Source organism: Argiope bruennichi, chromosome X2, assembly GCF_947563725.1.
Source record: "Argiope bruennichi chromosome X2, qqArgBrue1.1, whole genome shotgun sequence".
NCBI classification, from domain to species: Eukaryota; Metazoa; Arthropoda; class Arachnida; order Araneae; family Araneidae; genus Argiope; species Argiope bruennichi.
Genome location: NC_079163.1, coordinates 32,369,366 through 32,481,672, shown reverse-complemented (window position 1 = coordinate 32,481,672; position 112,307 = coordinate 32,369,366). Strand labels below are relative to the sequence as shown.

Genomic DNA, 112,307 nt, shown 5'->3' with positions numbered 1-112,307 from the left:
CAAAAATTGTTTGGCATTACGAGTAAGATTCGATTATGAATTATGTTTCCTCGTTAAACAAGATTACTGTATTTCCAAAAACTTCTTGTGAACATTTGAAACGATTCTTAGAAAATATGAAATTATTGTGATTATTATTTCTATTGCCCATTCTTAATTTAGAGATGGATTTATTGTAATCCACAAAGGTTTTTGAAACCTAATGTCTGCCCAGTGACGTAACTGTAAGGTGAAGAATGCACAATAGTCCATGCTCTAACATTTCCGGAGAGCACTATATTGTCTTTTAGCCGTTATGTCTACTTAAATCATATTCAAATTCAGTATAATTAATTTCAATTTGACTTTATTAATTTCAATTTTGTCCTCTATGAAGTATAATTATTATATTTATTGTAAAGAAGCTAGCCCGAGAGCCGTATTATTAAATAGTCTAAGTAAGAAGGAAGCTGCCTAGGAACCGCGTTGGTTTGAGGCCATCGAGATTCTCCGGTAATTTTAGGGTAATATGACTTTGCGTTTTTATTTTATTCACAGCTTTCATGTATCGAATATATGACCAATAGTGATTTAGAAATTTACCAAGTTGTCTTAAGAGTAAGACCAATCGCCAAATGTTGATAATTTTGACAAAGACGAATTTGTTGAAGTAAACCCTCTGACAAACGTTGAAATGAGGTAAGCGCTTGATATTTTGAAACTCAGCTTGCAGCACCGTTGAAGAAAATTTTAAAAACAATAGTGTGAACAGTACGTAATATATTACAATATAAAATGCAGTAAATTGTAAAGAAATAATTATCATCAGTTAATGAATTTTCTCGCTGTTATTTTGAAAAAAAAAATTATAGATAATCTTGAGGCAAATGTTTTTTCTACTTGATATAATAAAAATATATTTTTATTTTATCCTTTTCAATTATCATTATAGATTAATGCTATCAAAATGTTTAGTCTGGAAGTTATGATATAGGCAATAGATGCCAATTAATTTCAATATAAGAATACTACCTCCTCTTGTTCTTGATTTCATCTGACTGATTAGTTAGACATATCAGGAATCAATTATGTATATATATTTTCTTTATAATTTCGAAAGTTTTATTTAAAATTACAATAATGACAGTTCCAATTGTTTTGGATGAGTTTTAGGCCAATCAGTCAATGTTCAAAACCTTATTACAGTTTTTCAAAGTAAATAGCCTGCAAAATTTTGAACCAGAAGAACCCATTTTTCTTCATAATTAAACAATAATTCATGAGGTAAAAATATATTTTTAGAAATAAGAGAGTTTAACGCAAAAGTATAACTTGTAATAATGTAAACAATGTATTTATTAAAATTTATTTTGTGAAAGGAAAAAAAAAAAAAAACAGTTCAAAAATTGATTGACTGATGGACGGCGCTTCATTAGATGCTAAGAAACGATTGCTTTAAAATATATATTAATTTTAGGTTGCTGATTAAAAGACGTGACATGGCACCGCATATTATGCTAGTACTAAAAAAATGCTGGAAGCACGCAGTTTCTATAATTTTGCGTCTGAGTAAGTAGTTATGACTTTTGTGAATCTTTTTCACGATAGCGGTGACTGTGCGGCAATTGCATTGAAGAAATTTCGGTCATTAAAGGATTAAAGAGGCGGCTCTGTTCTGATGACTTCATTCGGTCTGTAAAAGATTATTGAAGAATTCGAAGAGACATCATTTAATATGAAATGTGGCAGAGAGAGGAAAAGAATTTCTTCGACATCAAAGGAGGATGTGGTTACAGCATTGCAAGAAGCGTCTAAACAGAGTTGTGGGAACGTCCAATGCATGGTGAATTTCCCGAACTTTAGATATGTTTATCAACACGGTTCGTAAAATTTCAGAAAATCTGCAATGCTATTTATTCAAAAGTACTCATGCTCAGGAATTGTTTCCTGTTGGTCTGTCGAAACGAGAAGTCCGAATTACAAAAATAATTGCTACAGCTGTGTAAATTGCCATTAGCTGTAGAAATGTACCATACCCCAGGAAACCATGCGATAAATCCATCTCGCATGAATTTTCATCACGTGCGAGGCAGGGACAAAGAACTTCTGGAGAATCTGACACCAAATATATTGCCCCATTCAATTTTTCAGGAAATGGAAGCAGTCTTTAGTATTGACGGCTACAGATTATTTCAAAAAGGTTGGCCGTTTTTGTGTCATAGATCATACATAAGGGTTTTGGTTGGCAGTGGAACTTCATTTAGTTGCGTTCTAGTCAAACTTTAGCATGGGCAGCAAATTCTAATCCACTGTTAATAGTATTCGGATATGTACGTTCGGTGTAGTATACCTTAATATTGATATAGGCTTGCCACGCGCTTCAGATTTACTATTGCTAATGCGTCGCAGTGGAATTTCTGAGTAAGTACGAATTAATTCTGGACTTTTGAAGGAAAAGGTTTAATGATAGATTAACATCACTTCAAACTGGGGGTGCTTCTTTCCAAGGCAGAAATATTTTTCACCTATTCTTTGAAATCTCTTTGCGGCTTCCTGAGTTATTTGATAAAAATTTATCACTTGTCTTTGTTCAAAAGTATTTTTATGATTACGTTGAGACTTTTGGATAGCCAGTCTGTAACTAAAGAAACTTGAAGCACTAAAAAGGAAATTTGGTAATTTTCATAAGGCACGAATTATTGCTCCATTAAAAAGCCAGTGTAGCAGTCCAAAAATTTTGTGCCTAACAAGGCTTGAACGTCTTGGATATGTAGAAACTTTCGTTGCTTGAATGCGGTTACTGAGCCCGTCCGATACCCGGCATTTACGACTTTACACATTTCTTGCATGGTAAAACTACCTTTCCTGAAATAGATTGTATGCTATTTCAGATTGTTTAGGCACATAGTGGAGTTACGTGCGAATTGAGGAATTTTAATAGTTTTTATTAATGAAAATTAGTTTTAATAAGGCTCATATATTATTGTCACATAGTATTCAGAAATCAATAAAAAAAGAAACAAAGAATAAGTCAACATAAAAATTACTATTTAATAAATATTTAAATGATGTTCAAATATGTTTGATAATAATACTTTTATTCAAAATGAAGCTCAAAGCAGCTTTATTAATGAGTTTCATTTTAACATACCCTCATTTTAATTTTGAAATTGAATTGAATGAATGAATTAAATTTTGATTTGAAGTTTTGAAAATGTATTAGATTTTACATCTTTCAAAAAATCTTAAGCAATTCAATTTTTGTGATCGCATATTTTTGAGGAATATATAAGTATCATGAACTGCATAAGTAATTATGCAAGGTAGCAATTTTTCCAAATAATAAAATTGCAATGCAGTACCAGTTATCTCAACCAAATAAACTGATATAAACTTTATTTGTGTGCTCCACCCCTCCTTATATATGTTTGTTTTATAGGCACTTTTTGGATTATTCTAATAAATCATTCCTTTTTTTAATTGGAAATTCAGACACATATATTATCTAGAATTAACTGTATATGAGATTTGATGAAAATAAAAATATAATCGAGGAGTTGCTAGTATCATCTATGACAAATAAATCATGGATATATAAAAAAATATTTCATCAGATAGAAAGTATAAATATCAGTTTATATTCTATGCAATATATTTAATCTGTAACATATAAATATTTTCTTTCATTCTATATCGAATCTATAAAAAGGAAATAAATAATACGTTTGCTTTAGAAATTTACTCAATTTTTTTCCTCCTCTAAATGTATCCATAAACAATGTGAATCTTAATAAAATCTCAGTACATACTATTTTGTAAGAAATGGTATATCCTTATAAATTAAAAATTGCAGAAAATTATCCATCAGGCAGTTAGTGTTGTTGATGAAATTCAATCTTTGTGCAAATAGCTCAGCTGCGAGAGGACTGAACCAAAGATCAAAATGACTCAAATTAGAATTTATAAATGCACAGGCACTCAGAGGCTATTGGTGTGATGGCACAATCACACGAATATTTCAACTATTTTGAATTCCTTCAGATAGAACATGAGTCCTGACATGCAGAGTGTTCTTAGTTTTGATTTTAAAGACTTTTTTTTATATTATTGTACAAAAACTTCCCAAAATTTCAAGGAAGCATTCCATTATTTTGACTTCGAATGAATGAAATGTGCTACAAAATATCTATTCAGAATTTATAAATTTTAGATAGCAGGAACTTGCACATGTGCAAAACTTGCTGAGACCTAATACAGTTTGCTTTTAGACATATGTATATACCATTAAATATTAAACGAAGTCCTGTTTTCAAATTAGAAGTTATATCTGCGCAGATGCTTGAAGGTTGTTGGCGTGGTGGTGTGTCCGCATACGAGCCACACCTATATTGCATGCCTTCAGATCGAATCTGAATCTTGACATTTTTCTTTTTTTGATTTTAGAGGTTCCTTTTATATTGTTGTATAAATAATTGCAAAGAAACATTCTATTATTTTCACTTCAAATAACTGAAATGTACTACAAAATATCTAAATAACATTTATAATTTTAGATGTCAGAATTTCGCACATGCGCAAAACTTGTGTAAAACCCAATACATTGTGCATTTAGAACAGATATACAATCAAATAATAAACTAAGTCCTGTTTTCAAAATAGAATAAAAAAGTTCTGTCCAGAAGCTATATCTGGACAGGCGCTTAAAGAAAGTGGAGAGTGGTAGTATGACAGCGGGTGTGTTACACATATATTGCAGACTTTCAGTTTGAATCTGAATCTAGGAATCCAGATATTTTTTTCCCATCTTTTAATTTTATAGACTTTTTATATTATTGTACATACAGTTCCCATATTTTAAACGAAACTTTCCATTTTTTTTCTCTTCAAATAACTGAAATGTATTACAAAATATCTGTACAAAATTTATAATTTATTAATTTCAGAATCTGACACATGTGCAAAACTTGCTTCTATCTATACCGTGCTTTTAGAGTATATATACCAGCAAATATTAAACGAAGTTCTGCTCTCAAATTAGAAATGCTTTCTGCTCAGGCGATCAAAGGTTGGTGGTGTGATGGTATAACCGTACGAGTGTTTCACCTATTTTGCATGGCTTCAGATCAAATATAAATCCTGGCATCCAGATATTTCTTTTATTGATTTAAGAGATTTTTCTAACATTATTTTACAAATGATTCTCAATACTTCAATGAAATAATCCATTATCTTCACTTCAAATAACTAAATTGTATTTCAGATAGCAATACAATATAATTTTCAGATATCAGAATCTGACACATGCTCAACACTTACTTCTATCTAATACATTGTGCCTTTAGAGCAGATTCAGAACAGCTTAACAGAACCATCAAATAATAAACGAAGTGCTTTTCTCAATTTAGAAGTTATATTTTTTGTACATGCACTCAAAGATTATGTGGTATATGATGGCACAGGCTTTTCATAAGTCTTGAAAATATTCAGCTCGAATCTGAATCCGGGCTTTCAAGTCTTTATAAATTTTTTCTTATTTTAGAGATTTTTTGCATTATTTTACATACATTCCAATATTTTCAACAAAAAATTCAATCATTTTCACTTCAAATAATTGAAATGTATTATAAAATATCTGTACACAAATTCTAATTTTTAGATGCCAGAATCTTGCACATGCTAAAAATTTGTTTATATCTAATACAATGTATTTTTAGAATATATATACCATCAAATATTAAACAAAGTCCCGTTCTCAAATTAGAAGTTATATCTGCCCAGGATATCAAGAAAAGTGGTGCCGTGGTATAATCGCACGGGCATTTTAAGCATATTTAAGGCTTTTCAGATCGAATCAGAATTCCGGCATCTGGATTTTGTTTTTAGAGACTTTTTTATGTTATTGAGCATACAATTCCCGTAATTTCAAAATATTCCATTATTTTTACATTATATGAATGAAAGCACTAAAAATATCTATACAATGTTTATAATTTTTAGATATCAGAATTTGGCAAATGAGCAAACTTGCTTCTATCCAATACAATTTGCATGAAATAACATGAAATATTAAGTGGTCTTCGTAATAGAAGCTATATTTGAAAAAACATTGAAAGAATGTGTGGCGTGGTGGTATGATGGCACTCGTATTTCACCCATTTTTCAGGATTGCAGATTGTGTCAGAATGCCGGCATCGGGATTTTTATTTATTTTTTATTTTTTTATTTAAGCTATTTTTTATATTAGTGCACATAAAATTCAAATAATTTCATCAAAACTTTTCATTACTTTAGCTTCAAACAACTGAAACATGGTACAAAATATTAATTCAAAATTTATAATTTTTAAATTTATAGGGTATGTATAATTTTGAATGTATATGCATAAAATACAAAATTAAATTTAAAATTAAAAGCTTGATCCGGGTTTCAAATCAACGACGGTGATCATACATGTCTTTCCTGCTGCTCCGACCACTATACTGACATAAAAACACTTCTAAGGTGTATCGAAATGCGCCTATTCTCATATCATTACAACTCGAACAATAAACCATAGTTTGAATAAAGGCGCAATGTAATGCCAAAAATTACGCCAAAATGTAAGCCAAAAATTAAGAGTGTTTTGGAATGCCATATCCCAAAGATTCATTACGAAAGAAAGGTTACTACCCAAAATTCTGATTTTAAGCATAAAAATATTCAAAAAATTTTACAGAACGTCAAATGTTATGATTAAATTTTTGAATATAAATTTTTTAAAAAAAAGAGCATCCTAAATACGATGCAGACCTTCAGCTGTCAACGCTCCGGTGCTCTGCCCACAATACTAATATACAAACAGTTCAAGTGCATATCTAAATGTATCTTGATATCATTACACTTCGAACTGTAAACCGAATCTTGAAAAATGGCCCAATGTAATCCAACAGCAAGAACAAAGAAACTATTTAAATACGATATGCCAACGATTCATTTCCACAGGAAACTTAATATTAAAAATTCTCATTCGAAGAGAAATATTTAAAAATTTTTTACAGAACTTCAGAATTTTCGATTAATATTTTTCATATAAATATATATGTTAAACTAATAAATTAAAAATTCAAACCGCGTCGTCGGTTTCAAACAGATGGATTTCAATGCAAGTACACTTTCCAGTGCTCGAATACCTATACTAACATTCCCACTGTTAAAAGACACATTTGAATGCACCTATCTTCATATAATTACAATTCAAAATGTAAATCGAATTTTGAATAAAGGCTCAATGTAATCCAATGGCTGGTGTAAAAAATCTATTTATGGAAGATTCATTCCCAAATGGAGCCGAATATCGAAAATTCTCATTGGAAGAAGAAAAATGTTGAAACAGATTTCTATTTTCAATCGCCGACTGTCAACGCATGTTTACTTCTCCGCATTCTACAATTACACTGATATTCACACAGTTTGACGTTATAGCTAAATGCACCTATCATTAGTCAGTACAGTTCAAAATGGAAACCGAATCTTGAATAAAGGCTGAATATAATCCAACTTCAAGTTAAAAGAGTCTATTTATATATTATATCCCTACTATTCATTTCCCAAATGGAGCTTAATATCAAAACTTCTCATTCAAAGAAGAAAAATCTCGAAAACATTTCTACAGAACGTCAGAAATTTTCATTAAAATATTTTATACAAATGCATCAGGTAAAAAAATAAGGTGAAAATTAAATATCTAGTGTCAATTTGGAATCGGAAAACCCTCAGAGCAGGCGGTTCTGATGATCCTCTAACCACTATACGGACACCCAAGAAAAAAAACAGCATATTAAAATGTACCTATTCTCATGTAAATTACCATTCAAACTGTAAACCGAACCTTGAAATAAGGCGCAATGTAATTCAAAGATAAGAGTAAAGAGTTTATTTAAATATGATGTTCCAGCGATTCATTTCAAAAGGAAGTTTAATATCAAAAATTGTCATTCGAAGAAGAAGAAAAATTATTTTTCTTTATTTTTCTATATGTATAATATGGTCACCTATATTAAACTACAGAACAAGATTAAACTGAACGCAAACCTTTCTCTCTCTGACATGCGGGAAAAATCGTGACAATTCTGCATTTCTGAAGCTAATCACCTATTTTTATTTATATTTAAGTAGCTAAAATTGAAGATAAAATGTATTAAGATTCTGTTGAATAACTCCGTAGGAATATAACTGCGCAGCAAAATATAGATTTTGAGTATCCTTATATTAACTACGAAATCGAAGAATAGCAGTAAGAAAAAATATATATTGTTGCACTTTACTGTACATTGAAAAAAAAATTTCTTTGTCCTATAAGGAAATATTTTTATGAAAGCAGTCACCAATTTAGTTAGGTAATTTCTATAGTCCGGATTTAATGGCTGTTGAAATTTATTTAGCTTGTTTTTGATCGCTTATTCAAAAATGTATTTTTTAACTTTAAATTCGATAGGCAAGTATCCCTTACTATTATTTTAAAAACTTATACAATTCCGTTAATTGTGCAAGCATCTCTCTTTTCGGTGCATTTCAACTGCAAAGGGAACCTTAACTTGAAGAATAGAAATTCAACTAATACAAAAACTTTCTTAAAGAACGGAAAATACAATGGTTCAGCATTTTTCATGTGCATTCATATTCTTATGTAATATTAATTAATTTTATTAACATTAATTCTTATCTTATACACCTTATTCTAATATATTTTAATACATAATTCTTATACATCCAATAATTTATTACCTTAAGGATTAACATGATTAAAAATTGGCCCATATTAGTACAAAACTTTTTTCTAGGCGCTTTGCACAGCATATTGTAAACATAAATCTACACATTATGGAAAAATAAGCCATTTCTTTATAATTTCATCATGGAATCAAGGAAAAAAATGCCAACATGATTTGATGATCGTTGATGATGCAACGATTTGTGTTTCTTATCAACAATTAAATATATTGTCGTAAAATACTTTTAAAATATTTTTTAGTAATAAATTAAGAATAAGAAAAAGTGTTCGAAAAAATATATTATTAAAAAGATAATTTTTTGAATTTAAAGATGGTGTAAAACCTTTTTTTTTTTGTTGTTGTTGTTGTTGCTATATTCTCGAAAATTACCAAGTAAAACGCCAAAATTTCACCTAACTTTTAATTAATTAAAATGAAAATTTTAAAATCTCTCGGAAGTGCACATTCCCACCCTCCAAATTATATATGTACCAAGTCTGGTAGTTCTATGTTAAACGGTCTGGTCTGTAGAGTGCCAACACAAACATAAACACTCTCACATTTTTTTACTTTATTATTAGTAGAGATAGATATTGTTATGGATTTCACCGAGTTCGTCTGTGGTTGGTGCATGGTGTGAAATCATGCACCAACTGCTGATTGTTTTCCACAATCAGCAGGCCTCAGTAGAAAACAACAACGACGTTTATTAAACATAAAGACACAGACGACAACTATATACAGCCCAGACGTACACACAGGAAGCACGCTACAGCAAACAGTAGCCCACAAGTAGTAATCGACCACAGCGCACAAAGCGGCCAGACAGAATCCAGCAGGAGAAGAGATCCTCGGAGCTTCGCTCTACGGTCTCTCCAAACGGCTGAACTTCTCCACTGTCTCCTCGCTTTAACTGTGTCCAACTGCCGACTCACTACCACACGACTGGCTACTCCACACACGATGCTGCTTCCACAATAGACAACAGGACTTGGCACACAGCCCAATTCAGCAATAGCTTGTGATCCACACAACGCTGGCATCCGAGGTTGCGTCGCTATCCTCTCGAAGACTCGGTACTTGTCTACGATTCCGATATGATTCCCTGCAGCTTGAGACTGCCAGCCTTTTATAGCTCCCAGCAGGCGGGCCAAGAATCTTTTAGGCCAATCAGGCGTATCTCGGTTCCTAATGGACGAATCGTTAAAATGCTCGAAGTTTCTAGCATTATCTATTTTGTCGCCAAATGGTCGCCAAGTTTGTTCCAAGCTCTGGGATCACTGGCTCGGCTCCCGAGTAGCATCCAATACAGATGACTGTAAATCAGTCTTTCCGGTAATAGAACTAACCGTGTTGGGAAGCAGCATTGCAGGTTTGTCACAATATAAAAAAAATCAGCGAGAGCTCTTTCCCCAAAATTCAGATATATTTTTTTAACTTTTGCATTTTTATTCAAAATTTTAATCGAAATTTCTAGTTCTGTGTAATCATTTTTTTAAATATTTTTTTCTTCTTCAAATCAGAAATTTTGATGTTATGCTTTCTTTGAGAATGATTCTTCGGTATACCTTTTATATTTTGACTCGTTGCTCTTGCCAAAGGCTTACATTTCGCCTTTATTCGACCTTCGGTTTATATTTCGAATTGTAATATTAGTAACGATATTCAATAGACATACTTTTTGTCTTTTATCAATGGAGCATAAGGAATAAAGTAAAAAAAGTCGAAATTAACAGCTCAACGACTATGGTCAACGAATGTCATTCTCGTTGCTCTGACTACTATAGGGGCATTTCTAAATCTTTACGTCAAACTAAACCTACCTAATGTAATATCGTCACAATTCGAATTGTAAACCGAAGCTTGAATAAAAAGAAATTTTGATATGTGACAAGAATAACGAGTCGAAACGTAAATGATACTAATAATGACAATATAATAGATGTATTTAGTTTTCATTGAAGCGCTGTAAATATTTGTGTAGTGGTCAGAGAAAAGCGCATGAGGCTTGCATTGACGATTGAAACCCGCATGAAACTATTAATATTTTTTTTTTAACTTGCTTTAATTTTAACGATATTTTACTATGATAATAACAAAACCGCAAAATCAAACACGAAATATTTATTTTTCAACTTACTTTCATCATTATCTTTTTAAACTCTCGAATGACAAACAAAGAGCTATTGTTAGCCATAAATTTTTTTAAAACTTTTTCAAAAATAGTAAAACATATCTACAATTATAATATTTGGGAGTCACATTTAAATTAATTATTAGTATTTTATGCCGTTACATATAAAACAGAATCCTTCATCTTTGATCTTCGACAATGGATGAATACCCCAAGTTTATGTATCTGATGAAAAAATGTAAAATGTTTGAACTCCAGGATTAGCTGAATGTAATCTTTTGTTGGAAATTAAAAGATAAACCTTACCATACTCTTCCAGAAAAGAAAACCAGATCGGCAAAGCGAATCCCCCCCCCCCGTCTTATGTGCAATAGAAAATAAATGACTGTCATTAGCACAGCACTGAGGCGGGCGCTATAATCAAGTCCTAACGACACCATCAGACACGGTACAATCCCTCCAGTATAAATATGTTCCGGAATAGGATTGCCAACGAGTCGATCTCTTTATTTACTCACTAGGTAAGCAAGAACAAGCTACCATCTAGAAAACTTTTTATCCCCATATTTGGGGTGCCTCTGATATGTCAGGGTATGTATGGGTGACAGATATGAAATTTAAATGCACATATCTCGCATTAAGTAAATGTCCAATAATAAAAAGGAATTCATATATAAAAGTGTTGTGATAACTGAATATTGATAACACTGCTGTTATTACTATCGAAAAGTAAAAGATTAAATGGTATCTTCAATCAAACATTTATAATTAATCCTATCTAATCTTAGGTTATCTAAATTTATATCTAATTTATCTGGTTAATCTAATCCCTCCGGCGACTAGGTGATCCGCCAGGAATATTAGTTATATTTCATTTCAGATAAACCGTTTCTAATACATGATTATTATTCCGTCAAATTATCTGACATTAAAGTCATGTTATTTCAATTGTCTTACATATGTTCTCTTCATGATATATCTGAATCTTTTTAATGGAAAGCAGTCCCATGTTATTTCAGTGCTATTAAAAACAAATTTTGGTTTCATCTATCTTTTACATTTCATGATATTGTAATTTTTTTTTTATTTGTCTTATAAACTACTAAGATATTAAACAGAATCCTTCTACTTTAGCTTACAAAAACGGAAAAAAAATCGGTGATTAAGTATTTGATGAAAATTTGAAAGCAGTTTGAATTTCAGGAAAAAGTGTAATCCACTGTTGGATATCAAGAAAAAAATTATTTTTAAAACAGTGTTAAAATCAATTATTAAACTGCGCAATTCGCATAATTATTAAATTGGTGCCATTAACAAGATAAATTTTCAAACGATGTCAAATTTATTTTTGTGTAATAATACATTTAAAGTTGTCATGGAAAAACTATAAAATTTTGCTTAATTTTTAATTAAATAAAATTTCAAAATAATTTTCTAAGTACACATTCCCATCCTTCAAGGTAGCTGTGCCAAATTTAATAGCTGTTGGTCAAACTGTCAAACATAAAGACCGCCAATATACACAGAGCACACGCACGCACGCACACATAAGCGAGCGCACGCACATTCTTACACACATTTATTCTTATTATTAGTATAGATATATCTCTATTTCTACTAATAATAAAGGGGAATGTATGTGTGTGCGTGTGTTTTACTTGTCTCACGATAGGACATGTTGTTACACAACATGGGATAATCCGTTACACACAATATGTTAGTAATAAAAACAAATATAATATTTTCATTCGTTTATTATCTGCTATTTTTATGGAACAGTAGCGTCTAAAATTTTATCTATGATGCCATTTATATCATAATTTGTTCTGATGAAAGATCATTATTATTAATTAATATTAAAATTGCTTCTTATTATGATCAAGAAAAACTTTCTTTTGTCATAAAGAGTACTCCTGTTTTTGCATCATTGTCCCGCGTATCTTTTGCAACATTTTACCCATCAAGAAAACATACTGGACGATGGCGAGAAATCTTTATCACCAAAAATGTCCTAGTTAAATTATCAGATTTTAGATATATAAGAAACCTGTCAAAGTCTTTTATTGTATTATAGAATTTTGTAGGATTTCACTATAGCAGAAACGCCCTATGTTGTCTTAATCTTTTTAGGATTTTTCTCTACCCATGAATGAAAGAGCAGTAGTGGATTTTTGAAAAGCCCACCCACAAACTTATCTGATCATTGCAAATCATCTGAATATTGGAGTGAGATAAATAAAAGAATTCAAATAGCATTTTCCGACGAATTTCTATGTTGATTTGTTGAGTTGATCCTGATACCTGTCCAGATTTATTGAGATACTCCTCTGTTTGTTGACTCTGATATACTTTACAAAATGTCTCGAGAAGCTTTAAAAAACCTGCCCTTACATCTACACAAATGTATTCGCTAAACATGTATTTCTTCCAGAGGTATTTAACAGGAAATAATGTTTTGACTTTTCCTTAGAAGAAAAAAGAAAAGATGAACTGAAATGCTATTAGTCGTAATTGCATGAATCATTCATAATAAAGCATTTTCCTTTGTTTATGTTACCACTCTATCCTGTGTGTCACCTTTCTTTCTTGACTTATGAGCATTTGTCAACTCTCAATAAATATATTGATACTGGAAATTGAATTTAACAAATATTGAACTATTATGTGTTTCTTAAAGTTCGTAGTTCTTAGGCTAGCCGCCAGTAGAGTATGTATGAAAACAGTTCCTTGTCTATTGGAAAAGCTAGCATTCAGTTATTTTACACACATTCTGTCTTCATTACTGGGATTACTATTTGATATTTTTATTGCGTAGTGATTTGCCAAAGTTTATACTACCTTAGTACAAAAACCATAGTATATTACTGAACTCTGTTTATTTACTAATGAAACTAAATTTTTTGTTCATCTCTGAAAACGCATGAAAATTTTTTATAGGCAACGTTAGGTACAGTTTATTTGAAATAGAAACGCTTCGTTACATTAATGTAATTTATATGCAGCATTTCCAAGAAATATCTTTAAAAATAATAAAATTTACCATTAGTGTTTATTTATTTAATTAATTAAATTTAATTATCTTTAAAATAGTTGAATTATATAAAATATTGATTAGAATTAATACTTACCATTATTAGCAGTTTTCATTTTATTGCAGAATTTCTAGAGTGTCAGGAAATTAATTTCACATTAACGTACTACCTGTCGCATGAACAATCAGTTATCATTATCATCAAGACTTTTATGCGATCGGTTTTCTTTTATAGTTTTTCATACTATCTTTAAAAAGAAAACGCATATTCAAGAATACAAATGTTTACTTTTCTTTCACATGTATCTTTAAAGTTTCCGAAGAAAATAAAAAACACCGTGCTTTCTTATATAGGGCATCGCTTTAGTATAAGACACTAGACTGTGCTGAAGTCGAGCCATGTAACTTTAATTTGCCTGTCTGATTGCTTCTGGTGTTGTCTGGTTCATAGGGCTTCTGTTAGATAAGCAATTTCTATATGTTCGAGCACCCTCACTTTTTTATTTTCAAGGTAAACTATTTTTTGTTTTTATTTTAATTAATATAATATTAATTTCTTTCTTTATTTTTCGTGAAAATAGATGATCTTTCCTCAAAATTTTCAATCATTATTTTGAAATTATTTATAAAATACCTAAATTGTTTAGAATATAAGGATCTTTGCAACCGAACACACGCACAAACTTAGTCACATTAAATTGACACAGCGCATATACAAGGTTCCGTTTTAGTGTAAGATATATATGTAAGCCAAAACATGTAAATTAATATAGCAAGTATTGTTATGACTTAATAGTATTTCCGGCAGTCAAGCAGTTTCCACAAGTGCAAGTACTCCTTCCACGTTTCAATATTTTAAAAATTTCATTTATTTTTAATGCATATATAAATATCATTTTTTCTGTTTTCTTTTTCCTATAATATAAATGAAAGCTTTTAGAGATTTTAAAAAATATTGAAAGTTTTTACGAAATTCCTAAATTCTTAAAAATACAAAAGTATATACACGATCGAGCTCGTTCGGTCTTACTCATTTTTAGTGGTATTGAATTGTCATAGTACTTTTATTCAGTGCTCTGTTTCATCATACAATACACTTTGAAGTCGAGACATGTTAAGTCTTTAGTGATGTTAGCATTTAGTTTTGTCTGATTTATAGTGTTTTTAGTAGCCAAGCAGTTTCTAGTAATTTGAGTCTCGCTTATGCATTTCAATATAAATTAATGTTCATTTTTACTTAATAATATATATTAATATCATTTTTAGTCTTATTTTTCTTAAGACATATAAGAAATTTCTTTGTGATTTCGAATTTTTTTTTCTTTTTTTTTTGAATTTCCTAATGAAATGCCAAAATTCTTAAAAATTCAAAGTTATACAACTTATTCATGCACGTACATTTTCAGACATTTAATAACATTGTACTTTTATAAGGTATTCCTTCTTATAATACGATATAAAATAAAGTCGTGGCAGATATACATTATAATACATATTTATTTTATAATAGATTATTCATCAATTTTTCAAATATTATACGATAGACACTGTTACACACACAAACACACATATATATGTAATTTTTTAATCAGAAGGCAGGTTCGACGATAGAGAAGAGACTTTGCATTTTTAAATTCGCTTTAATCCATCCCGGGGAAGCATAACTTATTTACAAGAGGAGACGCGGACAAGGCACGTCCGCCACAGTGGGCGACAAAAGCAGAAGTGGGGAAGAGAGATTTCTGACAAGTGTCGATTCTGATAAGAATTCCCACGTCTCGACCTTGACAAGGGAAACAGAGGGATCCTTTAAAAGAATCTGCGATTTTTTATCCCTTCACTCGGCATGTGGGAACCGCTGACGTAATTATTTTTACAAAGCTTCGGTTGAATTAATTAGAAAGAAAAAGTAGAATGGGATTAGGAAATGAGAGAATATTTTAGAATGACTTTGACATGGGCTGATTTAGGCTTATAAAACTTTTGGAAACGTAAATAAATTTAAGATTCATGTATTTGAAAAAAAAAACACTTGCGAATTAATGTAACAAACACAAGATTCAAAATACTCTTATGATAAAATATTTGAGAAATAATAATATAAAAAATATTTGGTAATTGAAAGAAAAAAATTGTATTTTGAAACAAGTATTTTGACGCAGTGATAATACAGGGTTGCTTAATGTCTGCCAGAGGTGTAACAAATTCATATGAGGCATTTACTACATTATTCTAATTATCATGTGTCATTAATTATTAAGTATATAAGAATCTTGGCATGTTACTTTTTTTCATTCACAAGATCTAAAAGCAATCTGACACAATAAATACCAGAGTATTGTTTCATTACAATCAGAGGTGTAACAAATTCTCCTCTGTAGTATTAACTAATTTTCTCTGAAATAATGTGTCATGACTTTTAATTATTTATTTTTTCTTTCATTTAAAGATAATTTAAATTTCTTTGGGGAAATCATCTTCCTTGATTTTAATAGCATGTACATAAATTTCAAATTCAACAAATTATAATATTATGAATAAATTTTAAATAATAGATATGAAAAAAATTTTAAAAAAATCATAATATTTTAAATAATAGTACGAAAATATCATTTGCAATTATACTGTAATTAGAAAATTCAATTTAAAATAAAATCAAAAGTACAGAATATAAATCTTGACTTTCATCCATTGAGCCAGGAAACACTAATCACATTTTAAGAAATAACAAAAGGAAATTTTGAGCACTGGACTGACACTGTAGACTACTGGAGAATAAACGGAAGTTGATCTGTATATTTTGTTGATAATGTAAAACACAAGTGATATTTTGAGAAACTGGATGAATCATGACACAAGTTGGAACTTCTTGAAGATATAAGGAGCACGCACATGAGGAACTGGAGCACAAACAAAAGCGTATTGAGCCGCAGAGCCGGAGTGTCGGATGAGATCATAGGTGGCGAAAGGTGGCGAAGGAACCTCGTCACAGAAACAGCATAGCCGTGGCATAAACTTTCTTGATGCTTATATTTATATGTTCTTGCCTATATGCTTCTCTATTAAAATCTATTTTAGCTAGATAAATGCTCCGTTGCTCTACTTCGTTCTAGGGATAGATATTAAATAACTTGATCAATCTCAAGTTATTTTAAATCTATACCTAGATGAATGCTCCTTTTTGGCTCTATAGTTCTTTTGAATCTCATCTGGTATTACGTATTACTCAAATGGTTTGGTTTGGTTTGAGGTTTTATGGCACAAGAACCAATATGAAGGTTATACTGCCCCAAACAAGTTTATTTCTAATTTAAAGTTTAAAAAAAAAACAGTTTCTATAAAAGTGATATAAAAAACATTGGTAAAACAATGATCAATTACAAAAAGTCAAAACGAAGCCATAATGGTAAGTTCAAATTAAAAAATAAAAACCTATAGATTTTAAAAAGACATAAACTTTCTCATGTGGATCTCTACCAAACAACAAGGGAAAAGTCATTGTTGTTGTTTTGAAGTAAAATAAGCTTTGAGCATTAAAATAAGGACATTCAACAAGGATATGATAAACTGTTATTCCGCAGTCACAATGTGGGCATGTTGGCAATTGATCATTTAATAACAGATGTCTATGTGTGAATCTAGTGTGACCGATTCTCAGACGAGTTAAAACTGTGTCATGTTTTCGATAATTCAAAGAAGGCCAATTTTCTATGATAGGCTTGCAAGTATGAAGTTTGTTTAGAGTTTCCGAATCCCACTGAGTTTGCCAATTTTTGTAAAGACAGAGTTTTGCCTGTTTCTTCAAATCGCATGCAGATATGAGTGTTTCTAAAAAACGAGTATCGGATTTGGCACTCTTATCAGCCTGCTCATTCCCACACATTCCCACATGGGATGGTATCCAACAGAATAAGACTGTAAAGTGTGGTGAATAGCATATAAGATAGTTAACAACTCTACTACTCCAGCGATCGTTTTGGTAAAATGGTTTAGTTCCTGGACTGCTAACCACAAGGTCCCAGGTTCTATCCTAGCATATCCCATACAGCTTCATTGGTGACCTAGGACAATGAACCTTCATACAGCTGTTGTGGCGCCATCTACCCGCAACCAAAGTCGTCAGACTCACTTGACGCAGCAAAAACCAAAGTCGTCAGACTCACTTGACGCATCAGCACCCACTAACGCTCGCCATAACGCTTGGCGCTAATCAACTGGGTAGGCCCATTAAAACAACAGTACTAATAACTATATATCACCACTCAGCAGACATATCGTTCGTCTCACCTTCGACTCACTGGAGGGAGAGTACTGTGGTGAATAGCATATAAGCCAGTTAACAACTCTTCTACCCGAACGATCGTTTTGGTAAAATGGTTTAGTTACTGGACTGCTAACCACAAGGTCCCAGGTTCTATCCTAGCATATTCCAACTCGCTTCATAAAGCCACGAGAGATAATCTTATAAAATAGGTCAAAAATCTTTAAAATATTTGGATGAGATTTATCTGGAAAAACCACAGCAAATGAGGCATGGGTAAATGTCTTAGATCCTTAAGTGTAAACTGGAATGAAAGAGACCTGTGTTCGAGGAATAATTTTTGATAAACAATATCTGCTGTGTCAGATTTGTTGAAGTTTTCAAAAGGATGAAGAAAATAAAAGGCACGGATTCTCCATGGGAGGATACTGTTAAATGGATGTGGGGATAATTCTAGATGGTTCATATTGAGTTCTGATAAAATAGTGCCCATCCTGGGTAAAAATATATGTTCAAAGTTCTTTCTAGCTTCTTGCAAACGAAGGAGAAAAGGTCGAAGTTTAAAATCGTAATATGGGTAGCAATGATGAGACAGAATTCTAAAATAATAATGTAAAGAAAGCATTTGTCTTCTAAGGTGTAAATCTGGTTCATAACACTCAACATATAAACTTTTAAGAGGTGCAGAAAGCTCCAAAATATTCTAAGAGCTGCATGGTGAACAGGGTCAATTTGCTTCAGTATGCTTTTCCTAGCTGAGCCATAGATTGCGCACCCATAATCTATTTTCGAAAGGATTGTAGCTCTATCTACTCAAATGAGGAGGACAATGCCCAATCCATTTTCATCTTTCCACCAAAATTGTGTGTCTCATTGGCCAGAGACCTTTTTGATTCTCAGGATTAACGTACCAATTGCCATCATCTAGGATAAGCAGAAAGGTCGAGTTTCTAACCCATGGCCTTGCATTTAAAAAGCCGGAAACTATGCCATATGATCATCGGCTTACCCCCATCATGCCTTAGATATTTCCTTTGATCACAATGTTCTCTAATTTTGATAGAGGAAAATAAGAGAAATATAAAAATACTTATTTAAGTAAAAGATATATTTGATATTTGGATAAAAATATAAATAAAATACTTCAAATAACATAAATAGAATACTGAATATGAAAATTTCTGAAACTATTAAACATTATTTTTATTTTTCAAATAGCTCTTAACAAATTAGATGTTCTTAGCTAAGCTGCAGATCATTTTAATTTTTCTAAATTTTTTCCATCATATCCGAAACAGTCTGCTTTGTGTGCGTTGCGATTATTTACAAGAACTCCTAATTATTATCAACTTTTTCTAAACTAAAGACGCTCCAATTAGTAAAGGATATCTTAACAGAGTTGTTGGACTTTTTGTGCCTTATAGAGACGCTTTCCTTATGGCATCAGGGAATGGACCTTTTACTTGCACTAGTTTAAAACTTTTATTATTATTATTTTTTAAATATTTTCGGAAAGATTTTTTTTTTCCTTTATGAACAAATCTTCCCTCGTGGTAAAAAAATAAATCGCTTTAATTTTTTTTTCAAAGCAAAATTAAAAATTATGCTTAAATTAATTTAATTTTGATACTGTGGTAAATTAATTTACTTTTATAAGATTTTCATTAAATCAGCAGAACAATCTAAATTAGATTTCGTTGCCATATTTGAATTCATAATATACTGACATATCCGATGGCTTAAGTAGAGACGTATAGAGTAAAAAAACTAATTATTTTAATTTCAGTGGAACATTATATGCTAATTCGTGCACTGTGAGTAATTAAAGCAAGGTATCACTAAAATTTGTACAGTTTTAATTCGAAAACTCTAGTGCGACAGAATCCCACATACTTTCACTTACGCTGATTTCATTCATTCCAAACTTGTACTATCAAAAATAAAAATCCAATTGATCTGCAAATTCAATCTTCCAAATCATTTCTGTTTATATTGAACTTTTCCAATAGTTGTCAAGAATGTTTTGAATACCTTAATTTTTCCATGACGATCAATGGCCTTGAGATGCTTGAGGCCAAAAATGTCGTTTTCCACCCTTTTTGAAATAAGTCATGTAATTAATTTCAGCTTTACATAAGACTATTACTAATCGATTTTTTTCTTATAACAATATCTATATAAAATATGCAATTCCTATTTAATTTGAAATTTCATTCATTTCTTCAATAATCCTTATTTTATAATAATAATAATAATAATTTTATGGTCTTTGATAATAAAAATTTTCTTTATTTAGATATTTATAATATGGTACTTTTCATAGTTTTGTAATTTTTTTAAAGCTTCTTTTCGACTGTAAAATATTTTTAAAATTTCATTTGTTTGTTTTGAAGTGGCTACATGGTTACTGATAGTTCTGTTATCGTTTGACAAATATGTTGTTAATTCGGGGATTGAACTTTCTTTCATCCCTGTAAATGAAATTCTTTTATGTTATAGTATAGAATGCCCCTAACTGATATAAGAAATATGGGTATAGAATGTACATTTTGTGTTCGCTTATGTAAATGGTTTCCTGTAGCCTTTATCACAAATATAGTTGGATGGTCCTATTATGCATATGTAGTTCAATTATGTCTCTGTAAGTAATCGTTTCATTTTGTGTTAAAATTTATAATTTTGAACGTAACAGTGTGACGTGAAAATTCGCGTTTATTAATCGTGCTGTTATTTTTTGATGTATTTCTATTTAAGAAGTTGATATTATTAATTTTGCGCAGTATGCACGCATTATAAAAGTTTAACAATTCATTGAAAAAATTAACACTGTCTGCCCCCATCTTCTGCTTTACGTTGAAATTTTTAAATCGTAAGTTACAAATTATTAATTAGATTTCCTTGGTATGTATTCAGTAGTTAAAGATATGAAGTAAAATAGTTTTGATTTAGTATTTTGTCAATTTCTAATCCTGTCCTTATTATTTTCACCTTCTTTTCTTAACATGCTTATTTAATCAGCGTTCATCTAAGTTGCAATATCGATTTCTTCAACTTTTAAGAAAAATTTCCTATTTTCGTAACTGGATACTGTTACTATATACTGTTTTGATCTGTTCATTAACATTCTTCTGTATATTGACATTAAATTTGCATATCTCAGATTCTCAAGATCTTTTCCTGTGATATTTATGATGTTTGCAATTCCATATCTTCATCAAAATTGTTGCATTATCACAGTCATTTCTTATAAAGTGTTGTTGTGTGATTACTTACATTTATTCAGAAGCATGAACTGAGAGAAAAAAAAAGTCACTTTAAATGATCTAGCTCAGATTGCACAATATTAAGTTTTAGAGTCATTATATATAAGATTAATTGCATGTAATTCAATTCTCAGTTTTGAATTATCAATATCCTTTTAGGGGCATGTTATGAGTTTAACAATTGTGAGAAAAAAGGAATTTGATTATAATTTTAGAAAATAATTTATATATAAATATTTACAGAAGTGAAAATGTATGAACTGCCTAGAGAATTCATAAATGAGATAACTAACTCACTAGTATTTAATCTTATGCTATTGGATAGTAATGAAGTATGATCTAACTAATTGCTTAAACATGCTTTTTAAAGGTAATCATGTGTGACTAATCACTTCAACTGATAAAGGATTAGTTAGGATATTGAGAAAATAGAGTGATTTTTAAAAATAAATTGTAGTAATAGCATCAGAAAGTTAAATCATAATTTTAAATGTTTCACTGATTATTTATGATACAGAATCTAGTTTAAAAAGATGATCTTCTCTTTTACTGAGTCATGTTTCACAATTTGATGAATCGTCTAACTTTCAATCTAAAAAAGTGAACATTCTTTGCTCAATATCATAAGCACACCACTCATTGGTGAAAATAAACATTAGAAGCAATAATAAAAATTTTCAGAAATAAGGAAAGATTTTATCTGTATATTATACATAACAGTTGTTCTCCCAGTATATACATATTTTTAATGTTATAGAATTTAACATGTAATGATTTAAAAGTGTTTTCTATTCCAATTCTTATCTTTTATTTCAAACCTATACTACAATTATTATGCATAATTTTATGTTCAGATTCTGAAATTCTTATCTTGATTCTTATATATATATGAATAAAGCTAAATTAAAATGTGTTCATATTATATTTTATATGTAAGTATAACTAATGCTGTTAGAGAAAAAATTTTCATACAATAATGGTAAAAGTAATATTATGCTGAATGTATAGAATATGCACCTGTTAATGCTTAATTTATTGCAAATATTTCAGTAAATTTCTTTTTAATTTTATTGAAAGTATGAAGATCAGAATATTATGAAATATAGAATTAAATTTTTTAAAAGAAAAAATATCAAAAAAATATGCAAAAGGATTTTAAAAAAATTGTCTATATACTTATTAAGATTTTTAAACCATATTAAGATAAAAAAAAATGTTAAACAAATTATTAAGAATATTTCCATCTAGTATTAAAAATATGAATTTAATTTCAACATAAAATTTGCTTTTAATATACTAGACTATCAATTATTGAACATTTCAAGAAACATGAAAAATATTTTATTACAGGCATTTAATAAATTTATTCTTACTTAAAATGACCTTTATGTTTTATTTGCTTCTATATTATTGTCAGTAAAAATATAATTGATGCTATATAAAAGTAATTTGTTATTTTTTGTTCGTTTGATTTTCAAATTTATGCAAAATTATTTAATTTTTTGATAACTGAAACTCTTTTTTTTTTTCTTTTTTCTGATCTAATCTGATTTTGAAAGAAACCTGCTTTTCATTTCAGAATGATGCCTAACTCAGTTTTGTAAAATCTCAGGCTCTCATTGCATCAATTATTCATAAGCCTAGTGTTGTGGCTTAAATTAGTGTTTTAGTGTCTTCAAATTTTAATTGATGATTGAGTTATTGTCTTTAAACTGTGGTCAGTCATCATATGCAACAATGCACTATCTTAATGAATTTCAAAAGTTAAAGCATTTTAAAATACCAAAAGGTCACAAATAATTTTAATTTGCATATGCAACAATACATTATCTTAATGGATTTAAAATGTTAAAATATTCTAGAATACTAAAAAGTGCGAATAATTTTAATTTGCACATGCAACATCTTAATGGATTTCAAATGTAAAAAGATTCTAGAATACTAAAAAAGTAGAAATAATTTTAATTTGTGACTTTTTTGGTATTCTAGAATGTTATAACATGTGAAATCCAATAAGATAATGCATTGTTGCATGTGATGATTGATAGGTATCACCCCCATTATCTCACCACAGTTTTCAAAATAGCATTTGTGTAGTTTCAAAATGGGACACTAATGTAACTTAGATACATGAACACCATTGAACTACAAAGGGCTTGAAATAGCCACAAATAACTTTTAATTTAAATATTTTATATGAAAAATCTTCTGTATTATTCTTCCTTGAATATTAAATTGTTGTGTGAAAGCAGCTGATTTGACCATAAATTATTACTTTATGACCATATATAAAGCATTAACACATTTTCATTTTCAATTATGTTTTTAAAGAAATTAAGAATGAAATGTATTCTTGGAACTATTTTTTTTTTCACTAAAAAATGCAAAAGGTTTCTAAGCGAAATGGAAATAAAATTTTAGATATTTTAAAAGCACTTCTACTATTATTCATGCCTGTCATCAGAAAAGTTGTAGAATAATATTTCTGATGTTTAATTATTTGAAACTAAAAATGGGTGGGTTGAGGTGATTTATTCACATCTACTCTCTAGTTTTTAAAAATCTTTCTTTAAGGCAAGAGAATGCATAAATAATTTATTGATAATTTGCAGAAGAGATTGAAAGTATTAGGCTATATTCAAAGCAAATAACTGTAATAATTTCAGACTTAAAAATGATGACTGGATGTTTTATGATTGTCAGATTTTTCCGAGTGTCAGAAGCATAAAAAATGTTGGTCAGTATGATGTAAAATTCTGTGTACATGATTATTTTGATTTCTCATTGGTAATCAATGGTTAATCATCAATAATTCATGGATATATGCTTTTGATTTTCTAGAAATTCTTGCAATAGAAATCTTCAAACCTTGCCTCTTTTATCCAATTGCATTTTTTTTCCCATCATGGCTAGCATTTACTTCTGCTTTCTGCTAAATTGAATATTATTTATTATGATAATATTTGAAGTTTCTGGATTCTCATATGTAAGGAAAATGTCAGAATTTCCATTAAAGTATTAGGTATTTCTGAACATTCACTTTTTTTACAGTGAATACATCTGACAGTCTGTTTTGCTTTAGCAGTCTTCTGTTTTTTTTGTTTTCTTTCTCTCTCTCCTTTTCTTTTAGTAGATAAATTTATTTTGATTTATTAAGCAGGATTCACTCGATCTCTTTTGTATTTTTTATATATTTCTTGATTATAAAAATGTTTTTAAAGCATATTTTTATTATTATTTAACTGAAAAAATGCTCATAGTAAGTAAAAAAAAAAAAAAAAAAAAAAAAAAAACATTTCTTATGCAGTCAGAAACATGATATAAAAAGTAGCATTAGATAATTTCTAATTACCAATCTTTGAAAAATAATGTTGAATGTTTTTTTTTTGTGAATCTATATAAATGATAATATATATGTATATTTATTTCTTTTACAGTTGCAGTTGAAAGTGTAGTTGAAAAAGGTCAGTTTTTTTTTGGTCATTTATGCAATTATTTTGTTAAAATAAGCAATTTCTAATAAATATAGATATATTCTAAAAACAAATTCTAAATTTAGTCTATGAACTAGAAAACAAAATGTTATATTTGAATATGTTAATGTTAAAATACTACTGTCTTCCATCAGATTTAGGTTGTATTCTCTTGTTTTTACTCTTTTGATTCTGTTGAGACATATGCTCCGGGAAAATACTAGTGCAGCTGAAATAAAATGCCTCTTAATTTGTCTTATCCCAAACCATTTCCTTAATATTTTGTAATTCGATTCAATTTTGATACATTAAAATATATATGTTTTATAAAGAATATTATAGGGCAAGCATGTCAAGTTAAGAAATATATTGGGGACACATCTATTTTTCCATGTTTCTAATTTAGAGCATTAAAATTTATTTACTAAAAATTAGTGTAAAAAAAATCATAAGAGAATAATTCTGCATTATTATTTATTTTTTCCATTTGCAGTCATAAATGATTTACTATTTAATAAAAATGATTGGTTGAATTCTAATTTTGTGTACATACGAGTTTGTCGCCGAATGGTAATCCAAAAAAAGCAAGCAGAATAATTTTTCTAGTAACCCTAAAACTGATTTGTTTATAATTTCTTTCCCCCGTTGAATTCACTGTACATCTACTACAGCAATTTTTAAGAAATGAAAATTAAAAATAATCGTCAAATAAACATACATTAAAGAATTTAATTAAATTACGTTTTATAATTGAAAATATTACTACTAATAAAAATTCATTGTTATTTTTAAAATGAACTATGAAGAGCTAATATTTATCCTTTTTTAAATCTTATCGAATTATTTTATTCTAATTATAAAGTCGTCTGTTTACGAATTTTGTCAGAACAGAAAATTAACTAAAAATATCTGCTCAAGCTTTTCAAATCGTTTGTTTTTATTCAGACTTTTTCATTTTAATATTATCTTACCATTCTAATGGAATTCTTAGCAATTTTGTGTTTTTTTCGTGGATTTCCCGAGATTATTCGATAAGTCTGTGAATGTTCAATAATCCGATGTCTGATAACTGGAATAATCTGAAATATTATGATCACAAATATTATGAGGGATATTGTATTAGTGAATTCGATGTCTACTTTACGAAATACATATGGCGCCGACAGAACAATGTTTGCGTCACTGAAAAGTTCTGTTTTTTATTTAAATCGATCTGTGCACAAATAAAGAAGTAATTGAACCGAGTAAGTGTATTTATTCCTTCAAATTTCTTCTTAAGAAAAGCATTAGTCTCTAGTAGTGAAACTGTTAGGAACGGATGCTTTCATTTTTCCTTGTGCTGTTATTGTTATTCCCAGAATCCTTAAGTATAATGAGCTAGCAAAGCTACTAGGTTCTCTGCTCGTACTGCTAGCAAAGCCTTCGGATGTTGTTTTTTTTTCAAAGGTAAAAAATTATGCCAGGTGTTTTCTTCAGATGCTGAAGGCATCATGCGTTCGAATTTTTTCTACAGAACGGTGCAGCTGGTTCGCAAAAGTTCGTTATTTCAGAATCAAAAGAAATTCACAAATTTTGAGCCATAAAGGTTCAAACAGAGGCGTTCTTAAACAAAACAATCGCAATCAATAAATTAATAATTTTAATAAAAATGGTGGGTAACTGTAACTGTTTCATAGTATTGTTTATATGATCAGTCATCTTAATTGGCGCCTTACTACGGTTGACATCCTTGGCGAAATAAGGGGTATATTAAATTAGGATTTTACCTAATGATTTTGCTACAACAAATGTGGCTGTAAATCATGTTTTACAACGTACTAACTAAAACTGGGACATTGTCCCAAGGTCCTAAGTTTAGGAAGCCCCTCCATAAGGTGAAAAAAATTATCAATTTTTTAATGTGTAATTTAAAAAAAAGAAATAGAAAATTTAACTTTATTGACAATATTATATTTTCACTTTTTGAGCCAAGAAATTATTTTGTTTCAAATAATTTCTAATTAAATAAAAATTTGTGCCTACCAATGCATTTATGACAGTCGTATTTTGTCAATCCTGCTACCACTATAGAAGCCAACTTAAAATAAAATGTGTTTTGGTGTAACTGGGGGGTTAACAGAAACTATACCAGGAAAAGATGGTACTTTTTTAAAAGTAGGTAGAATTCTGCAGTTGGTTTTCTAGATGAATATAAAAGTGAAAAGTCAAAGGCCATAAATTGAATTTGTTCTGCTTTTAATTATATAATGCTAAGTTTTAAGATTTCTAAACATAGTTTTAAAATCTTTTCAATTTGAATCTGTAGGTTTATCATCAGCATTTGGATTATTAGAGAATGCTTTGCTTAAAATTACCGAAATTCTCTTCACATTTTGGTATCTAGTGTTTATGACTGCAGAAATCTTTGGACCTTGAGGAATAAGAGTTAGGAAATGAAAAGAGATTTTGGTGAATTATGAACAGATGAGCAATTAAAAGATCCAAAACATTATTTTAGGGTAGTTGTGTAGATTCCCAATGATAAGTATTTTATGTACTGAACTTCAGTTTCATTTCTAAGGTATGATGAATGTTCTTGATACTTAGCAAGTAATTTATCCCTAATTTTAAATGAAAGGAAGTAAAAAAGAAATCCATGACCCAATCTATTGATTTAATGTGGAAGTTCCAGAGAATGCTTCATTTATATTTCCATCCTAGTTATCATTGATAACTCTTCTTTTTGGTGCAGCTATTTTATACCTTGTATTTAAGTGCAGCAATTTCTGACATTGCATGCATGTTTTTTTTAATTTTATTTATTTATTTTTTGTCTGTCTACAAAATCTTTTTTGTTTATTATTCATAATTGTAGCAATTTTGAAAATTTATTGATAAATCAGTCAAATAAGAGAAATAAAGCAACTTTGATTATGATGCTATTTAAGATTAATTACTGATTGTTAAAATAATCATAAATTAGTGGACATTGATTCTTATAAAATTAGATGCATGAAAGAGAGACAGAAATTGATTATAAAAAAATATTTCTAAAATTCATCATTTTCATGGCTGATAGCATTCTGTCAAGCCATTTAGCATTTTATATCCTTATCTATTGCCATAAATAAGCACCATAGACATAACTTGCAAGTTTCATCAATTATCTTGTCCTAAGGCGTTCCCAGAGTCAGTATACCTTTCAGTGGAGTATGTTTTCATGAGAACAAGGAGAGTCACTTTCTGATAAAAACTTTTTGAAGCTCGAAGGGATGAAAAGTGGCAAGCTGATATTCTGGTTTAGGCATCCATAACAGTACTCCACCAACAATGAGTCATTCAACTTGTAAAAAAAAGCCTGATGTTCCCCCCCCCCTCCCCATTTTAATTGGGATATACACAGTTTTGTTATTTATTCTGATGGTGTTTAGCATTACATTAAAAAAAAATCACCATTAACAGTTTTGTGGTGGTTTTAATAATGCTGTAGTATGCATTCTTTTTGTTAATGCAATCAATTCCTCCTTTGGTCATATTCTAAAATTATTTAATTTTTTTTCTTTACTAGTATCAATTGTTATTATCACTAATATTAGTTTACATGATTTCAGGCATATTACTCACATCTAGGAAAAAAATTACACTCCCAACTCAAATGAATTTAATAATAAATGACTATAACAGTATACAATAAATAAAGGAAATAAAGATAGAGGGGGAAAAATTATAACATTGGTGCAGAACTTTTATTTTTAGGTACTTGAAATTAGCTATTGATAGTGAAAGTTAATTTTATCTCCACTTCTTTTGAAATCTATAAAGATAGCTAAAACGGCTTAAATTAATCAGCCATTGGTTTTGAGTTAAAATATGCGCAAGAAATCTGATGGATTGCCCACACTTAATGAAGGATAAAGGCACCATTTAAAGAGGAGTTGGAGTTCACTTGACTCAGTTTTTCTGATGTAAGCACAACATGCATCATATATTTAATGGCTCCTATGACTGTAACTAAGTTTGAACATTCATTTATAACTGAAATTTATAATTAAAAAAAAAACTATTTGTCAAGTTCATATGGAACATGAAAGGCTTGCCAATTTAGCTTTGCTCTCTACTTAGAATTATCCAGTCTAAATGAGTTGATGAATTGACCTTATGAAATAATTTATGAGTTTTCTTTCTTATAGTTTAAAAAACTGTTTTTTGTAAATTCAAATGTGAAAATAAAATACAGTGACTCCCAAAAGTGTTTGCACACTTTTAAAATATGAAGAAGAGCTATAATATGGAAGTGAATACAAATATGAAATCCAGTATATTTTCACATCATCACCATATGATTTTTTTCATATACCTGAAAAAGAAAAAGGGGGGATTTCAGTTATTTATTTTCTAATAAAAATTGAAAATTCAAAAAGACCAATATAAAATACTTCACAAAAGTGTTTGTATACTAAAATATTGTAGCTTAATTCATAAAACAATATTACTGTCTGGCAATTTTAAAAATGAATTTATATTTTAATGGCATCTAAAAAATTGTTTGGTTTTAATCTTCTACTTATTTTTTTTATGATCTATTTATTATTTTATAATGGCTATGTTAAGGAAACAACAAATAGCAGATGAAAAGTACTTTTCATTTTGTTATTGGTAAATCAATTCATCAGATTGTTAAATTAGTGAATTCATCCTATTCTACAATGCAGTATGTGATGAAATGCTTTAAAGAAAAAAAATTAAAGTGAAGATACTGTAAGAAAAGGTCTTGCAAAGTGAACTCAAGATAATAAAAGATTTATAATTTAAAAAAAAAAATTGTGAAAAATTTACATTTTGATTGCTTTAAAGATTTCTGCAGAGTTTACCAAAATGTCTTGTATTTTACTTGAAACTATTCAATCAATACTTACAAGGGGAGGGCACGAGGTTGAAATTTTGGTTTGAGATGGCATTTAGTATAATGATAGTATACATTTAGAATGTTCACTCACGAAGATATTAAAGAACATTAGTCAGTCAATTTCTAGAAATTTGTCCTCAGAATTTCTGCATAGCTTATATACTAATAATGTGGCTCCTATGCCGAGGCGCGAATAGAATAGTGATTAAGATGACGGTGTAGCATTAAAGAAACCCGAGTTCGATTCTGGGCTAGCATTTTTTGCTTTATTTATTATTTTTTTCTAATTTATTTCAAACTAATATAACAATTTACAAACAGTTTTAATTAATATGTTTTCATTTTTGATGCAAAAATAAATATTTATTCTCCTAATTTGTAGGTTATAATTTAATTTTTAGAAGAAAAACAGTTATAAGTGTGGATTCATTAGTTTAAATATTCAGAATTATTTAAATTAAATTAACAATCTAAAGACAGTTTCAATTAATATGATACTCATTTTTATATGGAAAAATTAATATTTTTTCTTAATACATAAGCTATAACTCATTTTTTAAAAGAAAAATAACTATGTGCATGTATATTTTTCTTGAATTATAACCATAATTTAATTTTTAAGTAAATAATTTAAATTTAATTAAGTAATTTTAAGTAATTAATTTAGTCTTTAAGTAATTTTTAATTAATTTTTTAAAAAACAATAATTATAAATATAATTTTAACTAGAAAAATATTTCAAAATAACTATTTTTATCATAATGTCATTAAAAGTTTTAACTTTTTGGATTTTAATAAAGGTTTATCATAACTTAACGAAGCTGCATTTACATCAGTAATTAAAGAGAGCAGCTGAAATAGATAAAATTATATCGGAAAACATTCTAAATGCTAATAATCGAAAAGAAAAAGCGAAAATCAGGTGTTAAGTTATGGAATGCATAGGCAGATGGTTCAAAATTTTGTGTGCTGTCCTGTTTTCAGAAGAAAAAGAAATATTTTTTGAAGCTAAATTAATTTTTTTTTAAAAGTCGATTCTTTTAAGGTTTCTTTTGTGGATAATCATTATGAACTTTTCAAGATGTCAAAAGATATCTATGTTGTTTGAAATGTTTTTACGATAACTACCATTCTGTCTCTAGTATATAATAAAAAAAAATTAATGAAATATATTTATGATGCAAGTAATTTAATTAACATTTATCATCATTTAAATTATATATATAATTATTTTTCCTGCTTAAAAATAAAATTGATTCAAATATCAAGTGAATGAATATTTTTGAAGGTGATTTATTTTTAAAACATTCATTTTTGATTGGTAAAATTTAAATATTAATTTAAACTGTTTATAATTTTATTTAAATAATTTTTTAAGAAAGCTTTCGTATCTTAAATATATATATATATATTTTTAAAAATTCAGGTATTAAGAAAAAATACATTTATTTTCCCATATAAAAATTTGTGTCATATTAATTGAAACCATCTTTAAAATGTTAATTTAAATAATTATGAATATTTAAAAATTTGTATCCAGACTTATAATTTTTTTTCTAAAAATTAAATTCTAATCCAAGAATTAGGAGAATAAATATTATTTTTGCATAAAAAAGGAAAAACATATTAATTAAAACTGTTTGTAAATTGTTAAAATAATTTGAAATAAATAAGTAAAAGCAAAAAAATGCTAGCTCAGAATTGAACTTGGGTTCTCCTGAATGCCATGGTAGCATCTAAACCACTATACTATTCGCGCCTCGGCAATGATGACACATTGACAAGCCATGCAGAAATTTTGAGGGCCATTTTCTCGAAATTGATTGGCTAATGCGCTTTTATATTTTCGTGAGTGAACATTCTAAATGTATATTACCATTATACTAAATCCTATACCGAACTGAAATTTCAACCTCATGCCCATTCCCTCATTAGATCAGTTCCATTACATGAACACTCACTCAGAGAAAGTTTTTTTTTTTTTATTAGTGCAAAAAAGTAAAAGCTTAGACTTTTCTTTCTTAAATTAGCAATAAAAGAGCATAAAATATATTGAAGCCATGTCTTTGCAAAAAATTCTAGTGCGTATAATTGTATAAAGAAGAAAAAAGAGCGAGGAACTTAATATAAAGGAATTAGTTAAGAGTATGTTAGTTGTAGATTAGATTAGTTAGAGCTTGTCAGTTGTAGATTAGTTAGAGCATTTTAGTCGTAGATTAGTTAGAGCATGATAGTAGAGTAGTTCTTATATACAAGTGTAGGTCAACATCAAGACTAAGTAATTTGGTATTTTTGGTAGAATAATGAATCATGCTCTTTATTTAAATATTTTAAAAGACAATTTAAAGTTGTTCAAAATTTGATTATTGGAATGGCAGTTTTTTTTTTTTCTTCTTTTTTAATCAGGATAATGATTCTGAGTACATTGCTCTCAACATTCACTTCTAACATCCATAATTGTCCACCAAATCTGGAAATGCTGCCTCAGTCACTGAATTTAAACCCAAAAGAACATATCTGGAGAGAACTGGAAGTTAGAGTACAAAGACAATGTTAATACAAAAGCCAAACTAAAAAAAAGTAATGATGGAGGAATATTGATGGAAGAGTGAGCCCCCCCCCCTCCCCTGAAAAAAATAGTGCTCTTTATGCACAGGCATTTGAAGGTTTTTGTGGATATTGCAGAATAACCTACTGAGTATTTGATTTAAATGCTAACAATATTTAGGAATGTGTATATATTTTTAAAGTGTGCAAAAACTTCTGTAAGATAATTTTTAGTAGTTATTATTATTATTATTATTATTATTGATATTTGATTATTCTTGAAATATTTAATTAAGTTTTGTTAAGAAACAGTTACAGATATTAATAAAAATTTCACATTTTGAAATATTAATTTTAGTAATAAACAGTATTTTTTTAAAATTCGTTAGTGGATGAACTATTGTTAGCCACTGTACATTGCATATTTTTCATATTATACTGTATATGATTACAAATAGTTTCAAATATCATGTCTTTTTTGGTTTAGTAGGGATCCAAAAATAACATACATAAAAATACTGCATGAGTGATGTATTTTCTCTCTCTCTCTATATATATATAATTAAAATGTATAAAGCTTTTTAAATTTATTTATTTAATTTATATAATATTATTTTAATTTAAAAAATAATCAGCTATAACTAGGAAAAAGAATTGGTTATGGCTCAGAGAAACAATAGTGTATGTGTGGGACTATTATCTTCTGATGTTGTTGTATCTCCAAATCTCTAGTGTTGACCGTATTGTTTCACATGATCATATTTAATGATTTTATTGTAATTATATTGCAGTATATCTTCTTTGTTATTTAAAATGATTTCCCATACTAAAAATTAATGTGGTTGTAAATAACCTTTTTAATAGATATAGAGGATGGTTTTATAGGTATGTATATACAGCTATATAGATAATGAGGAAGAATTTCTCATGCATCTAGAAATGCAGTTTAGTTGTAGAGTTATATATAATTTTCTGTATATTCTGATCATTATGAAAGAAGCAGCAGATTGTACAAATTTAAATTATTTATTGTTATGCTTAATCATGTGTGAACAAACAATAAGTAAAGAGAAAGACATTTTGCAATATGAAAATGAATGGTCAGATCTATAAATAACTGGAAGAAGTTCTGAAAAACAAATATATATATATATATATATATATATATATATATATAATAAGCTTGTTTAAACATGAATGAATTGTTTTCTTTATTTCTAAAGGAAAGTTTCATGTTGGGAAATAAATTTTAACACTATTGGATGTAAAATGTCACTCTCAGAGGAATATTCTTTCAGTGTTACATTTTTAAGTTTTATTGAAATCCTGCTTTATTAGGTAATTAGAAGAAATTGAAAAATATTTAATCTGTGCTTTAGGATTACTTTTTTCTGACTTTACCAATATTCTCATGGCAGAACAAGCATATTTTGACTTTGATTTTATCAAAAATGGGATTATTTTATGTATTGGCTATTCTTCTGATCTGTAGTGTTTACTAATCATTGTTTATTCATCCACATGCCATTTATTAGTTTCGAATATTCAGATTGTTGACTGAAGCTTCATTTCTTTCTGTATTTAATTGTCTATAATATCATATATCAAACTTATCAAATATGTTCTTAATTGAATATATTTCTATATTCCTTTACTTTTCTTCATTCTGCTAGATTTCTTGTTTATTGTTTCATTGGGAAATATCGATTGGCAGTTGGCCTTTCAGTATTTATAAAAGGCATTTCTAAAATTTCCAAAATTGGTACAGAATTTTGGCAAAAATTGCTTCCCAATAGCTTCTATTATAATCAAAAGTTTGTGCTCATTGTAATTGCACCAAGCATCCAGAGCTATCTTCAGCTCCTAACAATCTGTCTGCTGGTTAAGGAGGCAAAAGGCAAATATTTTATTATAACAGTAAATAATATAAAATTCCTTTCATTTCATTTTTTAGGATTTTATAATGGTGGGCTGTATTTATAAATATAAGAAAGCATATTTTAAAAATGCTCCATAAATGCATCTTGGCTCTCTTTAAAGATGGAAGATGGATACTGATTATCAGAAAATGGTTTTGTAAGAAATTTTTGATTAGTCTTTTATGCTAAAAATATTATAAAGATTTATATTATTTTGCTGATATATTTTTCTCAAACCTTTTTAAGTTTCCCTGTAAATTTATATTTATTTCTTTTAGATTTCATTAAATTAAAGAGAATACTTTCTTAAAAAGAATATAGTTATAATTTTTTAAAATTCAGTTGTGCTATTGCTAGTATATACTGTGTTGGTCTAAGCATCTGGTATGCATTTTAAACGTGTAAAAAAATTATTAAAGAAGTCAAACAACTTGATAGCCTAGCAATATGGTTTCGATAATTTTTGAAAAATTATTGAAATTTGTTATTTTTGAAAATAGCATTTTAATTAGAAAATAGTAGATTCTTTTTTGACTAAATGAAAATCTTATTGCACTAAATATAATGTTGTACTTTCAGAAAAACAGATTAACACCAATTATTATAAGAAAATGAAACATTTTGATGAGATTAGTGCTGGGTGGCAAAGAAGAAATACAAATCAATTGTATTTAACTAAAATTGAGCTTATTGATGTATTGCAGTGGTTGTTAAAACTCGGGATTAAATCAAAAGTTTGAGCATGGGGCTATTAATAAAGTTACTGCTGAACTTCAAGCCAGGAAATGTAAGCAGGATGTCCTGGATAGGGCTAGACTCTACATCAATTAAAATAATTTTATGACTATATGCTCTCAATAAATTTAACCTACTTTATTGAAATTGCAGTTTCTTCTAAATATATTGAAAATTATATTTGGACAAAAATAATTTTTAAATCTACACCATATTTTTGAAATATACATGCAATATTTAAATGGACTTATTTAAAAATCCTGGATTTATCCATAAACTTTCTTGTATGTTTTTATCTGCTATAACATATCTGTGAAAAATCATACAAAAATCTACTTTTTAAATATTTGATTGTTTCCTTTTGAATAATGAATATGAAATTACAGCTATAGTATTTGTAAGTACAGGTTATTTTAATTTGCTTGAAGAATGATCTTGAAATTGACAGTACTTACTCCTAATGCAAACTAAGGATCCTCAAAGCAGAGTCATTTAAAAACATATAACATTTTGTTAACATAAGTAAGAGTAAATCATTGATTTTAGGATTTTTAGTTGATGAACCTAATGTTAAATATCCCAGTTTATTCAATGTATCTTGTGATATATTAAGTCAATGATATTAACTAGTATTTTATGCTGCAATACAAAGTACTCAAAATTTAATGTAGGTAATAAAAAGTTATGAATTTTTAAAATTTAATATGTTGAATTATTATAGTAAAAGTTCATCCATAATGACAATCCATAATCATGAAAATTGCTATTATAATAGACTTCTGAAAAATAATTTAATCAAAATAAAATATACCAAAGAAGAAGGAGAGTTCACATATTTTGAAATGAATTTTTTAAAAATTTTCTTTAATACATCAGTTATGGGGATTTGTTTCTGATCAGTGTAAATCTGTTGGAGTATCCAAAATTTTATTATCGTTAAAGTACTGCGTTTGATGCATGCTGCTATATATATCCCTGAGACTGCATTCTGTGCAATTAAGAGATGTTTTTTGCCTTCAATAATATCCCCCTTCATTTTTTTATCATTCCCCCCCCCCCCCCATGCCTGATCATTGGTGAAAATGCTATAATATTTTCATCTCATCAATTTTAAAATCCTTATTATGATGAAAACTTTCTTCATTTTGCAGACTAATATTGCATACTTTTGATATCTTTAATTTTAGCACTTAAATATCACTTTGTAAATCGCCCATAATAACATTATTTAGGTTAGAAACTGCTATCTTTGTATCAGACTTTTACTACATGTATTAAATGCACTCTATAAAAAATAATGGATAGTTGCAGTTCATTCAGTAATTGTTGAGATAAATTGGTGTATATTGATTTTTATACTTTCTTTCCCTTTTTTTCTTTTATAATTACTGTCATTCTAATTATTTATCATTCTAATAATTTCTTTTATAATTATTATCATATGGTTTTGAGATATAATTTTTTTTTTTTTTTTTTTTTTTGTGCACTTAGCTTTTAAAGTTACAGGTAAATTCTTTATACCATATTTTTTAGGCTTCAAAGTGTTCTACTAATAGGCATTATTCAAAACAAAGGATTAGTATAGAGAAGAAATTAAGCTCCAAAATCTTAAAAAAATGCTCTATTCAGTTTTTATATTTTTATTAAAGAAATTTACTGATAATTATTTTTCTTTTAATATGACATATTACAATGTTTTATGTAATTTATTTTTTGTTGTAATTAATAAAAAAATTATTTTTTTCTAAGATATCTTAACTCTTTGAGTTTCCTACAACATAATCTTGGTTTTTATTGTTGTTACTAAAAACTTTATCTTGATTTGTTTAATTTTAACTTAGAAAACTAAATAAATTGTGCTATGTAATGATAAACCCTTGTGTATTTCTGACCTTAAATTTTATGACTCTCTCAGTTGAGGGTTCTTTATCAAGGAAATATAATTTAAACAGTATGGCTAAATCTAGATTTAAAATAAAATGCTCAATTTCTTTGTTTTAATCTTTTTCTTTATTATCAAAATTTGCCAGCATATTCCAGCCATCTATATAGTTTTGTACATAATCTGCTTCATGGATTCCTTAATCCATCAGTAACTCTTGGATGGTAATCATATTACTCAGATATTTCTTTTTAAATCTTTAAGAGTCCAACCACCAGCTTTGTCACTGCTAAATCAGTTCACTTATATCTGTTTTTGTGTATTAAAAAAAGATAGCAAAAATTCTTGCTAAAAATTTGTAAAATTGAATTTTTGATTGATTGTCAAAAAATATGGTCCACTTATCAATTTAAGATCTTAGATCAAAATAAAGATTTTTTTTTTTTTTTTTTCATTATTCTAGGATGTGTATGGTATGAATGCTTTTTCAGTTCTTAAACTGCATGAGAGTAATACTTAGGTATAATATTGTTGTGTTATGTGAGATTTACATGCTCTTTTAAGTGTAGTGTGTGGGAAAAAAATTATATTTGCTTATCTTATTAATTGCATTACATATCAAGCAATAACAATAAAGGTTGAAAACTAGATAAAATAACTGAAAATGTTTTATGTAATTTCTAGTTTTTCAAATTCTTAAAATTAAAACTATCTTATCATCAATCAAATGTCTTAAAAATAAAACATATACTGCTAAACACTTATCAAAGTTATATTTTGGACAGTTGGATGATTTTTGTTTAAAGCTACTTTCAAATGTGTAATTGTTTTAGATGTAATTCAGTGGAAATCTTCACTAGAAACGATAATATGCTGTTAACTTCTATGGTTATTATTGTTTCGTTAATTAAAAATTTTAAAAAGAAAGTCTAACTCTTTACAAACTTTTGATTTTTCATGTAAAATGATAATTCTGATAAAATATTTATTTTTACTTAAACTAATTTATGTAATAGTTTTGAATAAATTTCTAAGCTGTCATTCTAGAATTCACTGCAGGGAGGAGATAGGGATCAATCTCAGATGATAGTTGATGGTCACTTTGATATGAATCATAGCCATAGCTGTAACAAATTTATTCAAGCATAAATAAACTGTGTGTCCTTTATTTAAAGGGTTAGAAAAACTTCATGATAGTTTTTTAGAGTGCCTTAAAATAATGTGCACAAGAAACCATAGTATGTTGTTATAGGAAATTGTGGTTTTTAGATCCAAACTGTGTTTTTTGAAAATGATTTAACATCATTATAATATTGATTTTGTTTAATGCTAAGTTTTTGTACTTAACTTTTCTTCTGTTTCAGTTTTCTACTTAATATTATACCATGCTATTTTTGCCATGTTTCTTTGGTCATATTGGCAAACAATTTTCACAAATATTGGAACTGTGCCTAGACAAGTGAGTATTTGTGTATATTTTCATATATTATATGCTATCCTGAAAATGAAAATTATTCTTAATACTCAGTTCAAAGATCTCATAATAATTTTTTCTATAATTTTAGTTGTATTTTTAAAGTATTAATATATGCAAAAGCTGAGAATATTTTATTCATTTTGAAGACAAATTTTTATTTTTGATTGAACATTAGATCATGCTACTAACGAAGCTCTGTTTCATTTAGTGGGTTTTTCTTACTAAGTTTGGCATTTAAGTCTTCTGGCAAGAGCTTAGGATACATTAAATCAAAGATTACCTCAAATCAGTGTACATTTCATCATTCTTAGTTAAGAATTTTTCTAAAAATATATAAAGAATAAAAAGAAAAGGAGGGATTGTTCTATAAAATGATTAAAAAAAAAACTTTTATGCTTAATTACTATGATGACTTGCGTCTAATTACGTTAGGATTTCACACATGCTCAATTGGAAAATGGAGAAATTACTGTATTTGATACAGTCTCACTTTTTTTTCAGCTTTGACAATACATCATTTTTTAAAATTTATGCTGTTGTCAACGAATTTTTAACTATTTTAAGCGTATATAATTTTGAGTCAGCTAAATTTGGGGGGTGGGGTGGAGGCAGCTAGTACAAAAGTTTTTAACATCTCATGATTTGAAGTATCATAGTTGAAGTTTTTTTTAATAACTTTTTTAGTTGAACAATATAAGCATTTTCAAATTCATATCTAACTCGCCTGCATACCAGAACTGTGAATATAGAGTTTTAAAAGGAGCTGAAGAATGTACCGAATTCTTAAATTTCAAAGTGCATAATGAGATATTTTCTTCCCTGTTGCCATACTTTTACATTAATCTCACATTTAAACTTCTGAAAAAGATATATTGTATTTTGGCATTTTGTTACTCATTTTCATTAGGAAATCATTTCATATGAAGGGAGGAATTTGTCAATCTACTTATAACAATTTTTTTTCAATATTTACAATGTATGTATGTGCATTGGTGGATTTATTGTAGAAAATTAGATTAGCTAACTTTTGCATATGGTTATAAATGAATTTATAATAAGTTTGTAGAATTTCTAAAAGTGCAATCTTTTTTGACTTAAATATAAAAAATAAAAAAAAGCTTTAGAAACTTTAAATTCAGAATGGCTATTTTTTGGGGGGGGATTCAAAAAATTTCAAATTGTGCTTGTTGTTTTTTCTAAAATTAATGCATGCACACAAAAGTATCCTGACTAGTCAGTCCAATCTTTTTATATTTAAGCTGTGGTTTTCTATTCTTAATCTGTATTTATGTGTAAAAAAAAAAAAAAAAAAATGAAAATTTGAAAAGTATGTTGGTATTCAGAGATTATATCCTTTGTTATTAATTAATGCAGAGCCATTTGTTTTGAATCCTTTTTGGTACTTTGAAAATTCTAGCCAATTTTAATAATTTTCTACGTTTAATAGAAAGAGCCTTAGTGGTACCTTTATTTTTTTTATATAATTTTCCAGTTTAAACTACCACCTGCAGAAGCATTAAAATTAGAACGGGACCAAAGTGAAGATAATCAACGTAGAATGTTGGAGAGCTTTGCAAAAGATCTCCCTGTATCCTGTCGCACCATGAATGGATGTAAGAAACAGCTATTTTTTAAACTTAACGTTCTCTTTAATTTATTATTGAATTGAATACAATTAATTTGTATTGCAAATTACTTAGAAATATTCCGAAAACCGATGCATTTAGAAAAATCGACAATTTGCACATTCCTGAGTATTTACTGATTTTCATATTTATTTTAGTCTGATGTTGTAGTATAGAATAAAAAGCTACAAAATTAATCATACATAAGATATTTTTAATGTAGCTGTAATTGTTAAATGATGAAATAGTTATTTATTTGGAAATGAATATTGAAAAATATTTCCATGATTCCCATCATTGTTTTTAATTCCATGATGAATTTCAAAATTTAGTAACACAAAGATGTAGACCAAAAGAAATTGTTTATCTTTTTAAAATATTAAAGTTTCTTCATTTTATTTATTTTTAAAAAATCTGAAATTAAAATATTTTTATTGATAAAATCATGGAGATTTTTTTTATACCAGAGATGTTTTGAACATAATGGCATAAATATCTGCAGTAGCTAATTTCTTAATAAATAATAAACTTCTGTTAATGTATTAAAGAAATGAAAGCATATGCAATTCAAAAACATTTTACTAATTTTATTTGTTTGTTTTTATTTTGCATTGGGTTCCTTTGTATTGACTTAAGATTCATGCCATTGCTAATCTGATATTAGATCTGTGATAAATATTTGATATACTTTATATTATTATTATTATTATTATGATTTCAAATTATTCAAAAGCTTTCCGAGTAATTTACTGCAGTATTGAATGCAAAATAGACTTTAAATTCCTACTAACTAATTTTTTTTCTTGATGATTGTAATGAAGAGCTTATATTTGGCAATTAATGACTTTCATTTTCACATAGCTATTAGGTATTGTGAAAAATGTTGTAATATAAAACCTGATCGAGCTCATCACTGCTCAGTATGTGGAGTGTAAGTTCAGTCTTTTATTTTTCTTTGTCAACTAAATTTATAAATTGCATTTTTATAATTGTTGATCTAATTGTAATAGGAGCATTTCTCTTAAAAACATTTGTCGTTTATTATATATAAACCAGATTTATGTTATAGCTAAAAAAGTTAAATGACATAATTAATCTTATGTGAGGTAGTAACTTTTTTTATAAAAAAAGTGTTGATTATTTTTATTTTTAACTTAAATATCAATAATAAAAATTTGTATTTCCTGAAAATTCTGTAGTTGCAAACATTCACACATTATTTATTTATTACATTTTAAAGGTGTGTGTTGAAGATGGACCATCATTGTCCATGGTAAGTTATCTAAATAGTTATTTCTAAAAAGTGATTGTAAATCATTTCATTTGTAAGATAATCATAAAATTTGTTATTTTGCAGGGTTAATAATTGTGTGTCTTTTACAAACTACAAATATTTCATTCTTTTCCTGGGATATGCTTTGCTGTATTGTTTATTTATATCTGCTACATCACTTCAGTATTTCATCAAATTATGGACAGTAAGTTTCCAGTTTTCCATTATAATATCATGAATGTTTACTAATGCTTATTAAATAAAATTTATCATGATATTGCATTATTAAATTATGCTACATAGTTTGTGTTTGGATTTTCCCTTAATGTTACATTAGATATAATAATCTCTATATAAAAGGCAATGTATAGTCATCAACAATAATAAAATGGAACACCTTTGTAACTTTTTTATTTATTGCATCTTCACAAATTTGGTGTCGAAGGAAATGACTCGAGGAGACAAGTTATTGAGATAGACAAGCTGATTAACCGAGTTTATTAGCGCAGCTAATTAATTACTATATCAAAATTTTTCCGTTACGGAAATCAAGATTTTTTAATGAATCGATTTATGATAATAAAATTTACTTCCCATGAAATTTTATGGAATTTTGATGATGATTTCGAGAGTTATAGGATTTTGAAAATTGTCGCTTCCGATGTTAAATGAGTCTTGAGAACTTTCGGCAATATCTTGAAAACTGTTATATATTTCAAAATTTTTTACTCTGGCCCAGAATAAATTATTTTTCAGAATGCCACGAAACAAATGCGTAAGTAACACATATTTAAAGTTTTTTTTAAAAAAAATGAATATGGAAATGAAGTGAATTGTAACATAGTAAAATTTCAGCATGGAAGCAAAGCTGACATGCTAAAAATCCGGAAAAAATCTGCACATATCCCGAATAGAAATTTTAAAATTCACACTGTCGGTTTGCAACATCTACTTTTTGAGGGACCATATATTAAGTTCATTTGTACTTGTAGATCTACTTTTCATGAACTACAAACTTTAATTGCCATTATAATATCATGGTTAATTATGTATTAATTTTCAGATCAGATGATTTTTTATCATGAATTTTGCTTTGTTTTAAAAAAAAGTAAATGCTTTTGTTTTCCATGCAGAGGATATAAAATGTTATTGTAGGACAGTGACTTTTGGAATGTTTAATTAATTTTTACTTTTTGCCGGCAGTTGTCGTTTGCATGTAAATGCAAGAGAGGTCAAACAGAAATCCATATCATTTCTTACCACTCAGTAAATTAATTAATTTTCAAGTAAGAAAATTAATTACGAGCTATTTATATTTTCAATGGCTCAATGTTGAGCACTCATTCATAAATTTCTTTAATTAAGTTGAGAATATTTTTAAAATAGCAGTAAAATGATCCGCTCAGAATTATGAAATAATTTTTTCTTTGCAGTTGCGTTAATGACGTTACTGAAAACACATAGTTTTCGAACGTCTAGTTCGAGATGTTGTAGCATGATAATGTGCTTGGCTCAGTTCGCTGGTATTGGTTCCTTTTGATTACATAAGCCATTGTATAACAAAAAGAATGTCCATCACTCTTGTCATTCTTACAGTAGCTTAAGATAGTAAACTTAATAAATCTTCTATCCGATTAACAATTGTTTCCACCTAAAAGTAAAAGTTTATCCTTTTTATAAAAAACCGATAATTTTATTGTCTTAAAATGTCTTTATTTTGAAAAATCATACTCATATTAAAGATAAATTTGAATCGTATTGTCTCCGATAAGCTGGTTATTTTCGAGCGGAGTTTTCATTAAACAAAATTAAGTATATTTCAAAATCTACTGCGAATTTCGGAACGAAATTTGATACATATGCATAAAAAGACCTGCTGAATCGAATTATTATTTTTTAAAAATCTGGATTCCCGTAAGGGAAAAATTAAGATTGTAGTTAATTAACTCGATTTATCAGTTTGTTTGTCTCAACAAACCTGTCCCTTTAAGCCATTTCCATCGACACCAATTATGTGAAGATGCGATAATAAAAAGCAAACATATATGTTCTTTTTCTTTCTTTTCTTTTCTCTTTGTTGTTGTTGACGACTGCCCTCTATAGATTAAAAAACCAGTAAACAGATTTTATTCAAATTTTGCAAACAATGTATTAGACTGCAGAGATTATCTTGAAAAGTTTCGCAATAATCAACCGAATGATTATTTGTCTTATTAATTTAAAAAATATTTTTTGCTCATTTGCAGTGCGAGCTTTAGCCTCGAATCTTTCTACGTCTTTTCTTATGCCGGTGGAGAAAGGCGGAGAATTCTTTTCCCATCCCAATGAGGCCAGGCCTCTGATGGCGTGGAAAATTATTCGCACATGTGCAGTGTCTTAAAACTATTTTCCCCGCTTTTAGAATTTTAGGTTTTTTTTTTTTTTCCCCCAGGCTAATGGTACAAGTTTTAACAAGCGTTCTGCCTGTTATAAAATTAAAATGGTTTCAAAGGGAGATATTTTTTTTTTAGTGTTCTACGTATTGAAAACTAAACATTGTTATTTAATCGGTCTTTCATATTTATTCTGATGTACTTATGAATTAAGGAAGAATGAAGAAAATTAAACATTTCTAATTTTCATGGCCTTCAAAGACGTGGAAAAGTAAAATCTACAGTCACACGTGTGCAGTGCTTTATTTACGTTTTGACTTATAACGGGAACATTAAAATTTTATTAAGTTTTGAGGATTTTGGCTGCCGTATATCTTTCTGTTAAAAAGTTTTTTTTCAATTATTTTCAATTTGATGAAATATTAATTGTAATACCTTATCATTTGTTCTTATTTCAATGATTTGGATGTTGTGGTATTAATCTGAATGATTTTCAATTTTAAGTGGATTTTCCCATTATAATAAGTTCAAAGATTATGTGTATTAAAAAAATATTAAAATCATTTCAGTAGAGTGTGTTGCAATAATATTTCGTTTTAGCTGTGTCTGAATTTCTCAGTACATCATAGTATTTTATTTTTTCTGTAATGGAATAATTTTTAAATTCTTACCTTCTTTAATGGTAATTTAAGAAATTTCAGTTCATTTTATCCTTTACATACCCAATATTTATACATTCCGCACACGAAAATTAAATAGTTTTGACGAATCACAAGTTCGAAATCTAAAGACTTATGTCATGGAAAATTAATTTCGTATATGTATAACAAATTTTTATTTAAAAAAATATTAGTTTCAGTTTTAATTTAAGTACACAGATATTGAATTTTAGCTGAATTTATAGATAAAATTATTACAACTGAAGAGGCTTGAACTTAAATTTAACTTCAGAAATCAAAAATAGTAATTCCAGAATGTCTTTGAATATTAAAGTATTACGGAGTGTAAGTGCGTTAATGAAAGAATATGGCAAACCATTAAAGTTTCAGGAAAGTCTTTTCATTTTGAAACTCTTAGAATAAATGAAAGAAAAATGCTCTATCAACTTCATTAATATAGACATATCGAAAACATTACTGACATCCAAAACAAAACGCATATGCTTCTGTATATTAAGAACATTTTCGGTTATTCAGTCAACATTTAGGTATATTGTGAAAATCTAATTATAAAATTGAAAATTAGAATATTAGTAAGTGTTATGTCAAATATAATTTTAGATTGAAAAATTATTACCAAAAATAATAATCTTACCTTAATAAAATATTTCAACAAAATTCTCTTAAATAATTTAAGTCGGCTTATTTTTTAGACACTTCGAAAAATTGGACATTGAAAAGGAAAAAAATTAATTGTGAAAGAATGTTAAAAAAAAAGCACAATGTATTCAGTAATATAATCTGAAATAAGTCTTTATCATTCCTCTATCACATTCCAATTAATACTGCAAATTTCACCAGCATAAAACCAGTTTGATTATCATGCCACTGAAACAAAAAAGAAATATGCCGAGTTTGACTCTTTATGCTCTTGAAAGTGCGATCAGATTCAATAGACATCAAAATTTAAATAGTTATCAAACAGTTGGTGAACCGGCCTATCTCTAAAAATAATGTTTTAAAGTAAAATAAATTAATGAACAATATATTATGAAATAGAAAAAAAGCAGTATTTCCGAAAAATTATATATTTTTGAAAATTTATTGTTTATGAAATCAAAAATTTAGACACCATAAACATCCCAACACATAATCTCATAGGCATTTTGAAATAAATCCGAATAAATAAAAGTCTATTAGACCATAAACATATATGCTCCATCCCAAAGCAATGCCTTTGGATCCAATGAGAAGATATTACCAGACTTATTCTGAATGGCAAGAATGTTCGATCAGTATCGAAAGTTCTTTTAGGGATTGATAAGCATCAAAACTCAGATATTGATGAAATGGCAAGTGAATCGAATTGATCGAATGATATTGATGAATGGCAATGCTTTCGAATCCAATTGGATATATTTCCAGTCGTTTTCTGGATGGCATGAATGCTTGATCAGAATCAAAAGTTTGCTCGATATCGAAATTTCGATTAAAACTTTATCAGATATCGAACAGGCATCTGAATGAACATAAAAAACAACACTATAATTTACTATATTATGAAATGGAAATGAAGAATATTTTTAATTGCTTTCACTATTTGTTGAGTTATAATTTCGAAAATCTATATATTACTCATATTTTAAAAGCATATACTGTAGAAAAGAAAAAGAATTAAAGAGGGGGGGGGGGATCATAAGTTATAATTTGTAGCCGATTTTGAAGATGAAATTTTTGAAATTTCGATCTGCAGCGAAAGTTTGCTCAGAAGTAAAATTTATTCATCAAATGGCAAATAAACTTGCAACTTTAATTTTCAAATTCTTATTCTCATGATATTTCCATGCTATCATGCTTTTCTCATTGCTAATAAGTCAACAAATTATTTACCAAAAAGTTTAATTGATTATCTCAAATAATAAAAATAACGCTATTTAATCTTTATAATTTTAATACATAAGCATTAAAATTTGAATATAAAAATTTAAATAATGAGAATAAAATTTAGTGTATATGCATGTAACATAAAAAAAGGATAATGAAATATGCTGACATGTTTTAAATTTTAAAATTTTCAATGAACAATAAAAACTGTAAACATAAAAATTTGTTGACTCAAGTAATCTTACAAATTGAAAATTAAACATGAATTCTTTATAAATGTAAGTTTAAATGCTTGCTATAAATTGCATGGGATTAAAGGAATTTTATTATTGGATTATTTGGAAAAAGGCAGGACCATCAATGCTGAATATTGTGCTAATCTTTTGGATAAATTGCGTTCCAAAATCAAAGAAAAAAAGACCAGGTTTGGCCAAGAAGAAAGCCCTATTCACTAGGACAATGCTGCAGTCCACGAGGCTGCCATTGTGATGGCAAAACTTCATGTACTGAAGTTTCAATTTCTTCATCATGCACCCTGTCTGATATGGTCCCCTCGGACTACAACTTCTTCCTCAACATGAAAAAAATTCTGGTTGGAAGGAAATTCTGTTCTGATATCGAAGTCATTTCAACGGCGAATGCCTACTTTGAGGCCTTAGAGGAAAGTTCTTACCGAGAGGGGACTCAAGCATTGCCACACCGCTGGAGCAAGTGTATGTCTTTGGAAGAAGACTACGTTAAAAAATAAAGCAATCATTAAACATTTTTTTTTTTTTTTTTCCTTGTTATTGACAACAAATCTTGACAAATCAAAATCCTTTTTACATGAGTTATTAGTAGAATAATTACTATAGTCTGTTCAACGAATTGTTTGGTAAAACTTTCATATTATTTGGAAATTGTTGTAGTAATACCATAATCTGTCTTTTGCTTAGTTTTCTGTTTGCTACTTTTTAGAATAATCTAGAAGGACCAGGACGATTTCATATACTAGTTTTATTCTTTATTGCTGTAATGTTTGCTGTCAGCTTAGTATCTTTGTTTGGTTACCACTGCTACTTGGTATCTGTCAACAGATCCACATTAGGTAAGATGTGATTTTTATGCAGCTTATCTTGCTGTATAAAATTCTATTTGATTTAATTCATTAGTCGCTAGTTTTCTGACTGAAAAGCTATTTAAAATAGGGAGCTATAAGCTATAAAAAACGGGGAGTTTAAAAATCGAACGAAAATACCGGGAAAATGCAGGGAATTTTAAACTTCTTAGTTATTATTATTGTTGTTATTATTTTTCATTTAAACAGTGCCGATCTCTAAAGTTTGCAAGAATAAAAGATCTTAGTTATAGCTCTCAAAAACAAAGCAATACCATTCGCGATCGTGTAAGGGAACTCGCCCCTTTTCTACTTCTCCCCCTTTTTTTTTTCTGTATAGATCAACTCAGTTTCGATTTGCGAGACTTCTTTTTCCATGAGATTCCCGAAATGCAGCTAATCATGCTCGAGACTTCTGTAACTGCATGAAAGAATAGAAAACATTTATCCGGCAAGAACATTTAATCTGTGGAAGCAGCGCGGTGGTATTTAGTTTATCTTACTTGATTTTATTGAATGGTTTGTTTATTATTTGAGATAATACTAGTTATTCAAAGTAGATGAAGGAGTATTTTTAAAACAATGAGTTGCTCAAAATCCGTAATTAATACGAATTGGACGAATAAATAAAAATTCAATCCTGATTTTACCGAATGGTATCGACGAGTTCTGTAAAATTCATTTGTTGCGTACTGCTCGCTTTCTTAGATGATAATAAGCTTAAATAATATGGGAGAACATGCGCTTACTAGTCATGCAAAAAGAGGAAAACATACAAGACTGCCTGCCAGTTCAGAAGAGGCATCATGATGTTGAACTTGGTGTCTGAAAAGCATAACAGGAAAGATGACATGTCAAGTCCGAAAATGAACCGATTTCGCATATTTTAGTTAAAGAACAATCATTTATAGCTGAATTTTTATGGGATTAAAATTTGTTGTGTCACATTCGTCCTTTAATGATATATCAGAAATATTTTCACATACGTTCACTGAAATTGAAATAGCTAAAAAAATTTACGTTAGGCCATATAGAAATGTTATACCTTATTTATTGCGGATTAGGCCCATTAGCCTCATGAAACGGATGGCTGAAAAATCTGCAGAAATCGATGCCCAGATATTTGTAGTGGGGAAAGGAATAAATAAAAAAAAAAAAGTAATCTTGCTTTGTAATGTTTTCTGTTAAGTAATTATTATGTGATTTGTATCATGATAGCAAATATGTTTTGTATTTTATTTCACCCATGTTCTTAATTTTGTGTGACTTACAGTTAAAGAGTATGAGAGATAATATACCCTCCCCCCCCCTTCCTTAATATATAAATCTTGTCTTGCTAAATTCCAGATAATAAAGAGAATTCTCTTTTTTGTATGTGAATATAAACCTTCTTTTAGTATGCTATTATTTCTAATGATGCTCCATTGTTGCTTCTTTTGTATTTTCTACCCTTTAAAATAATTTTTCTTTATAACTAGCACATAAGGACTATTTGTGCATTTTCTCGAATCTTGAATATATGTACAAGGAAAACACAGGAAAATTTTTCCCTGTTCCGAGTGGAACCCTATATTAGATGATTTTGTTAAAAATATTGAAGCACATATAGTAATTAATATGCATTTAATTGGAGTATTTTAATTTTCAAAGCTAATTTTTGAGTATTTTTACTCTCAATTTACCTGGAATTTTTCTACTGATGCATTTATTAGTCAGTATTTAATTACCAAAGTATGGAAAGTTAAATTTTGGAAATTCTGTATGTAAAAATAAGATTGACAGACTTTTTATATATTTATTTTTTAGAATCATTCAGACCACCAATTTTCAGAACTGGTCCAGATAAGGATGGTTTTAGCTTGGGACGAAAAGCTAATTTTACTGAAATATTTGGTTCAGATAAATCAAAATGGTTTATCCCTGTTCAATCCAGGTATATTATTATTTCAATCTTGTTCTTGAGATAGTATTGAGTTCAAATTTGAAAAATAAAGTTCATTATATTCATGCATTCTATAGTATTTTTAGATGCCATATTGCTAATATATTAAATTAATAGGAAATATGATATTATTTCAGATTTTGAATGCATAATTAAATTTTATTATTTCTTTGTGTAAACACTTTATCAGCTAAGTAAAACTTTGATACTATACACTCAGTAAATGTTGAATTCATATATGCCATGGATATTTTTTATGAGCAAAACTAAGAATATTCTCTTTTTAATTAGTTTATAGAGAACAATTTTTATTAAAGAATAATTTTGAAATTTCTTCATGCCATTGAAATAAGAATTTATATGAATATTTAACTCAGCACTTCAGCTTTATATTTTTAGGATTTCATGGTTCTTAATTTCTGTGGTGCTACATTGTGAAAAATGTTATTCATTATAAATATAAATTTAGGAGCTTTAAATATAACCAAACTGTCTTTATTTCCAGGATTGTTATTTGTATTTTTTTAATGAATAATGAAGGAGAGTTTACTGTTTCTTTGAAGCACAATGATTTTTTTAGAAATAAAAATCTTAGTTGCACAAAATATTTTAAAATGAACATAAGTGAAATTTATTAATTTTAAATTTTAACATTAAAATGAACATAATAAAACAACACATATCGTTATGAAGGACAAAAATTCACTGCATCACATTGTTTGCAAAACTTAATCATAGCACACTTAACTTACTCATTCATTTTGATTTGTATAATTTTTTTTTCACCTGTTTATGCATTGGTGCATAGTATTGTCAACTGAATGAAAAGCTTTAAATAAAATATTAACTTGTATGATTATGAGTATTTAAACTTTCTGAGGTAGATTAAAATATATCCTACCATGCATACAAAAAGTGTTACAGTTTTTAACCCACCTAGCTCTGAAGTGTTGATTATTCTTTAAATTTAAATATTTTCAGTTTTAATAACTTAGAATGAATTGAAATGTTCTTAGAATTTAACTTAGTAATGTTTTCTAAAACTGTCGTTAATGAATTAAGAAGAACCTGTTATTTGAATATATTGTTTGCTTTTCTTTCTACATTTTTTTTCTTTTCATTTTGGGTTGTAATCTTATTTATTTGACTCCATTACAGCTTCCACTTTCTTTCTCTTTCAAATATAAATTTGCTTTCTGTCCCTGTACGCTGAAATGCCAAGTTTTTATCTTATAAAAAGAATATTTTAATTTTTCCTTTCAGGTAAAAAGGGAAATTGTATTAACAAGCTGTTTAACTTTACTGCATATGATATGACATTTTATATGTTTATGCCTTACTGAATTGCTAGTTAAGTCTCTTTCTTGTATTTTAAAGGAATGTATTGTGAGGCTCAGTAATTTCCAAATTTGTCTTTGGTGTTCGGTAAACTTGAATTTTAGAGCGCTATATCATCATATTGTTATGTTGTGAGAAATTGAAATGTACTGCTGACTCGATTCACTTTCATGATTCAAAATTACGAAGTTTAAAAAGATGAAATAATTTGAATTAATTTCTATGTATTTTGCTATAAATTATTAATTATTTACCAATTATATTATCAGAAATTAAACTGCTCTGATTCTGTGCTGTCATCAAATGTTAAATTTTGTATCACTCTATTATTAAATTGCAAACACTTAATCATATGATGAGTTATTATAATATAAAAAATAATTCTTTCTTTCTCTGGTGTTATATACTTTATCATAGATTTTATGTGTGTTGATGAGTAGGTACTAAAAATTCTGGCAAATATATTTTTAGAGTTATGATGAATTTATGTGGGCTTTTGTTGCTTTCATTTCTTTCTTTGCTTATTTTATTCAGTTTCCAATTCAAACATATATATCAAACATGTTTTCATATAAATTTCTGGAAATCTCCAAAACTTCTACATTACTTTCACTGAGCAGTTATGAATATTTATATGGCATTCATTTTTCTCTCAATTGAATTTTGAATAGAATATTTATATGGCATTCATTTTTCTCTCAATTGAATTTTGAATAATATGATAATTATTGATGAGCCCCCACATATTGAACTTCCATGTATTGAAAATTTCTATAATGCGGAATTTTCTTCAGAATCATGTTTTTTTTCTTTAAGACACTCTGGAGGAAGACACAAAACATTTTCCCTCTGTTTTCATTGTTATATTTTAAAGTTTGTTGATATTTTTGTGTTACTGTGTTATAAGTGACATTGATTATTTGCAAGGTAAGTTGCAAAGTTATATATTTCCTGGATCTGTAAGATATAACAATTACGAGTAAGGTTCAATTTTCATTTTTGGACTTTGTCTTGAGAAACAGGATAGTGTTTTCCTTTATATCTGTTAATTTTCATTGTAAGGCAATTAGATATGACTTTTATAGTAATAAAATTCTATATTTTTCATGTATTTGGAATAATTTTTTATGGGATTAGAAGTTATATTAAATCTAGAAAAGCAGTAGCTTCCTGTCCTTCCAATAATGTTCATTATTTTGTCGTTTCAGCTACTGACATTTTAAAAGAATTTGCTATTTGATCTACTTATATGTTACATTTCACGTATAAAAGTTGATTAGTAGTAACCATTTGGTGCTATTTGACGTTAATATGGACGAAAATTGATGTCAAGGAAGGAAAAAAAATTCTGATCCTAAAGGAGGAATCTGGTGATAATGTTTTTTCATTTTGATAAGAAATAGAGATTGAGAAAGTAATTTATCTCAATTCATCCATATTTGATTTTCAAATGACATATATATTTTAATCATTTATGATGAATTTACCAAATTGAAGATTAATTATTCATAGGTCTGAGAGATTGATGAAGTTTGCGTGATTAACTAAATCTGATAGGTATGAAGAGTTCCAATTTGACTAAATCAGAATTTGTTTTGATCGCTAATGATACATTACAATTTCTGAAAGTAAAATAAAAATTATTCTGCCAAATCTTATAAATTAATAGATTTTTCATGTAGCATAAATATGGATAAAAAATGAATCGAATTGAAGATGAAGCATTCTATTTGAAGTGAAATCTGTACTTTCAACTACTAAATTGAACTGCTGACCTTTAATTATTTTAAAGTACATTTCTATGTCTTAAATATCCCTTCTCGTTTGTCATAAAATTCAGATATTTTTATTTTTATGAAAGTTTATTTCCTTATTTTCCTGTCAGTATTGGGGACAGAATTATAAATTAATCTTAATTGAAAGCATTAAGCAGTTTTGAAAGTGTATATGTGATATTCCATGAAACAAATTATATTTTTATTAAAAATTTCAAAAAGGCAATGAGGGGTTGTTGGAAACTGTCGGTGCAATAACTTTTGAGGCGATTGGCAGTCGTTTTCTAATCATTTCATGTAAATTCTCTTTTAATCAGTATGTTACTGTGGCCAAAAGCCTAAATAAGTGTCCCCAATGGCCCTTAGTTTCAGGTAATTAGAAACAAATTGGGGTGATTATGAATCCTAGTTACAGGGTGAATCCCTGTAACTAGGATTCATTAATGAAGTAATTAATCTGGATAAGAGGCATTGTTTAATGAATCTTGTAAAACATAATTATACATTCATATAAATTATAAACTTATTATCTAACTCATACGATCATGTCAGAGCAAAGAAAATAAGTGTGTAGAATTCATCTCCAGTTTCTTAAATTGCATACATTGTGAGGAAATTACAAGTTTATACATAATTTTCTTTTTTTAATAAATTTCTGTAATAATTTTTGATTTATTCTTTTTTATACCAAATAATTAAGTGTGCAAGACTGCTTTTAGTTAAAAAAAAGTTTAATGTATTTTTGTATATCAATTTTTTTCTAGGAACCTTTAAGTTCAGTATATTAAGGTTTGACTGTAATTCATTAGATAGTTTGTTATATTTGAATTCTGAAGACTAAAAAGTTCATTTAAATCATTTTAATTTAAAAGCCTAATTTTAATTCCCCCTTGCATTCTGGTTGCTTATGCTTACACATGATTTTGGTTTAAAATAGAAGTTTATTCAATGAGAAGCTAAGAATTTATTTAGATTTTTATCTTTAATGTGTAAAAGGTTTGAAAATAATTAAAATTTTGGTACAATTCAGTTGTATAGCATGATTTTTCATTTGTGTTTTCATTCGAAAGTACTTTTTTTTTTCCCCTGCAAATCCTATTTTCCCTATTTAAAATCTTATAAAAAATTCTTTTACTTGGATTTTTTGTTAATAGACAGAATGAGTTTTTCCATAAATTAATTTTTAAATCTGGAATTTCGGGGAAAATCTTGATTTAATCTCATCCATTAAAGGTAAGCATGCTTGTTTCGTTTTTTTTTTCCCACATCAGTAGAAGTATCTAATGTCTCAGAATACCAGGAACTCATAATTTCAGAAGGTACATAGCGGCAAGGAAAAGTGCTTAAATTGGAAAATCACTTTTAAGCACCTTAAAAGTGCTTACTTTTGAGGAAAGGTTCTTAAAAAGTGCTGAATTTTCTCAAGAAGGTGAAGAAAGCTTTTGTTTTGTTTTGTTTCCTCACCCGTTGAATACGTTGATCCGAAAACATGATCGTAAAAGCTTGTTTACCGGATGTATCAATAAAGAAAGTCAACTAAATGGAAGAATTCGGAAAAGGAATCCAGGAGCTTAACACATATTAAGATAACATTTAATAATTTTTTACCTGCTCTCTCTTTTTTCTACAATGTGCTTTGTCGTTTATTAAAATGCTGGATGTTATCCAAAAGGGCAATACGAAATACGTTCTGTGCCGTAATTGTTGCAATTCGAAAAACGTTCGAACTTCAATTTTTAGTGTTTCAGATGTTGAAGAATTTATTTAAGCACATGCTTACCTTTTATGTGTTGTTAAAGAATATGCAACTTTTATGTATTGTTAAAGAGAATATGCAGATTAATCCGATTAACGGAAAATAAAAATGTACATCGAAGAGAAATGGGTAAAGTTGCCCAAAAGTATTTACAATGAAGCCTCTTTATAGTACGCTACTCATTCGATCGTCGTTCTCATTAATTTGGAGCAATCATTTTAACGATCTATTAAAGGGATTTTACTATATGAAATTTTAATTAATTGCGATATATAATTACATTAGTCGATCGTATAAAATCTTGTGTGATGAGATTTTTATTTGAAGTTATAAATTTTCAATGATTATGATTTCTTTCGCGGTGTTTTTTGAATGTCCCCATCCATTTGAAAATTATTATACTTCAAATATCAAATTATCTGATAAATTATTAATTACTTTTATCCGATCTCGCCAAATTTATTATTTTTGCTGGGAGGGGGGAGGAGAAGAAAACTACTGAATCTTTGTATTAGAAATGTTTTTTAAAAAATAAAAAGTTTTTCAAAATTTTTAGTTTTTAAGGTCCGGATTCTATCTTTCTTTAGCAATTATTGCTTTTTTTCTTTTTATAGCTCTTATAGGAATTTGTTTGCCCAATGAAATTTCTCTTTACATATAAAGATTTGTCCTGATTGACAGAGCAATGAATTGAAGTTAGGAGTATGAAATTTGGGAATTTATTTTTGGGATATTAGATGCTGGCTAAAATTGTATTTTTCAAAATTTTCATCAAAATTTAGTTAAAAAATAAAAACAGAATTTTAACGAGTTGGGGTTATATATCAAAGTATATTATCACACAAAAGTTATTTTAACGCTTTTTTAAAGGCTTAAAAAAATAGCTTTTCAATGATAAAATTTTGTTTCAATGAATTAATTTTATTTCTTTTACTATAGTAATTTTTGAAAAAATAGCTTTGGACATAGTTTATAACGATTTTTATTACAATGAAATTCAAAACAATATCATTGCGTCTTCGAACCATCACATCGTGTTATTTTATTGTTATTAAAGTAATGATAAAAGAATTTTAAGAAAAATGCTTTCTTTGCTTTTATTTAAACTTAAAAAAAATTAAGCAATTTATTGAATGAGATTCTTCATTTGATAAGTTTTGTAAAATTTTGAAGCAATGCATTATAGTATCTCGCACTAGCTTCAAAAAATAACTTTAAAAAAATGTTTGAACTGGCATTTTTTATTTTCATTTTGCTTCTAACTGTGCAGAGCTGACTTACATGAAATTGTTTTGAATTTAACTACATGAATTTGTTTTCATTATATATGAAAGCTCTGATTTGTTAAAGGATTTTCATTTCTTCGTAAAATGTATTATCATGTTTTTCTGTAATTTTTTTGAAGTAAGAAATTTTTGATTGTAGGTTAAAAATCGGGTTTTTATTAAATTTTTGGAATGTTGAACATTTATAAAATGCCTTTACTAAACTTCAGAAGTGTGAAGCGATTTTTTTCACTATAATCTTAACATTTCTGAATATTGCTATTCTTTTATATTAAAGAAATGACCTACAAATCTTGCCAGTTTTATTATGATAGCCATTCCAGAATACTTTATTCTTAGTTTTATTAGACTGCAAATGAAATTACTATATAGAGTGTTTTAATTCAGGAGGAAATTAACGCTTTCCATCCCAGCCATGTCGAATTTTATTTTTCTTTGCATATATAAAAATCAAATTTTTGGACATGCTATACTTCTGCATCACTTTCTACATTTTCAGAAATGATGAACCCATCTAAATAAACTGCTAATTTGTTAATTTTGAGAAGTGAAAAAGATCACAGATTTTATTATCTAATAAAAGTATTGATAATTTCTCATCATTAATTTTATGTTTTGAATAAAACCAAAAAGACATGATTTGTTTTACAATAGAAAACGTTGTGCAAATACAGATGTAAATAATAAAATTTAAAGAATACACTTTTAAAATTTGAATTTTTAAATCATTTTTCAAAAAATTATGTTTTATTATAAAACAGGAAACAACCTATGTTTAGAAAATATGCAATTTACATATGCATACATGTACAAAGGTACTTATAAAGTGCTTAAAAGTACTTAATTTTTGCAGCAGTTTTTCACTATGCTACCTGTTCCAGCTTTTTTTAAATACTTACCAAAATGGTTGTTGTCAACAAGCCCTTGTTTTTAACTAGAATGGTTAAAAAGCTCTTAAAAAATCTTTGGAATAAAAGAAGAATCACAGCTTTGTGAAGATGACAAATTGATTTTCTAAAGTAAATTTAATAGATTTTTAATTTTCTAAATATCAAAGCTGAAATTTCTCCAATCAAGTTCATTTAAAAGCTATTAATAAGAGTCATGAAGGAAATGAAATGAAGGAAAATGAAAGAGTCATGCATTTAATAATCTGTAATATTCTTTGTCTTATAGTTGTACATTTGAAGTACGTACCATTAATTGATTGATTGCCGATATGATGTACATATATTAATTTTAAAACTTTTTATAATTTTTTAAACTCTTTTCAACATTTATATATAAAATGAAATGCATCTGTATTTTGTACACATAATGTTGATAGCTTAATCAAAAATTCTTTTAAAGTTATGTGCTAAACTTCATCATTTTCTAATGTAACATTTTCTGCTTTGTTATAGCAGGATTTATTAATAATAGCTCTGTAGTAACTGATTTGAAGAATTGCAGCTTCAAACTATTTTAAAGTTTATTTTAAACTGTAATTTTTATAGTTTTTTTCAATTGTCTATAATAATAATTTGATAATAGTAATTATTAATATTTTAATGACATGACAGTCTGCTTCATAGGTTCATAAAATGGCATGGGTAGTAAAGGATGGCCACTAAGTTCAATTATTCATTTAATAATTTATGTCTTGAAATACAAATAGCTGAAGTTAACTCAGTATTATCATTAATATAAGATTTGGGAAGGTTTTTATATCCAGAAGGTTCAGATAATATTTGAATAGGTTTAGTTTAAATACAGAATGAACTTTTCATTTGTGCAATATAGCTTTTATTTTATCGATTTTACTGTGTATTGTACAGCTATTCGTGAAAGATATGTCATGAAATTCTACTTTGAGCATAAAGGATTGCTTATACGAAGGATATATTTTTTTTATGTGTTATGATTATATAGTTAACATTAAATAACAGTATTTGCGAAAGTTAAACTTTTTTGTGAAAGAAAATATGTTCTCATTTTATCATCCCATTTCATGAACCTTGCATTTCAGTGCATGAATTCCTTAGATGTACAAGTTTCTGATAGTACACAAGTTTATAGTTGCAATTCAGTAAGTATCAACTGATATGAATATAAAAACGTTATCAAAAGAATGTTGGTTTTAAGAAATATCCAGAATTATTCAATTAAGAAATATCCAGTTTTAAGAAATATCCAGAAAGCATTCTGTTTCCATAGTTTGTTTGGTAATATTATTTATATATTTGGTTGCCATTTATAATTAGGGATAGTTTCAAACTAAATAATTTTAGCTTATTACCTTAATTTCCTGCGTATAACCCGGAGGTGCTACTTTTAACCGAAATAAATCAGATAATTTGCACCGCCAATAATCCACGGATTATCCGCGACGGCCGATTATCAGTGATGATTTTCATGATTTTTTTTTTACAGATAATCTGCGGATTATGCGCTGGAAATTCTGGTATTTTAAAATAAAACAAATTAAAAAAAAATTGAACCCAGCATTGATTTTACCAATTCACCACTAAGACGTTTTATAAAATGGATTAAATGGTGGTGTATTATAGATCATATACTTAAAAGTTAGTGTGGTTTGAGGGACTTAGTAAAGCAACTATTAGTAAGATAGGTTCTAATTTGCTTATTCATTTTAAAATATAATAATTTTCAATTTAAATAAATCTATATTTATCTGCAAAGTAGAAAAATGAATTTGGTTACATTTTGCTACTTTATTTGAATTCGCCGATATCAATGCGTGTTCCGTAATTTGCTTTCAGTTATTTATTATATAACACAAAAATGTTTAAGTAATTTTTCGTTTATAGTTATTATTCTGTAGTAAAACAACATGAGCCTTTGAACATGTATAAATCATACATTCGATGTAACTTTCAGATGCAGTGATGCCTTATTTGTCATTAATATTCTTGTCTTAATTTAACCAAAGAAACGAAATTGAATGGATTATAAATGTTGAAGATTCTTCTATTTGTAGATTTTGCAATTCTTCAATGATCTTTTAAAATTATTTCTCCTCCTTCCCCCCCCCCCCCCCCTCCTTTTTTGTTTTTAAGACCAGCTCGTCGATTTCTTATTAGAATATTTTAATTATTTTTTTTTCACTGACGTTGTAAACTGACTAGTGCAAATTGCATAACAATTGTTATGGAGTTATCTTTTTAATTTTCACACATACTGTATATTTTAACAGGATAGGGAGAGAAAGCAAAACTGAGAATTCCATTGCAAATTAACTAATTTTTAAAAATTAAAATTATTTTGCTATTACTTAAATTGAATAAATTTGTTTTGAAACAATTTCAAACTGCTGATGTCTAATCTTATAATTATTAAAGTACTGTTATTAAGTTAATACCTTGTGAAGCCTGCTGTTATTAAAATTATGTTGCAGCATATTTTATCTGGACCAATATTTAAAAAAATAATTTGAAAATAATGATTTTTTTTTTTACATATTTCTTAAAAGATATCGACAAATGTGTATTATCAACATCTTTTAAATGATGGATGCTTAAATATTCTGCATGAATATAAAAATATTAGCTGTGCTATTAGCAAATGCAGTGATCGGTTACAAATAAATTATCTCAAACATAGTATTTTGAGTTGAAACACAGTATTTAGTAGTTATTTTTGCTTTAATGTTTTCATATACTTGCTTTGATATTTTCACATGCATTCAAATACACATACTTGGGATGTTTTGTATATGTATCATGAATAAAATACCATTGTAATGTAAGAAATGTATACATTTACTATTTTTCATATGTTGAATGTTATCAAAGCTTTTTGACAATAGTTAAAAGTAGTGCACATTAGGAAAATATTGCATTATATAAGGTTGTGCCAAATTTATTTTAAATATACCTTATTGTTACCTTAACAACATTGCTGCTATATTGAGAGTAATTGCTTACCCTATAACTCGTAATACAAACATTTTAGAAAGCTTTAAGTAAAAATTTTATTAAATATCAACTTGAATGCATTGCTTAAAATTTTACATCTAATTTTCTGTGTTTCCCATCCTAACTGTCCACTTAACTATTCTCATTTCAATTCACATTGTGATTTCTTTTGTTTTTCATAAGAACTCTGTAATTCTGTTACCGCTTTGAATTAATAACTGATGCATGTCATAGTTTTGTGTTTTATGTTCTGAAGTAAGTTAGAACTCATGAGGGATTATGTTTTAGTTCATTACTCTTGAATTGAAAAAAAAAAATATTATTAAAAGATATCATCTTAAATATGAAAAAAAAAAAAAATCTTACAATTTTATTTTTAAAGACGCTTAATATTTTATTTTAATCTCACATTTGTATTAATTTTTTGTTCTTGTTGTGCTTTATGTAGTTATATTATACGTTGTATATTATTTGTTTTGGAAAAGTTTACTCTTTCTAATAATTGTTCTTCTGATATTCTTTACTCTTTAATTGATACTTCAATATCTGAATAAGTATTTGCATTCTGCGGTTTCGAAAACTGTGTTTTATATCTCTTAAGATTTGGCACTAATCCTTAGCATCTGACGAATCATGTCATTTCACTTTCCAAACAGGCAATGAACTTTCTTTTCAATGAGTTAATCTTGAACATCAGCTATATTGTACCCATATCAAACCAGTCTAAGAAATGAATTAATATGAAATTGCATGAGACAAAGAAAATTTTGAAATACATTCAGGAAGATGAAGGAATAATTTGTTTTCAAGATGCTCAGTGTGCTTGCATAATTTTCTTTAAGAAGAGGTGCTGCAAACATGAGCATAATTCTAATGAGATTGTTCAGTGTGAATTTAATGTATTTGTTTCATTTGTATGTTGAATTCATTTCCATGATGCCATCATCATATTAAATTAGTGGGAGTAATTCTCCCAAAACTTTCTTTAATAAAGGTGTTATCCCCTACCTCCACACACTCACACACAAAAAAAAAAAATGTGAACCTTGGGTAAGGCAGAGAACGCCTCTTGTGGCATAGCATACCATAGTTACGAATTATTGACCTTTGGTTGAATTACCATTTTACTGAATCTATCGTGTCATCCTTGGTATGCTATTAATATCCTAGAATAAAATTTCTGTTCTAGACGATTTTTCCCAACAGAGTGAAACATAAATTTAACACAGAACTACAATTATAGCCACAAAATCACATACCAAATTAGATACTCTTAAATCATTATGTTTTTGAGTTATCACTTTTATATGCTTTTCCTGAAAGTACAGACCGACGGACGGACAACCCTTTGTTGGATTTAGCTTAAAATTTTATAAGTGTATACACTATAGATGTTAAATATTTTCTGAATTTTATCCATTTAGCTATCTTCATTTTATAGTTGTTGTTTTAAATTATAATCGAACAATGGGCAGACACAACTTTTTCTGAATGGATTTTGCACAAAATTTGTTAGAAACCTACTTATTCGGTGTTCAGACCATATACCAAATTTCATCTATCTAGCTCAAAGCGTTTTGAGTTTTGTCCTAAACAGTCATAACGCCATAAATATGCTTTTCGAGCTCGGGGAGGACCAAATTGAGGAGTTTCGACAAAATCTGGAATTCGAACTTTTTGGTGATTACAATACTTTCTCTACATTTTGTATCCTTGAAATTAGAAAATGCCTTTATCAGGGCCGATAAATTTTATTTTGTATTGATGAAGGTGAAAGCATCCAAAGAAAATATAATTGTTTGAAAAATCAGGCGCGTGCCAGAGGTCCTGTACTAAAAGGGAAACGCAAATAATAATTTAAAAAAAAAACGTTTTACATTATTATACGAAAAAAGCTGTAAAAAAATTTTTAAGGTAGTATTCCAGATGACCATTTATTCATTTTTCCCTGATTGAAAAAGAAATCTAATAATTTCAAAGAAAACTTTTTCTCACGAACTGTCATTTCAAATAATAATATGATAAATGATCTTTTTTTTTTTTTTTTCGATGTATATCAGTAGTCATAAGCGGCGTAGCAATAAAAGATCCACAAATTCCTGCATTCATTTTATCATTTCGGGGTTGAAAATTCTTCCTCACAATATTTCAATTTCTCCTTCACATTTCCGTTCAAAGCCCGTCAATGTCATTTGAGAATATTCATCAATCACCGTTTTATTATCACAATCAGGCACCTGAGTAGAAGAAATCTCGTTAAATATTTTCATTCTTTTAGCTCACATTAACGTACAGCTGCGGCTAAAGCGAGAAGACAAATAAGCAACAGCATTTTTTATCGCTCCAAATTAACGCCAAGAAAAAAAATAACCCCCAGACTTCCGTGCGATTCCTCCTATTCGAAATAGATCTTCCCTACAGAAACCTGTTTCTATAACGCCCACTCTAAACATAAACATTTGTCTGGAAGTGTCCTTATGGACACACAGTAGTTCTGTAATTTTTTATCCTATCAAAAATCACAATACTTAGCTTTACATTGGCTTTCATATAAGAAACTTAGACATTAACATGAAGTTCTTTGAAATGATATGCAGTTATATGGTTCCATGTTTACACAAATTATCAATCACATAGAAGGTAAATAGGCTTGCCATTTATCTTTGTGCGATTATGGTAATCCGAATGATTTCTTCTTTCTTGAAATAATTTTAAATAAACCTGGATTACTTTTTAAATAAAATTAAAAAAAAGTTTTATAGAATTTAGCATTTTGTATTTAATGTCTTTGCAAAAATTGTTAATAACTTCTATATAATGATTTTGGAAATAATTTTTTTATTGTACAATCATTCAGAGCAATCTGAATAGTATGTACACAAATTTTGTTACTGATATGCCTATTAATTATAGTTGTAGTGTGCTCTGAATAGATCAACTTTTTTTTTTAAAATTCTTACCTTATGTGTTGATTTTTATATTTGACTCATGCAATTCCTTGTGGTTTGTAAGAAAATGATTATAAGAAAGAGGGGAAATAAGAAGAAGAAAGGGGGGAAATAAGAATTTTTCATTTTTTAAAAATGTTGCTCATGTACTGAAGTGGCGGTAATTCCTTACGCTTTGTCAAAAGCCCAAGATATTGCTTGAGGCATCACCAGCTGTGCTTGCTTCTTGATGTTAAATCATTTACTAGATACCCAATCTTTAATTCTATTGATTTTTGTCTTTCTGATTTTGGTGTTCGACTTTAATTTTACTTAGAATTACAAGTGACAAATTTGATCTCTAAGATAATATAAGAATTATATTCAATAAGATTTTTACATTTCTGGTCAGAGTTAGCCAACTCTCCAAGATTTGAAGAGCAACACTGTTGTTGTATTATTATTATGCAGATCCTATATGCTTACTATTTAATATTTGGCATCCATAAGAAAATGAAACTCATAGTACAACTTCAGTATCTCGAGAGTTTAGCTCACTATTGTGAATGACTTGTACATCAAAATAATGGAAATGACAATTTTGTGTTTCATATTGTCTTTTGAATTTTTTTATCGTGCTTGAAAAGAATCTAGCAACATGTAACTTTTCTTATTTGTCAGTTTATTATGTATACATCGATCTTCACAAATTAAGCATAATTGGTAATGAAGGAATCAGTAATATATAATGAAGGCAGCCTTAAGACGGAAAAAGTGATGTGCGAGTATAAACGGTGCCCTGAACTTCATTTTAAACAAGTGTGTTTGTGCGTAGATTTGAGGAAGTGTTTTGCTCATGAAGACATCAACTGAAATACTTTGATTAAAGATGAATTTTCACCTTCAATAGGCGATTCTTCAAAGTTATTTCGAACAAATTCACCATCATTTAATCTCATTTTTGTGTGTGGGTGTATAGCTTGTATCAATTATAGTTTCCAGTCCATCTATATTGAATATTTATTGATTTAACGTAGCTTCAATAGATACTCAGCTTCTTATTTAATAGACAGTAATGGATATTCGCCCCCCCCCCCGTATCTGGTATGAAAATAGGATTTCATGTTCATACTGGATATGGAAAAAAATTAGAAATATAAGACATTATTTATGAAAATTAGTTTTTCATACTCCTCTTGTGAAATTACAAAGATTGAAACAGTTGGTGATGTTTGTTAATTTCGGAAATCATGATAGATGCAAGTTGGAATTTATATTAATTCACGTCGTGTAAAATTTTTTTTTCTTTATTTAGGGTAAAATATGGAAATATTTCTCATATAAGGCTGCATTAATGTTAATGCAGCCTTATATGAATGTAAATGTTATATGTGTAAAATGTTAAATTTTTGGCATTGATGCTTTGCTGTGAAATTTAATTTCTCACATGTTAGGAAATAAGAAAATATATTGACATTGCTTAATCTACTGTTCTATCAATGTAAAAATCAAAACCATATATTTCTTTAAAACTATACTGAACAGCATTTTAAGAAAATTTATTTCATAATTATGATTAAGATTAAATATAGGTTCTTCTTAAGTTCTTACCTTTTTAAAAATATTTGCCTACTGATAATTGCACAGTGACATTTGTTGTTTCTAATCAGTGCAAACTTTTTTCTTCTATATTTATTCTGTTATGCTTACTGTTTTTCCATAGCATGAATTTGAAACCTAATATTTTGTTAAATGGCATGTAATTTTATTAAATTAAGATACTTTACTGATATGTATACTATTAATGAGTATAAATATGTACCAAATATAGATTTTGGATAGTTTGGCATAAACATTTCATTTTAAAAATTTGGTGCTAATTTTGAAGCATATTGCATTTACAAAATTGTTAGAGATCTTTTATATATATATATATATTCAAAAAGTTTCAAAATAAAACCTTCATCCTTATTACTTTAAAAAGATGAAGTTTTAAATTCACCAGTATATTTTAAATGTTAACAATTTTATAATTTTGAAAAACTTACTGATTTACAAATATATTTTTTGTTGTGAATGTGTTTTGCCAACATTTTGTGAATGCTTGCAAGGCAATATTTATGGAGTAGAATTAATGTATTTTCTAAATTTTTTCAATAAGACATGGTTTTCTTAGTTATAAAATTTAAATTTGATCGAAGGATGCTTGAATATCTATGATATTTGAAGTAAAAATTGTTCTTTTATTGCCAAAGTACCGAAAATTCCTTTTTTGTCCGTTTGTTAAAATTGTAGCATATCAGATTTTTGAAATTTTAATCCATTACAAAAGTGGTACCACATTATCTAATAAGTTACTTTTATGAACTGCTCCCAAATAAAATGATGAATTCTTCGATATTTTATGTCGTGTTAAACCAGGAAAGAAGCATATTTTAAATTCTTTCATGCTTTTTAAAGGATTTTGAAGGAAACTACTACTTTTTACTTCAACAAGAAATTTCAGTTTTTTTATGACCCGATAATGAATTGTTCTTAGCCTATGGGAATAAATTGCATTCTAAAGTAGAAAATTTTTTGAAAGTGTCAAGTTTCCAGTATTTTATTGATAATGTTAGTTATACACTTTTTTGCCATAGCTTGGGTAATGGTGTCGTCTTTCCCACTCGTACACAAGCAGGCAACTCCTATAATTCCATGGGCAACACTAATCCTACCAGGTTAGAGTTTTCCTCCTTTCTTTCGTGTTTGTTTTATATTTTACAGGGCTAGCTTTAACTGTCAATTAATTTTTAAAGTTTTAATTATGCGTCCTTATTTTTCCTTTCCAGTGTATCGGGAAATTTAAATATATTTGTTTATACTCCAAAGCATTACCTTTTTTGTATTCAAGACGGCATTTTATTTTGTATTTATTAAAGATTTATATATATGGTGTCCTGCTGATTTGACTTTAATCTGTGTATTTTTGTGCAAGTAGTTGTTTAATTTTTATTCCAAATTTCATTCACTAATATTATTGTATGTCTCATTTATTTCCGAGTTAATTTTTAGTAAGGAGAAAATTTTAAAATGTTTTTCAAACATCTTTGGTTCGTGTTTGTGTTCCAAAATAAACTAAATGTGAGAATTCCCTACATTTATAATTATTTCCAAATTATTTTAATCTGTAGTCTTTTGTTAGCCATCTTTTCAGAATGTTTTTCTTTTTATTAGACATATTAGATTTAGATTTGAAGACTTCTGAAAATTTATTGCATGTAAATTTATTACTTCCCTTTATGCTCGTTTGTTTCAATCTTTCATATTTGCATCTGCCCCCACCTCTTTTTTAGGATTTTTCCCAAAACATATATAATATGGTTAGCTATAGAATATTCTGAGATAGGCTGCTAGTTTCACTATATATAATTTCTGTTAAAATTTGGAGAGTCAAACATTATTAATTTTTGTTCTATTACCATTTTTTAGTAACTAGAAATATATAGCCATTGCATAAATGGCTAAATACAGTTCTTCATTTCATATAATTGCTCATTTAAAATTCAGCTGTTCTGTAGTTTCTCTTAAAAACACGTAAACAAATGTAATTGGGTATCAAAATAAAATTTTTGAGTATCTTAGTTATTTAATTCTTGAAACTTTCTTACTAATCTTGCATTGGCATTGACATCTGCTCTTTTTTATGTTTTGTTTTAGTTCAATGTTTTAAATTTACGTTTTGTTCCTAGTTACCAAATTTTCTTTAATTTTTTTGGAATATTAATTTTTTTCTCATAAATATTATTTGAATTATGAAATTTTGTTAGTGAAATGAATTTGAAAGGTAGTTTAATTTTTTAGAGGCCTATAGTGTTTAGTTTTTAAAAAAACTGCCCTCGGTATATGTTGTTTAATATTTAGAATTAATTTTCAATATTTTTGTAACTCGAACTAGCCCTGTGAAATTATTCTTGTATATTATTGTAATTATACATTTGTTATACTGAGGGAATCGTTTTTACCCATCCTCTTAAAATTCTCTTTCTGATATGTTTATTTTTAAATTAAATTTTAAAACAACATTGTAATTTTAAATTTCCCATTTCAGTGATATTCAGGTAGAAACAATGTAGAGTTGATTGAGGGCAGAAGGGCAGCTGAGTGAGGCAAGACAAAAAAAATCTTCTGCTTGATAAAACGTCAAAAGAGGGACTGTGGTTGTAGTTACTTAAATGCTTTTTAATCAAATGAAATATTCCTGAATATTGTTTTATATTTTAAATTATTATTTAGATCTTTGCTTTTGTATGGGGTGTAGTTATCTCAAATACTGGAATCATAAATTGTAAATAGAAATTTAATATAGTTTAGTTTTGTTCATGTATTTATTTTTCTTTTTAAAATAAAATTTTTATTTTGTTGTGTGGATGTTTCTTTTCCTTTTTAATGTTTTTAAATTTGAACGTATATGTGTTGTGTTAATATAATATATTTTACTATGGATATGCATGGTTATAGTAGCATTCTTTTTTATAAAATAAGTCATTTTTAAAGATTTTTCATTATTTTGAGGGTTTTAGGAGAAACAGAAATTCTGAATCATGTGTAATTGTTTTTAATATTTTATTTAAATATATATAACAATTTCTTAATATAAAAAGGGGTGCTGTGGATCAGTATTTTCTTAGTTAACTTACTATTCTTAGAAATGTGCTCAGAATAATTTCACTCAATTGTCCATCTGCCTTATCATTTTATCCTCAGAATAATTATTCAAGGCACTTATTTAATAAAGTGCAAAGCTTTAAAAGGAATGTTTATTGATATTTTCGTAATTATTTTTGTTCAATTATGCATGTGCATGAAATGTTTTTCTGTGAAACATTTATAATAAGAAACTATATAAAACCAAGAAAATTCTGTTGCCTTTTTCTCATTAGTTTATGAAGAGTGTTAATAACTTGTCGATCTTTTGCATTGTGCTTATCTGCATTTCTCATTAGAAAAGAGAAACTGTTTAGCGTTGAAAGTGTGTGGAATTAAGGAAATAAATTTTTAAACTCATAATCCACTCAAATATTAATATAGAATTGCATCATTAATGCATGGTAATTTATGTGTGTAATTCATTTTGAAATTTATCGATATTTTTTAAATGCAACTGCAGTTTTGGAACTTATGTAATGTTTTAAGTGCTCTGTCATTTATATGCAGTTCCTTCAAGAAACATTGTTTTATTAATAATTTTTTCGTTTAAAATAATTCTAGTTTCTCTTAAATAGAGTATAATCATTTTTTTTTCCATTTGTGACTTTTGTATTAAAAACATGGTGAAAAGAATTAAATTCAAATTCTTATGAGTTTAATGAACAGAGTGAAATCGAAATCATGTTTGCCTGTTCAATTGTTAAAAGCTCTAATTTATCGGTATCTGTTATTTATTATCTTCAAGGTAAATATTACTTAAAATTTTTTTGTGGTAACACAAGCTTAATTGCTTGTAAAATAAATAAAATAACGAAAATAATTTATTTTTCTTATTTTAAAAATGATTATAGTTGAGAGAAAAACAAACCCTGAAGTATTATTCTTAATTTGTAAAACAGGAATGTTTCGCTGAAAAAAATTTCCATGAGGAGTAATATGATTTTTCTTCATCTACTAAGAATCTAATAGTCCAACCGCATTAAAGCTATCATCATTTTATATTCTTTGCCAAGTTATGACGTTGGTTATAAAATGCATGAATTTAACTGTAGTTAAAATCTGAAGTAAGAGAAAGATGCAAAAGTCAGTCCATTCTGTATTTTTTTTTAACGAGAATTGGATCATTTCTTTTTAATTTAAGCTGTTGTATGTTAATCTGGTCATTGACTTAGATCTATATTTTGTTTTGAAGTCAAAGGTATTCTGGGAAGAATGGTAATTTGTATTAAATTAGACTTAATAAGGTTACTTACACTAATTAGTCAATTAGTCAAATTTCTCTGTACCAATTTAAATGAGCATGATTATTATTATGGAAAATACATTTTGTCTATGCAAACTGAAGGAAATTAAATTTTTGCTTTATAGAAAAGGGTGTTTAAAAAATGATAGTATTTGATTAAATTTAAAATAATATTTTATATTGCCTTAATATACAGTAGTATAATCTCTTAACTACTGTTTTGATTCCTTTGCATAAATATTCCAGAAATTGCAATTAACTTTTTTTATTGTGTCTTTTTGTCTGTTAGCTTTTTTAAGCAAGAATTTCATTAACTTCATAATGAGCAGTTGTTGATTTAAAAATACCCAAATGTGTTGCCATCCTACTAATTAAAAAAAATTAAATATTTCATAAGCAGTTTCATTTAACATTCTGTATTGTTTTTGTGTTTGAAACTGGTAAAAGTTGTTTCCTTTCATTTTAATTTAAGCATTTTGTACAACTACCTATAATATATTAAATACAACTATATAAGAATTGTTCTGACAAAATTATTGAAGATTTTTGTTATTGTTTTTTAAATGTCCCAGTTATTATCTTAGAATAAATTTAAACCTCCCCCCTTTACATAATTTTTTAATGAATATTATGCATTCTCTATTGATGTTGTATAAATTGATATATTAGGGAATTAAGGATAGGGTAACTAATTATGATATGCTTTTGTTGACAATATCTCCACTATCATTTTTAAATACATTTTTTATATATTATGATTATGCATTACATGCGCACACCTCTTAGAAACATCAGCTTTTCCATTTTTTTTCTTCTTTCTACTTGTTGATTTAGTTTTAGCTATTTAGCATTACTCTGTTTCCTTTTCCCTTAATTTTCAAATGATTTCCTCTACTGACAATTTATCCTATGACTAAAAGATTTTTCGTTTAAGATCTTCCTAGGTTGCTTTATTTACGAAATCTGTTTTATGCAATGGATGTGAATGCATCAATGCCAAATATATTTTCATTTAATTCTAAAAGCATGTTTGGTTTTAGTATGTATTGATTACTATATATTATTCACTAAAAGAACAGATGTGCATGACCTATTGGCAACTGTTTGAAAGAATTCTTGTTGAAATAATTCTTCTGTTATAATTATAGTCTGTGTATTTTCTATAGACGGTTCAAGATCACATTTTCTACCGCGTTACTGGTACCAGACAATGAATAACGAGGTAGAAAATGTGACCTTGAACCGCCTATTGAAAATGCACAGACTACAGAAAAGTCTCAAGTGGAAAATCTTAGCCAACTTAAAATATTTAACAGTTGAGCAGAATTCGTTATTTTAGAAAATTTTTCTTTGATTAAAGAACTTGTTTGTTAAAAAAAGAAAGTGTAGAGAAATCAGTTTTATTGACTTTTTTTTTAAAGAAGCTCTTACAAAGGGCAATTCAATAACTGTGTTGCGGAATACAAAAGTTTTCTCTACATGAAAGGTTATTGGATAATCAAATGATGTCAATGGCATGTACATTTAATGCAACATTCTATGTGTAATATGTATTTGAAATATTTATGAAATGCATAAATAATTAAATTCTCTAAAAAGTTTGTCTTTTCAATACATAAATTCCTTATGAGGAATTTCCAGATTGCTAGAAATATTTCAATCAATTTTGTTTGCTGGATACTTGCTTGAATCAGCATAACATTCTAATTTTATATGACATATTTTTTTGCTATTTACTGTTTATTTTTTTCAATCAAAGTAATGTTTAAATTATAAACTGGTGGAATTAAATGTGAAAAATTGCAGCTGAGTATTGTGGCAAATGGCATTTATTTTTCATGCTTATTTATATATTAGTAAAAATGGCATGCATTTGTAAAAAAAAGTATTTAGTATGCATGAGTATATGTTTTTGTTTTTCTTTTATGCTGTTTTTGCTGCTCGTTATGGAAAACCTGTAATTCATTTTTCCCCCGAATCTTTTTTAGTCATGGAGATGGTATAAGTTTTCCACAGAAAACTATTGATGAAGTTGAAGGTGGTTTATTAGATAAAAGAACAAATTGGGTCGATGATGAAAGTGATGATGCAGGGAAAGTAACTTTTGGAAAAATATATGAATCTGGTAAGATATACATCTTATTTAATCTTGCATATCTGAATTTGTTTTCACAAATAACTTTTTGAAATACCTTATGATTGGAGTTGTTTTATTCAGTATGTAAAATGCCATCTGTTCCTCTATTTTTACTGCCTTAATGTTTTTTGTTTTTATAATTTTGCTCTTTTTTGTATTGATTGTAAATAGCATTTCTCTCTACTCCCCAAAAAACAATAATTACTCATTAAGTCAATAGAATGTTTTAATTTGTTTTTATTGTCATTTAATTATGATGATTATTTCTTTTGATTATGTTCATGGTTTCTTTTTCCCTTTTTGTAGCATTATAATTATATAATTTATGTTTAGATTTTTTTTTTTGCCTTGTTATTTTTGTTGATTTTTGAACAATCTGCCTTTGTTAATCCTCTCCCTCATCTAAATAAATGCTAATTATTATTTCAAAAAGTTATTTTAGTCCATTTTGTGATTTTGTTATGTTAGGTGACAGTTTTAAAATTGGTATGGATTCAAAAGATTGTGAGGGAAATTGTCTTAGAAAGTGGTGAGAGATATAAAAGGAACAAAGTTACTTGATCATCGCATTTTATTTAATCTTCAAACAATGATTAAAATCATTCATCATATATTTCTGATTTATTTATTTTTCATTTTTTGAGCTTTGAACCCTACTTCAAATTTCTTTCATTTGAAATAAGTAAAATATTTTAACTAATGTATGCTTTCAGTAGAAATTCGTAGAAGGATTTACTTGTAAATAGTTTAATTTTATTGCAAGGTTAAAGTCTTTTCTATTAAGTTCTCTTTTTTCCTGTTCTTTAGTACTTTTGACACAACATCGTAAGTTGTGTATAACATTTGATTAGCTCTTGTTAAAAAAATCTGTACAGAGATTTGGTGATGTTTCTTTAGTACTGTTGATATGTAACTTCGTATAACATTTGATTTGTTCTTGTTTTTACAAAATCTGTATTGAGATTTGGTGATGTTTCTGATTAGTAATTTTCCAAATAGTTATAGAAGCAGTCACTGTTGCAAAACTTCCAATAAGTTAGAAAGAATTTGTTAATAATTTAAATAATCACTAACGAGCTGTTCGCCTATCAATTATACATTTCAAATAGCTGGCAAAGCTACATAACCAATTCTCCAGCTAAAATTACCACACCGATTTCGTTAATTTTTATTTCATATGAAAATTGATGACGTCTGGATATGTCATCAGTAGTTTCCTGCTCTTCACCAATGTTCATTTCTAAGAAATATTTCAAAAGTACTTCTTCACTCTATATTCTTTGGGGTGGGGAAATCCTTAACAGAGCTCCCCATTTGAAATGTCTTGTATACTGATTTCGCCAGTTTTTATGTCAAATGAAAGCTTATGAACTCTGGATATGTCGTCAAGGGTCGTTTACCCCCTTCCCTTGGTTTTCGAGATATATTGCATAATAAAACTTGGACAGAACCCCCAAAGCATCAACGACAGTATCAATTTCTCCAATTTTCGTTGTCAATTAATTTCGCCATTTGGATCACTAAACAATCAATGTTCTATCATTAGCTTCCAATCTTAATTTAAATTAGCACTTCCTTTTGTTTCGATAAGATATTTTCCATGTTTATATCAATACAATTAATATGGTCGGCGAAAGCAGTTATATTAATAAAGTTAATTTTTTCATGACAGTCATCTTTAATAAACTACATCTAATCACATCAAGAATATTATTTTAAACTAGTCGCCTCTGAAAACCAAATAAATTAAATATATCCATTATTTCCCGTTGATTCACCGGAGATATCGGTTTTTATTTAATTTCAGATAAATTGTTTGGATAAATCACATCCATGATTTTGCCGAATTGTTGGACATAAACACCGTCTTATTTTAATTAAGTTTTGTTTATTGTGTACATGAACCTTTCTATTGGAGACCAGTCTCATAGCGTTATTAAAAATGTAAATGTACGTTTCTTCAAATTTCGCGGTATTGTAACCATTTTTTTATCTGTCTTGTAAACTACAGAATTTTTTATATATATATATAATCTTTAACTTTAACAATGGAAGAAAATCACGTGATCAGATAGTAGTTGATGAAATAATGAAAAAGGGTTTGAATTTCAGGGCAAAAATGTAATCTGTTGTTGGAAGTTAGGGAAAAGATTATTTTTGAAAATTGCTGAAACTCAGAAAAAATTTACACGACTATTAATAAAAAGGCAATTTTGAAACAGTATATATTCATTACATTTACGAAAGGTATTGTGGAAAAGCGTTAAAATTCAGTTTAATTTTTAATTAGAAATTCAAAACAAAAAAACTTGTAAATCGAGTAAACGCAGGGAATATTAAAATCGTCTAAAAAATAGGGGAAATGCAGGGAATTTTGAAATTTTCCTTGATAACCGGAAAAGTATAGATAATTTTAAATTTCTTAGTTTTTAAGCAAAAAAATTTTGATCTTTTTAAACATTTCAAGAATAAAAACGCTAAAAACGAAGCTCTAAAAACCAAACAATATCATTCGCAGAATCTCGTCCCTTTTCTTCTATTTTGCATGCATCAATCCAATTTTCAATAGTGTCTACAGCTAATTGAATACTAGTGGGAGTTATTGAAATTGAGCAGAGACATTTTTTAACGAAATATTTTATATTTGTGAAGAATATGATAAAGTATTTGAATGCACATTCAAAACTTTTCCTATTTTAAAAGCTGTCTTATTAAAATCCACTTTTATTGAAATACAATGAAGTATCAATGTGAAAGCGAATGACAGATTTGCTTTTTTATTCCAAAGTACAAATTTCCTCAGCATGTCGAGAATTTGCAAAGATACAATTTGAAATATTCCTGAAAAAAGCTGAAAAGCAAATACAAAGAGCAGCTTGATTCATTTAATTAAGAAATTCGTTTAGACGATTTTTATTCTAATGTTTTTAGGTCCAAAGAATTTTCTAATTTTTGGGTAGTCGTAAAAATATTATATTGTCACATAGCAGTGCAAATCTGGAAAGTGGATTTGATATCAAAAGAATCATACTTATTCAAACGCTGAAAGAAAATTCTTTAACCGGACTATGAACTGTGTATTATTCCATAAGCTTTTATGGAGGTGTCTTAAATGTTCCGATCTCAAGACATATGTTACAGTATGCAAAATTAGCACATATGAGATATTATGAAACTTTAGAAAAGCAGAAAAAGTTTCTGAAAAAAAAAAAGTAGAATTCAACAAATGCAAAACAACTTTACAAATTAAGTTGTAGAAGAAAATAAATTGAATCTAATAACTGAAAAATCTACCGATTTTGCAGAAATCCATGCTCAAATGTATAAATTGACAACGCGCCGCTTTTTTTTTTATGCTTTTTGTTAAGTAATCATTAAATAATTTGAATCATAGTTTGAATAATCTGAATTTTATTTTACCTGGGTCCTTAATTTTGTATGACTCTAAATCGTAGAGCTCTAGACAAGTAATCAATATTTTTTTTTCCTTACCATGTGAATTTTTCTTGCTAAATTCTAGGCAATAAATAAAGAAAAATTGTTTTTCTGTATGTAAATATGAACATATACAGGGTATCTCAAAAACCTTGACCGCGGCTTTTATTCCTTAAATATTGATCCTAGACATATACTGTAAATTACAAAGTTGTGTAAGAAAAGGTGTAAAATGTTATGAAATCGATTAAAATTTTCAGGGCATTAAACTTTAAAAAATACAAAATTTAAATTTTTATACGGACCCCGTACAAAAAAATTCCCAATGAATAAAACGTGTCCCATCCTCTAATAAGGTCATGTACAAAACTTCATCATGAAAATTCTCAAAGATATGTTAAAACAAAGTTGGAGAAGGATCAATCGCAAATTAAAATGCAAATGTTTATAGCTTCATTGCAGATGACGCTACTTAGGAATGCATCACATGAAAATTAAATATGCTTCATGTCTTCAATTTTAAATACAAATTTTAAAATCTATGCTTCTATTTTAAATCTATGCTTTAAAATTTTATATCATGAATTACAGAATATAACTTAAAAATAGCTCAGTCAGTGAACTTGTAAAAAATCTTATGTAATCTTTCATTAAAGTAATCTTTCCTTAAATTTATTATTTCTACACATTTTTAATACTTTTGAACCAACAAATAGTAAAATTATTATTTATTTAATCATTACTTACTTTGTTAATTTGTGTACGACCCCTAAAATACGAACATCCGACATGATTTTTTTCTCTTTGCGAACTCATATCCAGGCATCGAAAAGTGGTTTAAGTCAGCATTTATGTAGTTTCATATCTTTGAAACTTTTTGTGATAAAATGCTGAAATTTCGTACATGACTTTATTAGAGGATGCGGGCCATTTTACTCCTTGTGGAAATTTTTTGTACGGAGTTCGTATAAAAATATAATTTTTGTATTTTTTAAAGTTTAATCCTTTGAAAACTTTAATTGATTTCATAGCAATTTGCACCTTTTTTTACGCAACTTTGTAATTTACAGTATATGTATACGATCAATATTTCAGGAATAAGAGCCGCGGTCAAGGTTTTTGATAAAAAAAAGGGTTGGTATTGCTATTCTACTGTAAATAACGCACTTCCTCTTATACTGTGTATACATACATACAGGCGAACATATAGGGATTTTTATCCAGATTTGAGTGGGAACCGTGAAATCGCTCAGAGGTATACATTTCAGCCCTCAATGTATATATGTGCTAAATTTGGTATCTGTATGTTAAACCATCTGGCCTGAAGAGTGGCAAAACACACACACACACACACACACACACACACACACACACACACACACACACACACACACACACACACACACATCTGTTATTAGTAAAGATTATACTTACACAATAATGATTGAGCATTCTGTTTGGTTAGCTCTAATGTAAAATGACAAAATGACTACAATAACAGTTTCTGAGGTTGAAGATTCTGTCAATTTTTTTTAATGTCTCTCGAAAATGACAGGAAGAGAGTTATGGACTATTGTCGATGTATCTAGAGGCCATAAGCATTCATATGAAAAAAAAAAAAAAATCTGGAGAGCTCTGTTATGGACTTTCGCCGTATAGAATGTGCATTAAAGGATTTCTTTTTCAATTTCTACTAAAAAAAGAAGAGTGTAAGAGGGCAAGTGATCTTTGATGACATATCTAGATGTCATAAACTTTCTTGCAAAAAAAAAAAAGTGTGTGTGAGAGAGAGAGAGAGAGAGAATGGAAATTGGTTTTGTGGTTGAGGTTGGGCAATCGATTCATAGGTTTTTCTTATTATTTTAAATATATAGATGTTCATTTTTCTTAATACAAAAATCTCCTTAGTAAATTGCCATGTTTAATTGATTTACTAGATCAGTATTCCATTTTTAAGCTTCAATAAATATGATGGCAGCTGCATAAATTTTAACCAAAATCTAAATGCTTTGAACTGACATCTATCTTTCTAGCTCTCTTCATTAGTAGTTGGTTATTTACACTTTGATAAAGGTTTACTTGTACGATTATTAGTGAAAAGTATACCGTAATCTTCCGGGCATAAAGACATAAAAGCATTTTGATGTCCTTTCCCTTCCTAAAAAACGAATCACGTTCTTTCCCACCACATTGATGTTACTCTTAATTATTATTATTCCTCTTTCAATTTCATTTCCAATTGTGACTATAAAGACTTTTTTAATAAAGACAAATTGCTAGTGCAAAATAAATTTGGCCATAAAAAAAAAAGGTCAGTTGATGAACACCGTGTTCAAGTTTGATGTCTTCTGTTTCAAGAAAGTATATATATACTAACTGAGATTTTGTTTTTTCTTTCTGTAAAGTTAGTTATGACCTATTTCTTTTAGCGTCTAAATATTTGGGTTTACTGATATATATATTTAAGTTTGATACATTAAAGAGTTTAATAACATTTGATGGATTTTGTGAACTAAATATTTTTATGATATCAGTAATTAAAAATAAATATTTAAAACAGAACGCATAAAGCACTTGTCCTTAATATGCATTATGTGTAGTCTCCTCTGAAAGTCATCTATCTGACAAATAATATACAGAAATGTTGTCTAATTTTATTAGATAACATTACTGGAAACGTTTCTATGAAGGTTTCGTGTAATATTAAAATTTTCAAATAATTTGATTATCTCAATATTTGCAAAATGATATTTAATTATTGTGAGTAAAGACTATTGTTTTCAAAGGAGATTTTATTTCTTTACTCGTCTGATTATTGTACCCATCTGCAGAGCTTAAAATTATTATTATTTATATGTAAATTTGGCAGACAATGCACATTCCGCATGGATGTCAAGTACTTTTAGCATAACATTTTTTTTTTCAACTTTGAAAATTGACATTTTCGATTTACTCCACTATTGCTTCTTTTTACTAGATAAAGTGTGTTATGAAGTAATTAGTACAAAGGCATAAGGACAACTAAGGAACATAGGGCCTAATGATGTCTAGGTTAGTCGCTTTTAAAAATACTTGTTTTATTTATTTATTTTTTTCCTCACCAAAATGTTTTATATTTATATACTCTTTATTTATTTTTAATTTATTAAAAATTTTAAAATGTGCATCAGTCTTAAATGCTTGATTCCAATTTTTAAAATATTTGATATTCTCTGGGATATTTGAATTCTGGGAAATTTAGAAAATGTTGTCAATTGCTATTGAATATATGATTTCATTGGAAATAAAGCTCTTTGTATAATATGATTGATTTCATTCTTATTTCATTTCTTTTTATTGTATAAGATTAAACTAATTAAGCTTTATTGATTATAAATAAACTGTTCAAACATCCAAATTAATGCATGATTTATATTGTTTTTATATCATGATTTATTTATAAATGGACTAAGTATTTTCGCGAAGTTTAAATATCTGTTCACATTTGCTCTAAATGTTGTTTTCTTTCAATTTCGAATCTTATTCAATTGCATTAAATTCTCATTTTCCGTTAATCCGTCGCAAATAGTTATTACATTTGTTTTGGAACATATATCATTTGCGTTTAAAGGCAGTATTTATTAAGATGTTAGACTTATAGATGTGGTAAAAGTTTGTGAGATGTAGCATTTTATGAAAATGTTGTGAAGTTTCCAGGTTTTTCTTGAAGATCTGTCTGTTTTGCAGTGTGAGAAGCCGAGATAAGAGGTTGACTCTTGAAAAGTCCTGTTTCAAATTACCTACCGATTTCAGGCTGTTTTGTATCAGGAATTTGTATTATTGTGTTTAGTGTGATTGACCGTTTTATTTGAAATGTTGTAGATATTTATCTTTTCAAACGAATTATTTATTCATACTGTATCGCTGTTGTGAAACATTTAAGTAAATATACAAGCAGATATAGGACTGCTCTGCAGACTAAAAGAAGTGAATGTATAAGAAAGAAAGGAAAATTTTCATTGAGTGTTGAACTACCTTTTATTTGATGACATTATATGCATTGAGGTCGTTTTTACTTTAAAGAAGATATGTAGCTATTCTTCTTGCACAGCAGTCCTCCGAAAGTGTTGAAGTAAATTGGAGTTCAAAGTTTTTACTGCAAAGACCTCTGAATTTTCATTTTTGTGATCAAAGAGAAGAGATGGGCGGATGATATGAACTATTTTACTGTAATGCCTTTTTAACCATGCTTGAACACATCAAAATAAACAAACAGAGCATTGTTTATTTTATTATTATTGTATGACTGGTTTCTATTGTGAAAATAAAGTCTCTACAATAGGAAGTGCATGGTATTAAGCATGCTCTTGGAATTAGCAGTTTAGATTTACGGATACAGAATAATTTGTGAACCAATGCCACATTGCGATTTTGCAGCCAATATTAACAAGGGGAAATTAAATAAAACCTTCATTGTTCACAGTTGATCGGAAACTACTTAGAGCCTTTTCTGGGTGTTCTTCAGACTTAAGTACTTTCACAGGTCTGAAATAGGATGACATAAAATTAAACAGATCAGATAACTTGTTGCCATTGTTTTAATGCTCATATTAAATGAGTTTTATGTAACAGATCTGCTTCACAGAATTACAAGATGTCTTTGTAAATAGTCTATATGTAATAACTGTTGGCAGCATGGAATTCTACAGAAATTTTAATTAAAATGGATCCTGGAAATGATTATTCATTAAGATGCCATCTGGTGTATAAATTACTTATGCTGTCAAACCTGTATGGGTTTCAACAATCATCTCTCCTTATCAGTCGTTTTTGTCTTTCATTTGCTGCTATGCTCTGAATATAAGATTTTATCATCTGCTATGCATGCTATCATAATGACTAATATTGTGTTTCTTGTACATCCATAAAAGTTTGCAGTTTCCAGAACTGGATGACTGGCTCCTGCTGAATACCATCCAATATCCATGTAAAGACTGATAATTCCTTTTCATTGTAACTAGGTAGCAGGCTCCCCCTCCCCCATAGTACTGTATCTGTATTACTGATGTTAAATGTAGCATAATTTTTCTAAAGTGTTCAATTTATTTTCATGTTTACAAAATTTCAGTTCTATATTTCGAAATAGATTTGTCCATTTTAATTGACTTTCTTCAGCAAAAATTAAGAAATTTCGGAATAAATTACGCCTTTGAGATTTGTGAGATATATGTAAAAAAATTTGGTTACAAAAGAAAGAGGCAAATGAGGCAAAATCGCTAGCTGATACGAAGCAAGAAATCTTTGGCATGGGGGAAGTCTTTTTAGATATGAATGTCTTATTTAAAAAAGTTTTTAAAAAATGCAATTCGACACGATTAGGAATCAACTGAAAATAAAAACTGATATCCTTTCTGCTATTTTTGTCATAGTTACCATTCAACAATTAAATCTGGAACAGAAAATTGAAATAGAGAAAATAAGAACTGTCCAACAATTAGATAAAGTAAAGACATATTAGGTAAAGTCAAATTAATTTGGAAATAAGCTTAATTTAAAAATTCAGTGTTTTGGATAATTTAAATAAATTGAAGCTCAACTCAGTCATAAATACTGCCAGCCTGTTCTTTATCTTTTAAGATGTGAAACATTCTTTTGATTATTATTCAAAGTAGAATTTTAGGTAATTGTTTTCAAGAAGAAATTGCACAAAATTGTGAAATATTATGAATATCCTGTAGTTTTTTTCGATCGTTACAAAGATCTGAAAATTTTCAGTCAGAAAAGAATGCCAGTCTGCTTTTATCCTAGAAATTCACTTGTTGAAAAACTTCTGGCTTATTGCAGAAAGTGGCTAAGAAATTGACAGATCAGGTTCACTTCAATAACTGCAAACGATACTCAACTGTTGACGCTTCTTTCTATGTTAAAAATATAGAAAACTTGGTCATATAGTTATTTATCATATACTTTTTGAGACTTCTGAAATTCAGCAAATATGGACTTCCCTTTATACAAGGTGATCAAAATTCAAACACGCCTACTCTGAGCTCTCTATACAGCGAACTACTCAGCGTAAAGGCTCCAAAATTGGTGATCATACTATTCAAAACATGAGGAGACGGCTGCGCGAAAAAAAAAAAAAATAGTTCCAGAAACACTGAGAGATGGCGCTGTACAACAGAAAACATGCTGAAAAGATACAAATAATCACACAAAAAACACGCGGCATGGAATTTTTCCTTTCTAGTTTCTATTGCAAAAATGAAGGAGGAAAAAATGAAGAAACTGAAACTGTCATTATAACTGCAATTTCGCTCTGTAAGCACAAAAATTTGCATAAATCTTTGGTTTGCTGGTACTGTTCTAGGCATAAAAGGGATAAAGTTGGGAAAATGCTATTCTTTTCAGCGATGGCTTTGCGCTTTGTTTGTGAAATTGTTTTATGAAAACAAAGGAAATGCTGCAGCTACGCTTTTTCAAGTTTCGTCGACTTGAGAATTTACGCAAAGCACCAGCAGGTACCCAAACATGCTAAAAAATTTGCTGTACCCCAAATGCAACAGCGCCAATGTCTTGATATAATTAACTTTCTTCAAGATGAAGCGCCTCCACTCATTGGACTCCATGTACAGCAATTTCCTCGACACATTCTACTAATGATAGAGTAATTAGTCGTGCGTTACCGGTAACCTAACCATCTCGTTCTACACATCTTAATCCCTGCGATTTTTGGCTTTGGGCATACTTAAAAAATCTTGTTTAACGAGGACGTCTGGTAACTTGGAAGATTTGAAAGACAATATCACTCTGCATGTGAGAAGCATCTCAATCGACCAATTAGAATACGCAGTTGAACAAGCTGTCCGCAGAATGCAGATTTTACATCTGGAAGAAAAGAATCAAATTGAGCAGTTTCCGTTGCATCGATAAGGTCTTTGTGATTGAATGTTTGATACATTAGAATAAAATGTGTTACAAATGTGTGTTTTGAATCTTTTCAGCCTACTTTTTGTTGTACAGCGCCAACCATCGGTGTTTCTGGAACTAATTGTTTTTTCGCGTAATCTATCTCCCCATGTCTTGAGTAGTATGTTCACCAATTTTGGAGCCTTTACACTAAGTAGTTCGCTGTATAGAGAGCTCAAAGTAGGGGTGTTTTAATTTTGATCACTTAGTATAGTGCACGAACTTTTTTTTTTTTTCCCAACTTGAAATTTGGATCAGCACAAATTGCTTAGTAAACAAAACTGGCAAATGGTTTGTAGAAGGAAATAATTTTGGTTAGATCAGCTACATCAATGGCAAACTTGGCAAATTCAAGAAGCAGGATGAAATTGTTTTATTCTCCCAGCAACTAAGTTGCTCGGAATGCTTTAAAAATTTTCGGAAAGTTTTGCATTGATCTCTCGGAATACTGAAATGCGATGCTATATAACTTTGAAATTAGTAATATTTTGTGAAAGAGGATGCTTTTGCCATTTTATCATTAATATTGATTTAATTTTGTTTGTTTGGTGTCAGTGTAAACATGGAGAATGTAAAGTGCATTTTCGGCGGTTATAAATATATTTTACTCGCAAAATAAAAAAAATAAAAATAAATAAATAAAAAAACCCTTTCAAGTCCGTGAAAATATGCAGGTTTTTTTTTATAGAGACAATGCTGTAAGCACACAAATGGTTGTGAAATTCAAACGGAGCAATTTTCACGTATAAGACCGTCGACACTCCGGTAAGCCATTGGCGGTTGATGATTACCAAAATGAGACCCTGATCACAAATAAATTCGCGTTTAAGGTGATTTGGCCTTGGTAGTCGGCTTAATGTTTGGGTACTTCATTATAATAAATGAATTATATTTCCATGTACGATAATACAGTGTGACAATTCATTTTTGAAACTAATGATAACGGATGAATAGAAATCCATTGTCTACAATAATCTTGAGCAAGTAACGTCAAGGAGTTGTTCAAAATGAGCCGCCATCACTACCGCAAAAGCCAGTATCCATTCTGAAAAAGTAATATTTTGTACCTGTTGGGATTGGAAGGGCATTGTCTGTTACGATCTGCTGTCACCAAGTAATCATTAATATAGTTAAATGTCGTTTGAAACTAACCATTGACTAGAAGCTCTCATAATTGACAAGGCGGAAGGTTGTGATCTCTCATCTGGATGATTCTTAGCCACATGTCTTTACCCCTTCCTCTCCTACGGAAGTTATTTGGTCTTGTCTGGATTGCTTTATCCCTCCTTCCATACTTACGTGGTTTGGTATTTTTGGATTAAAATCTGTCCTGTTTGTGTATAAATTGCAAAAAAGTCGAAAATTTGTTTCTTTGAACTGTAAGTAGCTTCTTGGGAACAGTTTTTAGTGGTAAGCCAACAACATCTTTTGAGAAAATGATAATGGTACATCCCAAAAGAAGGCAATCATCAGCAAATAAAATGGGGTATATATTATGTGATAATTTCAATCAGCGAATAGTTTTCAAACGGTCTGATACTGATGCATATGGCAATACAAAGTGCAGCATTGCAAAAAGAGTTATAGGAAACTGAATTATATATGGATAAATAACAAAATCCAAGCTGCTAAGTGGTTAATCACGGAATTTAGAAATATGCTTTTCAAATTCTCTTAAAATGTCCGAAGACTGAAATTAGCAAAGAATAAGCTCAATCTTTTCAAATCAAATAATATCTTCTAAAACTATTGCAGCAAAGTCTTTAAACTATGACAAGAAATTAAGTGTAACATGACCAATTATGTTTAAGTAAACATTGACTTCTACATAAAGAAGGAATATGATGTCACAAAAAGTGACCTCATCATTGCTCGAGTCTTTTTAAAAATTTTGTTTAGACAACAATAAATTTTTGTGTTTGATTTAAAGAAAGAGTACGAGTATTTGTAAGTAGAAATTTGTACAGGAGATAGGTGAAAAACTGTTCTCAATGTAGGGCGAGGTCTGGTTGCTCAGTCTTTTTAGCGAAATCCATATATAATAAAGACTTAAAAAAAAGAAAACGTAAAATGACTTTTTAAAGGAGCAGCTGACTGTTTAAAGTTTGTGTCATAGATGTTGAAAAAATCTTAGAAAAATAAGTAGAAAGTATAAAAATACTGGTGTCAAAGTAACTTTCTAATATATTCAAGTTATTTAAAAAAAGAAGTATGCATCTAAGCGCATGTCATCTTTTTAAGAGGATTGAAATTCAATTTAAAGAAGATCAGGGCTATAGTAAGTGATCTTGACCTTAATATCCTCTCTCAAATAAGATCCATGAAATTACATTCAAAAGTTTTTGCAACATCCTAATCTGATACTCATTTTCAGCTTCAGAAAATCGTGAATAATAAACTTTTTTGGCTTCAGAAGTTCTTCCCAGCAATTAAACTGTGAAGAGCTTTCGAACAAGATTTTATATCATCATTAAAGGATTGTAAAAACTTTTTCTTCTTCCAATTCTATTTTAAAATTGAGCAGAAAAAGTCTTGCAGGAATTAAGAAAAAAATATTGTCTGCAGATTCTTTCTTTTTGTAAAAACCATACTTCAAGAGTGGTGTTACCGGGATAAATTGTCTCACAAAACCAGCAAAATAGAACTTTCAAACTAATCTGTTTACTGTTCATTTCTTGGAGAGAGAGAGCGATTAAAACTTCTTCTAGAATAGAACTCTAAATCTCTCCTCTCTTTTTTCCATCCTCTATTCTTTTAAAACATTATGAAGTGTCTGACGATAAATTCCGACTTCCAAAATACTCCCAAGAATTTACTCCATCATAACTTATTTGATGTACACTGAATCGCCAGCTGCTGGTCTTCACTTCTGTTGTATTTTCTTATAAAGGCTTCAAGAAATTATTTCCATTTTATGTGTCATTAATTTTATTATTTCTGTGGAAAGTCATGCTGATGTCTATAAAAAACAAATTTATCTGAAATACATTTGATATACAGTGAAATCTCTCTGAACTTCCACTCCTCCATTCCGAGAAAATTTTGCCGCTTTGAAGGGTTTCTTTACAATGCAAGGTAATTGCTATAATACATAATATAAACAAGTATGGCCCATTTAAAGTGAAGTTTGAGACTTATCTAAAGAGAAAATGATACTTTATTTATTGTGCGTTTTTGAAAAGCGATATAATTTTACTCTTTTAAATTTTTACGCTTCTCAGAAACAACCGCTTAAAAAATAAATTTCTAATGGTTTCGTTTGTTATTGAGTTAGAATGTCCTATGACTGCATCTATTTTTCTCAAAATCCCTTGAAGTGAAAATTTTGCTGGATTACGATTACCAACCGTATCGGAAAATTCGTCGTCAGTGTTAGAATCGGTGCCAGAAAGGCACAATAAATTCATTTGTGAAAAAGTTTAAACGCATAATATACTGTTTAGTTAATTTAAATCAGTCTTAAATTAATTTTAGATTTGATTAAATGTATGTAAAAAACGTTTGTTTTCGATAGACTTATCAACCAAAAAGCATTCCTCCCAAAGGAATTTGCATCAAAACACTCCACTGTTGCTTCGTGCAGGAAGGATTCGGGATCGTATTCTATTGCAGCAAGTTTCGAGAGCTCTGGTAATTCATCTGCTGCTGTCGATTCGTCGAATAAATCTAATTGTCTCCCGATTTCTCTGCTACTGATATTACAGCTAACGAAACATTTAGTGATCAGTTTCCAGGTTTTAATCCTCTTTAAAGGATCCCGGACTTTGAAGGTTCACTAGCACTTTCGCATCCATCCATATGTGCAATAGCGCAGAGCGCATTGTCTGTATTCCATCTCGAAACATTTTATAATATGCTGCAATAGTTGTCCAATAGTTTCTTGACTGCTTGATTCCTGTTTTTTGCCATTCTTCAGAAATGGATAATGTCATTCATGCTTTTTTTTTATTTGCGTACCACGACACACCAAAACTGTTTAAATTTTTTACTTTAAAACACCTGGATCCTTGACATTTCCAAATGACCAGTGGCTTTTTTTTTCTCTCTCAAGCTGCGCCCACTCAAAAGCAATGGTGAGCCGCTCCTTCTGAATTTTTCCACTTTTGGTTTCTTCGGATTTTTGAATTATACTTTTATTGAGCAAAGCGCGAAAAAGGACTGCCATTTCGTCCAGGTTGAATATATGCTTATCATCATACCCAGCCAAAAGTAATGGGACTCGCTCCTGTCAGTCTTCATATGAACTGATGTCGATATCGGCCGCTTCGCCATTCAGTGATCGAAAAGTAATGTTATACTGTGTATGAAATCTGTTCAGCCAACCATTGCTGGCAGATAGATTTTAAATTCCCACAGCTTTGTACTTTGTTTTGAATTATAGGTCCACTGACAGGAACTTTCTTTGCACGAACAGATTTAAATCATTCCAAAACAGCCTCGCTTATGCCGACATATTTTTCAGGTGTCATCCGTTTGCCACCACGAAATTTGAAGTTTTCGTATTCTTTCAAAATGTAATCTTTTTCTTCAATGATTTTGTTCATTTGCGTTCTTTCACAGTTAAATAATTCAGCTAACTTTCTCCCCGAATTTCTGTTCTCATATTGTGGCAGAACTAGAATGCGTTGCTTGAGATTTAGAAAAATGTGCTTCGTCATCGTTGCAACTCAGATCAATAACCAACTAATGAAAGAAACGTGAATGACGTTTTTGTTCCAAATTTATCGGAATCCACTAATAACAAACAGTAAGAAAGAAATACAAGCGACCTGTCTTAACCTGCCATTGAATCTTTCAGCTCATATTTTGAAACAGGAAGTGATTACATTCCTAAAAAACATGAGATGGGCGAAGCATCGCGGCGGCTGTTCAGAGTCGGTTGAGTGGCCGTTACTAGGGGTTATTTTAACATTAAGTCTATGGGCCAAAAAATCCGTGACACAATTAATTGGCCGTTAATTGGGGGGGGGGGGCAGGCGTGCAAAGAAGTTTCACTGTATATATGTAACCATAATTTTTGAAGGAGAGTCGTGGCCGTAGAGAGTGAAGAGACTTTGAATTTTTAACTTCGTTTTATTTCCATCCCGGGAGGCATGATTTTTTGTACAAGCCGAAGCGATGTGCACAACTCAGAACGACACAAAACAAAATGAGGAAAAGCTAAAGAGAGGGAAAATAATTTTCCCGGCGCCTATATACTGTAAGATTTTGATAGGGATTTCCTACACGTGTTGACCACAGGAGTTATAGGGATCTTTTAAAAGAATATGCTAGACTTGCCATTTTTTATCCTTTCACTCGAAGCGTGTGAAAATGCCGCTTTAATCATTTTTACAAAACTACTCTTGAATTCATTAAATAGAAAAAGTGGAATGGAATCAAGAAATAAGAGAATGTTTTAGAATAAAGTTAATATGTGCTGAATTGAGCGAAAAATTAGTTAATTAATTAAGTTTAAATTAGATTTTGAAATATCATTAAATATATATAATAAGGTGCCTGCTCATATTGTGGTCCATTAACGAATATATCTTTTTCTGATTAGAGATAGGCATCTAAAAATTACGATAAAAGAAATTTCATTGTTTTACGACTAAAATTGTCCAGTTTTTAATTGTTTAATCTAAATAGGAACTATATGCAAATTTTGTGTTACGGAACAGTTTGTAGAAAATAAAATTTTTGGTTAAAATTTAAAACGTCATTGTAATTTTATATGGATTTATATATACCATAAAGTATAAAATGCTCATCCAGCTTTGGATAGATAATAATAAAAATAGAGAAGATGGCTTGTTAGATAGGAAAAAAGTTTTTGAATTATTGCAAGCATTTGATGTAAAAGTTAAGGTGATGTAAATGTTAAAGTTAAAACGTTACATATAAATGCTAGTATAATCAAACATCCGAAAGATTTGTAATAGTTATTAACTAATAAAAAAACTGATAACTCTTAACTAGTAAAAGTTGCTTACATTCAAAACCGTTTAAGTATTGTAATTCATTCTTAGCCAGGTGTGCAACTATATAGGCAACGTATAAATAAAGTTGCAAAAGTAATAATTCACAGACGTCTTTTTAATTCCAAAGCAATCACTCAAATGAAAAATAAGTTTTTCATATAAACGAAAGTATATATTAAAAAAAAAAAAGGAGTAACATACTGTTACGAGCATTTGAAATTTTATGTCGTAGAAGAATGATTTAAATTGAAATTTACCTGTTGACAGATGATTTGCGAACTATTGGACAAAATTATTATTTGCATTCCCTCCCCTTTATGAGTAGTTAAATTCCCCTTATTTCTTTATTGATATCAAATGTTTTATAATATCAAATATAAAGTAAATTTTTTGGTAATTTGAGCACAAACAATATTCATAATCCTATGAAATGTTAACTCTGCAAATAAAAGTCGTTCTTTAAACAAAACGGTTAGAAAGATACGAAGGATAAGATAATAAAATAGAGAAGATTGATTAATTAAAAAATAACTACCTTAAAAATATTTTGAAAGCAGTTGTAATACTTTCTTATAAAACACATTAAAAAAAACTAAGCGTAATAAAACAAATTTCAATTTGCGGATGATATCTCTTAATATTTCCTCTAGACCACGAATTCAGCTGTAGAAATCATCAAAATAGTGACTTTCAACATTTCGTAACTCGAACCGTTTTAGTCGCAGAAAAGGGATATTTTATTTTTAAAGTGCCACGTATATTTTATTAAAACTGATTGATAGGATAGAAAGACTGAATGTAGATTTTGTAACTTTCTGTGAAATATTTTTTGACTCAAGCAGTTAAAATATAATTATTCCAATAATGTAAAGCGTTTCTCCAATTGTAACTATATGTCCTTCTCTAACTGTTTAGCGATAGTTATTCGGCCACAATAGCACCAGATATCCTACATCAGGGTTACCACGCCATATGGAGAACCGGAAAACACAGGGAATTTAAAAATCGCCCCAAAAAACAGGCAAAATGCAGGAAAATTTGAAAATTTTCATAAAAACAAGGAATTTTAAGTTTCTTAGTTATCTTTTTCCCCATCCAAATAATGCCGAACTCTAAAGATTGCAAGAATAGAAGGTCGTAGTCAAAGCTTCCAAAAATGAAACAATATCATTCATGATTGTGTAATGCAGAAACTCACCCCCTTATCTCATTCCCCCTTCTTTTCTGTATAGATCATTACATTTTCGATTTGCGAGACAGTTCTTTTTCTAGGAGATTCTCGAATTGCAGCGAGACTTCTTCAATGACGCGGAAGAATAGAATACATTTCTCTAGCAAGATTATCTACATTCAATCTGCGGAAGCAGTGTGGTGGTGTTTAGTTTACCATACTTAGTTTATTGAATAATTTGTTTCTTATTTCAGAAACTGTGAGCTTATTCAAAGTAGATTAGAGATTATTTTTAAATCAATGAGCTGTTCGAAAAGTATTTTTCCCCCTTTTTTTATTTATTTTCTTTCTAAATTATTTCAAATTAATTTAACAATCTACGAATAGTTTTAATTAATATGTTTTTCATTTTTAATGCAAAAATAAATATCTATTCCCCTAATTCTTGAATTATAATTTTAATTTTTAGAAGAAAAATAATTATAAATATGAATGCGTGGGTTTTTTTTATATATATATTTAGAATTGCTTAAATTAACAATTCAAAGATGACTTTAATTATTATGATACTCATTTTTGTATGAAAAAATAATTGTTCTTTCTTTTAATATATAAGTTTGAACTTATTTTTTAAAAGAAAAATAATTATGTCCATTCTTATGGTTCTTCAATTGTAATCATAATTTAATTTTTAAGTTTGAAAATAATTATAAATTTAATTTTAACTATAAAAATAAATAACTATTTTCATCTTAAAATCATTAAAAGTTTTTAAATTTCTTGATTTTAATAATAATAAATTATTTCTTACAATTCAAACGAAGCTTTATTTATATCGGTAATTAAAGAGAGCAGTTGAGATTAATAAAATTATATCAACGAACATATTAATAATCGAAAAGAAAAAGTCGAAAGCAAGTGTTAAATTATGGAAAGCATAGACAAATGGTTCAAAATTTTTAGTAACTTTTTACAGTATGCTTTGTACACTGTTTGATTTTCTGAAGAAAAACAAATATTTTTTTTTAAGTAAATGAAATTTGTTTTCTAACCGTTACCTTTAACGTTTCTCTTGTGGATAATCATTATTTATCAATTGTGCAAGATGTCAAAATATATCTATCTTGTTTCAAATGTTTTACGATAATTATCATTCTGGTTCTTGGATGCAATAAAAAAATTAATAAAATATTTTTATGATGCCTGTAATTTAATTAACATTTATCATCATTTAAGTTATGTTTGTTATTATTTTTCCTGCTTAAAAATAAAATTATGATTCAAGTATTAGGGGAATGAGCATTTACTTTTGAGAGAGATTTATTTTGAGAACATTTTTGATTTATAAAAAAGTTGCATATTTATTAAAATTGTCTGAAATTTTATTTAAATATTTTTTTAAAGCTTGTTTATATCTTTAATTTTTTAAAAAAAGATTTAATTCAAGTATATAGGAAAAAGCATTTATTTTTCTACACAAAAGAGATTATCATATTAATTGAAACCATCCTTGAATTATTAATTTAATTTAAGTAATTCTGAATATTTAAAAAAACGCATTCATACTTTTAATTTTTTTTCTTCTAAAAATTAGGTTGTAATCCAAGAATTAGGAGAATAAGTATTTATTTTGCATGAAAAATGAAAAACATTAATTAAAACTCTTTATAAATTGTTAAATTAATTTGAAATAATTCAGAAAGAATTTTTTTTTTTTTAAAGCAAAAAATGCTAGCCCAGGTCAGAACATGGGCTCTTTAATTGTATGCCAGTGTCTTAACCACGATACTATTTGTGCGCTCGAAAACAGCGAAACATTATTAGTTCATAGGTAATGTTGAAAGTTTTAGGGCCCTTTTCTTGGAATTGGCTGGCTATTGCGCTTTAATATTTTAAGGAATGAATATCCTAAAGCCATTCTACCATTATACTAGATTTCATTCTGAATTCAATTTTACACCTCGATACGTCAAATCCGAAAATGTTAGATTTGATGTCCGAAAATAAACCGATTACAAACTTTTTAATACAAGAGCAATCATTTAAAGCTGAATTTTTATAGGCATTAAAAAATATTGCGTCACATTCGTCCTTTAATTCCTTCATTGGTATATGGGAAATATTTTCAGATAAGTTCACTGAAAGTGAGATAGCTAAAAAATGTACTTTAGGCCATATAGTAATATTGTACCATATTTGTTACAGATTATGTGTATTAGTTCCGTGAAACTGATGGCTGAAAACTCTGCAGAAGTTGCAGAAACCGATGCCCAAATAGTTGAATTGGCAAAAATGAATAAATAATAAGAATAATAAAATCTTGCTTTGTGATTTTTTTTAAAGTTATCTTTAAATGATTTGTATCATAACAAAAATGTTTTGCGTTTTATTTCACCCGAGTCCTTAATTTTGTGTGACTTACAATTAAAGAGTTTGATAGGTAATATATCCCTCTCCTTAATATATAAATTTTGTCTTGCTAAATTCTAGATAATAAATAAAGATAAATTGGGTTTTTTTTTCTGTATGTAAATATAACCCTTCTTTTAATATGCCATTATTTTGAATAATGTTAAATTGTTGCTTCCTTTCCTCACCTTAATTCCATATTCCATTATAACTAGCACATAAGTGCTATTCGCACATTTTCTCGTATTTTGAATATGCGTACAGAGAAAACACAAAGAATTTTTTTCAAGATTTAATTGGCAATCCTTCTACATATACAAAATATATGTTTAACGTAATAAAAAGTTTAGTTAGAATTTAAAACCATCGGCCAGATCAGCATAAATCCACTTTACCTTTGATCGCAGTAAAGTCTCATGAAGTTCAACTGTAATTATTGGCTATCAAATTGTGATTGGGACGTTATCCGCGGAGCATCTTATTTCCTGTCCTTTACAATTTCTACATTAATGACAGACTGGATCATCATTATTATTATCTCGCGTAACCAGAAGTGTTGCTTTAAATTTGTTTTGAATGACGTGTCTGTGTCTCTTTTTATATCCGAATTACTTGCTTGATTATATTGAACTTTTGTTTGTGAAACATTTTAGATAAACTTGCATCCATTTCCTGGTGTGTGTTTATAAAAGGAATCCGCTCACCACCTTTTTTGTTGTTGTTGTTGTGTATTTAATAGTTTTAGAATTGTGGTATTGTTAGAATGGTTAAAATTAGTATTCAGTAAATATTGAAAATTATATAAAATGTTCTAATTTTTAAAAATTAAGAGTATGAATTTTATTATTTTGTATTAATGATCGATCATATAGTTTATCGGTGTCTATTCAACTTATAGAAAGAATGTTTCCTTGTTGAAAAGATGTTTGCCTTCTCTTTTTAAATATTTTGTGCATAAGGCGAACATTAATCTTTCATTAATTATTAATATTCGCTTTAAAAAAGTGTATCATTATTGTTGCATTTAATATTTAAAACGCATTGTTTTGATTTAGATTTAATTTTTTCTACTTGCAGCCTCAAGATCTAGTATTGCATCTGACATCAAACTTCTAGGCCAGTGATTAGTGTCTTCATCTATTCTTGCACAAGTCATCTCTTACCATTTAAAAAGGTTTCCAAGATCATTGCTGAATCTGAGTTTATTTCGTTAAATGTGTGCACACGAGCATATTCTAAGCATATATATCTAATTGTCTCATTTATGAATGGATATTAAGACAATTTTCTTTTCAATCTTTTTAATGAGCATTTATATCGATTGATTCGGAGGGAGGTGTACTTCTAATTTGTTAAATAACTATATGTGATCTTATTTTATTTTTTCACCGATTTTTTTCAGTACTTGATTTTATATATTTGCTTTTCGATAGCAAACCCTAATACTCTTTGAAATGTGAATCGTTTTGTTAATTCATTTGTTAACTATTTTTCATCAGATATTTATGCTGAAAATACCTACTTGCATTTTAATTTTATTTTTCGTAGAAAATTAAAATCATTTAACCAATGTCTCCAAATTGTTAAAACAATTTCTAAGCTCATTATGTGCTGGAGACTAATTATAAATACCCTAACTAGGGATTGCAATACCGGGTTACCGAATACCGGTATTTTGAGTCATTTGTACAATTTTGTAATACCGGTATTCACAAGTTAAAATACCGGTTTTTCGGTATTTACTAGAAATTTTTAAAATTGTCTCCACTATATGTTCAGGCATCGCCAACACAACATAGCAAAATAGTATACGTTTTTGTTTTTATGTCTGCCTATCGGGCGAAATTATTTAACTAATTAGTGGCTTAATTAATTGCTTAAATCTAAATTAGCGAAACATGGATTATCCCTGAAAGAAGAAATTGTATCCATAATGACTGATGGAGCAACAGTTATGAAAATAGTTGGAAAGTTGATTGGTGCAAATCAGCAATTGTGCTATGCTCATGGAATTCAGTTAGGAGTAATAGATGTATTATACCAAAAAAAAAGAACAGAAGAATCCAAATACTGTGGATATAGAAACTTCGGATTCCAACTTTGAAGAGAGTAAGAGTGAGAGTGATATTGACAATGAAGATAATGACAATGTAATTGTTGAAGAAGATATTGCTAATGAGGATGAAATATTAACCCATCAAGAATTGCTTCCTATAATTTATAAATTTCGAAAAATTGTTAAGATATTTAAATGTTTCCCTATAAAAGATGACATATTACTAAAATACATATTAACTGAAAATAAAACAGAATATATGTTAATATTAGATTTTAAAACTCGTTAGAACCGTTTACTACTAACAGCACACATCACACTAGAACAGCACACATCACTATCTGAAAATTATATATTATATTGAAAAATCGCACAGAAGAAAGGCATATCGAAATAGAAAATGTCTTATTGTATTTACATAATTATAATGATTTTAAAAATGAAAATGAAAAAGAATAGTAAATAACCAATTCAAATCTGATTAAGTTTATAGTAAATTTTCTTAAAACTTTTTACCCACAAACCTATCCACATTCAAAAGAATTCTATTCAGTTATCGAAGATAATGATGACACTAATGTCGATAGTGAAAAGGAATTGTTTCTTGAACAAAAATTAGAATTAGCGATAAATAAGAAAATTTCAACGAACCAAAATACAATACAGAAATCAGCTGCATCCAAAACCATCCGATAAGAAATAGATTTATTTGAAGATGAGAGATTTAGAGGTAAATACTTGGAAAAGGTATATCGCGCATTGCTAACAATACCACTAACTATCGTAGATGCCGAAAGAGCGTTTTCAACAGCTGGTAATTTTTGCACAAAATTACTTTTCAGGCTTAATGACAGTGCAATTGATGCATTATGTTTTTTAAGATCACATTTCAAAAATTTGTATTAGTACCACAGACTGAATAGTGATATTTACAAATTTTTGTGATTTAAATAAATAAGTTGTCCCTTTACTTTTTTTGTGATTCTTTATATACTGTTATAAGTTACTGATTATTTTTTGGGATATTTACCCTTTCTAATAAAACTGGCAGATAAAATAAAGAAACACCTGTGTTTTCTTTCATTTTCTAAAATTTCTAATACTAGTATTAAAACCGGTATCCCGGTATTAAGATCTAAAAAATACCGAATACCATTATTGAAATTTTGGTCCGGTATTGCAGTCCCTAACCCTAACCTTTGTAAACTTAATCGTTGTTTCTAGTTGCATTATGAGAAATATATTTCTAAATGGACTTCTAGTTTTGAGTTGCAGTCTCCCACATACAGTTTGTTGTAATATTGACTCATTTGTAATAAGCTTTTTAGTACCTGTTGATGTCTTGCATTATTTTATAATCTTTTTTCATGAATCTTCATTTGTTTCAATGCAACTTATATGAAATAATCAATTTTCATATTTGGATTTGTTAACCCTTTCTAGGGCCGTGGGAAGTATGCTTCCCACCAAATTTATCAATCTTTGTATGAAATTATGTAGGTTGGCGTAAGTTCTGACAAATTTTTTTAGTAAGTCAGAAACTTAGATGCTTCAGTTCTTTATCTCAGACAAAATAATATATCTTGATTTGTTACTTAATTATTAATTAACCAAGTTGTTTAATTAATCAAATTAAATTTATCTAATAAGCCAAATGAATCCCTTTTCTTATTCTAATTTCAAGCCTAAAAATATTTTAACATAATATGACTAGAAAAAAATGGCCCTTTAAAGTTCAATCAGAGATTTCGATGAAAAGAAAAAAAAAATTATTTAGTTGTTGAATATTTTGCAGTTAATAAATTTGGTTGTGAACATAAATATATCTTCGTTATGAATTTTCAATATATTTAGTGTGTGTATATCACAATTTAAGTAATCTAAATATGCTTTTAACATTAGTGAGATGTTACATTTTAAAACATTTATATGACTGTCTTTATGTAGTATATCTGTAGAACAATGTTTCGTTTCATTTAATTAAAATGTAAGAAATTTTTTCATGCTTAAATTATTATTTTGCATTGAACATGTTATTCTGTTACTTTTTGTATTTATATATACATATATTTTATATAAGAATCGAGAATGATTTTATTTACTGATTTTTAAATAAATTTTTTCATTGATTAACATAAAGATGCTTTGTGTGTGTGTATGCATGTCTTAAATGTTTTATAAAATTATTATTATTGTTGTTATTTTTACTGAATTTGATTATTATCTAAATCATAATATTAGAGCAAGTAGAATTAAAATTTGAGTGATGCAGCAACTTACTTTAAAAATAATTTTTAATTCTGATAATTTAACTTATATGTTTAAATTTAACGTAGATATTATCCTGGAATGCAGTGTAAATTTAGTTTTTTATTCAGGGTTATTTTTGCTAAACTTAAGAGTTTGAAATGAGTTCCTTGTTTTGTTTCGTGTTTGTCTATTTTTTATATTTATTTTGATATTAATTTTTATTCTTTCATTTCTGTTTGTATGTGCAATTTTTGAATTTTACAATCCTATTCATTTCTAATGAAGTGTAAAAATGCATATTAGTGAAATTTTCTATATTTGTTTCTTTTGATAAACATCAGCAAAAAGTATGTGATGATATTTCATTAGACTTAAGCATTATTGTCTTTTTTCTTTCTTATTATGTTTTGAATGCACATTAGATTTAACTCAGTATAGCATTTACTTTTACTTGCTTGCAGTTTAGCGACAAAGGCTGATTAATCGTCTTGCAGCTTCATGCTGCATTTCACATTTTATGTTTTGAGCAATGTAACCAGCAGTATTAACATTGTGGGATTAATTCTTTTTTTTATGACTGATTCATAAATTTATAGAGAAATGTATGGCTGAAATCTGTTGTATGAGTTGTAAAGCTTGGCTATCTTCTGTATAACTAATTTTGTTTCCAACATTTTACGAATTTTACGCATGCTACGAATGTTAAAGTATGAATTTTGAAATAAGTTTTCCAAATCTGAAAATTATCAAACTCATAATACAATAATAACGTACAATATTAGTTACTGTTTATTTCAGTATCCTGAGACGACCCTTTTTCGACGCTTCTACCTCACTAAGGGATGAGACGCGGAAGGATGTGGGCTAGGGTAGAAAGAAAAAAAAAAATCTTTTGATTTTTAATTTGTAATAGCGCGGAAAAGTTGCCTGTAGATAAGATAAATTAAAAATATGAAAACTATTGGAGTACGTTTTGAGGTGCCGCAAAGACGTGAAAGTTTCATAAAATTGAAATTTTTGCTACATTTTAAAGCTTTTTTTAAAGAAATAATCAACTTTTGATTTTTTTAAATTTGTAATGGCGCCAAAAATTGGCCTTTTGGTGTAGATAAGAAAAATTAAAAATATGAAAAATATTGGAGTGCATCTTGAGGTGCCGCAAGGTCGTTAAAGTTTCATAAAAACACACTTTTGGAACTTTTTCAATGATTCTTGCTTGCCTCGATCATGAAATAAAAAGTTTTAAATACGCGTTATAATATGAATAGAAATATAAAAGCAGTTTGACTATTGCATTAGTATGGCATCCAGGACACTGAGTCATCGCCGGAGAGGATGTTATTGAGGGGAGGCGGATATTTGTCTGCTTTCGGTGACAAGCTCAGATCTGTATCAGGTCAGCAACATTGCCGAGTTCAATTGAGTTGGCGTCTCTGCTCCATCTATTGTGTAACTGATTTGTTAGTGTGGGAGCTTGTGTGCTTTGTTGTGAGTAAAAATGGCCCAGACTAAATTAGTGAAGACAAAACAAATGTCGGAATGTTTTGGGGAAATTTAGTGATTTGCTTGAATTTGAACTGCCTACTTATGAATATGTATTAAAAAATGCTACTGTTATGTTAGACATAACCTCAAAATTGCTTCATCGGAGTATCCTTCTGTAAGTGAAATATGTAACACTTTGAGACAATCTCTGGAAACATGTTTAACAAGGGGTGGGGGGTTCAGTTACGTCATTTTCAAGTTATGAGATAATGTCAAAATAATTCTTTGCATCGAAGTTTACCTTCGCAACTTTAAACTTCCTAACTCCGCCTCTACTTTCTGTCTTGCTTTTAAAACAAGTCATAAACCAAGTTCTCGTTTAATTTTATGTTCATCACTTGGTTGCTGAATACTTTTTGTAGATTTGTTTATTATGATTTCTTTGTTAAATTTGCCTTAATTAAATAATTTCTTGCTATTGACTGTTTTAATATGAGTATTAAGTTTGATGTGAGTAAGATTAAGTATTTTTTCCCTACACTATATGTTCTCAAATGTAGTTTTCGCAATATTTTACCCTAATCTATATTAAATCATATTTATAGTATTATTAAACAAAAAGATGTCTACTTTCACTGTTTCTTTAATGATTTGTTGTAATTATTTGTGTTAGAATTTTGAAATGAATCGAATATTGAGATGATGCATGCCTTAAATCGACTCTATATGTAAAGGAAAGTGCATAAGTTGCTGCAGAATAATGCTATATTTTTTAAAATCTTTAATATATTTCAAAGGTACGAAACTAGGTTGACTTTCCTGAGTATGAATTTTTTCTTTGCATTACAATATATTTTACGATCTAGTCTTTTTGATGTTATTTCATATAACGATTAATTCTTGCTAGTAGAAGCGTCCAATGTATATGTATTATCTTGGAATGTGCGTATCTTTTGGGTAATTTTGATTTTAATTTTTAACAGAACTGTTTTTGCAGCAAGTGTTTTCTTATTTGAGTTATTTAAATAATTTTTATGCAATAAAATCATTTTTGAGTCAGTCTTATGCAATTAAAGTAATATTTAACTGATTCTTATGCAATAAAAATAATATTTAACTGATTCTTATGCAATAAAAATAATATTTAACTAATTCTTATGCAATAAAAATAATATTTAACTAATTCTTATGCAATAAAAATAATATTTAACTTATTCTTATGCAATAAAAATTGTATATGTCACTTTATCATAAATATCTTAATATGTAAATGTCCAGATATTTTATTTCAAGTATGATGAAAATTCATATTGCAATATTTTGTGAATAATTTTTATCAGTGTGTGTAATTCCTATTAATTAAAATTCTTGCTTCTTCTGATTGATGCATTTTATCTAGCAATATTTTCAGATATTATATTACTCTAAAACTGTTGAGTTATATATCATTTTATCACATTTTTAAGCATTTATCACTATGTAATCACACTGTTTTGCTTGTTTTTTGTTAACATTTTAATTAACAGTTTTTCATTCATAATGAGTAACTATACTGACGTAAACTTTTTGTAACTTTTTTTTTATTATTATTATTTGGGTTGCTTGTGTGGTGTTTTTCACCCATTCTTAAAAAGCTAATTCATCTTTTTGCTGTGTAATGATTTCTTTTGTTTAATATTGTAATTATGGATCTCTTAAAAGTATGCCAGAGTTCCTTTTTAATGTGTAGCAAAATAAAGTTTGATATTTGTGAAAAAAATGGGTAACTGGTGTCCTTACAGAACTCTTTAATTTGATGAATGCCGGGTATTGAATAAATATCAGTCTGCCCTCAAGAGCTAATTTATGCTTAAAATATCCTTGATAGACCTAAATGATATGATAATCCCTTTAATTTTATGTTTACGCTATTCAATGAATGTATTTCCGTGGCTTCATAAAAATAATTTAATAATCTTTAAATTATTAAATTATTATTCGGAGGGTTGAAATATTATCTTCGGATCTTTCAAACTATTTAGTTATTAATGTTAAGGAATATCTTATATTAATCAGTTATAGATATTAAGAAATGTAAAATAATATGGTAGTGAATGATGATTGATTCTAAAGTAATTTAATATTTTATCTTTTCTTTTGATAATCATGAATGAAATTAGTAATGTGTCGTTTAAGTATGTATACCAACAAACTGTTGTTTGTTGTGAGAATTGTTTTGTATTTTTACAAGATAAAACATTTTCGCTTGAATCCACGCTTGAATGTGTGGACTAAAAGCTTGATACCCTTCATCAGCCATTAAATTAGGATAATTTTTTTGCTTGTTTTACTAACCAAATATTTTAATAGTATATTCCATCCATATCAAATATTAAAATCCTTTGTCATTTCACATTGCTTTCAAAAGAAGTCACTGCAGAGTATACTTTAATTTTTTGTCTGATTTATCAACGAGGATAATATCCAAAGGTAGCCAAATAATGCAGCAGGTGAGATTGAAATATATTTCCAACTTCCCCAGCCGATAAATTATACTCAAATAGAATGGAAGTTTTGTCTGTTTCTAGATTTAGAAGGTCACTGGGTATGAAAAAACCATTAACTGCATGTACTTGGTGTTATTGTGTATCTTAATTTTTTAATGCTTGTCATATACGTCAGTTATCTTATTAGTTCCCTGTAAAACACACAGATTCAACTTGAAGTTCCATCCCATGATTAGAAATGCTGAATTATTGTCAATCATTTCACCTTTATTGATACATTTTTCGATTTCAAGACTAATAATTGATGTTGGAGACTCTTCATTATTGCCTTCCACTATCCCCCCCCCCATTTCAGCTATCTTGAAATGGTCCTGGACAAAAAAAAAAAAAAAAAAAAAAAAAAATGCTACTTAAGAGTGTATTTAAATAAAAACGCTGATGTGGAAGATTGATGCTAATTACTTTACCACACCAGCGTTAGAGGTGGTTACTTCATGCCACAAGACCTAGAGTGATTTCAAAATCTATTTGACGTATATCGCAGTGCTAAGCCAGTAGCAAATTTTTTACATTAAAACCTTGTTCACAGATTCCCCACCCCACCCTTTTTTTTAAAGAAAATGAATGGATGAAAGAAAAAATGAATAAAAATAATAATATCAATAAATAATTTTAAAACAATGATATTCAGAAGTTTCTAAGTTATGAAAATAATTTAAAAAAAAAACTATATTATTAAATCCAAAATAAATTTTAAATGTAATAAAAATAATCTATCTCTTGTTTATCCAATGGAAAAGATATATATATTATGGAATAATTAATATCAATTGTCGCTTTCTGGTGTTTGTTGTTTAATTTTTCTTTTTTGTGAGAATCAAAATTGCCTGTTTCTTCATAGGAATTATTATCCAAGCCGGATACTTCCATTTTCAATGATGTTAAATCACTTAAAATACTAAGAATAATATTGCAAAATTAATGAACATTAATTACTTTTTGTTTACTTTCCACAAATTGAAATCTGTGTCAGTGTGCAAGACAAGTGGAGATAGATCCTTTTCTGTTCTAAAATATATTAAGAACTATTTGCAGAATAATGTTAAGTCAACCGCATTTAAATGAATTGTAGGTCTTATTTATTGAAAATGACATGATACAGTAATTAGATTAAGAAAAGATTATAGACAATTTATCATTTAAAAGCAATGAAAGTGATATTTTAGTATTTCGATGTCTCTCATCATCTGCTCTTGTATTTGTAAAATTTTGCCTCATTTTTTTTTAATCTTTTATTATCATATAAAAATCAACATTTTAATTCTATTTGTCATGTATTAACCTAAAAAAATATCTTAACAAGTTGATTAAATTAAAAATGTATTGTAATGTGTAGATATTTGACCAGTTTATTAAAACATTGACAACATATTACCTACTCCCCGAAGCCTAAATCCACCAACGATTAAAAAATAATGGGGATGATTACATTAAAAAAAAATGGCATTTCAGTTTACTGATCAATATTCATTAAGAGTTCCCTCTTCAAATAACAGTTTTTAACTGTAAAGCGTGCTGGGTCCTTGTGTGTTACGAATTTCAAATGGTAAGTTGTAGAATATCAACATATCTTAAGCGGCAATTGGCCGCGGTAGCCTGGTGTTAAGGTCTCGGCTTCGGACCTGGAAGGTTTTAAGTTCGAGACCCGATTCTACCGAAAAACCGTCGTGTAAGCGGGTCTGGTGCACGTTAAATCCGTCGGGGCCAAACGTCCTCCCGCTGGTGTGGTGTGGAAGTTTGGAGAGGGGTAGCCAGTTCAGGTGTCGTCCTCGTCATCTGACCGTGGTTTAAAATTACGAAGTCTATCCCAAAATAGGCTTAGTGTTGCTTTAAAACGGGAATGTTAATACAACTAAACTAAACTTAAGCGACATTTCTTATAGAGTCCTTGCATTAACACTTCAAATTTCTAAGGAAAATTGTACTTGATGGGATGATATTATGGATTAAGCGAAACACCACTTTAACCTGTTAACGGGGACTACGAAATATTTCAATGTCAATCGAATTGAATATAAGTTAATTATCCTGTTAACAGGTTAAACACAGTCTTTTATTTTATGTCAACATGAGGAAATTGGTACTGAAAGCTAATGACAATATTGGTTTTTATATATGCACAGATACGTATCATAGTTACAGCTAATTCATAGGTAGAAAAAAGCAAGTTGAAATGCTGGTGGATAATCACTACGATTCGAATCCGTAGATCCTCACATACTTATTACTTTCTTGTCATAACCTATGCGCTAACCGCTGTGTAGTTAATGTATCTTCTGTGTAAGACGCATATGTCGCCTCTAGCAGTTAAAGAATGAAACATACAGAAAATTATTTTTTGTCCTTTATAGCAATTTTAATAGTAAAAAAAGTGAAACAGATAATTTCTATTTCCTACTCACTGATAAATATACTTTTAAAAAAGTGTTTTATAATTAAATTTATTGTATTCTACAAGAAAGTTGGTTTGGAACCTGGTACTATCGGTAATTGTTTCCAGTTGGGCCCCGTATTCCCTAAAATCGGCGCTACAAGCTGTTTCCGACAGAGGGCAATTCCCTTTCGCCCCCTACTAATGCCGCTTCTGATAGTACAATGCATTTGGAGTCTTTTTAAGTTTTTGTATGACATTTAGTTGCTTTTATTCTTATTGCAGTGAAGCCTCTTTATCACATTATGCATTCTATCATCGCTTTCGTTAATATGTCGTTTAGGAGCGATCCCTTGAAGACCAATTAAAACGGTTTTGCTATACTATATTGAATTGTAGTTCATAGTGGTGCATAATAATATTAGTCGATTGCTTAAAATCAAATGAGCTGAAACTAATTTGGAGCCATAAGTAAGCCAAAGATGGTGATTACTTTCACAGACTGCCTTACCCCGTCCTTTCAAAAATTATTTGTTGGACCAATCTTGCCAAATTTTAGATTTTATATTTAAAAAAAAAATCTACCTTAAATTTAACTTAAAACTTAATCGGAACTTAAAATTTGAAAGAAATAAAGAAAATATGTTTTTCAGAACTTTTATTTTTCAGGTTCAGACCCTGTCGTTTTTTAGCGGCCTCCGCTTTTTTCTATTTTTGTAACTCTGATACAATTTCTATAGATTCCCAATAAAATCTCTCTCTCGCTCTGTTTGTGTGGGGAGGGGACGGAAACATGACACTTTTGGAACAAACAATTTATTTTTTCTCGAGAGGGCAAGGTTTGTACATGGAGACGGTTATAATGTGTTCGTTAGCACCAGAACGGACGAGAAAGGTGTCAGAAAATTTTTCCTTTAATGATTTCTCTAAGAGATTCTGATAGGGATTTCTTCGACACGTATTGACATAGGAAAGGGAATCTTGGGTATTTTTGAAAGGAATGTGTGGACATTAGGGATTTTTATCTCTTTCGCTGGGAGCGTAGGAAGTACAAAAGTCATCAATTTTTTAGAACGCATGTTAGAAATAATTGAATAAAGTGGAGTTCGGAAAGAAAAAAAAATTAGAATAAAATAACATAGACTAATTTAAGAAATATCATTATAATATAATGGTTTGATCTGCTTGACAGAGCAATACAAACCTAAACCATTGAAGTTGGGATCATGAAATTTGGAAGGAAAATGCTTCTTGATTATTAGACGCTTACTAAGAACTAATTTCGCTAAGTTTTAGCTGGAAGTTTAATAAGAAAGTAATTTTTATTATAATGAACTTAAAACAATAGCATTGATTCAACAAATCTTTGAGTCGCATGATTAATCTATTTTTTTTTTTTTTTTGTCAACCACCCCCCTCCAAAAAAAATTCGACTGTGCAAATACAGTATAAATATTAAAATTAAAAAATACATATTAAAAATTTATATATTTTATGAATTTTTCAATAAAAACTATGCATTGTTATTAAACGGAAAACCTCCTGTGCTTAGGAAATACAAAGATCTATTTAAGCTGCATATACAAAAATGTTTAATTTTTGAAGCAATTTCTCGCTACGCATCCTGTTTTGTTATTGTTGTCCAGAATATAATATGTAAATTTTAAAATAGTATTTCTTACCTAGTTGTTATCTGTTCAAAAATTATGAGTGAAAAATTAAAACTGAGTTATTTCCACAGATTTAATTCAGTAAAGAAAAGAAGGGGGAGATAAAATCTTTAATGTTTTTACTCTCTCCTTATAAAAACAAATGAACCTTCTTTTTTTCTTTTTTTTTTCAAAGTATGGCCTATCTGTTCTCTTCAAAGTGATTTGGAAGCAAGAAATCCACTTATATTATCATAAAACGAGTATCGCCTAAATTTAGCACTTACTTTCTTAAAGATATTTCAAGTCAAGTTTTTCTTAATCTCTTATTTTGTAGCTTAATGAAAAAAAAAGTACTAAATATTATTTTCATGATACATATTTCTGTTAAATTCAGCTAAAATTTTCATCAATAATTTCCAGTACTTCTGTTTTTATAAATTTTTCCAAAAAAAATATTAGTAGTAAATTTTTTTCCCTAACAATTAATCAGCGAGTTTTCATATGAAAAGTCATCAGCAATGCATTTCTTTAATCTAATTTTTTTGTAACTTTTTACATAAATTATTATTAAATAAAAAAAATCGATATAAGTTACAAAATAAATTAAGAAAAGTAAATGTATTATTTTGACGCTGATATAAAGAAATATAATGCTATGTATACTAATATATATTTATTTTTATCGTGTAATTAATTGTTGATTTGAACGCATGTTATGAATTTTTCACCCAGTAAAATACATTAAGTATGTATCTTTATTCATAAAAATTTAAGTTTTATATAAATCATAACTATGTATTTCAGTATATTTTCTTAGCATTTGATATTACGAATAGTTCATTATATTTGCAGTTACATCAATTTACTATTGGTTTTAAATTTGAATGATGAGAAAATTTGAGCAGTAAACCATCATAGAGGGAGGAGAGAGGCGTCAAATTTATGTATTATTTTTAATTCTTAAAATTCTCATAAGTTGTATAAAACTTAACTTTGCAATTTTATTAATGAGCATTTTATTATTATTTAAATTACAAAGGTTTAACTTTAAACTCCCTATAGATAAATATCTTAAAATAATAAAGTGTATAATTTGAAATATTATTTTCGGAAAATCAAATGAATTAATGAAATATACATGATGATCGAAATTGAACGGAGACGTGAGATATTTCTGCGAGAAAACTGCTCAATGAATATCAATCTAAGTTGGTATTCATATTTTTTTGAGAGTACGATTTCAGTTTCTGATATAAAAAGAATTAATTCACATCGCGATCGCTAAAGGAAAATTGGTATTGCTGTACAAGCAAAGTACTGTATATAATACCTAAGATCTTCTACATATATTATGATTCGGGAATCGGTATATCATCAAATTTCGAAAGTCAGTTTACCACACCGTACGTTACTCGTACAGTTCTTTTACAAATGAAACAGCAGTGCTCCTACTGCATTTGCAACATTTTGGTTGATTAAGTGTTGTGTAGAGGCTTCTATCACAGTTTTGAATATTCAATAGAATATTTTGCTTTTCAAAGAGAATGGAAAATTTGTCGTTCAGTCAGGACGAGGCCGAAAATTCCCTTCGTTTTCAGAGCAGGTAATTGTAAAAATATTTGCTAGCAATAGTATACATGTGATATCAAAGGTTTTGCACATTATTTAACAGTATGGGATCACATGTAATAGCAATTAAACTATTTCACATCATTTCTTTTCTTTTCATCTATCTTTGTTCCAGCATATAATTTCATTAAAGTTAGAGATTTATTTCTTTGGTATCGTAATTTGTTATTCCACTTCCATATGTCCTTGTATAAACACCCAATTACTGTGCATTAAATATTTATCTTGGTATTGGTTGTTAAATTCATCTGAACGAAAATTACCTACCGTAAACGCTGTTTCTCCCTTGCTAATTGCTATATAAATGATTTTTTACTCTTTTATTTAACTTATTTCATATTTAAAAAGATAGAATTCAGTATTCGAATTCCCACTCACTTCCTGATATGGTAGAAGTTTGAAATTTTATGCAAATATGGGTTCTCGATGACATATTAATATTTTCAAGACCTATTAAATTAGTCGATAAATTGATAATTTAACTTTTGAAACCACATCAGCAGTACCCCCTAATATTGAATTTGGGATAAATTATCTTAAGATTCCTTATTATAAATAAAAAATAGAGAATTATTAAAGAAAAAATAACCTTTTAACACACCGATGAAAATGTTCTTTAAAAATACTTTCGTTAAATTATTTATTTATTTCGGTAAATTAAACTGAATGTTAAGGAAAGTAAGCGCACCAAATTTCTTAGGATTAGCTGAATAATTTTTCCGGCAGAAATGAAGCATTGTTCCTGAAACCTCTATTTAATTGAAAAATACGATTTGAAAGGAAGTAAAGGTTTCTAAGACTTTACAAAACTATTTTTAAAATACCGTCTACGTAGTGAAATAATTAAGAACTTTAAAACTTCCAATGATAACACTTATTTTGTCGCCATATTTCAAAAATGCAGCTGAATTTATTTTCTCGAATATAGTTTATTACTTCTGCTCTATTCGTTTCCAAAATATGAAAAAATATATTTATTGAAATATATTTATTCTAACTTTTTTATCGACCTGGAAGTTTTGACTTACCTTGAGAAAGAATTTGCTTAATAACCAGGAACTTCTTTATTATACTATTATGATGTTGTCTTCTCTTACAGAACATATGCTTTTAGAATGTTTTTTTTTTTTTTTTTTTTTTTTTTGCATGTGATATAAAATCTCAAATTGGTGATTAACATTTTTACAATAACAACGTACACACTAATAGGTGGGGGATCTGACTCCTCCCATCGATGACGGGACGTACTTCCTTCAGAGAGGGTTGTACCGCGGCCGGTGACGGCCCTTAGGACTCAAACACAGTTCCCGCCAATGTTGCTGTTGCGGCTGTCCGGTCATTCAGTTTTATGGTTTAAATGCGTGTGCCTTCATGGCGGGTCGGAGAGTTAGATGATTGACTTACAATAACAACGCCGATTATTTTTAACAATGGGAAAAATATTTTTACATCTTAATGCAAAATTTCAGTTCATTACTGTTAGTTATTTTTATTTACATTAAATTTCATGCTGTAATGAAATATACTTGGGGGAGTCTCCAAAGTACACATAAAAACATATGAAAAGTACTATAACATGTTATCTGGAGACGAACTCTCTATTGTATCATTTCTGTGTAATTAAAAGGGGGGGGGGTATTATTTCAGCATTGGTATTCGGCATCATGACTTAAAATACTGAAAGTTTCAAAAAGAAATACCAAAATTAAATGAAAATGTTTCACAATATAAGAATTGTAAACCATAAATAGAAGATAATTGGATTCAAAACGGCAAGAAATATAATAAAAATAAAAGTATTGTTAAAGAATATTATTTGTAAAACTAAATTCAATTTAATCTTCTAAAATAATTTTAGTAGCTTGTGTATAAATTTTGATAGCTGCCCTTACAATAAATTGCAAATAAGAAAACTATAAACATTAGTAACTGGTCTCTTTCAGAAACAAGCTGATTTATCGGAAATATTGTTTATATTTAATTTTAATTAAATCTCTTTTGCATGGCACATTTTGTTCATGATTCCCACGAAAAAGTACTTTCAAGCATCAAATTGTGACAAACCTGGAGTCTTGTTATTTTTATTCTCTTAAACTTGGTCTTTTTACTGTCTACATGAACATTCTTAATAGAATTAAGTCCCAGAATGCAATAAAATGTCCGGGTAATCTATTTTTTAACTGTACGTTGTGTTTCACTGTACTATAACTTTAATTTCTTTTTCTTCATGTAACCTTCGGAGATATTAAACAGAATCTTTCTACAGTTCTCAAAAATAAAAGAAAATCACGCGGTTAAATATTTAAACAATACAAGCAGTTCGAATCTCACGGCAAAAAGAAAATATACTGTTAAAAATTATGCAAAGAAGTATTATCACAAGCAGGATATAAATATGCAATTAATCAGCTCTAGTTTTAAAAGAAGAAGCTGATTCGATGGTAGAAAAGACTTCTGTCACCCCAAAATTCCTTAGTGTTTATAAAAGTTGATATTTATTTTATTTATTCCTTAGTTATTCCTTAGTTTTTCTCGCTTGTGCTTGTGTTGCTTTCTTTAATCGAAATTACTAAAATAAAACGATTTGTAAGTAATCCATTATCCTGCCTTTTTTTTTATGATAGTATTCTTTAAAACTGTCAAAATTCAGAAAGAAATTAAGCGATAAATAAATTAAATTGCAATCACAATTTTTTAAATTTCCTCTTCCTTTTTTTTCTTTAATTGTATTAGTTCCACGCTTTTATAAATTGAATTGAAATAAATAATTCGCCTTCTTGTGATTAAAGCTGGCAGTTACCTTTTGTAATAATCAGTTGTTGAAGTGGAAGACAATTTTAATAGGATCCTTGAGTTCGTTATTTAGAGCAGATTTTCATAAAATTAGGTTTAATTGAAGCTAGATATCTGGAGTTGAATCAAGATTATTGAGATGTTTGCTATATACATGAGACAAGTGTTTTGTGCCAGAACTTCTGTGCATATGAAAGGTATTAAATATTATACAGCATTAATACTTAGTTCCGGGTACTCTTCTTTTACTACTATCTAGTAGGCTTTCGGACTTGCATAACTTTTATGCAAACTTGAGATGATAAATTCTACCCCCCCCCCCCTTCTTTTTTTTTTTTTACTTTTTAACTTCATATTTTGTGTTTTCTGTGGACACTATTTTCATGTACTTGTAATTGATCTGCCGCTTACCTACACGGGTAGACTTACTACAAGTTTGAGGCCTCTCAAATGTAAGGCTTAAAGTATACAGAGTTTTTTCAAATTGAAAAGAAAATTAAAAAGAATCTCGCTATTAGGTTAACATTTTTTATAAAATTTATTCGTTTTATTGAAAAAATATTTATATATAAATATCTAAAAATAGCAGGGCTTGAAAATATAATTTTATCATTTTGTTTTACGTGAATTAAATTCAAAGTAATTCAATCAGAACTCAAAACTCGGTTTAAATCATGCCAAAATTGAAATAAAATTTTTTTTTAGTAGGATAAATATTTGACGGTATACTTGGAAATGTTCTCTCTTCTTTAACATTGGAATTGAATTTCGTATAATATTTATCATTAATAATAGATGTATATTCGTTGAATGACATACTAGCATGGATACATTAATCTTTATTTTCCAATGTACCAACATAAACTAGATTTGCTCGCAGCACTCCGCAGCTAGCTTTAAGTATAATATTCAAATAAGCTGTAATCTAATTTTCATATGATAAAATTATTCATGTGACAAGTTCAATAATAGCACAAAGAAGTATAATTCAAATTTAGGAGAAGGATTATGTGTGACCCGGTATTCAGCCCCGGATTTCTTTTTATTTGAGTTTATCATTTGGGTATTTTGATATTTTTTTAATAAAATGAAAACTAACATCTCTGCTTAAGGATATTTAAGTAAGAAAAACAATGTGAGCAAACAATTAAAGAAAATTAGATCATTCTAATTTATTAAATATAACAAATAAAAGATTTTTAAAATATCGAATTTTCATTGACCTTGAAATCGCTTCAGATAGAAATAAAAATTGGAAGTATATTTCTCAAGTCTTAATCGAACAAAAATCTTTGCAGCAAAAGAAAACGAAATTACAGATGGAAAGTATTTTATTATTTAGCAAATATTTAAAAAATAAATTCGGGTTAACATTCTTAACTTCAATTATTGTAATTCAGTACTATTACCTGAATTTAACGATGTTCCGTGCATTTAGTTATTCCTTTGAATTATAGATGGCAGCACGGCCACGCAACATGAGCGAGTACGTTGTTCCAATTATTTGTGATTCCCTCTTTTTAAAGTAATTTTAAAATCTCTCAAAGGTAAAGATTTGGATTGAGAATTTTTAAGCACACAAATTTTATTACAGTTTACGAATGCTTTTAATAGCAGGTTAGTAGAAAACCGTGTCGAAAAATACAACGAAAAAGAAAAGAAAAGAAAAGAATGTGAGGTTTGATACTGTAAAATTAAACTCAAATAATATTCATATTGGAAAGAAGAAATTTCACAACAAATAATAAATATACGAATTAATTTATAAAATTAAATATCAAATAGAAAATAAATTTTGGAGCATTTATTGAAGTAGGTTATTTGATATAAAGAAAATGATAACTTAACACATGCTTTCTACATTATCAGGTGCTGCCATCTATCAAACAGAAACATGAAAAAATTGAGTACCTCGAACTTATGGAAATTTTCAGGTAACCATAATAAATATATTGTTTTGAAGCATTTCTCTTTCAAAATCTTTTTTTGAGTTAAGTAAATAAATAAGAACTTATGAAGAATAAGAGAACCGTTATAATAATGCGTTTATAAACTTTATGGTTTAGTTGTACCAATCAGAATTTTATTTGCTCTAGTTTCAATTTAAAATTTCATACGCACTTTTCTATTTCCGTTGTTTTCTGAAACAAGGGTGTAGCGTCCGGCAGCAAGAAGGGCACTGATTCCTCAAGCGCCATCTTATGATCCACTCTCGAGTCTCAACATCAGTGCATTAATATCATTTTCTGGAAAAAAATATCACAAAAGGACACACACACAAAAACATCCCGAGTGCCTGTAATCTACGTTACGCCACTCTTTTGAAATTGCATAAATTATTTGTGATATTCCTAATATGCATCATATATAAATTTTCCTAATTGAAATTTCAAATTACCATAAGCTAAGCCCATGAATCATGTCATTTACTTGCAGAAATGTTTCAAATCTTCTATCAGCATGCGATGAAATTCAGAAAGCTGTATAAGCTATTTAATTTTCTAAGCAGTGGCATCACATTTTATCACTTTAGCAATATAAAAGTCAATAAATACTGTTAGACAACATATGTTACATGGGTATAGTAAATATATATATATATATATATATATATATATATATATATTATTTCATACAAAGAAGATATTTGTAACTTTATTATAGTACAAAAGCGACGAATCTATATCTAAAATACTGAATCTTGAAATATTACGGCATATTGATTCACAGCATATTGATTTTTTTTTTCTCCCGCTTAGTTTCACTCAGGTATTTTGTGTTCACAGATAGTAAAATTTTCACTTATGATTACCTAATAAAATAATCATTGAGAAAATATTTTTCAAGTCACCGAGTTTTACAAGCATTTTAATAAACAGATTGACAAAGCCTTTTGTAGATCTGTTAATATCAATTTAAAGATGTGAAAACAGTAATCCTCGATATACATATATAACTGTATTTTAATGAGTGTTATTTTGATTCTTCTCATAAATGCATAGCACAATATAAACATTAAATAAATATTGAAATCAGGAGGGGTGGTGGTGGTGGGTGTGCATCCAAAAACAAATTGCACAGTAGCTCTTTCTGTTCATAATGTTATCGAGGGACTTAATCTGTAATTCTCCTTATGAGCTAACATTTATGAAAGAAATTTTATTCTTGTTTTAAGAACGGGTAAAAATATATGATTAGTTTTTGATTATGGTATCCATACCCCCATGTATCCAGCACATTTTTTTTTTCTTATAATTTCTCGCATTTGGTACTTTTATTTTTAAGGGAAACTACCCAAGGTTTTTTTCATTGAGTAAACTTTACAACACTTTGAAATTATCCCTTCTCTTTTTAAAAATGCCATTCTCTCCCCCTCTTCTTTTTTTGCAGCAAGAATTTTAGATGAATGAAAATAAATAACATGTTCTTTTGGAATATATCTAGTCTAATGCAGAGCACTTCCTCCTCCGCAAGCACTAAATAAAGAGGTAAAGAAATCTACCTTTGTTATAAATAATTGTTGCGAGCTACATCGGACTTGGATATTAAAAAAATATTTCTACCATTTATAACTCGCTTTTATGAGTTCTGTTAACTTGCTTAATAATGGTTATTTTAGTTTCAAATACTAAATTTTAGAAGAAACATTTTAAATTTAATACAATATCTGGTTGTGATATTGCATAAAATTAAAGATTTTAAGTTTAATACAATATTTGAATGTTTTCGATGCATTCGCGAATGTCGAAAGACAAACCTGTTTCTTTTCACATATTTTCGAAAGATCTTAATATTTGGGAAATTTGGAAATACAATTAAATAAATAAATCAAGATCTATTTAGCACTGCAAATGCTCAAATTTACTCTTAGTATTTCATAAAGCGGTTATTCTCGTAATTTAAAATTTGTTAATTACCTCTAGAGAAACAATCAAAGTTTAATTATGAATACGAATTACTTTATTTGGCTAAGATGGACAAATGTGGGACATAGAGCAAATAGAATGGAATATGATAGTTAAAATAAGCAAAGAAAGGGAACGTTGCCTAAACATTATCAGCACTCAGAAAATGAAATGTAATTTTGCTCCAATCAAAGTACAGTACAATTGTGGCCTAATGTGGCGGACGAGCAGACCGGATAACAAAAACGCCGGATTGGCCCGAGTTCCATGAACTCATTTCTTTCCTCACCAGTACTAGAAGACAAAGTTTTTATACAAAAGATCACTGTTATAATAAGTATTTTCTCTCTTCTAATTGACTACTTAGCCCTCCTTTTATCTCAAGTCACGTAGAAAATGAACGCGACAGCGACCCAGTGAATCATACAAGCAGTTGCTGTTAACGAGTCGAGTTAAAATAGAGGCTCTGTACCGGTAATTTATATACCGTTTCAAGAATTTATAGGAGAAAGAGTAAGTTAGAAGATATAAACTGTTCACATTTTAACATAAACTCTGTAATACCTAACTTAAATGCAGGAAATATAAATAAAATATTAAAGTAAATCGTAGGCCTAATTCTTAGGAAAATTCTCTCAAAATGATTTTATTTTTCACTGATAAATGATTACATTGATATAAAAGGTAAAATTGAATTACTACATTAATATTTACAAAAAGTTTGAATGATATAAATTTATTATTACATGTGAGAATTAACGAGTTTAGGTAAAATGTATGTACCTTAATTTCTAAACGCCATGAAAACAATTATGTACAAAACTGAAGAGTTATTTTTATGCACATTTGTTGAAAATTATAGATTTTTCAGAAAATTCTCAAAAATATTTGATTTTGTTTTATTTTAGTTATATGAAGAACGTGAAAAAAATTCAATTTTAACGAATGTGTATTTTATAACCGAAAGTAAAATTATTCTTGATTGCAAGGTTCTTAAAATACGCCTTTTATCTTCACTAGAATTGTGAATATTCCGCTGCGATTATTTCATTATATTTGAAAAAATGTGAGCTTTAAATGTAATAATCTTCTTATTTCTTACTTATTGACCGCATTGGAAAAAACATCAAATTTTAATAATTTTTTTTTAATCTTCCAAAATTCGACTCTTTCGTAAGACAAAGCTTTTTCTTTTGTAATTTATAAATTTACTGTTGGTAAAAATGCTCTCAAGTTTTATATTTATCCTGTTACTTAATATTAAAAGGAACAGGAGTTCATTCCATAGTGACGTTGTCAATGCAACTTATCTCTGTGAGTCTACTCCCTACCTTTCTACTCCCAAGTCATCTTGAGTCAGTACGATGTTTATATGATATATAAACATTTAATCACCATATTCCTTTGACTAATTAACTAACTTACCCGTGTATTGAATTATT

At 28.5% G+C, this 112,307-nt stretch overlaps 1 protein-coding gene across 4 annotated transcripts; it reads left to right on the top strand.

Annotated features, from left to right (window-relative positions):
- Window positions 1-20,558: 20,558 nt before the first annotated feature.
- On the top strand, window positions 20,559-94,310 carry LOC129960055 (palmitoyltransferase ZDHHC2-like). Of its 4 annotated transcripts, XM_056073104.1 has the most exons (13): window positions 20,559-20,796; window positions 24,856-24,882; window positions 38,224-38,318; window positions 39,829-39,949; window positions 40,823-40,892; window positions 41,202-41,234; window positions 41,319-41,439; window positions 47,107-47,236; window positions 49,052-49,178; window positions 64,826-64,906; window positions 70,107-70,243; window positions 76,668-76,741; window positions 91,256-94,310. In XM_056073104.1, the coding sequence occupies exons 1-12, from the start codon at window positions 20,661-20,663 to the stop codon at window positions 76,703-76,705; spliced, it is 1,116 nt and encodes a 371-aa protein (XP_055929079.1). In that variant the 5' UTR covers window positions 20,559-20,660; the 3' UTR covers window positions 76,706-76,741; window positions 91,256-94,310. The 4 variants fall into 4 exon arrangements, with proteins under 4 accessions (XP_055929079.1, XP_055929078.1, XP_055929080.1 ...); XM_056073103.1 differs by lacking the exon at window positions 76,668-76,741; XM_056073105.1 differs by lacking the exons at window positions 64,826-64,906; window positions 76,668-76,741.
- Window positions 94,311-112,307: the final 17,997 nt, after the last annotated feature.

Bases quoted from the DNA above. Each gene is read 5' to 3' on its own strand.
- LOC129960055 (XM_056073103.1), top strand. From the start codon at position 20,661: ATGCCCCTAACTGATATAAGAAATATGGGTATAGAATGTACATTTTGT. The intron at 38,319-39,828 runs GTGAGTATTTGT...ATAATTTTCCAG, and splicing joins TTGGAACTGTGCCTAGACAA to TTTAAACTACCACCTGCAGA. The intron at 40,893-41,201 runs GTAAGTTCAGTC...TACATTTTAAAG, and splicing joins CACTGCTCAGTATGTGGAGT to GTGTGTGTTGAAGATGGACC.